A 144,179-nucleotide genomic window follows, 5' to 3' on the forward strand; every position below is an offset into this window, starting at 1 on the left:
CAACAAGGACTTACTGTATAGCACAGGGAACTATGTTCAATATCTTGTAATAACCTATAATGGAAAAGAATCTGAAAGAGAATATGTATATATATGTATAACTGAATCACTGTGCTGTATACCTGAAACTAACACAACATTGTGAATCAACTACACTTCAATTAAAAAAGTGTCTGCTATATGGCAAATAATAAATAAAATAACATTTATTTTAACAAGTATTTACTATGTGCCAGGCACTTTTCTAAGAATTTTGTGACTATTAATTCACTTAATACTTATATTTATGAAGTTGACACTATAACTACCTCATTTTTTGGATGAGGAAACAATTCACAAACTGTTAAGAAACTAGTATGTGGTCACAGAGCCAGGATTTGAGCCAGGTAGTTTGCCTACAAAATTGAGGCTCTCATCCACTGCTCTGTGCTATTTTTCCATGTTTGGCCTATGAACATAGAAAAATTTTAATTGTCATAGCTAAACATTTACTCACTACATTTAACATTATTTACATTATTTACAGTTATAAAATCTTATTCATGTACTGTAATACCAGTGATGTAGAGTGTCTGGGCAGAGAAATTATTAGCCCTGTAGAAACCTTATATATTATAGAAGTAATGTCCTTATACAGGAGGTACATTGGTTTCTCTGTCCGCATACAAAGTGCTAATATTCCACGTTATTAACCTTACTCAAAACACTTACTGCAGGATGTCTTCAATGCGGAATTTTACCTACTGTGTTTGTCTGGCACACATGGACTCAATACCTCATTGCTTTTTACTTGTAAACATGCTGTAATTTATTGCTCTACATCATCCATCCATTAAGCATGTCACTTGATAAGTTTCCTCTGCAAGTAGATAGTAAGATTCTGAAGGCCAGGAGCAGTATCTTCTACTTACATACTGCAATGAAAGCTCCCTCACGAGCTCACTCTAAAGACCAAGCCCTTCCAATTGTGTATTTGTTTTTGGGCTTCACAGTGCTGTTTTTGCGTTCAATGTAATATAATTTAACTATAAATTATAAAGCTGCCTAAAGTAGAACATATTCACGTAATGTCCCCCAGGCATCTCAAACTCTACATATCCCCAAAGCCCAAAGCAACTTTGAAAAATCCAATCTGTGCCTCCTCAATTTTTTCTCCCGCAGAAGCAGAAAATTTTCACCCATAACTTCTCTCTCAGGGTCACCAAGTTCTAAACTCTGCTATCACAAATACCTCTTATATCTGTCACTTCTTTTTCAACTCCACTGACCCTAAACACGTTCAGGCCACAATTCTCTCTCCTTAGACCCCTGCAACAGCCTCCCAAAAAGACTGCTCTGAATTCAATTTCGTATTAGCAGAATCCTCCTTTGTATCTGTACTGCTACATTTCCGAACATAGATATAATAACATTTAGTCACTCAAAACAACTTATACAGAATACAGTCCAAATTCCTTGCTATGGCATTCAAGGCCACTTATCAGCTTTGGTTTCAACCTAGCTAGCTTATTGAGGGTAGAAGTATGTCTCCTTTAAAATCTGGGATAGGGCTGTAAGATCTCCTCCACCCCCGTGTTTACGTAAATACATTAGTTTTGTTGAATGGGAGTCATTGACATCACTCTCCTACACGGTGATGGCTCGGCTGGAAATGTGGCCCCACTCACTGTGCGTGTCCCAGCGCCACCACACTCAGACAGAGCTCCCAAGCCGCTCCAGAGCCATGTCCTCATCTTTTGAGTAGACCAGCAGCAGAGAAGACCGGCTGCGGGCAGTTAGCTGGCTTTCTTTAGCCTGGAGATTGGAAAGGGAGCCCTGATTTACTTTTAATATTCCTCTGATAGATCTGAACTGACTCCAAACTTGCAGGGGACCTGCAGTGATAAAACGTGACCCAAACCAAAGAATACGCCTGTTTTTTGTTTTTTGTTTTCCATTCGTAGCCTCACTATTATCATAAGCACTGTGTTAACACCGATCTGGAAAGCAAAGACATACAGTGAGCAGCGAAAATTCCCACGGTTGCCACAGCTCAGACGTGCCCGGGGTGGGGGTGGGGGGCGCCCTAGCAAGTCTCGCGAGAGAACAAGACAAGCGCCAGGTTCTCCCTGTTTCTCGCGAGAACCATGGACTTCCAGCCTCCGGCTCACAGCGTCCCCGGGGCAACAGCGATGGCGGCCGCGCTGTCCGAGCGGCTTTTCTCGCTGGAGCTGCTCGTAGACTGGGTGCGCCTTGAAGTCGGGCTGCCGCCGCCGCCCGTGGTCGCGGCGGAGGAGCAGGAGGAGGAGGCGTCGCCGCCGCGGTCCTCGCGCGGCCTGTGCCCCGCCGTGGCCTTCCGCCTGCTGGACTTCCCCACGCTGCTGGTTTACCCTCCCGGCGGCCCCGCCGCCCCCGCCCCGGAACTTCGGCCCGGCCTGGTCAGCTTCGGTCGCGGCAAGTCCTGTCTCTTCCGCCTGCAGCCCGCCACCCTGCACCGCCTGCTCCTTCGGACTCCGCTTTACACCTGGCTGCTGCAGCTGCCTCCCGGGCGCCCGACCCCTGCCCCGCAGCTCCTGGGGGCCTGCAGCATCTCTCTGGCCGCCGCGGCTCACAAGGTCCTGGGGCCCTTCGCCTCCGGCTGCTCCCAGGGTCATCGGGGAAGTTTCCCTCTGCAAAACCAAGCGGGGGAGCGGATTGGGCACATTGCCCTGGGCTACCGCCTGACTGACCTGGGAAGCAGCTTGCTGGGCCATCTGGAGAGGCCAGTCGCTTCCACAGGAGGTGGAGTGGAGGTCAGTCCCCAAACCTTGCAGGAAAACCAGCAGCTGCGGCAGCCAGACTCAGAGCCAAGCCCAAGAGATGCTGATAAACCTCTGGTGGATGTAAAAATCTCAACGGCAGGGAATGATTTGAAGGACGGAGTCTTCCACAGCAAGGCCAACTCTGATTACACGGCTTCTGTGGAGAATGGCAAAACCAACTGCGTTATTTGTTCAAAGGGTAGCAGTGAGAGGAGTGTTAGCCCCCTAAATCAGGAAGTCACAGAGTTAGACATTGAAACCAACATAATTTGCCCTCCTCCTCTGTATTACACTCATGTGACCCAAGAAAAGACACCTCCTAAACAGGGTGAAATCACCATTGAGCCTCAAATGAATGCACCTGAGGAATTGGATGGTACTTTTCCGGAAGAAAAACTTGTAAATCCCCCAACACATACTAATCCTCCAGAACATACAAATTTTGCAACACGTGAGAGGCCTCCAGTGCTTATACATCCTGCACATATTCAGGATGTAGGAGCAAGCAACCAAACTACTTACCATCCTCAAACTGAACAAAATAGGATCAATACTGTAAGGCAGCTGCCTTTGTTAAGTGCTTTGTTGGTTGAGTTGTCCTTGTTATACAACCAACCCATGGCAAGCCCTACTCATATACATCCTCATTTAGCCTGGCTATATAGAACTGAGGACGAGAAGTCACCAGAATCTTCTGCCAAATCCACATGTAAATCTGAATCTAAGGATAAGCTTTCTCTGGGGGAAAATGAAAAGTCAGTGAGTCTTCAGTATAAAAAGAACCAAACTGAAAATCATAAGAAAGGTAAATATTTTGAAAAGAAAGGTGGTGTCCCCCCCAAAAGAGTTCCAAGGGGGAAGCTACTTTATGGCTTAACAAACACACTTAAGCTACGTTTAAAGCAAACAAATCCTGATATGTTGGTAGTACACGAAAAGAGAGAACAGTATAGAAAAATGCAAGCACAAATGTTAGGTGCAAAACTCAGAATTCCGTCATCCAAGGTTAAGATACTAAGTTTTGCAGAACAACCTCAGAAGCCACATCAACTGCCTAAAGATAAGTTTTTAGACTCAGATGCATCTTTTGCTGAAAATAGCAATACCTCAAAGCCAATTAGTGTAGTTTTTGATGACCCCAGCACAACTAAAGAAACTAAACGGAAATGTGCAACTGAAAAGACAGCTGATGATTTATTGGAAGAAATTGTGAGTCCTGCACATTCCATTGTCTCAGAAAGGTTTATTCATACAAATATTTTGGGTAGAAGGGTGGAAGCGAAAGTCCAAAGTCCAGGTGATTTCCAACGGGTTGCAGTAGTTGACAGAATTGTAGAAGATAAAGAAATAGATGATAAACAGGTCAAAATCACTTCTAATGACATTCTGACTGCTGATATGAATGAAAATAATCCAAGTACAAGTAGTTGCTCTGAAAGCATCTCAGAACTAAAGTATTCAGATGACTTCACCAGTCCTTGCTGTTCTGAAGACACCAGCAGAATTTTACAAGCTCGTGATAGCAGTCCGGGGACAGAAAATCCAAAACATAGTCAACAGACAAGTAAGTCCAGTGAAACAAGGTTGTCCATAAGGAAAAATAGCAGTGAAAAGACTTCTATTCTTAGCCCACCTTTTTCAGCTGGATCCCCAGTACTCTCATATAAAAGATTTCATATTTCAAAGGCTCAAGATAAAAGTTTGGAGGAAGCGTCTAATATCTCTACCAGTGATTTCTCTTCATCACACTGGACTGAGGAAAAAGAAAACCAGAGAGACCAAAATAGTATGCATAATTCTAAAGTTCTAAAGAGGAATCAAGACATCCCTACTAAACGTAAAACAAGAACAGGTTGCAAGTCCTCAGAAAAAAGCCAGTCACCTTGGACATCTCAAGTGAGTTCTTATCTGCCTTCTAATTTGTCAGAACTAGAACTTAATGTCCTGGACAGCAGTACATTAGCTCACTTCGAAGAAGACAATGATGACCTTGGTTCACTAAACATTTCCAAGCAATGCAAAGATATTTGCAAATTAGTAATAAATAAACTTCCAGGATATACAGTGTGAAAATATGTGCTTTTACATAACATTTAGTTTGTTTTATAACCTGTGTGTAAGTGAAACAATTTTTAATAGCTGTACATTATTTTTAGTACATAAATTTATGTATATAATTTTTCAGAATGTAAGTGTCATTCCTTTGGTGTTTAAATAGGATTCTACCATTAAATCTGACAAGATTGATCATGGGATCACCTTATAACCCAGGTAAGATTTCAGTTGTTTAATCTTCTAAGAATGAAAGTATCTTCCTAAACTGTCTCTATTAAAGCATCCTAAAGCTGACTTCATGCACACCTTTGAAAAGGCTCGTTAATAAAGATAGCTTCAAATTTTAATGGCAATAAATTGTTTACCGAATATAGAAGACTTACTGTATGAGATGCAGAAAGATACAAAAGAATTTAGGATATAGCGCCAGCAGTTATAAGAGCTTACTGTTGTATATAGATAGGAATTCTTCAGGGAAATCTTCCTGGACACGTACACATTCCATATCTCCAATAGGTGAAGTCCTTTTTATATGCTGTCATAGTGCTCTATATGCTTTTTTGTTAAACCGCAATTTGTGTGTGTGGTTACTTGGTTAATGTTTATCTTACGATAGGTTTAAGTTCTGTGGTGGAAGGGACTGTATCTGTCTTGCACACCAGTGTGGTCTTAGTATCTGGTACAGTCTCTGGCATGTGGCTGGGATTCAATAAAAGCATTTGTTGGACAAATAAATGATGGCCATGCATTGAAAATACCTAACGGAAGGGATTAGAATTGAGCAGTAAAAACAAGCAGAAACCCTAAAAATATCCTTATTGGAGACATGGTTATTTGACTGTAGTATTTTTGTTTTGCTGGAATACCCTTAGGTGTTCTCTGAAGTATTTGGAGAAGGGAACTAAAAAAGTGTCTTCCTATGCAGTTTCTTGTGTAGAAATTCAGTTTACTGTCATTTCAGCTTGTTCAAGTTATTATTAATATAGGACAGTTTGTTTTTATGAAGTCTAGGGATCATTTCTTTATAATTTATTCCATTGATTTTATACTTAGACCTTATTTTGTGTTCAGATATTTACATATGTGTTCTTCTATGTAAATATTGTTATATTTCAATTTTTACCCTTAATTTTTTAATATAGCGAATATTTTTGGATGTATGAGGTGAGGCCCTAATTTTCCTTCCTTTATAAGTAATTAAATAATTATGTAGGTGTTATCTTTTGAATGATCATAAAAGTAGATAGAATTTCGATAGATGGTAAGAGATGATGATGCTATATTTTGAGGAACAATATGAATAAAGAATGATGATGAGAATGAGCCTGATGTATTCACGGGACTGTGAAAATATTAATCTTGATTAGAACGGTAGAGTCATACTACAGAGTGGTCGAAAGAAAATTTGTTGAGTAAGAAAAGTCCCAGATTGTAGGGAGCTTCAAATGTCAAGCATAATCATAGAAACAGTAGAGTATTTTAATTTATAAATGAGCGCCAGTAAGTAGTCATGACATTTTGAATATTTTAAATTACTGAAATAATTTCTTAGAGGTACAGAAATTATACCAGTGGAAGTTTTGAAATATGAAATAATGTTTAATGGCTAATGGCTTATGGTCTTAATTTTTCGGTAAATATAAAGCATATAGTGTATCATCTCACAAAATTAAAATAATTTACTGGTGGGTTCTGTAGCTAGATAGTCAAATGACACCAATTTCATCTGTAAATTGTCAGCAAGTTTTCATTATTATGGAGGAGACAAAATATAAGCAATATCAGAATCATGAGAGAAATAATTCTTTAAAAACTGTTTTATTTGATTGAGAGTAAGTCGTTGTCTATGATGAGAATAGGTGAGGGAAATGAATTCAGTGTGTTTAAGGTACAACAAAGACTAAAGAACTAGTGTACTTTAAATTACAAATTGAGTAGTTGAATAAGCTTCTCTTTGAGTTATTCCGTGAATACTTATTTCTAAAATTGTGGTGGTGGTTTTTCTAGCTTAATTCTAGTGAAAATACCTGTTCCTGTGTATTTAGTACTTCCTCTTTGCGTCCTATCTTCAAACTGTACTTCATGTTTTAATTCTAAAATCTGTAAACTTAGTTCTTTAAGAATACTATAATGGATACTACTTCTGAAGCCTTATTTATCTCCTTAATGCCTTAAAATCATTGAAACATGAAATAGTATTTCAGGGTCATAAATAAAGGCGACTGTCATTTAGTTGTTGGTAAAACTAAGCTCCTGCAATCCAGCCTTTCTGAGCATCTTAGGTATCTAAACTGCTGTGGGCAGAGCTGAATTGGGGGTGAGCCACAGAAATAAGGGTAGGGCCTACCCTGCAGCTTAGGAGGCAGCTGTCAGTGATGACAAGTCCTTTGAACTGTTACTATAAGCAGATTTGAAGAGGCCTGTGCAGATGCATCCATCCAATATGTTGGTTTTTTCTCCAGTTATGTGCATGCTATTGAGGACATCTTTAGATACAAAGAACAATGGTACTGAACCCTCAAGCCCTTGTGGCTTTCTGGTGAGAGCCACCGGTTCACATCTCAGTTTAATTTTTTTGCCTGTACAAGCAGTGAATTTATTATGGAAACTTAGAAACCAGACTTTTATTTGTTGCAAACATATAGGTCAAGACTATAAATTTTAAAAAGTTTTTAATTATCACATTGTATTGTTGGCAAGGCAAGGAAATTTCATAACAAAGCAACATCTAAATAAGATAAACATATTTATATTTGTCTATTAGATAAATAGTGTTTGTATTTGCCTACTCATAAACTGTCCTTGGGCCTAGATACATAGCCATCCTTCAGTCTATTTGTGTTTTAATTTGGATTAAAGTATCTAGAGAGTTGTACAGAATGACAGTTTGTGAGACAAGACTTGCTGGATTCTCCTCTTCTCATTTTTAACCTAAAACAATACCAGGATAGTTTACTTGGTTAAGGACCAAGGCATTTTTAATGTTTTTCTCCAGAGATCTAACTGTCATGCCAGGAAATACTAGACTTCAGGATGAACATTATTAGGTTGGAGTGCCAAGCCATAGTAGTAGAAATATCTCCTTATTTTCCAAATATTACTTATATCTCTGTTATACAAATAATATATATAAATTCTAGAAAAAAATAGAAAATTCAGATAAGAATTTTTTTTTGCTTTAAAATTGTGTATTAAGGGAAGGTTATGGTCCTTTCCTTTCAAAATCCCACTGAAATGAGATAAGAGATGTAAAAATAAGAATGAACCCATAGTAGCCCCAGAGATCTGGAAGATACAAAGCAGATGGGATTAGGTTGGCCAAAAATGGGCTAGAAATCTACTCTTCAACGTCGCCCAGTGAGGTGCTGCTGGAGAGACGAGAAGATGGTGTTTTTTAACAGAGCCTGAGATAAACGTCAAATTCAGTCAGCAGGCCTTGGGAAGGAGTAGGTCATGGGACACGGGCGGTAGAAACTGAACCCTCGGCGTGATGGAGAGGCTGGGCCTGGGCTAAAGGTTATCTACTAGAAAAGGTGCTGGGGCCACAGAGGAAAACGAATATTTTCGCCTTGGACAGCAAAACATGTTAACAGGGCCTTTCTCAATTTTATTGGAGAGACCACTAACCCTAGTGGCAAATTAAAGCGATACAACCCTGGTCTTTGGAGGCAGATGGATGGTGTTTGCGTCTTTGATCATGTGTTATATGATTTTGAGGTTATTTCTTCATTACAGGATTAGGTTGGGGATTGAATCAAATACCATTGATCTAGCATATATGACAGTGAATGTGCCTGGGAGTGTTGGTGTATTTAATAGTACAGAGAATGTACCACGGTATCTGTGTGCCTGCCCTAGGGGGATATATTTTCAATAAAACCTCAGTCAGGAAATCAACTCTTCCTTCCAAATGGTTAAAACAAACGTTCCATTTGACATTGTAACTGAGTGGGAGAACCCCTGGCAGCAGGAATCCTTGGAAAGGTTTGGGTTTTAATAAAGAATGTGTTTGTCCAGGAGCAGGCCAGGATGGGAGATTAGATAAACTCCCAAGTAATGGTACAAGATAACAGCTGAAGGTCATAAGGTGAAAGAAAGCATGTGGAATGGAACAGGTCCATGAGTCAGTATATGAGTCACTTATTACAGGTTTAGAAACCTATACTTGCAAGCTTGACTATTTAGGATACTTTGTTTTATTCGTTTATTTTCTGTTTTCTTCTTGGTTTTAATATAGTTCTTTTTGAAGGATCTTATAGTTGAGCTGTGAGAGCAATTGGAAATGGATTTGGTTGTGACTCATTAACTGAGCTGAAACCCTAAAGGAGGAGCAGTAAACCCCCAGGGTCTACATAGTGAAAGACTGAGAAAAAAGACAACCCCTTTTCTACCCAGAGATTTCTCCTTCAGCTTTTATCTCCTAGAAAACCTTGGAGGGTTTTGCTTTTTGTCTCATTAAGGGAAGCTGCTCAGTTACAGAGAGTTTCACACCCAACAACTGCCTGGAGGACTGTATTTCGTAACTTGTGATTTTGGTGTCAATGCTGTGGAGAGAATTGGGGTGGAATTCTGGACTCAGAATGACATAAAAAAATAATGGATTGCTTTAGATGCGGAGGAACCTATTGTCAGAAGAGTTGGTCTGAAAATGATTGCTTGCATATCCAGAATTCTTAAGAGTATTTCCAAGTACTTTGGGACAGTATTTGTTAACCTGGGGGAAGAGATCTTTCTAATCATCTGAAAAAGTTCCAAGTGTGACTGCTGGCATCTTGTCAGCAAAGTTCTCCGTATCCCTGACTCCCTCTGTAGTAGCCAGAAGCCAGATATTTAGGGAGGCACATTTTTTTATTTTCAGATGACACTGTCTTGCATCTAGTGCTCTAACTCAATTGTTTTTACTAAACCAAAGGTATGCTCTCCTGCATCAACAAAGAAATACCCATCTCTATGCTGAGAATATGATTATACTGAATCCCAGTGTGGTATTAAAAAGCAGCTGAAATTTTTAGACAGAAAAGAAAGCTTGAATTCATAGGAATTTGGAGCTAGAAGATACGTTGGAAATCATTTAGTTCAGCTCCTTCATTTTATAAATAAGGAATGTGGCCCCAAATAATGAAGTTTGCTACTCTCTTGCCCCCCTCTTTCCATTAAAAGGTGCCACTTCATGTGTCAAACTGGGGTCATAGCAAACCCGAACTGTGTGTCTGGCAGACTTTCTATAACATTCATATTGAAAACACTAACCAAAAAATGAACTGACTTAGAGATGTGGGAATTTATCCTCTGTGCCACAGGGAAGGCCTCTGTGTTTGGAGACCTGTTAGAGTCCTGGCTCCTCCGTTCACCTGTTAATCTTAGGCAAGTCTCTCTGGGGCTTAATTTTCACACCTATAAAATGGAGAAATCAATCATCCTGGTGAAAGTGCAGCAATAGTGACATCATCCAATATGACTTTCTTAATAATGTTCATTATCAATGCAGCATCAGTGCAGGTCAAGTCCAGGTAGGGGATGTGTACCAGAAGATGCTCTCCTGATGGTGAGACACAATAATAGCAGCACTTCTGACACATGGGTACCACCTGTGCTTGCCGGAAACCAGGTGACTGACACATGAGTCCTCCTAACTAAAGGACATCATGAACCCACTGGCCTCCTGAATTTAACTGCTAATCTCCGTGTCAGTTCAGTGCTATACTTCCCTCTCCTTGATGAACTTAGCCATTGAAACCCCACCTTTTGGACTTCCCTGGTGGTGCAGTGGTTAAGAATCCGACTGCCAATGCAGGGGACATGGGTTCAAGCCCTGGTCTGGGAAGATCCCACATACTGCGGAGCAACTAAGCCCGTGTGCCACAACTACTGAGCCTGCGCTCTAGAGCCCGTGAGCCACAACTACTGAGCCCGTGCACCTAGAGCCCGTGCTCCACAACAAGAGAAGCCACTGCAGTGAGAAGCCTGCTCACCACAACAAAGAGTAGCCCCCACTAGCCACAACTAGAGAAAGCCCGCGCACAGCAACGAAGACCCAATCCAGCCATAAATAAATAAATAAATAAATTTATTAAAAAAAAAAGAAAAAGAAGCCCCACCTTCTATCCCATGCCCTATTGCCTGATCCTCAACTAGAAGTGAGGAACCTGATTACATTATAGAAAAGAAGATAGATTCTTGACAACTGTGAAGGCAGCAAAAGGTATGGCTCATCAGAAGTAGGGTAGGTCAGAGGAGCTGCCTCGTGAACTTCCACACTTTTAGACACGTACACGAATAGCCATGGGTTAGCCTTCCTGGTGGGCAACCTAAAGAATGATCCAGCTGTACTTGATGTCCTCCTAAAAAGGAGGGGCTCAGAAAAATGTTAGTAGGGCTGGTTTCATGGGAATGCCGCCTATGCAGTTGCATAAACCCTGCACTCAGAAGAGCCTCACACTGGGTTTAATGCTCTGCTATTGTCATCTTGAAATTCTTAATAATTTTCTCTTTGCGCTTGTGTTTTCGAGTGGAGTCTAATGAGACAGCAGTACATCCACATTAGCAGGGGAGATGTGTACCATGTGTGTGTCCACCCCTGTTGCTTCCCACCCCACTCATATATAGCTGTACGGCTTCCGTAGACAATTACCTTCTGCTCAGAAGGGCACTGCACATGGTTTAAGGTTCTGTTATCACTGTCTTGAAATTCTTAACAATTTTATCTTTGTGTTGTGTAAACATAGAAATTCAAGTCTGATGGGACAATGGCGCATGTGCCAGAGTAAAGAGGCACAACATGTATATTTATCGCTTTGCTGCCCTGTTTGCATACAGTGTCCGTGGTACCCCAAAAGCACAAAATTCCACGGGACTCACTGCATGTGGGAGCTCAGTGAGACTTAACACAAATCAGGTGAGCGCATTCCATCTACACCTGGGCAGCCCCGAGAGGCAGGCTCTCTGTGTGAGCCAGAGCTGGCTTCAAGCTCAGAAAGAAGGCAGTGCTGTTCCAAGAAGCGTGAATGACCAAGGAACCCCATCATATATTTTCTCGCTCGTGTTACTTCCCTGTGTTAGCCAACCACTGATGTTGAAAATGATGACACAGAAGGGCAGAGAAAGATAGAGCAACCCAGAGTTCCTTGCCCTTCCAGCTCTTCCTTAGTCATCAGGAAGCCAGTGGTGGAGGGTGTTGGTGGGATGTGCAGGTATCAAGAAGTGAAATAGAACACTTGAGTTAGTTTAGTTGCGGCAGCATTTCCACTGTCTGTGTGCACGTCAACATTACAAGATGCCAATTGTGTAATTTTGATGATTCCACATACAAGTAAATGTTCTATTCATATTTAAAACGGACGTTGCACAATATAAAGATGAACAGTAAAAATTATGTTAATTGTTTAAGGTTTTAATTTTTCTTTACTTTGAAAGACATTAAACAGTGAGGCAGAATTCTAAAATGACCCCCCAGTGACCTGTGCCCTTGTACAATCCCTCCCTTTGCATGTCGGCAGGACCTGTAGTTTGCTTCTAACTAATAGAATATGGTAGAGGTGAAAGAGTTTGGCACATGTAATTAAAGCCCCTAATCACACAGGGAGATCAGCTCGGTGCTTTGTGTCCACCTAGAGGGGTGGGATAGGGAGGGTGGGAAGGAGACACAAGAGGGAGGGGATATGGGGCTGTATGTATACGTATAGCTGATTCACTTTGTTATACAGCAGAAACTAACACACCATTGTAAAGCAATTATACTCCAATAAAGATGTAAAAAAATAATAAAAATAAAGACATGGAAATTTTAAAAAAGCCCCTGATCAGTTAACTTTAAAGTAAATCAAAAATAAATAAATAACTAAATAAAATTTAAAAATAAAGTAAATCAAAGTGAGATTACCCTAGGTGGGCCGTACCTAATCAGGCAAACCCTTTAAAAGCGGTTAGAAGCAAAACGCTCTTTCTTCTGCTGGCCTTGAATAAACAAGCACCATGAGTCCTGCAGCTGAAAAAAACAGAATAATTTGTGCCAACAACAGCATGAGCTTGAAAGAGCAGGACTCGAACCTCAGATGAGACCCCAGCCCTGGGCAACACCTAGACTGAAGCCTGTGAGACCCTGGACAGAGGACGCAGCTATTCATGCCTGGACTCCTGACCCACAGATTCCATGGGGTAGTACACAGGTGTTGTTTGAAGTTGCTAAGTTTGGGGTAATTTGTCATGCAGCCATAGAAAAATTAATACAAATAGCCAATAAAAACACTGTGAAAAGTTGAGAGGGAGACCTTGGAAGAAAGGGAAAAGCTTTATATTTTAGGCACTCCCTGTTTTTTGAACAAGTCCTGCATTTTTACTTTTCACTGAGCCCCCCAGATTCTGCAGCTGGCCCTGGCTGTTACTCCAAGCTGGTAGAGGCACAGCCAATGGCCTACAGGCTTTCTACTTGACTCTGCAATGCACATAGGCTTTAGCACAGCCTTTCTGGACATGGCTGGTGTGTATCATACTTGAGAATACCGTGTGGAGGCTATATATTTCCTCTGTAGGATCTGAATATTATCTTTAAATTTTTAAATTTACAGTCTGAACTAAAATGCCTACATTTCACGCTAATGATAAATTTGGCTTCTGAAACTTTTTTTTTTTTTTAATTTTTATTTTATTTTATTTTATTTATTTATTTATGGCTGTGTTGGGTCTTCGTTTCTGTGCGAGGGCTTTCTCCAGTTGCGGCAAGTGGGGGCCACTCTTCATCGCGGTGCGCGGGCCTCTCACCATCGCGGCCTCTCCCGTTGCGGAGCACAGGCTCCAGACGCGCAGGCTCAGCAATTGTGGCTCACGGGCCTAGTCGCTCCGTGGCATGTGGGATCTTCCCAGACCAGGGCTCGAACCCGTGTCCCCTGCATGGGCAGGCAGACTCTCAACCACTGCGCCACCAGGGAAGCCCCTGAAACTTTTATACGTAATTACTCATAGCAATTCTTTGGAGGTAGAACTAATGTAATTCTGCATACAATATTTTTAGTGCATAACAAAGATGATCGAACAATACATAACCATTTATGAACTGTTTCCTATTTATTCTTGTCAGTTAAAATAATTTCTACGGATTTTTTAAAGGACTGGCGCTCTCCATAATGTTTCTTTAGCACTAGTTGCAAACTCCTGCAGTCGTGCTATTTCCTCAATATGGTTCGTTTTGCAGATGATCTGGGGATATGTGTGTGTAACCACTGTGGCCCACAGCTCTAGTTTGGAAAACAAATATAATGATTCTCCTATTATATTCCAGTAGATTGTGCCAGCTCCACATATTTATGTTACCAGGAGATCCAGCATCAAACTCTTATGAGCTCTGCCACCCCAAAGGACCAGGGTCCTGAGATGCTTACTTGGTCTTATTTAAGTGGCCTCTCCTGCTTACAAATGCCAGGCCAACCTGCTAACTAATTGACCTTGGTTTTCAGCTGCCATGGTTCCTACTGCGGTGACAAAGTGTGGCATGCGAAGACCAGATGCTTCCGTGGTCCTGATTCCACCACAGTTTGCGAGGGTGCAAGTCACTTTGGTTTTTGCGCACACGTTCGCATTCACAGAGTGGCTGGATCTGGAGTTGTCTTAAAGCCCTTCCCCCTGATGATCTAGACACTCTGTGCAGAGCAAGGGCCACTAGGACAGGTTAAGAACCTTTTCTTGTTTGCTATGGGGTCTTCAGGGTCGTTTCCTGGCAGGGAACTTTGACTGAAACAATCCTAAAACATCAGAGTTCCTAATTATTTCAAACATCTAAAGGGAAGGAGTCATGGGCTGGATCCTGTTCTTTGAAACCTACTGAACCCCGTGCAAATCTACTTCTTTTCTCTCAGTTTCCATCGAATCAAGACACGGATCTGATTCTTAAGGCCTGTGGATGTATATACTTATGTTTACGTAACAGAGACCTCTGTAGGGTTGTGAGAAGAGTCCAAGAACTTTTCTGGAGAATGTTCTATGTCCCGTTACGGAAAAGCAATCGGCAGCTCTGGCTTAAAATAATTAATAAATAAAACTCACTTTCCCTGTGCCAGGCACCTTCTACATGTGTATGTGTTGAGAATGTCTTATTCAGTTTTGTTTTCCTCCCTCATACCCAGCAAGGAGCCTACTGCAGCCCCTTTCATAAAGTATATGTTTAATGGATGTTGGTGGAATTGAATAGAAACAGTCATTAAAACTTGCATCTATTCATAGTTTACAAATTAGGGTCTTATATACTTTGTCTGCCTCACCACTTAGCTAAGAGCTCTGCCACCCGGAAATCTGGGGGCTAGGGCCCTGGGAATAGTGACCCATGAAACTAACTTACTTCGTCCCCTGTGATCCTAAGTAATAAATCAAGATCAAAATTTTTAGTTGATTCCTCCAACCAATTCATTTGGCTGATAATCCTTAGGTCCACCTTGGTTAAGAATGAGCTGCCCACAGACCAGGAAGATACCCTGCTCATCCTTGATGTCAACCTTGTTCTCCAGATTTACTCTCAGATTGGTTACGCAAGCCGACTCCCCAGAATCCGGGTACCTTTGTGTAGCGGATGTTTTTCTGGCTGACAGCTATTCCAACATATGGCCCCTCCTAAGAAGCACCAGAAGACTGAAATATTCTGATCTCTGTGCTTCAACTGCATTTCTTGAAATAGCTTGGTTATAAAACTCACAACAAATAACACTTCCTTTGACACTCAAAGTGTTAGGAAGAGCTAGACTATGGTGTGTATCTAGACCACTTTGTACCTGAATTTAAATTTGTAGCATTCTCTCGAGGGGCAGCCAGTTTCACCATGTGCATTTTGAAGAACAAGAATGTGTTTGAATGAATGTGTCTGGTCTCCAATCTGTGGGCCCATTCACTTGTTTTTATTGTGTAATATTTTAAACATTGAGAAGAATAAGTAATACAACCAGGTCCTGTGTACACATTACCCAGATTTAACCCCATGCTGGCATTGTGCCGTGCTTGCTTGCCTGCACGTGCTCTCGCTCTCGCTCTCTCTCTCTCTCATATAAAGAAAACATACAGCTACCAATGAAAGCCCCTTTGCTTCCTCTCCATTTCTTTGCCCTCCTTTCCAAGGGGTAACTGTTACTCTGGGTTACTGTATACCCTTCCCATTCCCATGGGAGGGGGCATGTAGATTGTTTCCAGATTTTTCTTATTACCAACAATGCTGCAATTAACATTCTTGTCCCTCTGTGCACATGTGCTCAAATTTCCTTAGGATTTTATACCTCGAATTGGAATTTCCAGGTTCTATGGTATACACATCTTCAGCATTGCCAAATCACTCTCCAGAGTAGTTGAACCAATGTACTGTGCTGCCACCAGCATATGAGAGCACCTTTCTTCATATTCTATCACAAAACTTGGTAAAGAGTAGACATTTTAATTTTCACTGCTATGTTTATTGTAACTTTACAATAAGTACTGATATCTAGAAAGGCAAGTCCACTCCCTTCTTTTTTTATGCTGTCTAAGCCAGCAGTTCTCAAACTTCTTGAACCCTATAAACTCTTAGAAATTATTGAGTACTCCAAAGAGCTTGTGTTTATGTGGATTATTTCTATCAACATTGCCAAGAAATTGAAAGTGTGAAGTTTTTTAAATGTGTAGTGAATTCATTTAAAAGCAACATTAGTAAACCCATTACATATGAACATGAATAACACTTTTAAAATTTTATTTTTATACAGCATGTTCATATTAGTTCTCTATTTTATACATATTAGTGTATGCATGTCAATTCCAATCTCCCAATTCATCCCACCACCACCCCCCTCCCCCCCTTCCCACCTTGGTGTCCATATGTTTGTTCTCTACTTCTGTGTCTCTATTTCTGCCTTGCAAACCAGTTCATCAGCATTTTTCTAGAATCCACATATATGCATTAATATACGATATTTATTTTTCTCTTTCTGACTTACTTCACTCTGCATGACAGTGTTTAGGTCCGTCCACATCTCTACAAATGACCCAATTTCATTCCTTATTATGGCTGAGTAATATTCCATTGTATATATATACCACATCTTTATCCATTCATCTGTTGATGGGCATTTAGGTTGCTTCCATGTCCTGGCTATTGTAAATAGTGCTGCTATGAACATTGCAGTGCATGTGTCTTTTTGAATTATGGTTTTCTCTGGGTATATGCCCAGTAGTGGGATTGCTGGGTCATATGGTAATTCTATTTTTAGTTTTCTAAGGAACCTCCATACTGTTCTCCATAGTGGCTGTATCAATTTACATTCCCACCAACAGTGCAAGAGGGTTCCCTTTTCTCCACACCCTCTCCAGCATTTGTTGTTTGTAGATTTTCTGAACATGCCCATTCTAACCAGTATGAGGTGATACCTCATTGTAGTTTTGAGTTCCATTTCTCTAATAATTAGTGATGTTGAGCAGCTTTTTGTGTACCTCTTGGTCATCTGTATGTCTTCTTTGGAGAGATGTCTATTCTGCCTATTTTTGGATTGGGTTGTTTGTTTTATTGATATAGAGCTGCATGAGCTGTTTATATATTTTGGAGATTAATCCTTTGTCCGTTGATTTGTTTGCAAATATTTTCTCCCATTCTGAGGGTTTTCGTCTTGATTAGAGTTTCCTTTGTTTTTCAAAAGCTAAGTTTCATTGGGTTCCATTTGTTTATTTTTGTTTTTATTTCCATTACTCTAGGAGGTGGGTCAAAGAAGGTCTTGCTCTGATTTATGTTGAAGAGTGCTCTTCCTATGTTTTCCTCTAAGAGTTTTATAGTGTCCGGTCTTACATTTAGGTCTTTAATACATTTTGAGTTTATTTTTGTGTATGGTGTTAGGGAGTGTTCTAATTTCATTCTTTTCCATGTAGCTGTCCAGGTTTCCCAGCACCACTTATTGAAGAGACTGTCTTTTCTCCACTGTATATCCTCGCCTCCTTTGTCATAGATTAGTTGACCATAGGTGCATAGGTTTTCTCTGGGCTTTCTATCCTCTTCCATTGATGTATATTTCTGTTTTTGTGCAAGTACCATATTGTCTTGATTACTGTAGTATCGTAGTATAGTCTGAAGTCAGGGAATCTGATTCCTCCAGCTCTGTTTTTTTCCCTCAAGACTGCTTTGGCTATTCGGGGTCTTTTGTGTCTCCATACAAATTTTAAGATTTTTTGTTCATGTTCTGTAAAAAATGCCATTGGTAATTTGATAGGGATTGCATTGAATCTGTAGATTGCTTTGGATAGTATAGTCATTTTTACAATATTGATTCTTCCAGTCCAAGAACATGGTATATCTCTCCATCTGTTTGTGTCACCTTTGATTTCTTTCATCAGTGTCTTATAGTTTTCTGAGTACAGGCCTTTTACCTCCTGAGGTAGGTTTATTCCTAGGTATTTTATTCTTTTTGTTGCAATGGTGAGTGGGATTGTTTCCTTCATTTCTCTTTCTGATCTTTCATTGTTAGTGTATAGGAATGCAAGAGATTTCTGTGCATTAATTTTGTATCCTGCAACTTTATCAAATTCATTGATTAGCTCTAGTTGTTTTCTGGTGGCATCTTTAGGATTATCTATGTATAGTATCATGTCATCTGCAAACAGTGACAGTTTTACTTCTTTCACAATTTGGATTCCTTTTATTTCTTTTTCTTCTCTGATTGCCGTGGCTAGGACTTCCAAAACTATGTTGAAGAATAATGGTGAAGGTGGACATCCTTGTCTTGTTCCTGATCTTAGAGGAAATGCTTTCAGTTTTTCACCATTGAGGATGATGTTGGCTGTGGGTTTGTCGTATATGGCCTTTATTATGTTGAGGTAGGTTCCCTCTGTGCCCACTTTCTGGAGAAGTTTTGTCATAAATCGGTGTTGAATTTTGTCAGAAGCTTTTTCTGCATCTATTGAGATGATCATATGATTTTTCTTTGTCAATTTGTTAATATGGTGTATGACATTGATTGATTTGCATATATTGAAGAATCCTTGCATCCCTGGGATAAATCCCACTTGATCGTGGTGTATGATCCTTTTAATGTGTTGTTGGATTCTGTTTCCTAGTATTTTGTTGACGATTTTTGCATCTACATTCATCAGTGATATTGGTCTGTAATTTTCTTTTTTTGTAGTATCTCTGTCTTGTTTTGGTATCAGGATGATCGTGGCCTCATAGAATGAGTTTGGGAGTGTTCCTTCCTCTGCAATACTTTGGAAGAATTTGAGAAGGATGGGTGTTAGCTATTCTCTAAATGTTTGATAGAATTCACCTGTGAAGCCATCTGGTCCTGGACTTTTGTTTGTTGGAAGATTTTTTATCCCAGTTTCAATTTCATTACTTGTGATTGGTCTGTTCATATTTTCTGTTTCTTCCTGGTTCAGTCTTGGAAGGTTATACCTTTCTAAGAATTTGTCCATTTCTTCCAGGTTGTCAATTTTATGGCATAGAGTTGCTTGTAGTAGTCTCTTAGGATGCTTTGTATTTCTGCGGTGTCTGTTGTAACGTCTCCTTTTTCATTTCCAATTTTATTGATTTGAGTCCTCTCCCTCTTTTTCTTGATGAGTCTGGCTAATGGTTTATCAATTTTGTTTATCTTCTCAAAGAACCAGCTTTTAGTTTTATTGATCTTTGCTATTGTTTTCTTTGTTTCTATGTCATTTATTTCTGTTCTGATCTTTATGATTTGTTTCCTTCTACTAACTTTGGGTTTTGTTTGTTCTTCTTTCTCTAGTTCTTTTAGGTGTAGGGTTAGATTGTTTATTTGAGATTTTTCTTGTTTCTTGAGGTAGGATTGTACTGCTATAAACTTGCCTCTTAGAACTGCTTTTGCTGCATCCCACAGGTTTTGGATTGCTGTGTTTTCATTGTCATTTGTCTCTAGGTATTTTTTGATTTCCTCTTTGATTTCTTCAGTGATCTCTTGGTTATTTAGTAACGTATTGTTTAGCCTCCATGTGTTTGTGTTTTTTACGTTTTTTCCCCTGTAATTTATTTCTAATCTCATAACGTTGTGGTCGGAAAAGATGTTTGATACGATTTCAATTTTCTTAAATTTACCGAGGCTTGATTTGTGACCCAGGATGTGATCTATCCTGGAGAATGTTCTGTGTGCACTTGAGAAGAAAGTGTAATCTGCCGTTTTCAGATGGAATGTCCTATAAATATCAATTAAATCTGTCTGGTCTATTGTGTCATTTAAAGCTTGTGTTTCCTTATTAATTTTCTGTCTGGATGACCTGTCCCCTGGTGTAAGTGAGGTGTTAAAATCCCCTGCTATTATTTAGTTACTGTCAATTTCCTCTTTCATAGCCGTTCGCAGTTGCCTTATGTATTGAGGTGCTCTTATGTTGGGTGCATATAGATTTATAATTGTTATATCTTCTTCTTGGATTGATCTCTTGATCATTATGTAGTGTCCTTCCTTGTGTCTTGTAACATTCTTTATTTTAAAGTCTATTTTATCTGATATGAGTATTGCTACTCCAGCTTTCTTTTGATTTCCATTTGCATGGAATATCTTTTTCCATCCCCTCACTTTCAGTCTGTATGTGTCCCTAAGTCTGAAGTGGGTCTCTTGTAGACAGCATATATATGGGTCTTGTTTTTGTTTCCATTCAGCAAACCTGTGTTTGGAGCATTTAATCCATTCACGTTTAAGGTGATTATCAATATGTGTGTTCCTATTACCATTTTCTGAATTGTTTTGGGTTTGTTTTTGTTGGTCCTTTTCTTCTCTTGTGTTTCCCACTTAGAGAAGTTCCTTTAGCATTTGTTGTAGAGCTGGTTTGGTGGTGCTGAATTTTCTTACCTTTTGCTTGTCTCTAAAGCTTTTGGTCTCTCCATTGAATCTGAATGAGATCTTTGCCTGGTAGAGTAATCTTGGTTGTAGGTTCTTGCTTTTCATCACTTTAAGTATAACATGCCACTCTCTTCTAGCTTGTAGAGTTTCTGCTGAGAAATCAGCTGTTAACCTTATGGGAGTTCTCTTGTATATTATTTGTTATTTTTCCCTTGTTGCTTTTATTAATTTTTCTTTGTCTTTAATTTTTGTCAGTTTGATTACTGTGTTTTCAGCGTGTTTCTCCTTGGGTTTATCCTGGCTGGGACTCTACTTTTCCTGGACTTGGGTGACCATTTCCTTTCCCATGTTAGGGAAGTTTTCAACTATAATCTCTTAAAATATTTTCTCAGGTCCTTTCTCTCTTCTCCTTCTGCGACCCCTATAATGTGAATGTTGTTGCGTTTAATGTTGTCCCAGAGGTCTCTTAGGCTGTCTTCATTTCTTTCCATTCTTTTTTCTTTATTATGTTCCATGGCAGTGAATTCCACCATTCTGTCTTCCAGGTCACTTTTCCGCTCTTCTGCCTCAGTTATTCTGGTATTGATTCCTTCTAGTGTATTTTTCATTTCAGGTATTGTATTGTTCATCTCTGTTTGTTTGTTCTTTAATTCTTCTAGGTCTTTGTTAAACATTTCTTGCATCTTCTCAATCTTTGCCTCCATTCTTTTTCCAAGGTTCTGGATCATCTTCACTATCATTATTCTGAATTCTTTCTCTGGAAGGTTTCCTATCTCCACTTCATTTAGTTGTTTTTCTGGGGTTTTATCTTGTTCCTTCATCTGGTACATAGTCCTCTGCCTTTTCATTTTGTCTATCTTTCTGTGAATATGGTTTTCGTTCCACAGGCTGCAGAAATGTAGTTCTTCTTGTTTCTGCTGTCTGCCCTCTGGTGCATGAGGCTATCTAAGAGGGTTTTGCAAGCTTCCTGATGGGAGGGACTGGTGCTGGGTAGAGCTGGGTGTTGTTTTGGTGGGTAGAGCTCAGTAAAACTTTAATCCACTTGTCTGCTGATGGGTGGGGCTGGGTTCCCTCGCTGTTGGTTGTTTGGCCTGAGGTGACCCAGCACTGGAGCCTACCCAGCTCTTTGGTGGGGCTAATGGACTCCGGGAGGGCTCACGCCAAGGAGTACTTCCCAGAACTTCTGCTGCCAGTGTCCTTGTCCCCGCGGTGAGCCACAGCCACCCCCCACCACTCCATGAGACCTTCCAACACTAGTAGGTAGGTCTGGTTCCGTCTCCTGTGGGGTCACTGCTCCTTCACCTGGGTCCTGCTGTGCACACTACTTTGTGTGTGCCCTCCAAGATTGGAGGCTCTGTTTCCCCCAGTCCTGTCAAAGTCCTGCAATCAAATCCTGCTAGCCTTCAAAGTCTGATTCTTTAGAAATTCCTCCTCCTGTTGCTGAACCCCCAGGTTGGGAAGCCTAATGTGGGGCTTAGAACTTTCACTCCAGTGGGTGGACTCCTGTGGTATAATTTTTCTTCAGTTTGTGAGTCGCCCACCCACTGATTATGGGATTTGATTTTATTGTGATTGCAGCCCTCCAACCGTCTCGTTGCGGCTTCTCCTTTGTTTTGGATGTGGGGTATATTTTTTGGTGAGTTCCAGTGTCTTCCTGTTGATGATTGTTCAGCAGTTAGTTGTGATTCCATTGCTCTCGCAAGAGGGAATGAGCGCACATCCTTCTACTCTGCCATCTTGAATGTGAATTTCATTCTTTTTTATCAAATAACACTTCCAAAACCACCTAGCTGGTGATGACGTCCGGTCCCAGCCTCAGAGAGTATCCCCAGCTTAACAGGTGCAAACTGTGACCTGACTCCTATCCCCCGACATAGTCCCAGGTTAGCTTTCTGTGTTGAACCTTCTACGTTTGCACCTTCACACACACTCTCCACCTCTCTTCTCTGGCTCTGCTGCCTTTGCAGACAAACTGGATTCAGCTCCTGTTTGAGGTCGGTCAGCGGCGGCACCACAGCAGGTGCGAGGGCGGGAGGAGAGGGAAGTTGCCACGCTGCTGAAACCAGCCACACCTTCCTAAATAGCTCCTTCATTCAGCTTTCCTCACTCACCCTGCTCGAGTGCCCGGACCCTGACTGATGGGACCATCCAGCCTCAATCGTCACCGCCTCTCACCTCTCAGGGGGCTCCAGGCAGAAAATGTCAGCATCCTCCCATCTGTCCCCCTTCCGCCCCCATCCACCCTGTGGATGCTGCTTCCTACACACATCCTGAAATGAGCCATTTCTCCCCTCCCCAGGACTAGATAGCAGCCTCTTCCCTGGTCTCCCCAATTTTCTCTTGCCTCTTTCAATCTATTCACTGCACAAATCTTTTAAAAACATAAGTCACGTCATATCTCTTCATGGCTTAAACCTCACTAATGGTGTTCTCTTAGATTTTGAGTAAAATACAAGTTCCTTGTCACGGGCCTACAAGGCCTTGTATGATTGGACCTCTGTCTCCCTCTTGGAATCCATCACACAGTGGCCCCAGCTTGTGCTCTGATGCTCCAGGCACACTGTCCTCCCATTGTTCCTTGAACACGGTGAACTCGTCCACACCTCGGGACTTTTGCTTGTCGCTTTCCCTTTGGAATGATCTCATGATCCCCTCTGTAGAACACGGTTACTCTACTCTGCACCTGTGCCTTCTTATCCTTCAGATTTCAGCTGACATATCACTTCCTTAGAGAGGCCTTGTGAAAATCCCACCAAGTTAGCTTTCCCATCCCACCTCGCCCATGCCCCATTGTTTCCTATCATTGCCCCCTGTTGATGCCTTTATTACAAGGTGTAAGTATGTAGGGTAACAGTCTTTTCTATTTGTCTAGGTTCTTTGCTTATTTATTTTCTGTCTTCTTCACTCAACTGTAAACTTTGTGTGACAGACTTATGATTGTTTTGTTCACCACTATATACCTAGTTTTTAATACAGCCCTTTGTATTCTGGCACACAATTGCATTTGAGAAATATTTGCTCAATGAGTAGATATTTAAATATTCAAATGGGAAAAAAAAGTTAGTGTTTCCTTGAGAGGTTCACGATAAATGGCAATGGAAACCAAAGAGATAATTTTCTTAAAAAAGAAACAAAAAAACAAAATGAGAGAGAGAGACTTTATATATATATATATATTCCCCTTTTTCCCCCTGAGGGAACGATCAGCACTTAGATGTTCTTAGCCTATTGAGCATCCAGAAAAACCACTTAGCTGCAGAGGAAATGTCAATTACACAATGGAAATTGAAGTTTCAGCACTTGGGGATAATCGCAAAGATGTTTTCTATTATATGTGCTCAAGAAAAAAGAAAGAAAAAAAAGGAAAGAAAGACATGAAAACCCAATGGAAAAGCATTTCAAATGGTAATCAAATTATTACTTTTATTGCAATCCCAGAAAAATTATTTCAAAGCCTCAGATCTTGAGTCTAAAGCCTGAAGACTAATCACTTAATAATGTGGTCAAAAAGTCAAGAATCAAAAAAAACTTGGATTGGGCAAGAATATTTTAAACCATCATGCTGTTACTAGAAATGTTAGATGAAGGGATGACGTCTGGATAATTATCTAAACATGCAGCATTGTCTCCTCCTCTGAGACACATTTGTTATTCGTACAACTAACTTACCACTGAGTATGGTCAGTCTTTAATTGCAATTATTTTTTCATGTGTCTGTGGTTTATTCCTCACTGCCTTTGTGGCAACTTTTGTGGCTAAGGATGTGTTTTAAACTTCTTTTTACTGTCTAAATAATCTTCCAGAGGGCTATAGTGAACATCTATTAATCTCACTACTCAGAATCATTCACTTTTCTTCGGATAAAATATTTACCATAATTTTCCTCTGGGGCAGCCCCTCAACCCCCACTCTTGAGCAATGTGATTTGATGAGGTCAATCCCACTGCTAGTTTAAAACAAGCATATTTCCTCTCCCAGGCAACAATAATCGGATGGGCATACGATTCCACATCAGGAAATGTTTTAAAACTGTTCTGGGAGAAACAGTCTCTTTTTCCCACTGGGTCTGAATGATGAAGTGTGTTGTAAGCCATCTTGGAAGCAATCAGGAGAGAGTCTTCCTAGAGATGGAGCCAGCACTCAGAGAAATAAGGAATCTGGGTCCTTCTCACACATCTGAAAATAGTTAATTCATGGACTCTTACAATACATAAGCAAGTAAATTCACTTCTAAAAAATCAAGACAGCTTTGGATTGGTAAGTCTGTCCATTGCAACCAAAACAATTCTTATACACTGTAGGTACTTTATTATTACTTTTGATTAATTTTTTACTAGTTCCCTCTTCATTTCCAGGCCTCATACAGAGATCTAAAAAAGTCCTCTCAATTTGATTAAGATGGAAAACTAAGTCTCTGCCATGATGGGTGTTCTTTAGTTATGCTGGGGCAAACACCTCTGTTTGAAAACCAGAGACTTTCCAGGCCATTCCTGGTGTCTGAAAAACTGTCCCTTTGATACTTATGGGGGAAAAAAAAAAGGTAAATCTCTGAATTTTATACCTGTTTACACTTAGGAGGTATTTATTAATTCTGAAGAATCCTTCAGAAAATTAGAAATACATTTCTTTGTTTTTGTCAGCAACTATGTTTGCAATCAGTCAGGTCAATGTAGTTTGATACTGTGCCTTATAAAAGTGTCTAAAGCTATTTAAAACTAGAATGGATTTTTCAGAATTGAAAAGCAATACATACTTTTGTTTAACAATAAATGATTTAAATGTGTAAATGGAAAATGAAAAATCTTTTGTAATCCCATCCCCAGAGAGAATCACTGATATTTTGACATATATCTTTCTAGACAGTTTCTACATGTAGAGATTTTTTGTTAAATGAGAAAAAGGAAATCATCCTATTTATATTCTTTATATTCTTTTTTCATTTAATACTAATAAAAATGTGATGGTATTTCCATGTCAACATATATAAATATTATAATTTTGAATGACTACTTAGTGTTCATTGTATGGATATACCATAGTATATTTTTTAAACTCCCCCCTTGTTAAAGAACATCCCAATTGATTCCCTAACTTTAGTATTATAAATGAGATTGACAAATCATCACATATGTATGTAATTTTTTAAGAGTAAAATTTAAGAAGTGTAATAGCTGGCACATTTGAAAATCTGATTCGTATTGCCAAATCACCTTCCCCAAAGGTTGCATGATTCAGCTCTCTATATAAGCATAAACCCTGTGTATGAACAGTCTTGCTTATCTTTACCCATGTCAAAGGTGATAATTGTCATACTTTTTGCTGTCTTAGTTTGAATTTCTTTGATAACTAAGGGGGTGAAACTTTTGTTAATGGGTGAACCATCAGTTTTTTATTGCTGTGTGAAAAAACACCTCAAGACTTAGGGGTTCATGACTCCAGGTGTCAGGTGAGTGGCTCTGACTTGGCTGGAGTGGCCAGGCTCACTCGCGAGTCTGCGGCGACCTGCAGGTGGGCTGGATGATTTGGCCTAAAGGTTTGACTCTCAGTGAGCTGGGGCACCTTGGCTTTCTTCCACGTGACTTCCCAGCATTCAGCAGGAAAGCCCACGCTGGTTCACACAGTAGCCGTGAGGTTCCAAGAGAATGAACAGAATTGTGCAAAGCCTCTTGATACTAAACTTGGAACTGACACATTACATTTGCCTCATCTGTCAGTCAAAGCAAGTTCAAGTGGTAGGAAAAGAGACTTTGCCACTTAGGCAAGGAGCTACAAACTTACGTTGCAAAGGGGTGTGGACACAGGGAGAGAATAATTGGAGTTGTTATTTTTTCAAACAATCTACTACACAAGCTTTTTTTTAAAGATTGATATATAATGAGACCAAAACCTCCACGATACAATGAGACCAAAACCTCCACGTAGCTCTTTTGAAACAAATTTTATTTTGGAAAATATTCAGATTTTTTTCTCATTGTGAAGGGTAGTTTTATTTCTCTATTTCTTGGATTAATAAAAGCATGAGTTTAATGTCTTCTATTAGCTGTATCCTTTTTCTGCCCCAACAGCTTTCATTTCAGATTAATTGAAGTGCAGCTTATCCAAATCAGTTTTTGCCTAGCTCACTAAAATCAATCCATTAGCTCTGAATGTCTTCCTCTACACATTTTGAAAGTTAGAATTACTGAAGAAAAGTAATTTTTTTCCCATTCAAATGCACTTTGCTTATTATTTTCTGAGTTCTGATAACAGTATATATACTGCCCGGTGGGAAAAAGTTTCTCCTTCGATTGAATTTTCCTGGCACTATGTCTAGGAAATTTCCTTTAAAATTTTTCCCTGGACATTTTTCTAGTGCTGAGATCCTCGAGTTTAGAGTATTTTTATTTCATAGAGGTACGCCATGCTTAGTAAAGAGTCATTCAGAAAGAAAGAAAAAAAAAACCCTAGATGTGAAAAATCCAAATATCCTATTTTGAATATGAGGACTCTTCTTATTGAAAGGACAATTTGAAGAGATATATAGTCACATGAATAAGCTACACATTTTTTTATCTATCCTGATGTTTAAGCAATGTAGGGTAGATTGTGAGTTTTAAAGTACTCCAGCTATCTCTAGGCAAGGTACCTACTCTCAGTACTGCTCATCACCACTAATTTGTTCAACAAATATAGAGTGTTTCCCACATATCAGATGCTGTGAAAGGCACTAGGGATACACAGGAAGCCAGTCAGCCACTGTCCCTGCTTTCATGCGGTTTACATTCACTGTAGGATACAGGTAATTAAGCAGGTGATTAGAATAATATGCTCAGAGTATCCTTCACTGAAATTCAGCTTCTAATGTTGGCTACTTTTGTAACATTAGAAAGTAACTACAGGGCTTCCCTCGTGGCGCAGTGGTTAAGAATCTGCCTGCCAATGCAGGGGACACAGGTTCCAGCCCTGTTCTGGGAGGATCCCACATGCTGCGGAGCAACTAAGCCCATGCACCACAGCTACTGAGCCTGAGCTCTAAAGCCCGCGAGCCACAGCTATTGGAGCCCACGTGCCACAACTACTGAAGCCCACGCACCTAGAGCCCGTGCTCCGCAACAAGAGAAACCACCGCAATGAGAAGCCCGTGCACCACATCGAAGAGTAGCCCCCGCTCGCCGCAACTAGAGAAAGCCCATGTGCAGGAACGAAGACCCAACGTAGCCAAAAATTAATTAATTAATTTTTTAAAAAAGTAACTACAAGAAAGCATCTCAAGTTAGAAGAAAATACTTCTTTATGTCACTATTATTTTTTTGTCTAGCTTTGGGGGAATGTAGAGAGTGAAACATAATTTCACTTATAGGTAGCACGTGTCTGTGTTGCTCCCTCAGGATCAGAGCATTCTCTGGTGTGCAAGACCCACCTCGTTTATAAACGCTGTGGCCTTCCTCCTGTGTCATGAGTGCTCGATTTTAATCTTGCAAAACCCTGGCCAGGATAGAATGAATAAAGGGTCAACATGACCTTCTATCTTGTTTAATAGTTTGAAAAATCCATTTCAACAAGCTAAGCACAAAACGGCCTTCCTCAAAGAGATTTTTCTGTATTAGGGGGTTTAAATATATATTTGCTGAGAAGACAGTAAGTTTCTCTGAATTCCAACTTCTAAAAGCTTAAATCACTTTATTTAATAGTTAAAAAAAAAAACACAAAACAACCTGCCTGAAGTCCTGTTGCCTCCCTTTCCTAGATGCCTATTAATATGAAAGAAATCTAATGTATACTATTCTTGTTCTAAGAGTCCTAGACGAAAGCCAGGTATAAGAATATTCTGTACAGCATTTGGTGGTATGACGCCCCAGCTACCAACTATTATTTTTTGGAGGCATTGCAAGAATTCTTATCTTTTACCTTAGCTTTATTATTATTTTTTTAAGCTTAGCTTTTAAAATTGAAGCTAAGAATTTTGCTCTGCCCTTTGGTTTCAAGCACCATATGCTACCGGGTGCCAGGTATTCAACAACTACAAATTCAAAATTGATTAATTTAGGTATGCAAAGACAGATTTGGAGTTTAGAAATGAAAACGAATTATTTTAACCCTATTAGGAAACCAAGAAAAACTAAGTAAGGGAAATAAGTGAAAATTTATAATAAATCATTCAACAAAATCCAGACAATGTCGCCAGTACGTTTAGAGTCTAAATTCCTGGAGGGAAGAGTTGGGTGAGTGGGTATAAACATCGAACGAGTTTGTATTTTTCAATCCTTGTGTTCGTCTGTGCTTCGTCAAATCCCCCCGTCACGTGTCCCAGCGACGGCTCAGCCCTGTTCCACAAGTGGTCCAATCCCATCACAAAATCACTGCTCAGCCTCTTTCCTCCCCCAGTACCAGCCAGGCCTCTGCAGGCGGTATTTGAAGTGAGGTGTGCAAGGGCTTGTCTCTTTCACTCTGCCCTGCTCCTTCTTTTGGTTCTAACACTTCTGGGCTGGGGTGGAGAGGGTGTATGGAAAAGCGCAGCGTCCCTATGTAGTTGCTGCCGCTGTAGTCCTCCTTCGGCTGTCCCTGCTTTCCTGGCTAGAGCTAGGTGGCCGCCAGGGCCCATACATCGTAGGTGTGCAAAGTTAGCTCCCCTTTGCGGGGCCTCATTGGATGAAAAGGACCTTCCCAGTGCATACATCCCTGAGGTCAGTTCACCTTTCTCCAGTAACCCCCTACAGTTGGACACCCCACCTGCTGTTGCCAGAGGACAGACCCCTTGGCTTGGGCCAGGATGGCTTCAAGCTCCACAACCTTCCATCGTTCCACCTGGTCCATGGGAAATGCTCCCATCCTTACCAGGCCAGGAAGTGACTCCTTGGCTGTACCTATCAACCCTCTGCCATTTCCTTCGACTCCTCCTTTCCTCTGTTTAGACAGCGGCTTCAGCGGGCGTCCAACCTGAGTGGAGCCAGTCTCCCCTTTCCCCGCACCCGTACCCTCTGTAAGTAACTATCCTGGAGCAGGGGTCAGCAGCCTTCTTCTGTAAAGGACCAGATAGTAAACACTTTTCAGCTTTGTGAGCCATCTAGTTTGTGCTTTGACTCTTTGACTCTGCCATTGTAGTGAGAAAGCAGCCATCAAAGATGTGAAAATGAGCAAGCATTGCTGTGTCCAACAAGACTCCACCTACAAAGAGTAAGTGGAGGGGGCTGCACTTGGCCGCGGGCTGGGGTTTGCTGACCCCTGCCCCAGAGCATCCCCCATTCGGTTTGCTGTGCCAACATCCCGTGCAGAGGAGAGCGGAAAGCCCCTCTCCCTGCACCAAGTGGTGGCCTCAGGACCAGACGCGCCTCTTCTCTCTCCTGACACCATCCTCCCCGCTCATCCCACCCCAGGGTTTCTGCTTATATGACTGCAGAGGAGCAGGGCAGGAGGGAATTTCAGTGAGGGGAGCAGAACCGGTGGAAGACCTCTCAACAAGCCCTACCACACGCGTCCAGAGTCCACTGCTGGCAGATCTCTGGAGAACGCAGGGCAGTCGAGGCTTCTCTGTCTCACTTTTACATCTGAGTCTTGAGAATGACAAGAGCCCCACTCAACCTCCCGTGACCCTCTCTCTTTACCACCATGTTTTATTCTGTGAGCCGATGATTTTAAGAATGAAGACGATTCAGGAATGAAGAAATACAGTTGTAGCTCATCAAGGACAATTGATTTAGTCCTAGTCTCAGCCTGTCACATTCTTGACAAAATTCTAGTATTTCCCACATCCTAGAGTACATTCTAGTGTTGCCCAAAATACTGATTTTTTAAAAATGTAGTTGTAGTTTCTCTTGCTTTTCTAGGATAGAAAAGGATAGGAGGGGTTTTGGTTCTTGTTGTCTTTGGTTGACCTCAACTTTGGCCCAGGGAGGTCAGTGTGGCCAATACCCAGAATGACATTTTTGACTTTCCTCTCCTCTTACCCCCTCTCATCCTTAAAGAGTAAACCTCTCTCTTAATCCTGTTCCATGTCAAATAAGTTCCCTTTGTGGCCTCCCTAATAAGTCTTATTAGACTTTCTTTCGTGGTTTTACTTTCCCTAAATGCATATTTTCTCATCAGCCTAAGAATAACCTCTGTTGGAAATGATTTTTTCCCATTTCCACAGCAGCATGTCTTCTATCTCGTGTCCTCCTCTTCTGCCCCACGTCCCTGACTTGGCGTCCCACGTGCTGCCCTGGTAGCTCTGATGAAATAAATTTAATAGGTCTTCAGCTCCTCCTTTGGGCCACACCGTTCTACATACAGGAGATACAATCATGAAGACCTAATTCCTGCCTTCAAGAAGCCCACAGTCCAGAGAAGCAAGAAGATAGACATCTAGACAGGACACTGACCCTGGGAGCGATTGATTCTCTTCTTGGTGGACTTTAGGAACCAGTGTCCATGAACTGGGCACTCTCCAGGCTGGATGGGAGAGTTGGGCTGTGGTGAATTCTTGTACCCCAGGACGAGAACAGAAACGGGGGACATAGCCACAGTACGTGAGCTGGTGACTCACGGTACAGCCCACTTGCATCGTGCTCATCAGATGTGCTCGCCCCACCCCAGCCAGGAGAGCCAGGCCGGTGCTCCCTCCCTTTACATTTCTCAGCACAGGCCCTGGAGGAAGTTTGGGGGGCTGTGCTGGCCTTGTGCCCACTAAGATGGAGAATGGAAATGGAAAAGGATCAGGGTTGTACAGATCCCACATAGGGTTTGGATCACCCTCTGTTAGATCTTGTGGGGAAAAAAATACAAAGATCCTGCCTTCAAATTGCTTATGGTCTGCTGAGTAGAAAAGATAGTCAGAAGGCACAGAGAAGAAATTGAATAATTGAATAATTTTTGTGGGGCAACAGTATCAGCCAGCAATGGTCTGCCAGAGTACCTAAGTTCTAGAAGACAAAAGATGAGAAGACAAATAAGGTTAGTCACAGTTGCTTTCTGCAGGAGAATTTTGAGTATGAAGGGTTTAATTTGTTTCCAATCTTTACTTTTATATGAGCTATATTATGATGAACTTGTCGATGCTTTTGTTTTATTTTCTCAGAACATATGCTCCCAAGTATAACTACTAAGCCAAATGGATATCAAGGGAATAAACATTTTTAGAGATTTTGATAGATATTGCAAGATAGTTTCCAATTGCTTTCTAAAAAGATTGTATAAATTTAGACTCCTCACCACCAGGAGTGTATAAGGGACCCATCTCACAGAAACTTAAACAGCATTAATAATGTTTTTTTTTTTAAATTCTCTGACATTGGTGAAAATACCTAACTTTTTTCTTTGCATTTCCTTGACTACTAGTGATGTAAACATTTTATCATATGTTTATTAGTCATTTTAGTATTCTCTTTACCTACCAGCTGTTTCTTTCAGTATTTTTCTTTAAGGCCCCTCCATAGATGAGTTAAAAAAACAGCAAAACGATAACACCTAAACTGATATGCTGTGTGATTTTGTAACATTACACTGATCAGAAAATCAGAGTTGAAAGGTATGGTTCTTAGGACAGATTGAGAAAGTGATGTTCAGTAAGATAGGGAAAATGATGGCCCCTCTTAGAAGACACAGTTCTGTAATGGGAGTGGGCTAGACGTCTACTAGAAACACAGTGAGGGGTACGAGTGTCAGCACACTGCCTGAGGTATGTTTGCATAATTATCCCCAAATATAGTCAAAACCCTGATGTACAGAGGGGATTTTACTTTATAAGTTAATTTTAAGGGCTAGCAGGACGAACAAGGTGCATTCTAGTATGAAGTGATACAAGTCTGCATACAAATTTGGTAAAACTCATCCTTACTCACCATCATTTAGTAAAGCTCATCTCAATTTGGGAAAAAGAATTCAGAATTATTGTTTTAGCTTCATAATGCACCAACACTGGGCATAGCTTTATAAACCTAGGTTTCTACCAAATCTTAAAACAAGCCTAAATAATAATGAAAGTTAATTTCTGCATATTTAGATTTTCCCATTCAAGACCTACAGATATTATAACTTTTCATTTTTAATTTTATAGAAGAAAAGGAGAAAGATGTGGTGTTTGATCATCAGATTCCTGACACTTTTGTTTGCTTCCGTTGATTACTGAGCTATTTTTGTGTATGTTTCAGTTCTTTATTTATTTATTTTTTGCATGCTATTTATTTATTTTTTTTTAACATCTTTATTGGAGTATAATTGCTTTACAATGGTGTGTTAGTTTCTGCTTTATTCGGTTCTTTAAAGAGCATAGCTTGATGCATAAAAACTTGTCACAGTTCTGTTTTTTCTTTATTAATGATTATTTTTTCTTTTCAATTTTTTTAAATTGTAGCAGAATACACATAACATAAAATTTACCATCTCAACCATTTTTGAGTGTACAGCTCAAAATACCTCAAATAAGTAGAATCATGCAATATTTGTCCTTTTGTGATTGGCTTATTTCACTTAGCATAATGTCCTCAAAGTTCATCCATATTCTAGCATATTGCACAATTTCCTTTCCTCTTAAAGCTGAATAACATACCCTTGTTTATATACATATACCACATTTTACTTATCCATTCATCCATTGATGGACACTTGGGTTGCTTCCACATTTTAGCTAATGTGAATAATGCTCCTATGAACATAGGTATACAGATATCTCTTTAAGACCTTCTTTCAATTCTTTTGGGTATATACCCAAAGTTGGAATTGCAGAACCCTATGGTAATTCTATTTTTGATTTTTTGAGGAACACCATACTGTATTTCACAGCAGCAGTACCATTTTACCTTCCTTCCAAGAGTGCATAAATTTCTAATTTCTCTTTATACTTGTCAATACATTATTTTCTGTTTTTTGATAGTAGTCCTCCTAGTGGGTGCGAGATGGTATCTCATTGTGGTTTTGATTTGCATTTCCCTAATAATTAGTGAGGTTGAGCGTCGTTTCATGTGCTTATTGGCTATTTGTATATCTTCTTTCTTTCTGATTTGGATGCCTTTTATTTCATTTTCTTGACTAATTGCTATGACTAGAGCTTTCAGTACTATGTTTTGATTAGAAGTGGTGGAAGCAGCCATTCTTGCCTTTTTTTCTGATCTTGGAGGAAAACCTTTCAGTCTTTCACCACTGAGTATGATGCTACTGCAGGCTTTTCATATTTGGCCTTTCTTATATTGTTGGGCAGTGAGTTTAGTTGCTTGGAGCAGGGGGGGGTCAGCTTATTCTTTTCCAGGCTTGTTTTTAATGCTTTGTTATTGTAATTCTAGCACAGTCCTTATTCTAGGAGTAGATTTGTCGTGCTACTAAGGTATGACCTGCTGGGTCTCTATTCAGTGCTCTAGTTTTCCAAGATCTCTTCACTGAGGCTGAGTGAAACTTATATTGCCACAACATGAGAAGGTGCAGAACTACGCTTCATTGCCATGTTCTTGGCATAATTTGGGGTAGAATGGGAGAATTTTTAGACTGGGTAATTTGTTTCTACATTTGGGGCTCTTCCAGATCCCCACATGTCCTGCTAGCCTACACTGTTATCTAAGGCTCACATGATTTCTCCTTGTCCTCCAAAACATTTTTATCTACGGCAGGCCTGCCTCTCTGTCTGCCACCCTCAGGAAAGGATGCTGCTCCAGCTTTTTGTCCTGCTGGCTATAAAGGGCTTGGTTTTCTTTGGAATTCCATTCATCCAATATTACCCGTGTCTGACACTCTTTGTTAGAGGGTGTTAGACAAGTATTATTTTTGCTTTTCTGGGGTTTTCTTGTCATCATGGGCCAAAGTTACATGATGTGCTACATCCTAATGAAACAGAGGTCTTCAAAATTCTCTTTGTAGGTTTTCACTTTAGGAATGGGTTTTAATCCCTGTTGTAGCTGAATAAATTACTGCATGAATACAAATACATCCAAATGGAGGTAATGCCTTGTGGGCTATACTTAGAACATTATAATATTTTTAAGTTATTTTTTTATCCTACCTACCAATTTGTGTACAGTATTTGTCTTATAATTTAATCTATGTCCTCTGATATGGGTCAGTTATGTTATGGACTAATCTGAAAGAGAGAGAGAGACGTTTATATATGTTTTTGTATGTGTATATTTCTTATTCAATATGTGTGTAAACACATATATACATGCACAAGTGCACATATACACACAAAGATGTGTTTAAAACCCATTGAAATTCTTCAAATGGAACATCCTTAAATATGTTAGAAAATTTTATACCCAAAGAGAGTTGTTACAGGTGACACACACTTTTTCTGCAATAAAATTACACAGCAATGGAAACATTTCAGAACATCGATTTTCAAGACGCTCTTCCCATGGAACAAATTTCTTTTGAAAAGAAGCAGTTACTTTCTCTCTTTTTTAAAAAATAACTTTTTTCCCCCTGAAGGTTAGATTATGTGGGTTTTTTTCTTTATAAAATATTATCTTGCCTGCAGTACTGCAACAATCTTCGAATTGATCCTGCTTGTATAAAACTCTCTCCAGTCTGCTCTCTATATGGCTTTCACAATGGCTTACCTAAAATAACCTGGACGAGCCCCCCCAACCACCGTCTCCCTTTAAAAAAACCTCCACTGATTTGCAGTTGGCTTCAGAAGGGATGATAACCTCCTTAGCATGTGTCAAATCCTTCACAGAGGGGACTTCCCTGGTGGTCCAGTGTTTAAGACTCCATGCTCCCAAGGAGGGGGCCCGGGTTCCATCCCTGGTCAGGGAACTAGATCCCGCATGCCGCAGCTAAAAGATCCCGCATGCCACAGCTAAGACCCCGTGCAGCCAAATAAATAAATAAATATTTTTTTAAAAAATCCTTCACAGATACTCAAGATCATTTCCAAATGTACCTAGTTATGGACAGTAGGTTCCGGCCCTCCTTCTTTTTCACTACTCCCTGGGTATGGTGCAACTTTCAGGTCTCTTGCGCATTTGCGTATGCTGTACTCCTTTGTCTGGAATATTCTTCCTCTTTCTATCTAAGAAGTTTCTACTCATCCCTTCAAGACCCAGTGTGAATGTCAACTTTCCTGGGAAAACTGTCATGACTGTCATAACTAGAGCTGATTTTTTCCCACCACCGCAACCATTCTTCTGATCCCATTTGAAGTTGTGTAGTACAGGGCTGTAATGATCTGCTGGCCAGACAAATCTGTTTCCCCGATTAGACAGTGAGCAGCTTGAGTGCTGTAACTCACCTTCGATCCCCTGCATTTGATAAAGGGCCTGGGACCAGGTAGAAACTCAATAAGTGTTACCAGATACAAAAAGGAAGCAGGCAGATGATGACATACAAATTAAAGACATCACAGCAAATTTTTAAATGTTTCACTTACATGTTTTTATTTCCTTTTATGATAAAGCCAGAAGGAAATCAAATGAGGCCAGGTCATCAAAGATTGTATAGTCCATTTTCATTCCTGGATTCTTCCAGAAAGAGAAAGATGACAGTTCTCATGTTAGACTGCAGCTGCTTTTAGCTTGAGTTGCCCTGTTTTCAGGATTATGTATGATGATGAACTGCTAGAATTCAATAACTAGCAATGAAATTAACTGATGACTGAGGATTAATTTAAACACACAGTCTTAAGCGAGGAAAAGAGATTTTATTTTTTTTAATTTTTTGTAAACTTTTTAAAAAATTTATTTATTTTTAATTTATTTATTTTTGGCTGCATTGAGTCTTCGTTGCTGCTCATGGGCTTCCTCTAGTTGCGGCGAGCTGGGGCTACTCTTCGTTGCGGTGCATGGGCTTCTCGTTGTGGTGGCTTCTCTTGTTGTGGAGCACGGGCTCTAGGCACGTGGGCTTCAGTAGTTGTGACACACAGGCTCAGTAGTTGTGGCTCACGGGCTCTAGAGCTCAGGCTCAGTAGTTGTGGCACACGGGCTTAGTTGCTCCGCAGCATGTGGGATCTTCCCAGACCAGGGTTGGAACCCATGTCCCCTGCATTGGCAGGTGGATTCTCAACCACTGCACCACCAGGGAAGCCCAGGAAAAGAGATTTTATTTGGTCAAAATCTGAAGTATTATTGTTGGTGTCGTCAGTGCTATAACTAGGAATAATAGATTAAAATTAAGAAAAGACCATTTTCAGAGGAAGATAAGAAAAATTCTCTAGACTGTGAGACCTACCAGACTGTGAAATAGGCTTTCAAGTCAAGTGATAGAAGCACAGTCCCTGGAGACATTCTAAATAAAGCGACAATGGACTGGAAAGTACTTTGCAGAGAAGAATTCTGCACTGACAGCTGGAGTAGGAAGGGGGTGGGAATTGGGATGATGATGAAATGTGGCCCATAGAGAGGCTGTGTGCTCAGAAGGGAGGAAGGTCCTGAAGAGGATTTGCTTAGGAGGAGAAAAGCAAAGACAGCGTCAGTGATGGAGGAGGAACACAGGAGTCGGAATTCACATGGTGTGCAGACAAGTATTTTCAGGTTTGTAGACAAGGTGAGCTCTTACCAGCATTGACAATGGAAAAGAAGTTTGGATGGAGAGCGTAAACCTAGATCACAGAGGAGCCTGATAGATGAGAAGAGTTTAGTCTTGGTCTCACGGGGAACGGGGAACAAGGGCCGATCCCTGCACTGGGAATTAGCCCTGATGCTCTGGCTGCAGTCTCCTTGGAAGGAAGTGGGGATGGAACAGTTGTGACTTGTTTCTGGTAGCCCAGGGTCTGGCAGAGAATGAACACTTGCTGAACATCTGCTGAATGAAGCAATGAATGAACGGATAAGAATTGCATAATCAGTGCATAGTTGTAAAGAAGATTAGTTTGACAGTAGGGTGCAGGACAAATTAGGAGAGAGAAGCTAGAGTTATGGCAACCATCGAGAAGCCTTGCAGAGCACAACACAGAGCCCCAGCTCTCAAACACTTTTGTGTCCAGTGAGAAATACGTGCTATGCTGTGACTCAACATACACACACACATACTCACATGCACACGTGTGCCACAAAACAAGACACTAGATAACAGTAAGTATGATATGGTTTGAAATTACTGTTTGCAGAATTCTATTTCATTTTTTTTCAGTGCTGGCGGGGACTCACTAAATTCATTTCATGATTGGCCGATACTAATGGGCCACCACCTGTAGTTTGAAAAGCACCAATCTGGAGATAAATAATCAATTAACTATAATCAAATGAGACAAAATAATCAGGATACATTCTAGAAGAACATAGTGAAGTACAGCTTTTCTTAAAGTGGGAAATTTCCAGCAGCTCACCAAATGGTCACACATAGAAATGCAATACATATGGAAGAAAGGTATTGTTACTTCAGACAAACTGTGAAAATGGTCCATTTAAACCTTCCAGGGCATTTGTTGTACTCATATATCAAAACACAGAACTCCGAACATTTTTTAGGAGATTTACTAGGGACTCTAGGTGTGGGACTCAGTTAAATATTATTTTGATAACTCAAAATAATGCCAGCATACTGCAGAAATCTCAAAAGAGTTATTATTTTTATTTTTGGCAGAAAATATATTATGGGCCTTCTAATCTAGGACAGGGTTGAATTGAATTTGAGGGTAAACATTAATCACACCAAGCTTTTCATATTTCAGGTTTTTTTTTTTTTTTTTTTGGATGGCAATCTCTTCTTCCAATCTTTTACAGTTCCTTACAGTCCAAATCTCTTGGATAAATATGTTTATAAATTGTTCTGGTTTTCTCTTGGTCTTCCCACTGGCAGACAGCAAACCATTTTGCTGTCTTAGCTTCCAAATGGGCCCGTGGATCTAATTCTCCCTTTATTTCTTAATAGGTTTAGAATGATCTTCTTTGGCATTGGTTTCTCTCCTGACACAAGAGTAAAAGGGCATCTTATTTCCCTTTATCCCTCTGGCTGGCAACAATATCTCCTTTTCCTTTCTAGTCCTTAATTGATGTTGTTTATACTCCTAGGGACCCTTTATCCCTCTTCCTTCCTGGTAGTTTTGTAAGAAAACCACCTATGTTCACACCTCATTTGTCTCAGGGCAGTTCCTTGGGAAGCCTTGCTGGCAGTCACTCCATCCTTTGGAAGCTTTTCTTCAATCTTGGCTTCCCTTTTGGGTCTTAATTATGTGTTTCCAAAAATCCTTCAGCCTTCTCATAGACACACGGATGGTGGTGCAGTGGGGATGCAATTAATGGATCCTTTAGGAGAGAAGATGTTTATAATCCACTGTGTTTGCATTTTTAAAAAGGCAAAACAAAATAATTGTCATAAGCTCTGGGAAGCAGTGTTGGTTTGCTTTACAGGCTCAGTGGGGAAAGGTTGCCCTTTACCACCTCTTTAAGAAGCACATAGTGAAAGTGTTGCATCCTTGCATGGTAGAACTGAAAGAACATGGGTTTAGAGACAGACCCACTTGCATTTCCACACTACGTCTGCCACTTACTTGCTCTGTGACTTTGTGCTGGCTACTTAGTCACTCTGAGCCTCAGTTTCTTTATCTGTAAAATAAGTGTAACACTATTTACTTTAGTAGAATAAAGGATTAAATGAGACCATGTTTATTAGGTGCCTAGCACAGTGGTTCTCAAACTTGATGTGTGTCATAAGCACCTACAAATTAGTAAAGAATACAGAAGCCCACGTGCACTGAGGTAGGAGAAGACTCTTTGTCTTATTACCAAGAGTCCCATGCGATTCTGATACTCACCAAAGCTTGAGAACCATTGGTCTAGCATATGGTAGACAGTCAATATACATTAGCCCTTTGCCCCATATTTACACTCAGAATAGCTGAAAACTAATCATAAACAATTTAAAGGAAATTAATTTTAACTTAACCTTGAGTTTCAAGGGCCAGAGATCTGGAGAGGAAAGGAGTTATGCTGAAGATAAATCTATTTTATGTCTCCTAATCCGTAGCCCTAGAACTGAGTTTGGGCCAGATGGCAGAGTAGAAGGACGTGGGCTCACTCCCTCTTGTGGGAGCACTGGAATCACAATTAACTGCTGAACAATCATCGACAGGAGGACACTGAAACTCACCAAAAAAAGATGCCCCACATCCAAGGACAGGGGAGAAGCTTCAGTGAGACGGTAGGAGGGGCACAATCACAATAAAATCAAATCCCATGGCCACTGGGTGAGTGACTCACAAACTGGAGAACACTTATACCACAGAGGTCCACCCACAGTGGTGAAGCTTCTGAGCCCCATGTCAGGCTTCCCAACCCAGGGGTCTGGCAATGGGAGGAGGAATTCCCAGAGAATCAGACTTTGAAGGCTGGCAGGATTTGATTGTGGGACTTCGAAAGGACAGGGGGAAGTGGAGACTCCACTCTTGGAGGGCACACACAAAGTAGTGTGCACATCAGGACCCAGGGGAGGGAGCGGTGACCCCATGGGAGACTGAACTGGACCTACCTGCTAGTGTTGGAGGGTCTCCTGCAGAGGCGGGGGGCAGCTGTGGCTCACCATGGGGACAAGGACACTGGCAGCAGAAGTTCTGGGAAGCACTCCTGGGTGTGAGCCCTCCCAGAGTCTACCATTAGCCCCACCAAAGAGCTGGGTAGGCTCCAGTGCTGGGTGGCCTCAGGCCAAACAACCAACAGGGAGGGAACCCAACCCCACCCATCAGCAGACAAGAGGATTAAAGTTTTACTGAGCTCTGCCGCACCAGAGCAACACCCAGCTCTACCCAGCACCAGCCCCTCCCATCAGGAAGCTTGCACAACCCTCTTAGATAGCCTCATCCACCAGAGAGCAGACAGCAGAAGCAAGAAGAACTACAATTCTGCCACCTGTGGAACGAAAACCACATTCACAGAAAGACAGACAAAATGAAAAGGCAGAGGACTGTGTACCAGATGAAAGAACAAGATAAAAGCCCAGAAAAACAACTAAATGAAGTGGAGATAGGCAACCTTCCAGAAAAAGAATTCAGAATAATGATAGTGAAGATGATCCAGGACCTTGAAAAAGAATGGGGGCAAAGATTGAGAAGATGCAAAAAATGTTTAACAAAGACCTAGAAGAATTAAAGAACAAACACCTAGAAGAATTAAAGAACAAACAAACAGAGATGAACAATACAATAACTGAAATGAAAAATACACTAGAAGGAATCAGTAGCAGAATAACTGAGGCAGAAGAACGAATAAGTGACCTGGAAGACAGAGTGGTGGAATTCACTGCTGTGGAACAGAATAAAGAAAAAAGAGTGAAAAGAAATGAAGAGAGCCTAAGAGACTTCTGGGACAACATTAAACACAACAACATTTACATTATGGGGGTCCCAGAAGGAGAAGAGAGAGAGAAAGGACCCGAGAAAATATTTGAACAGATTAGAGACAAAAACTTCCCTAATAAGGGAAAGGAAATAGCCACCCAGGTCCAGGAAGTGCAGACAGTCCCAGGCAGGATAAACCCAAGGAGAAACACACCAAAACACATAGTAATCAAATTGACAAAAAGACAAAGAAAAATTATTAAAAGCAACAAGGGAAAAATGACAACATACAAGGAACTCCCATAAGGTTAACAGCTGATTTTTCAGCAGAAATTCTACAAGCCAGAAGGGAGTGGCACGATATATTTAAAGTGATGAGAGGGAAGAACCTGCAACCAAGATTACTCTACCCGGCAAGGATCTCATTCAGATTCGACAGAGAAATCAAAACTTACAGACAAGCAAAAGCTAAGAAAATTCAGCACCACCAAACCAGCTCTACAACAAATGCTAAAGGAACTTCTCTAAGTGGGAAACACAAGAAAGAAAAGGACCTACAAAAACAAACTGAAAACAATTAAGAAAATGGTAATAGGAGCACACATATTCATAATCACCTTAAATGTGAATGGATTTGATGCTCCAACCAAAAGACACAGGCTTGCTAATGGATCCAAAAACAGGACCCATATATATTCTGTCTACAGGATACCGACTTCAGACTTAGGGACACATACAGACTGAAAGTGAGGGGATGCAAAAAGATATTCCATGCAAATGGAAATCAAAAGAAGGCTGGAGTAGCAATACTCATATCAGATAAAATAGACTTTAAAATAAACACTGTTACAAAAGGAAAGGAAGGACACTACATAATGATCAAGTGATGAATCCAAGAAGAAGATATAACAATTATAAATATATATGCACCCAACATAGGAGCACCTGAATACATAAGGCAAATGCTAACAGCTACAAAAGAGGAAATCGACAGTAACACAATAATAGTGGGGGACTTTAACACCTCACTTACACCAGTGGAGAGGTCATCCAGACAGAAAATTAATAAGGAAACACAAGCTTTAAATGACACAATAGACCAGATAGATTTAATTGATATTTATAGGACATTCCATCTGAAAACAGCAGATTACACTTTCTTCTCAAGTGCACACAGAACATTCTCCAGGATAGATCACATCTTGGGTCACAAATCAAGCCTCAGTAAATTTAAGAAAATTGAAATCATAACAAGCATCTTGTCCGACCACAACGTTATGAGATTAGAAATAAATTACAGGGGAAAAAAGGTAAAAATCACAAACACATGGAGACTAAACAATACGTTACTAAATAACTAAGAGATCACTGAAGAAATCAAAGAGGAAATCAAAAAATACCTAGAGACAAATGATAACGAAAACATGATGATCCAAAGCCTATGGGATGCAGCAAAAGCAGTTCTAAGAGGAACGTTTATAGCAATATAATTCTCCCTCAAGAAACTAGAAAAATCTCAAATAAACAATCTAACCTTGCACCTAAAGGAAGTAGTGAAAGAAGAACAAACAAAACCCAAAGTTAGTAGAAGGAAACAGATCATAAAGATCAGAACAGAAATAAATGAAATAGAAACAACAAGGAACAAAGCAAAGATCAATAAAACGAAAAGCTGGTTCTTTGAGAAGATAAACAAAATTGATAAACCTTTAGCCAGACTCATCAAGAAAAAGAGGGAGAGGACTCAAATCAATAAAATTAGAAATGAAAAAGGAGAAGTTAAAACAGACACCACAGAAATACAAAGCATCATAAGAGACTACTACAAGCAACTCTATGCCAATAAAATGGACAACCTGGAAGAAATGGACAAATTCTTAGAAAGGAATAACCTTCCAAGACTGAACCAGGAAGAAATAGAAAATATGAACAGACCAATCACAAGTAATGAAATTGAACTGTGATTAAAAATCTTCCAGCAAACAAAAGTCCAGGACCAGATGGCTTCACAGGTGAATTCTATTTAGAGAATAGCTAACACCCATCCTTCTCAAACTCTTCCCAAAAAATTGTACAGAAAGGAAGACTCCCAAACTCATTCTATGAGGCCACCGTCACCCTGATACCAAAACCAGGCAGAAATACTCCAAAAAAAGAAAATTACAGGGGCTTCCCTGGTGGCGCAGTGGTTGAGAATCTGCCTGCTAATGCAGGGGACACGGGTTCGAGCCCTGGTCTGGGAAGATCCCACATGCCACGGAGCAGCTGGGCCCGTGAGCCACAATTGCTGAGCCTGCGCGTCTGGAGCCTGTGCCCCGCGACGGGAGGGGCCGCGATAGAGAAAGGCCCGCGCACCGCGATGAAGAGCGGTCCCCGCACCGCGATGAAGAGTGGCCCCCGCTTGCCGCAACTGGAGAAAGCCCTCGCACGAACCGAAGACCCAACACAGCCAAAAATAAATAAATAAATAAATAAATAAATAAGAAAATCCTTAAAAAAAAAAAAAAAAAAAAAAAAAGAAAATTACAGGCCAATATCACTGATTAATATAGATGCAAAAATCCTCAACAAAATAGTAGCAAACAGAATCCAACAACACATTAAAAGGATCATACACCATGATCAAGTGGGATTTATCCCAGAGATGCAAGGATTCTTCAATATAGCAAATCAATCAATGTGATACACCATATTAACAAATTGAAGAATAAAAACCATATGATCATCTCAAAAGATGCAGAAAAAGCTTTTGACAAAATTCAGCACCCATTTATGATAAAAACTCTCCTGAAAGTGGGCATAGAGGGAAACTACCTCAACATAATAAAGGCCATATATGACAAACCCACAGCCAACATCATTCTCAATGGTGAAAAACTGAAAGCTTTTCCTCTAAGATGAGGAACAAGACAAGGATGTCCACCTTCACCAATATTCTTCAACATAGTTTTGGAAGTCTTAGCCACAGCAATTAAAGAAGAAAAAGAAATTAAAGAATCCAAATTGGAAAAGAGGAAGTAAAACTGTCACTGTTTGCAGATGACATAATACTATACGTAGATAATCCTAAAAATGCCACCAGAAAACTACTAGAGCTAACCAATGAATTTGGTAAAGTTGCAGGATACAAAATTAATGCACAGAAATTTCTTGCATTCCTATACACTAACAACAAAAGATCAGAAAGAGAAATGAAGGAAAAAATCCCATTCACCATTGCAACAAAAAGAATAAAATACCTAGGAATAAACCTACCTCAGGAGGTAAAAGACCTGTACTCAGAAAACTATAAGACACTGATGAAAGAAACCAAAGATGACACAAACAGATGGAGAGATGTACCGTGTTTTTGGATTGGAAGAATCAATTTTGTGAAAATGACTATACAAAGCAATCTACAGATTCAGCTCAATCCCTATCAAATTACCCATGGCATTTTTTACAGAACCTGAACAAAAAAATCTTAAAATTTGTATGGACACAAAAGATCCTGAATAGCCAAGGCAATCTTGAGGGAAAAAAAAAACAGAGCTGGAGGAATCAGGCTCCCTGACTTCGGACTGTACTACGAAGCTACAGTAATCAAGACAATATGGTACTGGCACAAAACAGAAATATAGATCAATGGAACAGGATAGAAAGCCCAGAGATAAACCCACACACCTATGGTCAACTAATCTATGACAAAGGAGGCGAGGATATGCAATGGAGAAAAGACAGTCTCTTCAATAAGTGGTGCTGGGAAATCTGGACAGCTACATGGAAAAGAATGAAATTAGAATACTCCCTAACACCATACACAAAAATAAACTCAAAATGGATTAGAGACCTAAATGTAAGACCAGGCACTATAAAACTCTTAGAGGAAAACATAGGAAGAACACTCTTTGACATTAATCACAGCAAGATCATTTTGACCCATCTCCTAGAGTAATGGAAATAAAAACAAAAATAAATAAATGGGACCCAATGAAACTTAGCTTTTGCACAACAAAGGAAACTATAAGCAAGACAAAAACCCTCACAATGGGAGAAAATATTTGCAAACGAATCAATGGACAAAGGTTAAATCTTCAAAATATATAAACAGCTCATGCAGCTCAATATAAAAAAAACAAACAACCCAATCAAAAAATAGGCAGAATAGACATCTCTCCAAAGAAGACAAACAGATGACCAAGAGTCACATGAAAAGCTGCTCAACATCACTAACTATTAGAGAAATGCAAATCAAACCTACAATGATGTATCACCTCACACCAGTTAGAATGGGCATTATCAGAAAATCTGCAAACAATAAATGCTGGAGAGGGTGTGGAGAAAAGGCAACTCTCTTGCACTGTTGGTGGTAATGTAAATTGATACAGCCACTATGGAGAACAGTATGGACGTTTCTTAAAACAACAGAAATAGAATTACCATATGACCCAGCAATCCCACTACTGGGCATATACCCAGAGAAAACCATAATCCAAAAAAACACATGCACCCCAGTGTTCATTGCAGCACTATTTACAATGGCCAGGTCATGGAAGCAACCTAAATGCCCATTGACAGACAAATGGATAAAAAAGATGTGGTACATATATACAATGGAATATTACTCAGCCATAAAAAGGAATGAAATTGGTTCATTTGTAGAGACATGGATGGACCTAGAGACTGTCATACAGAGTGAAGTAAGTCAGAAAGAGGAAAGTAAATACTGTATATTAACGCATATATGTGGATCCTAGAAAAATGGTACAGAAGAACTGGTTTGCAAGGCAGAAATAGAGACACAGATGTAGAGAACAAACGTATGGACACCAAGTGGGGCAAGCGGTGGGGGTGGTGGGGGGGTGGTGTGATGAATTGGGAGATTGAGATTGACATATATGCACTAATATGTATAAAATGGACAACTAATAAGGACCTGCTGTATAAAAAATAAAAAAATAAAATTTTTAAAAAAAAGCAAATTTCAGAAATAAAAGACAGAGTTAACAGAGATGAAGAATACCTTGGACGGACTCATCAGTAAATCAACACACACAAGGAAATCATCTGTGTATTGAAGGGCAAGCCAGTAGGAACCACACCAACCAAAGGAGAAAAGGGGTTTAAAAAAATGGTACATCCAAGGACTGTTGGACAATATCAAACAATCTAATATATACATAACTAGAATCTCAGGAATAGAAGAGAGAGAAGAAGAAGATACATTTGAAGAGACAGTAGGTGAGAATTTTCCAAATCAAATGAAAGATAACAAATACTAAATCCAAAAAGCTTAGAAAAATCAAGCCGTATAAATACAACACACACACACACAACTAGAAATGACATATTCAAATTGCCAAAAAAACAAAACTAAAGAGAAAATTGTGAAAGCAGCCAAAGAAAATAAAGATGTATTAATTACATACAGAAGAACAAAGACAAGAATTACAGTAAATGTCTCATAAGAAACTATGCAAAACAGAAGGTAATGGAATGATATTTTTAAAGTACTGAGAGGAAAACTTGTCAACAAAGAAATAATGTATCTGGTAGAAAATACATGTTAAAAATTAAGAAAAAATAGAGATGTTTTCAGACAAGCAAAACTTGAAAAAAACTCATTAGGAGCGTACCTTCCTTACATGAAATATTAAAGGAATTTCTTCAGGCAAAAGAAGTATGGTACTATGCAGACACTTTGAGCTACGCAAAGAAATGGGGAGAGCTGGAACTAATGAAAATGAAGACATTGTAAAATTTATTTCTTTCTAGTTTAAATCACCCTAAAATATAGTTGACTGTTTAAAGGAAAAATAGTGGCAGTGTCTTGTGTGTTTATAGCATACAGAAGATAAAAAGTATGACCACAATAGCAGAAAAGATAGAAGAGAGGAACTGAGGCTATATAGTTGTGAGGCATTAATACTGCATGGGAAAAGTATAAAATGCTTAAAGGTAGAGTGTGATTAATTAATGATGTGTATTGGAACCCTAAGGCAACCACTGAGAAGTATTTAAAAGAGGCATAAATAGTAAGAAAAAATTGAATAAAGAATGATTATCTTGGGACTTCCCTGGTGGCACAGTGGTTAAGAATCTGCCTGCCAATGCGGGGGACACGGGTTTGAGCCCTGGTCCAGGAAGATCCCACATGCCGTGGAGCAACTGAGCCCGTGCACCACAACTACTGAGCCTGCGTGCCACAACTACTGAAGCCCATGCGCCTAGAGCCCGTGCTCCGCAACAAGAGAAGCCACTGCAATGAGAAGCCCATGCACTGCAACGAAGAGTAGCGCCCGCTCACCGCAACTAGAGAAAGCCCACACGCAGCAACGAAGACCCAACGCAGCCAAAAATAAAACTTAAATTAAATTTAAAAAAGATTATCTTTCTGCTTCAAAAGCATGCAGAAAGAGGAAAAAGAGAAAAAAGAACAGATACAACAAAAAAGATACTGAGATAGTAGATTGTCAATTTTCAAAACACAGCTTTTTCATTTACTTTATTGTTTCCCTGTTTTTATTAATTCATTTCTGATCTTATTTTCTTCTTTTGCTTGCTTCAGATTAAATTTTTTCTCCATTCTCTAATTTCTAATTTAGAGTTAATCATTTAGATTAATGATTTAGAGGCTTAAATCATTGATCATAGACTTTTCTGCTTTTCTAAAATAAGCATTACTGCTATAAATTTCCCTAGAAGTCCTACTATAGCTACATCCCAAAAATTTGATATAGTGTGTTTTCACTCTTTTTCATTTCAAACTATTTTCTCATTTCCATTGTGACTTCCTTTTTGGCCATGAGAAGTGTGTTGTTTAATCCAGTTTTTCTCTTATGTTCTTTCAACTGGACACAGACAAATGAAAATTGTCCTCAGAAATTTTATTTTGTAGTTATTGTTTTTGGTGGTTTTAAAATCATGGCAGCTAAAGTGATTTATGAGAAATTTTGGGTTTTTTGCTTTTATTTTTTCTCACTATTATCCATTCTCTGCACAATAACCCCAGTGAACTGTTGAAAATGTAAATAAAGAGGTAGAACAGAGGCTAAAGAATATTTGTTAAGTGAATACGCAAATGAATGACTAAATCATTTTGCTTCCTAAAACTTTTCAGTGACTTCACTACACTTAAAATAAAATCTAGACTTTTTATTTGGGCCTTTGAGTTTCTGCAGAATCTATCCTTTTCTGATATCATCTGTGCCCCTCCCCTTTCCAGCATCCTTTTACCCCCGCCCCACTTTGTTCACTTCTCCAGCAAAGGTTCTCATGTCTTGGCACATGTAGACCCATAATATTTGTAGGGCATAGAGGGGTAAATAGAGTGTATTTACTTTAGCCCAGGCCTGTCCTCCAGCTCTTCACATGGATATTTGTCATCTTAATACTTCATGTCTCAACTTAAGTGAAGTCTCCTCAGAGAGGCCATCTATGGCCGTGTTATATAAAACTCCTTTCCTATTACTTCTCTGTTATCTATCTTGTTGATTTCTTCCTAAATGATGAACAAAGGCAATAATTCTTTTACTTTCTGTGTTTCCTTGTTTATTCTGTTTCCCCATACCACAATGTTAACTCCAAGAGAGCATGGGCCATGTCCTTCCTGCTGTGTATGATTAAGTTGGTAATTTGGAACAGACAGATTTATTATTCTTCTTTTCTTTTCTTTTTTAACTTTATATTATGGAAACTCCAAACATACATGAAAATGGAGAACAATATAATTATTCTCCACACCCATTACCCAGCTTCAGCATAATCGATATATGGCCTATCTTACTTTATCAATACCAACCTTCCCTTTCTCCCAAGTGAATAACTTCAAGGCAAATCCCAGACATCATATTATTTCACCTATAAATACATCAATACATAATGCTAGAGAGAACACATTTTTTAACATGACCACAATACCATTATAACACCTAAAAAATTAATAAAAAATTTCGTAATATCATATCATTTTCTGTAATTAATAGTTGGTTTGCTCGAATAAAGATCAGAGTCCACCACTGCATTTGGGTAACAAATGACTGTTTCCCCTCCCCTTGTTGTTTTTTAACTGCTGTTCATTTGTCAGAAAAAAAAAAAAAAAGCTGATCATCTATTTTATAGACTTTTCTATGTACTGGATCTGAATGGCTGTATCATTTTAATTCCACGTATTTTTAAAACTTGAAACATAATTCATATGTCATAAAATTCACACTTTCAGGGTATATAACTGAGTTTTAGTATATTCACAAAATTGTGTAAATGTCAACATTATCTAATTGGAAAACTTTTTAGAAACCCAACTTGGGGAGTTCCCTGGTGTCTAGTGGATTTGGCGCTTTCACTGCTGTGGCCTGGGTTCAATCCCGGGTCGGGAAACTGAGATCCCGCAAGCTGCACGTAACGTGGCCAAAACAGAGGCCATCACCTCTCTCCCCAGTTGTGAGAACCACTAGCCTACTTTCTGCCTCTATGTTACATATTCTGGACATTCATATAAAAGAAATCATACAATATGTTGTTCTTTGGGACGGACTTCTTTCACTCAACATAAATTTTCAAGATTTAACTATGTTGCAGCATGTATCAGTACTTAATTCCTTGTTATAGCTGAATAATAATAATTATATTTTTAAAAAATAAAACAGTAGTTTCATTGTGTTATAATTCTTGGTAACTGTCAAGCCAGTCCCTCATTTATTCATTTATTTATTTAGCAAATATTTATTGAATACTTACTCTGTGCCAGGCATTATGCTAAGTGCTGGGGACGTAGTGGTGACCAGGACAAGCACGGTCTCCTTCCCTCTTGGGAAGTAAACGACAACTCAAATCCAAGCAAGAAATGAAAATGGAACCATCAGAGCACTCCATTCACAACCGTTCTGCACAAGTAGAGGTACACTGCAGTAATATCTCTAGAATATCTTCTGGCAGACAGCGAGCTCTTATGCGAGGTGGAAAATATTTCCAAATAATTTCCCTGTGTTTCTCTCCTTTTTCTTGGTCACTTGGTGCCTCATTTCTCTGGGAATTCCAGAGTGGACTTTCAGGACCTTCTGTAGACCCTTTTCACTTTTCCCACCTTTTCTGTTTACTGTGTTCTTCCCCTTTTCCTCCAAGAAGAGCATGATGGGTGTTTCCTTATTTAAGCGGTTTGTTTCTTGAATGTGGATGGCAGGGAAAGATGGAGGAATACATAAAGAAAGCCACCAAGGGGATGGTACAATTTGGGAGACTCTGGGATTTCCCTTACTCATCAATGTCCGATATTTCATACTTAGAGATTCTTGTCTCGGAAAGGTGTGTACTCTGGCTAGAGTGTAAATACCCTGGGGAAATCATTGTTTTGAGTCTTATAAGTCCTTTCTATATTGGGGTGAGTGAGTTTATTTAATTCTTCTCTGAGAATAGGTTTTGGGTGCGAAAGATAGAAAAACTGTGAGCAGGAGGTAACTGCAATTATTGGGAGAGGAGGTAGAGAAGGGAGATTGATGTTACTGCCATTATTACAAAGGAGAAACAAGTCAGCTTTTCAAGCTGAACTAAATTTACTTTACTTTCAGACTATATTGCTAAGTTCCTTTAAAATACCCTCTAAACATGACATTAACAATTAAAATTAGCCTAATCATAAGTACTCAAATCCACTGACTATAACACTTGGGATAGAATGACACCGGGGTTATATGAAAATATTTGGAATTCCTCTATACATATTCAGGGCCCCTTATGTATTCCTTCCTGCAAACCCCTTTCCATCCCAATCTTAAGGGTGAGAATTCCTGGCATTCTGAATACAGAGTACTAAAGTCAGTGGACCCAAAATCAATATTTAAGAAGAACATAAAAAGATTTTGGAATGATCAAAGGAGAATTAAAATTTAGCGACAGATTACTTGTTAAAATATGATACACTCGGCATATACTCTGCCCTTCTGTGTCAATTCTGGCCTCACACACACGAACCTAGATGTTTCTGTACAGATATTCTCACTGTGCTCAATAATATAGCTCAGGTTTGAATCATTCATTATTATTTAGTTTCAGTAGGACAGTTTTAATCATTTTTGTCAATTTCAACTGATTCATTTCAATGACAGATTTTACACTCATATTAAACAATAAGGTTTTTAATATGAAAGAAATGCCTTAAATGAACCCAGCCTTTAAATGAATAGCAGTTGTGTGAAATTGTGTGTGATACCATCCTATATAAAATATGTGGACATAACAAGTACAGACCATCTGTTAAATTGGCATCTTGCTTGTACAGGAATGAAATTTCAATTAAGTTTTATTATGAGGAAGTGTAAATGACAGATCCCGTACGGAAGTCCATAGCCAGTAAACTGTCTAAATAAAGAGTGGGATGTCATATAGTTAATGAGTTGGATCAGGTTCCCTGATTACAGACTTTGTAAATAATGTGTTTGTCCACCAGGTCTTGGAAACGAGCACTGCCGGTAAGCGTGGCGGTTGTTTTTAAAGTGATATCCATATGGAAGGTAAATTAGAATGGCTGTGCGACAGTCCAGAGCTGTCTGATTAATGTTGATTCACCACTTTAGCTGGAGAGATTGAATTAAATCATGCATTTGATAAAAGGATGGTTTGCAAGGGGGGGAACACAAATCATATCTCAAGTCTCTAATAAATTTTGATTTGCTGGGAGTCATGTATCCATTTCCTGAAGACCAGTTCACAGCTCTGAAGAAGTGATGTCGTGATCCAACAGTGGTTTGACTGTGGTTGAATCGTTCCAGGAGGGCGAACGTCGGACAGTGTCAGCAAGTCTCAGGACCAGGGTCTGGATTATGAATGGGAGAACAAACGGGCTTGTGGTTTTTAGTAGTGCAATGTGTCTCATCACTCAACAAGCAAGGTCCTCATTTCCTAATCTGTCACCATTATTAATGTCTATTATTGTTGCAGATAGTCAAGAAAAAAGAAATCACACCAAAATTCTACTTGTTCAAGTAGTAACTTGGAGAGTTGTCAAAAAGAAGTCTAATTTTCATTCCCATAAAATAAGCTAAAAATAATCTCAAGCCATTTCTTTTCCATGCACTTCTGAAAAACATATAATTAAGTAGAGCTGTAATTCATCATAGAAGGCATAACCTACAGCTGGGAACCTTGGAAAGTTATTCGAACTCTTCCCGGACTTTTGCTGAGTAATGTCTGTGTGATGCAGTAGCCAGAATCCAGCACTGGATGGGACATGCCAGAGGCATCTGCAACGTGGGTGACCTGTCCCCTCTGGGCCCAGATTCTTCCACATTCCAAGGTTACTGAATGGATATCATGTCCCAGAAAGTAAAGCCTCCAGTGACTTTTACTGTTAATTCAGCTTTTCTAGCTCTTAATGAAGAGTGGCTTTTCCTTTTTTGTTTTGGTATTGCCTTTTTAAAAAGAATGGGCAGATGACAAGAACAAGGAAAGTAAGCTTTTATTTGGATTGAGACTAAGTCTACATTTTTTTGGAGGTGAGGTAGAAAAAATAGTACATTATGTACATGGCCCTAAGGCCGTGACTAGTATTGGGGTGCACCAGAGGCAGGTGTCAAGATTGCAGATGAGTTTTGACTAATTTTTAAGAATTTTTTTATGGTGATGTACTTTACAAAGAGTGAAATACACATATCTTAAGTCTACAGTTCAGTCATTTTTGACAAATGATACATCCATGTAATTCACACCCCTGTCAATATAGAGAATATTTCTATCACACCAGGAAGTTTTCTTGCGCCCTTTTCCAATCACTCCCTCTGCTGCCCCCTCCCAGGCAACCACTGATCTGATTTTGACCAACGCAGATTCATTTTTCCTATTGTAGAATGTCATTATAAATGAAATGATTTCATTGTAAATGAAATCATACTGCATGTACTGTTTTGTGCGAGGCTTCTTCATGAAGAAGGCTTTCCTTCTATTGAAGAGGTTTTAGGGGTTAATCCATGTTGCATGTAGCACGTAACAGTCATTCTCTCCTTTCTGTGGATGAGGAATATATTCTGCTCTATAAAAATAAACCAATAGAGAGTTCATCTATTTTTCTATTAATGGACACTTGCTGTTTCTAGTTTGGAGCTATTACGAGTATAGAAACTATGAGTATAGAAGCTATGAGTAGCCTTTTATAAAATTTTTGTGGATGTTTTATTTCTGCTGGATTAATATCTGGGAGTGGGATTACTGGGTTATGGGGTAGATGTATGTTTAACTTTCTAAGAAGTTTCCAATGTTCAAATTGATTGTACCATTTTACATACCCACAATTTCTCCACATCCTCACCGTTTGATGTTGTTTTTATTTTAGTCTTTCAAGCAAGGAGGTAGACTTTGAGTTACTTTCAATGCACTAAACAACAGGAGCAGCTCAAGAGGTCTAAGGTCTAGAGACTGAAAATAAAGAACCTAGATTTGAAGTTTGCACCAGCCCTTTAGGAGTCAAGGCCTTGAAGGCCACAGCTGTGAAACAGTAAGACTTGGTTCATGAGAAGAGGTCTAGAGTGTCCAACCACATAAGTCAGATGCCCAGAAGTCATCTCATACCCCTTTTCTTCACTTCCCACTCCCGGCATCTCTCTGGACCCCAAGTCCTGTTAACTCTTCCTCCTTCATGTCTCCATCTTCAGTTTCCAGTGATCCCTTCCTGGCTTTCATGCGTTATTTTGTTTTCCTCATCACCTGACCTATGCACTGAGAGTGAGCTCTCTAAAATGCAGATCTCCTCATGACACTTTCCTGTTTGAAGTTCTTCGATGGCTTCTCATTTCCTTTAAGATTAGAATAACAACTGATATGTAATAAGGGATCATGATGTGCTGGGCACTGTATTTTTATTCTTTTATCATTTTACGTTGCTATGACAACTCTTTGAAACAAGGATTCATATTAGTCCTACGTACATATGATTAAACTAATGCTTAGAGAATGTAAGTATCTTTCTAGAGCCATGCATCAAATCCATGATGGGAGTCCAAACCAGATGCATTAGACTCCCAAGGCTGAGACCGTAACCCATGTGGCATGACGAAATAAAACTTCCAGGCAGGGACTTCTGTTTCTGGAGGACAGTGCGAGGAGCTCTATGAACCCACCCCCCAGGGAAACAAGCCAAACTGGTGAACATTATTTTTTTTAAAAAAAAACCAAGCCATTTAAAGTTTCTGAAAACTTTCCTAAGAGCATACAGCAAGTAAGCATTTATTCAAGAAAATCTACTAAAACTCGGTGAGAACAGCAAGAGTGTTCTCTTGTGGTGTTTGAACAACAGCCCACTTTTTCCCTCTCCCTCACCCGCACTCAGCTCAGCCTGATAGAATCTCCTCTCCAAGTAGGTTGTGGCCAAAAAGACACAGCTCCCACTCCCCTCAGCTCCCAGTCAAGGGTTACCTGCCACTGGGAGGGGCAGACTGTGGTCATTCATCATCTCCTCCAACTCCGTGTTGAGGAGGTTAAATTCCTGGTGAGTGTGGCTGAGAATTTGGGGCCTACCTTCCTCCACTGAGAGTCCACACTCGGAGAATGGATGCTCTGCCATGGGCAGGGCAGGCTGAAAATCCTGGGGCCCTGACTGTCTCACCCCACCTTGATAAAGATTCTACATCAGGAGGGGAAAGTCAAGAAGACCAGAGAGCTCTCCCAGCCAGCATGCAGAGTAGTGGCTTAGATGTTTTGTCCATGGGGAGAAGCAAGCAGTAAGAAGAGAACGCTAAAGCTCTCCAGAGGAACTGACTTCATTTGTGGGGAGTTCAAACCTAAGGGTGGTGTCGAAAACAATAATAGCTCCTCTTGATGAAGAGCAGCAAGCTAGATCAGGCCAGCTAGTTCACCAGAGCTGGCCTGAAATAAACTTTGCTTCAAGATCTTGGGATGGGTTGTGGAGGTTAGGTTGGCCAGAATCGCAATGATTTCACCCCTCTCAAATCTCAAGTTACCAAAAGAACAGAGTCTGACTGCCGTGGCTTAGTTTGTATTCTATCCTTGGTCAGAATAGAGCAGAAATCCTTGGTCAACAGGACTGCATACAATGGCGCAGGTATTCTCTAGAGGAAAATCAGAAAGGAAAGGGACAGTGCATGGGAAAATCCAATAAATTCTCTAAGGATCTAAGTTGAAGTGACCGGGTTAAGAAAGGGGCAACCCTTGGAAGGATGTCTTTGAGAATCTAGAGGGTGGATTGGGAGAAATAGTGATGGTAAGATATAATCAGTTTTTATTTTTTTCATTCAAAAACACTGAATACCTTTTATGTGCTATGCATTGGCTTGAAAATGTGAGTGTAGAATGATAGCCATTTCTGTTTTGAATTTACACTTGTGTGGCAAAGACTGTGTGCAATGTGCTGGAATTGTAGCTTTTGGCTAATTCGTTGGAAGACCCATTACTTTTCTTAGTGAAACTGATAGAGGTTTTTAATGTTTCAGATAAGGGACATTGATAATTCTAGGTATCTCAACCCAAACACATTTCTGGAGAATGCTAAAATTCTAGGGCTGGAATATAAGAAGTCATTAAAACCTGCATTTTATTTTTACTGTTTATTATTCATTTTCAGGTTTTGCTAAACAAATTTATTTCCTCCTTCCTTTCCTTCCCTTCTTTCTTTATCCCTTTCTTTCTTTCCTTTCTTTCTGCCTTTCTTTCTTCCTTCCTTTCTTTCTTTCTTTCTCTTTCTATCTCTTTCTTTTCCTTCCTTCCAATATCTCCCCCATATTTGGTAAACAAAACCAGTATTATGCAGCAATCAACTGCCCAGAAATCCTTCAGCCTCAGAAGCAGAAGGGAGTGGAGACATGTGCAGTGAATGGGACTGGGAACTTATTACTTGAAAAACTGTATAGAGAAGGGGAGAAAGTCGTCCCTAATCATGGTTGGCAAGGAGACTCGAGGGAACAGCTGGGTTGAGAGCAGGTTATCTCCAGGAATTTTCTCCTCCTCTCTTTATGGGCAGGCAGAAGAATATTTCCATAAGTGTTTGAGGCTGTTGAAAGTTATAAAAGAGCCCTGTGTGAAGAGAAATGCTCCGTGGATTAGATGAAAAGATCAACGAGCCTGGGAAATCATGAATTAATTTTGGTGAACCAATTTGAAGAGAAATAATTTTAAATGGCAGAAAGTGAGTGAGACTGAAATAGAAAATAATATAGTACAATAGACAACTGTGAATTGAGCTATAAAGATTTAATTTTAATTAATATATGATTAGGTACAATTTAGAATGTAATGATCGCTATAGGATTAGGTATCTTATTTTCCATTCTGTTTTGACTATGCAAGCCCAGTCTTGAATTGCAAGCGCAGACATGGATTGTTTAGTCAATGCCAAAAACTTGAACAAGTGTACCCGAATTGCACAGGATTTTACTGAAAAATACTAAAGGATTGTAGTTCTATCATTTTCTGCTTTTGTTCTGTTGGGATGGATTTGAGGATGTTTGCCAATATCGTCAGAAATCACTTGTAATGGCATCGTGGGAGGAGTGATCATGATCGAATGGGAATGTGCCGGCTGTAACGTGCTGGATCAGGCTGCCCCGACACCAGGGCTGCAAGTGCGCCTGGGAATCCTCATTCTGGAAGGATGACTTAAGGCAGGGTTTCCACATTCCACTGCATGTTACAATCACCGGGGAGCTTTTACAGCTATCAGTGCCTGGGGCCCATGCTACACCAATTACATAGTATCTTTGGGGATCTGGCGTAACTCTTTTCTCAAACGTCTCTAGGTTATTGCAACTTACAGAAAGAGTTCAGAACCATGGCCTTGGGAGAAGCAGGACAGCAAATGAAATTGCCTGTAGAACTGACAGTGACAAAAGAACAGAGATGAGGCTAGTGGAAAAGGTAGCCAGAGAAAATCAATACAAGGGAGGACATGATGGGTTTCAGACTGAATAGCCGAAGAATACTCACATTTTGTCCAAGGTGGGAAAGAGAGCTAGGGCATTCCTTTTTCCAACACCCTGAAGCCCAGAGATACAGCAAAGGAGCTGGAATATGGTTGGAATTGCTTGAGCAGAGGGAATTCCTAAGAAACGTCAAACCACAGTGGACAATGGTTCCTTCAGACAAAGATCTTGAGAGTCTTGTTAATTTCAAAGAACACAAATAAATCCAAAAACAAGATAAGTTTTGAAGAACAAAGACTTCTTCCCCAGGGTAGCAATGGCTAACAGGCAGGCAGACCACGTTCTTCCTGCAGGAGGTTACAAGGAGGCCGGTGGAGCTGAGTTCAACAAGAAAACGTTAGTAATAGGAGAGACTCCAGTGGTTGCCATCTTCAAAAGGCATTTATGAACTCAACCTGGCATTCCAACTACGGTTGCCAGATCAATCACCAGACACCCAGATAAATGTGGACTTTACATAAACAATGAAGAACTTTTTAGAATTGCATAGGGCATATTTATACTAAAAATGTATGCATTGTTTGCCTGAAATTCAAATTTAACTGGGCCTCCTCTACTTTTATTTGCTAAATCTGGCAACTCTTATTCCCAGTGACTTTCTAGTAATATTTTCTAAAGTGCTAGTCTTGGAGGTGGGAAATGGCTGAATAATGGAACCAGACTCGGCAGGGTGCCCAGATGAATGGAACCAGCTGAGTATATGGTGGTCTGATGGGAAAGACAGACTGTCCACTAGGTACAGCCATCAGTGTTCACTGTGAGCGCAAGGTTCAAATGATTTCCAACGGATATGCCAGAGTCTCCTAATAAGAAGTGCTCGTGGGGGCGGAGTCAAGATGGCGTATGAGGAGGACACAGAATTCGCGTCTCCGCGCAGCTAGGGCACCTACCCAGCACCAGTGGGGGACCGCGGACACCTAAGGGGACGGGAGGAACCCCCAGCGACCGGGTAGGACGTGGGGTGCAGGGAGAGTGAAGGGGGAGGAGAAGTGGAGGTGGGATGGGACTGGCGCCCCTGAGGGGCGGCTTGGGGAAGAGAAGGGATCCCACTCCTGAAGGGGGAAATTGGGGGACCATTGGGAGGGCAGAGGATCAAAAGGGAGCGTGGCCAGGTTTCCCCTGCCCACTTGGGCCCCCAGGAACCTGCTGAGATCCAGGGCCTGATCCTCTGCCCACCGAGGCCCCCTCCAGCCACGCGGGTCCTGAGGGAGAGGGTGGGGGGGAGGGGGAGCAAAAGTAAAGGCTGGATCTCTGGGACCGGCACCCCTGAGGGGCGGCTGGGGGAGGGGAGGAGTTCCTACACCCAGCAGGACCCACCCATGCTTAGGGGTCCAGTGGCTACAGGGGAGACCCTGGGGGAGACGGTGGGGGAGGGGCATGAAGGAACGGAAGGGCACACGGCCAGCGCTTTCCCTGTCCACTCAGGCACCAGGGAACGTGTTGGGCTCCTGGTCCTAATCCTCTGCCCTCGGAACCTCCCTCCTGCCGTGCAGAGCCCAAGCCCCACCCCTACACCCCCACCCAGGGCCCCACCTCTACACGCAGAGACCCCCTCGGAGACCCCCTCCAACGCGCTGGGCCTAAACCCCATCCACACACCCTCACCCAGGGCCCTGCCTCCAAACTCTGGAACTCCACACTCCAGAGGCCCTCCTTTCCACATGCTGCCTCTCCCGTTCTGCGCAGGTCCTAAGCAGAGGCCCCGCCCCACACTTGAACGTTGCCCCGCCTAGGCCCCGCCCCACACTGAAACGTCACCCCCCCCCCACCTGCCTAGGTCCTGCTGCACCCTAAACCCCACCCCTGCCTAAGTTCCACCTCCCGCCTAAATCCTGCCCCTATAGCCAAGGCTTTTTCTTTTTTTCTTTTTTCCTCTTTTAGATTGGGCTTCTGTTTTACCTTGTTGATTCATTGCTGTTGATTCTTTTATATTTTTATTTTTCCTAATAAATCTTTTGTTTTTCTAATTTTATTTTATTCTTTATACTTTGTTAGTGATCTCTCCTTTTGGCTTGTTCACCCACCCCCTTTTTTTTTCTTTTTTCTGTTGTGGTTTTATTCTACCTTGTTGCAGTTGTTTCAATTATAGTTTTATTTTTCCTAATATATATATATATTTTTTTAAATAAATTTATTTATTTATTTTTGACTGTGTTGGGTCTTCGTTTCTGTGCGAGGGCTTTCTCTAGTTGCGGCGAGCGGGGGCCACTCTTAATCGCGGTGCGCGGGCCTCTCACTACCGCGGCCTCTCTTGTTGCGGAGCACAGGCTCCAGATGCGCAGGCTCAGTAGTTGTGGCTCACGGGCCTAGTTGCTCCGTGGCATGTGGGATCTTCCCAGACCAGGGCTCGAACCCATTTCCCCTGCATTGGCAGGCAGATTCTCAACCACTGTGCCACCAGGGAAGCCCCCTAATATATTTTTTATCTTTCTAATTTTACTTTGTTTTTAATTCTTTGATACTGTACTGCTCCTTTTTCTTTCTTTCTTCCTTTTTTTTTTTTTTTTTAACCATGCCATGAAGCTTGCAAGATCTTTGTGCCCAAGCCAGAGGTCGGGCCCAAGCTCCTGTGGTGGGAGCTCCGAGTCCAAACCACTGGACTAACAGAGAACCTCAGACCCCAGGGAATATCAATCGGAGTGAGGCCTCCCAGAGGTCCTCATCTCAGCACGAAGACCCAGCTCTATCCAACTGCCTGCAAATTCCAGTGCTGGACGTCTCGGGCCAAACAACCAGTAAGACAGAATACAGCACCACACATCAAAAAAAAAAAAAAAAAAGAAATGACAAAAAAATATGTTACAGACCAAGGAGCAAGGTAAAAACCTACAGGACCAAACAAATGAAGACAAAATAGGCAACCTACCTGAAAAACAATTCAGAGTACTGATAGTAAAGATGATCCAAACCTCAGAAGCAGAATGGAGAAAATACAAGAAACATTTAACAAGGATCTATGAGAACTAAAGAGCAAATAAACAGTGATGAACAGCACAATTACTGAAATTAAGAATACTCTAGAAGGAATTAATAACAGAATAACTGAGGCAGAAGAACGGATAAGTGAGCTGGAAGATAAAATGGTGGAAATAACTGCCAGGGAGCAGAATAAAGAAAAAAGAATGAAAAGAATTAAGGACAGTCTCAGAGACCACTTGGACAATATTAAACGCACCAACATTCGAATTATAGGGGTCCCAGAAGAAGAAGAGAAAAAGAAAAGGTCGGAGAAAATATTTGAAGAGATTATAGTCAAAAACTTCCCTAACATGGGAAAGGAAATACTCAATCAAGTCCAGGAAGCACAGAGAGTACCATACAGGATAAACCCAAAGAGAAACACGCCCAGACACATATTAATCAAACTATCAAAAATTAAATACAAAGAAAAAATATTAAAAGCAGCAAGGGGCGGCGGGCGGGGAGGGAGGGCGGGCGGCCTGCTGGGTCCGCGCGGCCTCGGTGCCGGAGCCCGGGTCCCCGCCCGCCCCAGCGCCCGCCGCCGGCCGAGCCCCGCCCCCCGTGTCTCCATCGTGGGTCGCGGTGGTCGGATGTGCGCCCGGGTTAACGGGACAGGCAGGCGCAGAGGTCCCTTGTGTTGGCGGGGGTGGCTGCGGCGAGGTTCCGGCGCCTCCGTGGAGCATCGTGGGTCTGGGGCTGTGGGTGCCATGGATTGCTATCCTCTACGCACTTTCCTGGCTCTGAAGCCTCGAGAACATGGCTAGGCAGCAGTAGTTTAATGGGGAGTTTGCCTGCTGGGAACTAGGGGCCTGCTGGGGTCTCAGTTCTTGGCTGGCCCTGGAACACGAGGTTGCCAGGTGTGTGACGGTAGCAGGTAGGAGTGACCCGCTGGTGCAGTGATGACCAGGAAAGGAAGGACAGCGGCTGTTGGCCTGTGAACCTAGGCAAGAATGACCAGCCGACACAGTCCAGACCAAGGTCCGTGGGCCCAGCTCGGTCCTGTGCGTCTTGCCAGTGGAATAGACCTGCAGGTGTGGCTCTTGTCACTCTAGGACTGGCTTCAGGACAGTGTGAATCAGCAGTGCTGAGGCAGCAAGCAGGATACAGACGTGTGAGCAGAGACCGTCTGGAAGCCCCAGACTCCAGGGAAACTAAAGATGACAGCCAGCCTAATGAAGAGGACAGGAGTTGGGGGCCAGTGGCAGTGGGGCAGGAAGGCGCCCAACGGCAGCGTGGTCCATCTGCGGTGGCAGCAGCCCAGCAGGCGCCCCTCGTCTCAGGGCCCTAATCCTGGCTCCAGCCGGCTGGTCAGGGGAGCTGCAAGGTCTTCTGGGCGAGCAGAGCCCACAGTCCTGAGCTGTTCTTCTCTGTGTTTGGGTCATCTCCCCCCATCCAAGGGGAGAAATCTAGATGAGGTTTAAGAATCAGTGCTTTAAGACTGTGGATCTCGGAGTTGAAACCTCGGAAGACATGTTTTCAGCACAGGGTGTTAAAGTGAACAGAAGGATTCAACCCCTTTTCAAGGAGGGTGTCTCCATGTGGGCAGAATTAGAGAATAAATGGGTCTTGAATAAAAATTTTAAAAAAAAAGCAGCAAGGGAAAAGCAACAAGTAACATACAAGGGAATCCCCATAAGGTTAACAGTTGACTTTTCAGCGAAACTCTGCAAGCCAGAAGGGAGTGGCAGGACATATTTAAAGTGATGAAAGGGAAAAACCTACAACCAAGATTACTCTACCCAACAAGGGTCTCATTCAGATTTGATGGAGAAATTAAAACCTTTACAAATAAGCAAAAGTTAAGAGAATTCAGCACCACCAAACCAGCTTTACAACAAATGCTAAAGGAACTTCTCTAGGCAGGAAAGACAAGAGAAGGAAAAGACCTACAAAAACAAACCCAAAACAATTAAGAAAATGGTAATAGGAACATACATATTGATAACTACCTTAAATGTAAATGGATTAAATGCTCCAACCAAAAGACATAGACTGGCTGAATGGATACAAAAACAAGACCCATATATATGCTGTCTACAAGAGACCCACTTCAGACCTAGGGACACATACAGACTGAAAGTGAGGGGATGGAAAAAGATATTCCATGCAAATGGAAATCAAAAGAAAGCTGGAGTAGCAATTCTCATATCAGACAATATAGACTTTAAAATAAAGACTATTACGCGAGACAAAGAAGGACACTACATAATGATCAAGGGATCCATCCAAGAAGAAGATACAACAATTGTAAATATTTATGCACCCAACATAGGAGCACCTCAATACATAAGGCAAATGCTAACAGCCATAAAAGGGGAAATCGACAGTAACACAATCACAGTAGTGGACTTTAACACCCCACTTTCACCAATGGACAGATTGTCCAAAGTGAAAATAAATAAGGAAACACAAGCTTTAAATGATACATTATACAAGATGGACTTAATTGATATTTATAGGACATTCCATCGAAAAACAACAGAATACACTTTCTTCTCAAGGGCTCATGGAACATTCTCCAGGAAAGATCATATCTTGAGTCACAAATCAAGCCTTGGTAAATTTAAGAACATTGAAATCGTATCAAATATCTTTTCCGACCACAACGCTATGAGACTAGATATCAATTACAGGAAAAATGTAAAAAATACAAACACATGGAAGCTAAACAATACACTAGTAAATAACCAAGAGATCACTGAAGAAATCAGAGGAAATCAAAAAATACCTAGAGACAAATGACAATGAAAGCACGACGACCCAAAACCTATGGGATGCAGCAAAAACAGTTCTAAGACGGAAGTTTATAGCAATACAGTCCTACCTCAAGAAACAAGAAAAATCTCAAATAAACAACCTAAACTTACACCTAAAGTAATTAGAGAGAGAAGAGAAAAAAAAAAAAACCAAAGTTAGCAGAAGGAAAGAAATCATAAAGATCAGATCAGAAATAAATGAAAAAGAAATGAAGGAAACAATACAAAAGATCAATAAAACTAAAAGCTGGTTCTTTGAGAAGATAAACAAAATTGATAAACCATTAGCCAGACTCATCAAGAAAAAAAGGGAGAAGACTCTAATCACAGAATTAGAAATGAAAAAGGAGAAGTAACAACTGACACTGCAGAAATAAAAAGGATCATGAGAGATTACTACAAGCAACTATATGCCAATCAAATGGACAGCCTTGAAGAAATGGACAAATTCTTAGAAAAGCACAACCTTCCGAGACTGAACCATGAAGAGATAGAAAATAGAAACAGACCAATCACAAGCACTGAAATTGAAACTGTGATTAAAAGTCTTCCAAAAAACAAAAGCCCAGGACCAGATAGCTTCACAGGCAAATTCTATCAAACATTAAGAGAAAAACTAACACCTATCCTTCTCAAATTCTTCCAAAATATAGCAGAGGGAGGAACACTCCCAAATTCATTCTACAAGGCCACCATCACCCTGATACCAAAACCAGACAAAGATGTCACAGAAAAAGAAAATTACAGGCCAATATCACTGATGAACATAGATGCAAAAATCCTCAACAAAATACTAGCAAACAGAATCCAACAGCACATTAAAAAAGATCATACACCATGATCAAGTGGGGTTTATCCCAGGAATGCAAGGATTCTTCAATATATGCAAATCAATCACTGTGATACACCATATTAACAAACTGAAGGATAAAAACCATATGATAATCTCAATAGATGCAGAAAAAAGCTTCTGACAAAATTCAACACCCATTTATGATAAAAACTCTCCAGATAGTAGGCATAGTGGGAACCTACCTCAACCTAATAGAGGCCATATATGACAAACCCACAGCTGACATCGTTCTCAATGGTTAAAAACTGAAACCATTTCCTCTAAGATCAGGAACAAGACAAGGTTGCCCCTCTCACCACTGTTATTCAACATAGGTTTGGAAGTTTTACCCACAGCAATCAGAGAAGAAAAAGAAATAAAAGGAATCCAAATCAGAAAAGAAGTAAAACTGTCACTGTTTGCAGATGACATGATACTATACATAGGGAATCCTAAAGATGCTACCAGAAAACTCCTAGAGCTAATCAATGAATTTGGTAGAGTAGCAGGATACAAAATTAATGCACAGAAATCTCTTGCATTCCTATACACTAAGGATGAAAAATCTGAAAGAGAAATTAAGGAAACACTCCCATTTACCACTGCAACAAAAAGAATAAAATACCTAGGAATAAACCTACCTAAGGAGACAAAAGACCTGAATGCAGAAAACTATAAGACACTAATGAAAGAAATTAAAGACAATACAAACAGATGGAGAGATATACTATGTTCTTGGTTTGGAAGAATCAACATTGTGAAAATGACTATACTACGCAAAGCAATCTACAGATTCAATGCAATCCCTGTCAAACTGCCAATGGCATTTTTCACAGAACTAGAACAAAAAATTGCATGATTTGTATGGAAACACAAAAGACCCCGAATAGCCAAAACAATCTTGAGAAAGAAAAACAGAGCTGGAGGAATCGGGTTCCCAGACTTCAGACTATACTACAAAGCTACAGTAATCCAGACAGTATGGTACTGGCACAAAAACATAAATATAGGGGCTTCCCTGGTGGCGCAGTGGTTGAGAGTCTGCCTGCCAGTGCAGGGGACACGGGTTCGGGCCCTGGTCTGGGAGGATCCCACATGCCGCGGAGCAACTGGGCCCGTGGGCCACAGTTACTGAGCCTGCGCGTCTGGAGCCTGTGCTCCGCAACAGGAGAGGCCGCGATGGTGAGAGGCCCGCGCATCGTGATGAAGAGTGGCCCCTGCTTGCCGCAACTGGAGAAGGCCCTCGTGCAGAGGCGAAGACCCAACACAGCCATAAATAAATAAATAAATAAATTTAAAATAAATGTGATTTGAATTAAAAAATATAAAAAATCTGGTTAAAAAAAAAAAAAGGATTCCTTCTAAAAAAAAAAAAACATAAATATAGATCAATGGAACAGGGTAGAAAGCCCAGAGATAAACCCACACACGTATGGTCACCTTACCTTTGATAAAGGAGGCAAGAGTATACAATGGAGAAAAGACAGCCTCTTCAATAAGTGATGCTAGGAAAATTGGAGAGCTACATGTAAAAGAATGAAATTAGAACACTTCCTAACACCATACACAAAAATAAGCTGAAAATGGATTAAAGACCAAAATGTAAGTCCAGACACTATATAAAACTCTTAGAGGAAAACATAGGCAGAACACTCTATGACATAAATCACAGCAAGATCCTTTTTGACCCACCTCCTAGAGAAGTGGAAATAAAAACAAAAATAAACAAATGGGACCTAATGAAACTTAAAAGCTTTTGCACAGCAAAGGAAACCATAAACAAGATGAGAAGACAACCCTCAGAATGGGAGAAAATATTTTCAAACGAAGCAACTGACAAAGGATTAGTCTCCAAAATATACAAGCAGCTCATGCAACTCAATATTAAAACAACAAACAACCCAATCCAAAAATGTGCAGAAGACCTAAATAGACATTCCTCCAAAGAAGATATACAGATTGCCAACAAAAACATGAAAAGATGCTCAACATCACTCATCATTAGAGAAATGCAAATCAAAACTACAATGAGGTATCACCTCACACCAGTCAGAATGGCCATTATGAAAAAAATCTACAAACAAATGCTGGAGAGGGTGTGGAGAAAACGGAACCCTCTTGCACTCTTGGTGGGAATGTAAATTGGTACAGCCACTATGGAGAATAGTATAGAGGTTCCTTAAAAAACTAAAAATAGAACTACCATATGACTCAGCAATCCCACTACTGGGCATATACCCTGAGAAAACCATAATTCAAAAAGAGACATGGGGCTTCCCTGGTGGCGCAGTGGTTGAGAATCTGCCTGCCAATGCAGGGGACACGGGTTCGAGCCCTGGTCTGGGAAGATCCCACATGCCACAGAGCAGCTGGGCCCGTGAGCCACAATTACTGAGCCTGCGCCTCTGGAACCTGGGCTCCGCAACAAGAGAGGCCGCAATGGTGAGAGGCCCGCACACCGTGATGAAGAGTGGCTGCCGCTTGCCACAATTAGAGAAAGCCCTCGCACAGAAACAAAGACCCAACACAGCCATAAATAAATAAATAAACAAATACTTTAAAAAAAAGAGAGGGACATGTACCACAATGTTCGTTGCAGCACTATTTACAATAGCCAGGACATGGAAGCAACCTAAGTTTCCATGAACAGATGAATGGATAAAGAAGATGTAGCATATATATACAATGGAATATTATTCAGCAATAAAAAAAAAACGAAATTGAGTTATTTGTAGTGAGGTGGATGGACCTAGAGTCTGTCATACAGAGTGAAGTAAGTCAGAAAGAGAAAAACAAATACCGTACACTAAAACATATATGTGGAATCAAAAAAAAAGAGCTTCTTATGAACCTAGGGGCAGGACAGGAATAAAGACACAGACGTAGAGAATGGACATGAGGACACACTGAGGGGGAAGGGTAAGCTGGGACGAAGTGAGAGAGTAGTACTGACATATATACACTGCCAAATGTAAAATAGATAGCCAGTGGGAAGCAGCTGCATGGCACAAGGATATCAGCTCGGTGCTTTCCAACTACCTAGAAGGGTGGGATAAGGAGTGTGGGAGGGAGATGCAAGTGGGAGGGAATATGGGGATATACATATGCATATAGCTGGTTCACTTTGTTATACAGCAGAAACTAACACAGCACTGTAAAACAATTATACTCCAATAAAGATGTTAACAAAAAAAAGTGCTTATGAAAGGAAGGTGCTCTGGTGTGCAGTACTGGAAGTTTCCTGGTCAGTAGTCAGTACATAGGACAGTCAACAGGCTGCAAGCTCTGGTCCCAGGAGAAGGCCTAATGAGATCCAAGTAGAGACCCAGAACTAGCAGTGCCCTGAGATCCTAGACAGGCACCTTAAAGTAAGGCTACGAGAGAAGCTTGCTTAGTGTACCTGGGGTACCACAACATCAGGGCAAACTAGCAACAAGCAGCAAAATGTACATACACACATATCCTTACCTTTCTACCTATCTATATCTGTCTATCTATCCATCTACCTATCTATCTATCCATCTACCTTTCTATCTATCTATCCATCCATCTATCTATCTATCCATTATCATTCATCTGGCATCTATCTATCTATCTATACATCTATCTGTCTTTCTGTCTATCTATCCATCTATCCATCCATCCATCCATCCATCCATCCATCCATCCATCCATCTATCTCTCTCTCTATCCATCCATCCATCTACCTATCTCTCTCTCTTTCTACCTCTCTATCTACCTATAATCTATGTTTCTATCTTCTATATCTATCTATCTATCTATCTACCTATCTATCCATCATCTATTGTTCATCTGGTATCTATCTGATCTATCTATCTATCATCTATCTATCCATCATCTATCATTCATCTGGTATCTATCATCTATCTATCTACCTATCTATCTATCTACGTAGAACACCACCTTAGGAAACTGGCCTAATGCTTCCTACGTCACACTGAAATTGATTCTGAGGACGGAGCACATTGCTAAACCTGCTGGTGAGGATGGCCTGGCTGCAGCCATGGGGGGAAGGAATAATTGCAGAGTCATGGGATGGAGACCCAGGACTAAGCTGGCAGTATCTCTATAGGGTTTGCAGGCATCTTCACAAAACAGGCTGGATAAAATGTCACGACTCTTATTTGGCAGTTTATACAGCGGCAAATCAACGTTTTGTTTCTCCCGTCTATCCCCTGAAAGTGCGAAAGTGTCAGTGACAGAAAAATGTCTGAAATCCCTGACTACGAAGCCGCATTCTAGCAGTGAATGGTGAACCACTGGCCAGAGCTGGTGTCTGTGCAGGATGGTGCATGGTTGATTTCACTTAGAGAAGCCAGAGAATATACTCAAATGTCCAATCAGAAAGTGTTCTATTAAGGAATGCCATTCTTCCAAAAGCCTAATCCTCATTTAATTTACAATTGTTTATTATGTAAGATTTCCAGTAGCCTGAGAGTTCTGTGTTCCCCTCATTGAATGCAGATTCTAGTCAGGCGCCACCTAGAGGTGTTGGAGGTTTGACCCTCAGAAATGGAGGAAAGTGGATTCTAGTAACCGTGTATAATCGTTTTAACTTCCAAACGCAGATATTTAAGCAGTAACTTCCTTCTTGGCTCTATGCAGCTAGGGCGGAACCAAGGGTTCATGATTTGCTAAGTTCTGTATAAAGTAAAGCAGGGTCATGATTATTTAGGAATCAACCCTGGAGTCTCCAAAATCTCTCATATCCATTGATGGTGTTTAAGTTGTGCCAGCATCACTCTCTGAATCTGGTCATTTCAATGCAAATCATCCTTTTGAAGGGTCAGCTAAGTTAATGGCTTGATATAAAGGAAGAATCAGTGTAGTGATTAACGTTTTCTACTCAATGGAATGTATTGCAGAGGGCATTTGGCTTCCATCTAGGATTAACCTTTGAAATGGAATATAATAGTATTGATCATATTAGACCTCATCAGTAACCTTTGATACCTTTGACCTCTGATTAGATAGTTAAACATAAGAGGTCCACTGGAGGTATGCTCTAGAAGTGGACAAATTTGTTCTAAAGCAGTTCTTTTCTTTAAGAATGACACAGTTCTGTTCTTTTAATTTATTTTTATTTTTGGCTGCGTTGGGTCTTTGTTGCTGCGTGCGAGCTTTTCTCTAGTTCCGGCGAGCGGGGGCTACTCTTCGTTGTGGTGCGCGGGCTTCTCATTGCGGTGGCTTCTCTTGTTGCGGAGCACGGGCTCTAGGCGTGCAGGCTTCAGTAGTTGTGGCACGCAGGCTCAGTAGTTGTGGCTCACGGGCTCTAGAGCGCAGGCTCAGTAGTTGTGGCGCACAGGCTTAGTTGTTCCACAACATGTGGGATCTTCCTGGACCAGGGCTCGAACCCGTGTCCCCTGCATTGGCAGGCGGATTCTTAACCACTGCGACACCAGGGAAGTCCCTCTTTTAATAATTAATAAGAATTAAATGATTGGTTTCTGAAGTTGAATGCTGGGTACAGCACCACTTCCTTGAGTAAGAGTAGCAGGAAGGCTGGGCAGCAAAAGGCAGATGAAAGGGTGACTTGTAATCAGGGCAAAGATGACCTCAGAATTATGCGAGGACCTTTGAGTTCCCTTATTCTTTCTCTCCCTTTATAGTACACACCCAAAGACAAATCTACAGGATATGTGTACCTCTTTTATAATTGAAGTATCAGAAAAGCAAGTTCTGGCAACACCAGAAAACACCTTGTTAGTTTATTGTGAGTATCCATCATTGTATAAACCAATTTAATGGGGTACTATAGTTGCCAAGTTGTCTGATCTCCAGATTTTCTCAGCATTTCCCATCTGCTCACACAATAGCCAGAAGATGTTTGCTTTCCTGGATATAGAATAATGCTTTAAAACTGCATGAAAGAATCTACTCACCCAAGCTGTTTTAATAAGTTTAAGTACATAAAATATTCACCTCACAGGATATATGCCCATATGCTATCAGATGATTAGTCACAAACCTGGACAGTTAATTATCCTGGTCACTAAGCCCATCTTTATGGCTAAAATACGAGGGGCTCCATGAATCAGCCTGTCTTACTTATCTCTGACAACATTTTTCACCAAGCGCACAGGGCTTTCTCCACGTTGTCATGACATTTTATTTGTCTATCCATCGTGTAAATGGTTCTTCCTTGTTGTCAACCATTGCAGCATATTTGGAGGCACGTGGCCTCCTGGCATTCTACATAATACCCCGAACCATCTCCTTTGAGGCTCTCATATGTTCTTAAACATTCCTAGTGAACATTGAAATTCTGTTCTGTCTTCAGAGAGAGCCAGGAAGGAACTTCCTGGAATAAAAATACCATAAACTGTTGATTGGAAGCCTACTTTCCACTATTTCTAGACTCAAAAATTCTAGCCCTCCTACAGTCTGACCAATAAGAAGAAACCACATTCTATAAGGGGGGAAAAAGAACCCTTGGGCTACAGAAAGGACACATAGTAATTTTTCTCTGTTCTCTCCCTATTAAAAATCATTACTCAGATTTGGCACTTAATGGAGAGATAATAGGTGAACGTATCATTAAGGTTACATTTTCCCAAAAAGAATAGATATATGTATGTGTGGAACTGAATCACTTTGCTGTACACCTGAAACTAACACAACACTGTAAATCAACTGTACTCCAATATAAAATAAAATATTTTTAAAAAGATTACATTTTCCCAGAGACAGAATTGCTTGTACTTCCTGTTCACTGTATTTTTAAGTCAGGATACATATCAAATAGTACATGTATAATTAGATTGCAGATATTATCGTATACCTGTTTAGATACTACATTTCTATTTATACGTATATATATATCAAAGGATACCTACTTAATATTAAAAGTAATTCTCTCTAGGTGGTATAATTATCGTTGAATTTTACTTCATCCTGTTTGCTTTTTGGTAGTTTAAAATTTTTTATCCAAGAATAGGCTTTACTTGTGTAATAACTTTAGAAATGTTAAAACAACCCTTTCTAAACTGAACGTGGGATCTGTATGTGAGTATAAATCATGCATGCCTACCCCAATTATACAAGCCATGGGAATCGAAAGATAGCCTCCTGTCTGTCTCTCCCATGGGTGTACAGCTGAACTGCATGACGTGTCCCCACTGCCACTGCCGCAGAGCCCTGGCCAGCACGGAGGAAGGGGTGCTCTGGGGATCAGACGAAGCCATCGCCATCTTACACTTTGATTTCCTGGGAAAATAGCGGTGGGCAGGAATGTACTATCAAAAAAAGAGACTAGAGAGAAACTAATGTTTAGTAAGTGTCTCTTGATGGCCTGAGTAGTTGATGTGTGCGTTGTCTCATTTTTCCTTCATTAACTAGTATCATTCCTATTTCCAGAAAAGGAAAGTGACAGGGAGTCTCTCGTGGTGACTCACTGACCTATGACAGAGCCCGGGTTTGAACTGATCCTAAAAATTGCAGCTCTCTCCACTCTACCCCACTGCACTATGTTTCCCAATTTCTAGAGAAAATTGGCAGACTGATGTGACACAGACCACCTGTCAGTCACCCATAACTACTGTTTCTCTAGTGCTTTCCTATCATGATTTCTCTTGACATTGGGAAGTAAATGCCCTCCAAACTCTTTACAGGGCTACCTTTTCATTATCCTTTTAGTTGCAAACCCACCCAATTAATAAATTATTTTGGACCTTTGATTTTAAAAAACCCATATATAATATTCAGGTTCTAACTTATACCATAGTACCGTATACGTTGACTAGCTTACTATCAGAGTGACAAGAACCGTCTCAGGCAAGTCAACAAACCCTGACGTGGAATGGATAAGTATGGGGTGACCTGCTTTCCAATCAGCCAGCTTATTTTGACTTGATTCACAGTGATGTGAAGATTGACCTTCCAAACCAGGCTGGTCCACCTCCCATGAAACAGCCTTGACAGGCCATCGCCACAGGAGCCCCGTTAGTGATGGGGATGGAGGCAAGGGTGGGAAGTCACCGTAGGTTTGGAAATCCTTCCTTTTATGGACTTGCAACCTACTGTCCTGCAGCCACACTCAAAGTGGACAGAAGATTCTTCAAATGTTAGAAAACTGTGATTGGGTCTCTCTCTAATGTTCTCTCTCCTCCAGGTTAAACTTGTAATTTCTTTGAACCAATCTAAGTGAATATTTATTGAGTGCTTGCTATGTGTTCTCCTTGGGTTGTCTCTTTTCATTCTCACACATCCTTACGGGGAAAGTATAATGGTCTCCAGACCCCTCTCCACCCTTGTCACTGGCTTTCAATCATATTAAAAATATTTTTTTAAACATCTTTATTGGAGTATAATTGCTTTACAGTGTTGTGTTAGTTTCTGCTGTATAACAAAGTGAATCAGCTATATGTATACATACATCCCCATATCCCCTCCCTCTTGCATCTCCCTCCCACCCTCCCTATCCCACCCCTCTAGGTGGTCACAAAGCACTGAGCTGATCTCCCTGTGCTATGCAGTTGCTTCCCACTAGCTATCTATTTTACATTTGGTAGTGTATATATGTCAATGCTACTCTCTCACTTCGTTCCAGCTTACCCTTGTCCCTCCCTGTGTCCTCAAGTCCATTCTCTACATCTGCATCTTTATTCCTGTCCTGGCCCTAGGTTCATTAGAACCTTTTTTTTTTTTTTTTTTTTTTTAGATTCCATATATATGTGTTAGCATATGGTATTTGTTTTTCTTTTCCTGACTTACTTCACTCTGTATGACAGACTCTAGTTCCATCCACCTCACTACAAATAGCTCAGTTTCGTTTCTTTTTATGGCTGAGTAATATTCCATTGTATATACGTGCCACATCTTCTTTATCCATTCATCTGTTGATGGACACTTAGATTGCTTCCATATCCTGGCTATTGTAAATAGAGCTGCAATGAACATTGTGGTACATGACTCTTTTTGAATTATGGTTTTCTCAGGGTATATGCCCAGTAGTGGTATTGCTGAGTCATATGGTAATTCTATTTTTAGTTTTTTAAGGAACCTCCATACTGTTCTCCATAGTGGCTGTATCAATTTACATTCCCACCAACAGTGCAAGAGTGTTCCCTTTTCTCCACACCCTCTCCAGCATTTACTGTTTGTAGATTTTTTTGATGATGGCCATTCTGACTGGTGTGAGGTGATACCTCATTGTAGTTTTGATTTGCATTTCTCTAATGATTAGTGATGTTGAGCATCCTTTCATGTGTTTGTTGTCAATCTGTATATCTTCATCAGAGAAATGTCTATTTAGGTCTTCTGTCCATTTTTGGATTGGTTTGTTTGTTTTTTTGATATTGAGCTGCATGAGCTGCTGTATTTTGGAGATTAATCCTTTGTCAGTTGCTTCATTTGAAAATATTTTCTCCCATTCTGACTTCAGACTATACTACAAAGCTACAGTAATCAAGACAGTGTGGTACTGGGACAAAAACAGAAATATAGATCAATGGAACAGGATAGAAAGCCCAGAGATAAACCCACACATATATGGTCACCTTATCTTTGATAAAGGAGGCAAGAGTATACAATGGAGAAAAGACAGCCTCTTCAATAAGTGGTGCTGGGAAAACTGGACAGCTACATGTAAAAGAATGAAATTAGAACACTTCCTAACACCATACACAAAAATAAACTCAAAATGAATTAAAGACCTAAATGTAAGGCCAGACACTATAATACTCTTAGAGGAAAACATAGGCAGAATATTCTATGACATAAATCACAGCAAGATCCTCACCTCCTAGAGAAATGGAAATAAAAACAAAAATAAACAAATGGGGCCTAATGAAACTTAAAAGCTTTTGCACAGCAAAGGAAACCATAAACAAGACGAAAAGACAACACATATTAAAATTTGACAAAAGTCTCTTCATGCATGATGCCTAGAATCTAAAGCTAACCAAGAAGAAGGTTACTAATCTCAACTGTTTCCCCTTCAGTCTTATCTGAAGATACCACTTTGGAGTGCATCCTTTCATGACTCTATGTATGTAAATCCCTCTCTTTGTCTCTGCTTCTCTCTCTTTTTCTCTCTTTGATGATTATAAAGTCTCCCATCACACACAGTGTAAACCTCCCAGTTTCTTTTGGTTTTTGTTTTGGGTCTTTCAATAAGATTGTACAGCTTGCTTTCATGGGTCCTGTCCCTTTGCTGCTAAATGTTAAAATTATCTTTAAAATTAGAAAGTCTTCCAGGATTATATTCAGTTCTAACATTCTCGACTCTCTATTCTTTAAACTAGTACTTCTCAAACCATCTTCATCTGAATCAAATGGTAAAATGCTTGTAAATGCAGATTCCAGGACTTCCCTGGCAGTTCAGTGGTTAAGACTTTGCCTTCCAATGCAGGGGGTGCAGTTTTGATCCCTGGTCTGGGAGCTAAGATCCCACATGCCTTGTGGCCAAAACACCAAAAACATAAAACAGAAGCAATATTGTAACAAATTAAATAATGACTTTAAAAATGGTCCACATCAAAAAAACTTAAAAAAAAATGCAGAGTCCTGTGTCCCCCAAAACCGGATTCAGAATCTCTGAGGGTGCAGCAAAAATCCACATGTCAATGAATTCCTAGAGGTGGTGCCTGTATACAGTATAAGGCTGACGACACTGCTTTGTACATTTGCCTAAATAGGACCCAACATGTAATCCCCCCCTGGCTCCTCTGATTCAGGTGGAACAGATCAGCTCCAGCACCTTCCCCCAACGTGTATTCTTCAGCAAGCCCACACCACTGTCTCAGACCATGAGCAGTGACACGTGTAGGCCAGCATCTTTCAAGATACATTTTTTTTTAATGAGCCGATAGGGCTAAGCCCATCATTGTTTACTCTGGCAAGGCTGAAAACAGCAGCTACCAACAAATATTTTGCCCTTCATGTGGCTTCTTGCAGTGTTCCAGCTGTTGCTTCACCCAGAGAGAGTGCCAAGCCTAAGGGTAAACAGACACTTAATTAGGTTAGGGTGAGCTCCAAAAACTTGCAAGCGGGCAAACCAATAATGCCGCCATGCTTTCTCACCAAGAATACTCCAATGTGTCCTAAGAAATAATTATCCTGAGCTGGGAGAGCTGTGGTTTCTCCCCGCCCCTCCCTGTTTTGAGTGTTTTCTTTGAACTCTATGACCTGATAGAGGATTTAATCACGAGGAATGCAGTGGTACCATTTCCGTTCAACCCCGCCGCAGGAGCGGGCATCCAGAGTTGGTCTTTGGATTCACGTTTCAACAACAGACAAGTTTCAACAACCCTTGGTATCAACAGCAGGGGCCGATTAGCAGAAGAATAACACTCCATCCCTGGCCTGACACGAAAATGAAGACAGACGTGCTCCAACCAGGAAGAGATGCAGTTTGCTGAGAAAAATTCATGCCTGGTAGATCTCACCGTGTCCAGTGGAGCCGTTGTGGACACTTTGAATATGTTTCACTGTATACTTTATGGCTGTTATTGTACAAAATGACAACTGTCTGCTCCCCGTCGGCAAGGATCCCAGATGGTCGAGCTGGAGTTCAGTGAGCCTGTTGCCCTCTGAGTGTGGCCAGCACTGTGGCACTTCCATCCCTCACGTCAGCCAGACCGAGGGACCCCTGTTCCTTTAAGGACCAGAGGAAACGAGATCACAAACGGACACGTCAGTGTGTACGCGCGTCCACTTGAGACGCCATTCATTTTGGTAGGCCCGTGGCCTTGAGCTATTTCCTGTCTTGTTTTGGGTGTTCATATTTTGTTTTCTGTTTTGTTAGACTATGCTCTTATGCTGGTTTTGTGGCATGTCTGCTCGACCAGACTAAATTACACGCCCCAGAATTTCCTTTCAAGTACGTGAGAAACTGGCTGAAAGAGACTCTCTCCTGAGAGGGCGGAAGGGGAGCTGCAGGCTTTCTGTAGCGCACACACCCCTTCTCCCAGATGCTCCATCAAACACACATCTGGGGCCGTGAAGGGATGAAGACTTCAGATGAAACTGAAGTCTTTAATCACCTGACTGTTACGTTAGGGAAATTATCCTAGGTAGGCCTTACGTAATCAGTTGGAGAGATCCCTCCCTTTGGACAACGCTTTCAGCCTGTGCCCGACGGGTCCCGGCTGCTCCTGATCTTGCCATCCTGATGACCTGCCTTAACAGACTTTGGATCTGCTTAACCAGCCCCAACAATTGCATAAGCCAATTCCTTATAGTAGATCCATGGATCCCTCTATCTATCTGTCTGTCCATCCATCTGTCTGACCAGTATCCATCACCTATCTGTCTACCTACCTATCTATCCATCCTACTGATTCTGCCTCTGGTTAAACCCTGGCTGATACAGCCGCCAACTCCTTAAGGTCAAGAACGATGTTTTTGTTTGTTTGTTTTTGTTTTTGAATTCACCGTAGTACATAGCACAGTGCTCTGTAAATACCTGGCACGTTAAAGAATGACTCTTGGGTTTTTTAATGAAGTGTAGTTACTGTGTGATTTATTCATCAGATACATATCTGCTTGATAACTCTCGGAGATCCATTCAATGTATCTGTATTTACTCAGCACCTGATAAAGGGAATAGTTGTGTGTGTGTGTGTGTGTGTGTGTGTGTGTGTGTGTGCGTGTGTGTGTTGTGTACATACATGCACACAAGATGAGAGAGAAAACCAGATTCAGCTTTGGGACCTATTCCAGACTAAAGCAGACCCCATGACTTCCTGGCTCACTCTCAAGCTGCATTTCGTGACGGTGACAGTAACACAGAATTGAGGTGCTTGACCTGGTTTATTGTTATTCGTCTGATGTTCAACTTATCATTCACTCAATTTTCCAGTCATTGTGGCATAAAATGCAAACCTATCCATGCAGAAATATCCATTGAATTCAAATAAATCTTAAAATATTTGACCTACTCAGTCTATCACCTATCATTAGTCCAAAAGATACATTAGGCTATTTGCAAGTGAGGGAATTATATCACATATTTTAAAATACCAAGAGAAGATCTTGTCTGTCAGGAATGCATTTGAAGTAGTAACAGAAAGAGGCTGATGTGTTCAAAGGAGATTGAAGAAGGAAGCCTAAGTTTAAGGGGAAGGCTGACAAAATGGCCAGGTTGTCATCCAATCTAATCTTGGGAGTTTGGGCACCGTGCCTGGAATGGCATTCTACAGGACTGAGTGGCCTTTGACCCTCCAAGAAAATACCTGGGCTTCTGGACATGCCTGCTGGACCTGGGCGCTGGGGGGAAAGTCTCTGGGTCTCGTTTCCCTACATACGTAAAGGGAGGGCTGGCTTCAGTGACAGCTGACCACACACAGGGGCATTTTTCCTAGACGAGTAAGAGGATTTTGGCAGAAAGTTTTAGCCTCTTATGAACAAAGACAATGCACAGATCTGGGCATGGGTTAACAACCATGGGAAGTTGATCCTTGCTTTTTAGATCCGATTTGACTAACTCATTAAATATCGTGACGTAACTACTGGCTCCCCATTATAAGACGCAGATCCCAGTTAACACAGCATAATAAGCTAATTTCCTGTTGTGATGTGATCTTTGAAATGAGTTTTTAATGATTATTTTTACAAAGCAGCCACGGATGTTTAGCCTATCACATTGGCCCATGAGCCGAGCAATCCCAGACTGGGATGACGTTGGTGATGATTAAGTACCATTTTGCTAGAGGACATAGTTCCTTCTACCCCAACCAGAGATCATTTCCACAAGAAACTCTCTTGACTGCATTTAAGTACAAAGTCTTCTTTTTGCTCCCTTCTGCCTTAAGCTAGAATATCCGGAGAAGACTGTCTCCTCCATGCCACATTCCCAGCTGCATCCTCAAATCATTTCTCTCCAGACTGCTGAGCTGCTTACCCTGGAGGCATGACCCTCCCTGTTCAGTTGGAGGTGGGTGCTCTCACCGAGGAGCTGGCCTCAGCTCTGCAGCACCTCTACAGATACGTAGGGAGGGGGAGATGATCGGTGATGGGAACACCCCCATGAGATAAGACGGATCATTCATTTCTCATCCCTTTGTTCCTTTGATGGCTCTTGAAGGAATGAATGGAGGGTCGAAAGTCGAAAGAGCAAGTGTGCCCTGGGGCTGCGGGTGCATCCTCGGCCGTCCCTGGGGAAGGACAGCACAGTGGGAGAGCCCACGGTAGAGTGAGGGCTGAGGCTTTGCCTTCCAGGGCCATTGCAGTGACCGTTTCTGAAAACTAGCAGATGTCTGCAGACAAGACTAAAACGTCAAGGTGCTAATGTCACAATGCAGGGATTGGGGAGGGAGGAAAACTGCAATAACTGCTCAGGGAGTTTAATCCATAGTGTGGAAACGGATAGCCTGTGGGCTAGAGATGACCCGTGGACGTGTTTTGGTTTTCCCCAGCAAAGTTGGGCCACACTGTGGTTTTAAAAATATTCAGTTTTGCGTCCCTATTTCAAAACAGATTTCACATAACATTTGCAAATTCCAGCTTCTCTTGAAGAATCGGGAAGCCTGGTCCCCCAGAACTGCCATTCCCACGTGCAGTAACCTACAGGCACCCCTTCCCACAGGGGCGCGCTTCAATTCCACTGCTCTCGGTTGCCTTCCCAACGTGGAGCCCAAGGGCGATCCTATGTGTCATCATACATGTTTAATATGCAAACAGACAATGCTGAAAGAACACAACTTAAGGAGCTTTTGTGAAACAAATTGGACATTTCTACCCATGAGAAATAATATAAATAATGATAAATGATGTACCTCTCCCATTTGTTTTATCTCCCTGGCCTTGTTGGTATTGGAGTCTGTGAACCATACCTTTAATTAGTTTGAGGGACTCCTTGAGCTTCCGGGGGGAAGGGCAAGTCTCTGGGCTCGCAAAACAAAGGACTTCTGGAATAAAGGAGGAGGGGGTAGGGTGACCAACTGTCCCCGTTTCCCCAGATCTGAGGGGTTTCCTGAGATGTGAACGTTTCAGTACTAAAACCAGGGAAGTTCCAAGTCAACCGGAAGGTCAGTCACTCTAGGAAGAGGCTCAGCGGAGGAGGTCCAGGGATCACCAAATAAGCCCCACCTTCCTCACAGCCTCCCCAGAGACAACCCTGGGTGGCCGCCCCTGTCACTGTCCGCCGAGAAATGCTGGTTCCCCGGGGGCCCCGCGATCTCACTGGGGACGGTGCACAAGGGATACGGGCGGGCCTCCTTACCTCTGTGTTCCTGGAACAGACCTAGCTGTGGGTTTCAGCTTGGGGTTCCTTTGAGAAACTCCCAAATTGCCAGTCGATGTAGTCTGCCTCGAGCTGAGAGCCTCACCCCAGCCTCTCCCTGAGATGGAGAAAGAAGGGCTGGGAGCCGTCTGATGGGCACCTAGGGGCCTGGAGAGGACAGCAACGACACAAAGGAAAGCTGTTTGGCCTGGTATTCATCTGGTTTCCAGTTTAGATCACTCTGCTAGAATATCTCCTGAAGTCATCTCTAAGAGAAAATTACTAGTTCTGCCTGCCAGAAGAGGGTCTGTAGCGTCGCCTCTTTCAGGTCCGTTTCCTCCACAGGCTGGGTGTCCCCCAGCTCCCTCCTAGCAATCCCTGTTCTCCCCCATCTCAGCTCAGCACATCACGCCCCTCCCTTGAGACTCTCTTCTCATCCAGCTCCACCTGACTTGGTCACCACCATGAGTTCTGCGTCCCCTGGGGCCCCTGCATCCCCGTGACCCAGCTCTGTGTGTGCATGTGATTCAGATTTCACTGGTTTGGAATTCCTAATCATTCCATCTGGGCTGAGCTGCGTTTTACTGTGGCTTCTATTTTATGAGGAAAGGTTTTCACAAAACAAATGAATACTGACAACAAAATTACAAGGATGTTTAGTTTAATAAAGAGATCGACTTGCCAAAATGCTATCCCTGCTTTGGGGTCTGGTTCTAGCCCCTTGACAGCTGGAGTGTCTGACCCACAAGTTATGCCGGGCCGCTTCTGTCTCCTCTTCTTGAAACCTTCCCTCGCCATCCCCAGGGCTCACCCCCCTGCCCTCTCCCTCCTCTGACCCTCATGGCAGTTCTGTGCCTTCTTTAGCCCGCATTTGTCACCTCTCTAGCAAATTCTCTTCAGAGAGCTCTGTGAGTCGCACAGCTCTTACATCCGACGTTTTGACCTCACCCTCCTCTGGGGCCTCTGGCCACTGTTCTGACCAGTCACCAGGAGACAGAGCACTGCACATGCTCTGACCGACTCCACGTGGTACAGTCCCCTGTGCCTCACCCGTGCCCGTGCCCTGCGTCCCCTGCTGCATGAGATGCTACATGACCCACCAGGTGCCCGCACCTGCTCAGCCCAAAGTGTGGGAGCGTTAACACCTATGGGGAAAGTTATGCCGCACAGGACCAGAGCCAAAGGATAATTCTTCTCTCCTGGAGCGGCTGCCCTGAAACGTGTTTATATTTACAGCCCCAGGGCACGTGGTCCCATGTCACAGGCACTCAGTGGAGGTTGATGGGCCGTGCATCCTGGTGTGAATCTGCATCCTTCCCTGCCTCTCTTTCCTGCTCCCCTGGGAGTATAATGCCTAATGAAACAGGAACCTATTAGCTTTGGCCTCAGGAGGTGTTTTCTGACGAACCCAGGCTAAGACACCGTATATCTGTCGTATTGCCCTCCCTGTCAGTTCCTACCTCCCCTGCCTTTGAGTGGCTTGGAGCCAAGCCAAGATGGAGACTTGGAGATGAGTCCCAGGGACCAGTCAGTGGGCAAAAGGTGGGGTCCGGTGGCCCTTAGTTCAGGAGGAGGAATCATGAGAGCAGGGTAGAGAGCTCCGGAACTGACTGTGGTGTTAGCGGTCTCTTCCAGAGGGTACTTGTTTTTGTTTACTTTGTTGATGTTAAATGATTATCATTTTACATTGTATTGCATTGTTTTACATCGATGCTTCATTGTGTACATTTTTCATTGTTGCTGAGTAAATAGTGCACATAAATTTTATTTCCCAACATGTGCATTGTTCATGCACTTTTCCTTTTTCTGTAAGAGCTTGAAAATTACAAAGCGTAGGGTCCTGGGAGCATCAGCTGAGCGCCCGTCTCAAGAGGCAACTCCAACCCGCCTTACCATTCGGCTTCCAAGTTACATGAGAAAACACACCATCTTTTCTTTTCCTTAAGCCAAGCAGGCTCATGGTTTTCTAGCACCTGCAGCAGAGAGTCCTAATTGCTGCACAGAATCTGTGGCAGCGATTTGCTAGTAGTCAGTAAACTTAAAAGTAATAAAATGCTTCCCTAAAATATTTAAAAATTTTGATTGCTCAAATAGGATATACCCTAACTAGTCTAAAAAAGGTTTTGTATTGTTACTTTAAAAACTAGGAATAGAGTTACCGTATGATCCAGCAATCCCACTCCTGGGCGTATATCTGGAAAAGATGAAAGCTCTAATTCAAAAAGATACATACACCCCAGTGTTCATAGCAGCACTATTTACAATAGCCAGGACATGGAAGCAACCTAAGTGTCCATCAACAGAGGAATGGATAAAGAAGATATGGTACAATCTTCAATGTACAATGGACTATTACTCAGCCATAAAAAAGAATGAAATAATGCCATTTACAGCAACATGGATGGATCTAGAGATGATCATAGTAAGTAAATCAGACAGAGAAAGACAAATATCATAGGATATCACTTATATGTGGAATCTAAAATATGATACAGTTGAACGTATTTACAAACTAGAGAAAGATTCACAGATGTAGAAAACAAACTTATGATTACCAAAGGGGGGAGGAGAGGAGGGGCAAATTAGGAGTTTGGGAGTAACAGATACACACTACTATATATAAAATAGATAAACAACAAGGACCTACTGTATGAAACAGGGAACTGTATTCAATACCTTGTAATAACTACAACGGAAAAGAGTCTAAGAAAAGAATATATATATATGTACAACTGAATCACTTTTCTGTACCCCTGAAACATTGTAAATCAACTATACTTCAGTCAAAAATTCCATTTAAAAAAAGGTTTTGTATTTGTTAATACTTCTAGAGAATGATTTGTATGGTGTACCATGTCTGGTTGCATGTAGCAGGTCTGTAATTTAGGGACCTGAGTTGTCAGCAGGCAGGGCTTGTCCCCCTCTGCCCAGGAAGCCCCCAAGCCTCAGTCTCCAGCTCCGTGTCCCGATCACTCAGGAGGCACTGCTGACTTATCATGGGGAGACTTTAAAACGGTTCTGGGACAGTCGGGGTTCTAGACACGGGGTTCTACATGCCACCTCTGGGTGTTGGGGGCTTACCAGTCGAATGACAGCTAGAAACAGATGTTGATTTAATCCCAGGGAACCTTCTCCAAATCCAGCACAGAATTTGAGAAAAGCAATAGCAGAAGCAAGAGAAGGAACAGGGCGAAGGCTGACATTCTTTCCACATGTTACCTGTGAGTGTAGTCTTCCCTCACATTCCTTGTAAATGTTTTATTTATTTATTTATTTTTTATTATTCTTTTTTTTGTAAATGTTTTTAATGCCACTGAATTGTACACTTTAAAATGGTGAATTTTATGTTATGTGAATTTCACCTCAATAAAAAATAATTTCCGTAATATAAAATTCATCATTTAAACAATCTTAAAGTGTACAGTTTGGTGGTTTTTTAAAGCATATTCACGATGTGGTACAACCATCACCACTATCTATTTGCAGAACAATTTCATCACCTTCTGAAAAACCCCTTGCCCATTAAAAGTAGTCATTTCCCATTTTTCCCCTCCCCCAGCCTGCGGCAACCGATTAAAAAAAAAGAGAGAGAGAGAGAGAGAAGGAAGAGGGGCGATGGGGTCATGTTTGTGTCGCTCTGAGCCTGGCCGCAGGCGTGGGCTGCACGGGGTGCATCACCTCTAGGTGGCGCTCGCCCCTCCTGACCGGGCGCGGGTCCGCGGACAGCGCGGAGGACCCTTGCGCCCCTGCAGCCGGGCGGTGGGAAGCTTGAGAGGAGGCGGGCCCTGGGGTCATCTGTTTCAGTTCGGAAAATGTCACTGGAGGGGTGCTCTCAAGTGACATTGGAGCCGTCACTCCCTTATACCCTTCGCCAACTCCCATCCACAGGTTTTGTTTTACTGGGGTAAAATACAAATAACATACCATTTCCCATCCTCAGGTAAGTGTAGAGTTCCGCGGTATTCAGTACATTCACATCGTTGGGCGACCATCATCAGCACCATCCATCCCCAGAACCTTGTCGTCTCCCCAGACTGAGATTGCCCCTATGAAACAACCTCCGAGTCCCTCTCCCCGGCGCCTGGCAAGCACCCTCTACTTCCTGTCTCTATGAAGTTGGCTCCTTTAGGGACCTAACCTACGCGAGAATCATGCAGTATTTGTCCTTTTGTGACTGGCTTATTTCACGTAGAGTAAGGGCTTCAAGCTTCATCCATGCTGTAGCAAGTATCAGAATGTCCATCCTTTTTAAGGCTGAATAAATCACACAATATTGAAGCTCAAAATTCTAAAAGTGTTGCTCCTTTTGCTAAGAGGAAAACCAGCTGAAAACCAGTGGGTAGTCACCTGCGCTAAGGGCTGACCGAGACCCTCAGCTGCCGCTGCCGGGTGACCACAGGGGGTCGCGGGGGCAGGGGGCGGGGAGGAAGCAGAGCCCTGTTACCTCACCCCGGGGCAGCTGCCTTCATCGATCCTGTACTGGGCTTCTGTGCAAGCTTCACTGGGGGAAGGGAATTCTGCTGCTCAAAATAGCTTGAAAATCCCTAGAGTCACCCCTTTTTTAATCCTCTTCCCTTCTCCCACATTCCTGCCCCCAACATTTCACTCCCCATCTAATCCTTCCTGAGTAGGTATCAAGGTTTCCACCTTATCCTGGCTCTATGAGAAGAGGCCAAGAATCCACTCCCTCCCTCCAGGTTCGCTGGCCCCAAGAGGGATAGAGTTCAGCTCTGAGCACACATGACCACTAAAGAAATTACTATGGGATCTGTTACTATGAGGTCTGTTCACTGGACTTGAAACCTAACTTGACAGGCTGAAATGCAACTTACTCAAGGCTTTTCCTTCCCCATCCCTATCTGGATCGCTCCCACACCGGGAAGAAAGCCAGAGGTTGTAATAATGATAAATAGAAAGGCCACACCCTGCATTCCAAGCTCTCTGAATCGTATCCAGACGCCTGTCTTCCTTCACAGACTTTGTGACTACAGGACGAGGCTCCTTCCATTCTTCCAAACACACCCTAAGCCTCCCCACTTTTGTTCATTTGCTAAACACCTTTTCTCCAGCTGGAAAGGGCTTCATCTCTCAGCATCCACCTGCCACCGCCTGCCTATTCTACCCATTCTGGGGTTTGCTGGTTTCCATACTGGCCTTTTGGTGCAGACTCTTGGGAACTAGAACCCCTCCAACCCCCGTAGGAATGTGTGTCGTACCTGCTTTGAAACTGATGACTAGGGAAATGGAGGGTTTGGCCCCAACACCTAGATTCTGCTTGTAACTTTCCTTTATAGTCTAATTCTGACAAAACTTACTGCTGACAGCTCCACCCTACTGTTCTGGGAAGTCACCGCCAGAAACTTTAATTAAAGGTCTGCCTGTTTCCTATACTGAGGCTAAAGGTCTAGTGGAAGTTGACTCGTCTGCCATCTTAGACCTATTTGGTTCTAATCAGTTTATGTCGTGTCCTCAGGCTATGTCATTCTTTTAAAGGTTGTGCCCTGCCCTGTTCCCTCCTGTTTCACAATGATCTAGGTCATCAATAAGCTTTCATCGTCTAACTTAATTTAGCAAAACTTTAAAGTTTTAAGTCACTAAAAATCTGGGGCAACTATTTTGAACTAGACATGCCATGAAACATAATTACTCCTAAAGAGTTCACCTAAAAAAATCTCATCTCATTTATATTTAATTTACTTATAAAAATTTCATCATACCAATTTCATTTTCTTGCTGACAAATGTTGTAACAGAGATAGGATCTTATTTGACTTCCAGTAAACCTAGGTACAATAAAAGTATTATACTTAATGCTGATGACTCTAAAGGCATGTTTGTATTAACTAAACTAATAAACTAACTTTAATACCAAAAAAAAAAAAAGAAAGTCTGCCTGTCTCAAGACCATTGTGCGATCTCAGTTCCAAAGACTTAACCAAGATGGTTCATTTTGTCGATGTTTGTTTTTGAATGAAGTAATATGAGGGGCCTCAACTGCAGTCAAGATGGAAAACCCCCTTCATCAGGGAAATACTCCCACCCCTGGACTTGCAAGGGACGCCAGCCAGTACTTTTGTGCCCAGGGTCTGATGACCCAAAACGAATATACTAAGTGGACACAGAGTCACAAGGCGTCACAGCATTTCCCTGCATGGAAACCTGACTGCAGCTACAGCCCATGCGCATTTCACTGCAAACTCTCTAATCTCTAATAATTATCTTGGACTCCATTTGTCAGTGCTTCCCTTAGCCATGTCGCCTGGTAATTGCAACAATACCTGCATGTTGGATCTCCAGGCTGCTTAGGTAGATCTGCAGGCCGTCTTTCCTGGGTGCTTTGACGAATGGCAAGCTGCAAAGAAACTTCCTAATCATGCCCTAAGAAACCACCTGCCTTACCTCTCAGTTATCCTCAGCCAGCCTCAGTCCAAGCCTCCCAGGTTCCCCACTGACACCTAGACTTACCTCACACTGCCCTCTTCAATCCCCCAGACCTCTGCCCTGGGCCCTGGGGAAATCGGATGTGTCCTCAGTCAAGTCCTCTATATTTGTGACTGCTTCAGTGAAGGCGATCTCCCTTCTTGCTCCAACGGATACATGGTTGCCCTTGGAGGACACTGCTTCCTCCCCTGTAGCCCTCCTAAGTGGTGCCTCTTAGTTTTTCCCACCTCCCGTGTACCTGGGCCTGGAGTAACGTAAAAGCCCTCCTGGTTCTTCATTGCCACTTCCAGAGCATTGCTTCTCTGTCCTCCAAAACAAAAGCAAAGCAAACCAAACAAAAAAACAATCCAGCTCCTTCAAAGAACGTGTTATCTGATTATTCCGTGGCCACTGCCCCTCCTTTGTGCAGCCTTATTCATGAATGATTTTACACCTGGCCCACTGATTCCTGTCTGCTTCTTGGCAACTTCAACACTCACATTGGTAACTCCCCCCATCCACTCCCCACCTTCACCCTCTCAGATCCTCCATCCCCTCCCCCCCCACCCCAGACTCCCACCTCAAGGTCACGCTCCATCTCGTCATCACCAAAACGGCATCAGCTCTAAATTCTTGCTTTCCACCATCCTATTCTCTGATCACAGCCTCTCGTCTTTGGGGCTCACCTGCCCTAGCTTCCCTCTCCAACACTTCTTTGCTAGGACCTCTGATCAAGGAGCCCACCACCGTTCCCCTCTCTGTCCTTCCTTTCCCCTAATATCCTCCCTTCCTTCCTACTTAACTTAGATTCTATGACCTGTTATTATTACCGCAGCTCCCTTACTATTCTCTTCCCCTATCTCACTGACCAGGGAAAACCCCCAATGTAGTTCAATCCAACTCTCCACCTACTGCACACCTGCGTCTGAGCAGCTGAATATAGATACAGAGAAAAGACACAGCCATGCTGAGGGGTCTTTCTTTGATAATTATCACCACAGAGCTCAAGTGGGCCCTCGGCATGACTCCCGATCCTACTACACTCCACCGGCTGCACGACCCCTCCTCTCACTGGAGCTCTATTTCATCAGGAAAGTAGAAGCTCACAGGAGATGTCTTCATGCACCCATCACCAAGTCCATCTGTATCCTCTGGTCCCATCCCGAATCCTCTGGTCCCATCTTCTCTCTCCCTCCTGTTACAATTGATCATAATGGTAAGAGGACAAAGAACTAACATTTACTGAGTGCTGACTTTTCCAAGCACAGTTCTAAGTGCTTTACACCCATTGACTCACTTAACCCTCATCACAATCCTGTGTGATGAACACATTATCATTTTCATTATCATTATCACACATTATCATTCCTTATCATCAGATAAGGAAACGGAGGCACAGGAAGGGCAAACTGTATGTGTTTTTGTTCTTTTTCTTTATTTTTTTTTTTTTGGCCATGCCACGTGGCTTGCGGGATCTCAGTTCCCCGACCAGGGATTGAAACCAGGCCACGGCAGTGAAAGCCTGGGATCCTAATCACCAGGCCACCAGGGAACTCCAAGCACTCTGTGTGTGCTTTTAGTTAAGAGACCATTTGTCCCCTAAATTTATGTACTCTCACCTCCTCAAGGACAATGCTCCTAACCCTTAACTTTTCCCTCCCCATTGCTTCCTCTCTGCTAGATTATTCCCATTAGCATGCAAACTTGCCGAAATACCCTACGTCTTAAGTGAAAATATGCCCCTGTCTTCCGGTTGTTGGTACATTTCTCTGCTCCCTTGGATGGCTAGCTTCCTTTAGAAGTCCTCTTCTCTCCTGAACCTTCTCCAGTCAGGCCTCCATACCCATCACTGAAGGAAACCCTCCCATCAAGACTGCCAATGACCAACATCGCCAAATCCTGTCTTTCTCACCTCTCAACAACCATCCCCTTCTAACACCTTTAAGCCAAGGGGACCGCTTTCTCTTGGTTCTCCTCCCACTTCTCTGGCTGCAACTTCTCAGACCCCTTTGGAGGCTCCTTCTCATCTCCCTGACCTAGAAATATTGGAGCGTCTTACAGCTTTCTGTCTTTTCTTGCTACACTCACCCTCTAGATAATCTCCATACTGTGTTTTCCTATCAGCACCCAAAGCAGCTTCACTGTCTTTCTCAAAGATGGCTAAGCAGTTCCCTTCTGCTTTCAGCTCCCTCTGTGTTGAGGAGTCACCCTGCATTTCGCTGTTTCTTCCTGAGCTGCATCCACCCGGAACTTTGCCCAGTGGCAGCCTCACCACTGTAATAACAATGATCAAAATGAAGCAAACCTTGGACTTCCCTGGTTGCTCAGTGGTCAAGAATCCACCTGCCAGTTCAGTGACACGGGTTCGAGCCCTGGTCCAGGAAGATCCCACATGCCACAGAACAACTAAGTCCATGCACCACAACTACTGAGCCCATGCGCCACAACTACTGAAGCCCACTCACCTAGAGCCCGTGCTCCGCAACAAGAGAAGCCACTGCAATGAGAAGCCCGTGCACCGCAACAAAGAGTAGCCCCTGCTCGCTGCAACTAGAGAAAGCCCGTGCGCAGCAACGAAGACCCAAGGCAGCCAAAAATAAATAAATAAATAAATAAATAAATTTATTATTTTTTTAAAATGAAGCAAACCTTGAAGTCTGAGTCGTTCTAGAAGACTCAGATGTCCAGGTCAACACGGAGCTCACGTTGCCTCACTAGGGGCTACGTCTTGACTCTCCTCCTGTCGACCTCACCTAGTTTTTGGAGAACTGTCCCTAAATAACCAGTCATTCTGGTGCTAAGACCCTGGCTTGGATTTTGGCCTCACTTTAAAAAACTGCTTCTACATCTACTTAGATGGTCAGCAAATGGCCCATTTGTAGCTCTAGATCTTCACTCTAAGGCTCTGTATGTTCATTACATCTGCTCTTCCGGCTCGACCAAGGACCCCCGCCCACAGTCCTCCATCTGCGCCCCCTGTCTCTCCCTGTCTCTGCCCATCCTCCCTGGCCTGGCACCCGGCTGTGAGTAGGCACGCAGTTCCTGGAGTCATGCCTTGTGCATAGTAAACACTCAAGAAACGCCAGTTAAATTGAATTAACTAGAAGGGTGTTTCAGTCATCATCCGTAATTGCTGGGAAAAAACAAAAAAAAACCCACTCCAAAACAGCAGTTTACCAATTCTCATGACTCTGTGGGTTGACTGGGCAGTTCTGTGTGATTCTGTATTTCTGCCGGAGTGCTGAGCTGGCTGGCTGGGCAGGGCCACACCTCCGCATTAACCTTTTGGGAGCCAAGCGTGACCAGGGGCTATGCTTTTCCTGCACGTGGGCCTCTCCCCATGACTGCTGGGCTTCCTCGTGCAGAATGGCTGAGTTCAGGCTCTGCCTCCCTCAGGCTATCTGAGGTCCCAGTGGCCAACGCTCATCACTCAGCTAAGTCCAGAGTCTTTGTTGAGGAGACTCCACAAGATAACTGGGAGGTCTGTGCACTGGGGGCCCCCCAAAATGGTGCCCCTCTAATCCCTGAGGAGACTCTCCTCCTCCAATACGTCCCTCGTTCCAGGTCACTCTGCAGAGCGGTTATCAGGTTGCAGACACAATTCATGTCAGCATACACCTTGGCCCAGGCACTACCCTCTGTCATAAACAGCATCGTATGGGTGGCGCACACAACCTCCATCCCATTTTAACTCAGTAGCCATGATCCTTCACATTTACATGGTCCTCTGAGGAGCCCCCAGATCTCCACCTCCTCGCCTTCATTGTTTTTATGCCTATGGAGATCACGAAGGAGGCGGTTACTCGCCCCGTTTTACAGGTGGAGCTTAGACCATTGCCAGGGGTGATCTCTATTCTATTGTCAGGCACAGAAGAGTTGTCGTCTTTCTTAGACTCTCGTAGTATATGACTGTAGGTTAGTGACAAGCTGTCAGTAACAGTGGCAGTATAAACTTAGAGGAAAAAACTAAAAACCCATTGACTAGGAAGACTATTTTGGAATTAAAAACATACAATCTAATATGAGCTGGGTCACCCAGCCAGGATGGCAGGTAGATGGCCTGCCATTTCACCTAACATCTTCTTACTTAGCACTGAAGCCAGGTGCAGAAAAGACTCAAGTGCTCTTGAGCCTAATAATGCTGGGTTTTTATTTCACAAGGGGCAAGGTCCCATCCATGACAATGACAGAAATGTTCTTTTCCCAGAGCGAAACTAGACTGTGCTCTCTCCCAGAAAGGATGAATGCTGGCCTCTGTGTGCTTCTCCTTAGATTTGGGAGGAAAGTGGCCTCCGGTCTTGCTGGTCAGGAAGCAGATGCGGAAGTGGTACCTTCCCTCCAGCTTCTGGGACTCCGTTGAGCCCTCTTTCTCGCCCCTTTCCCACTGCAGGTTGCACTAGGGGAAAAGGGACTCGTGGGCATCAAACCAGAGGCTCCAGGCTCGAGGAGGGCACTTCAGAATCTCCTTCTCCTTCGGGAAAGAGAGGAATTTCCTGAGGGCAGGGAGGAAGGCACCAGGCTGAGGGACGGAAGGATGGAGCTGTAGAAAAAGAAAGTAGTGTTGCAGAGAGAGAGACCTGAGAGGTGCCCTCTTTTCCAAACCTGCAGGATGTGGGTCCCTGCTCTCCTGGGGCGCAAGGGGATAACTACGTTGGACCAAGTTATAACATCTGCTTGGAGATCTGACCATCTCTTGGGTAGAGAACGTTGAGTTCCCAAGAACGTTGAGTTCCCACCACTGTGGTGGCCGGGTATGGAGATGAGGGTGTATTGGGGGAAACAGGACTGTACCAGGGAGATTGGGAAAGCCAGAGGCACCTAGGAAAAGAGGACAAAATCGTATTCCTCTCCCAGATAAGATTCCAGGGTGCTGGGGGCTACTTCATTCCAGGGCCATATAAATGCCATCATGCAAATTTAGAAAACGATGCCCAAAACGGGGAGGTCACAGGCATCTGAGCCGATGACGCAGCTCTAGGAGTGGAGGGGCCGGCGGGAGCCTAACCCCTCTTCCCCCTTAATGGAGCAACTTGCCACTTGTGTAACCCCCGCCTACTGATTGCTCCCCATAAATGACCAAGTGACCGCTAGAGTCAGAATATGAGGGGCCCTGTCACAGCCTGGATGTAAGAACCTTCATTACATTTTTGAGAGCTTCCTGCAGGCCACGCACTGAGCTAGAACTTTCCTTTCGCCGCCTCCTTCAGCCCTCCCCAGAAGCTGTTGTTCACAACACCTGCTCCTCTGCAAAGGAGGCTTCTGAGGCTTCTTGAGTTGAGTGGTCTGTCCCAGGATCAACAGCTAGTAGCCAGCTGAGCCCCAGATCACCAGCTTCTCTCTCTGGGTGCTTGGCCACCTCACCGTCTCCACTCATGTTTGGCAGGCTGGCTCCTCTGACCGAATTGATGCAAGAGGTTTTACCTGTTTTCTGTTCTTTTTATTTTATTTCACCAGTTCTCATCAAACTACCCGCAGATTCAGGTTAGGTCAGAGTCCTAGGAGGTGGTGGATCCGAAAAGGTCTGCCTTCCAAGCCCGGGTTCTCCCCGACGGCATCACCCCACCCCCACCCCCAGTGCTGGGTTTGTCTTCTCCTGCCTGTCTGATGACCTTAGCGAGCACCACGCATCTGGTGTGGCCTGGGGGACAGAGCATCTCTCCTCCCCAAGATGCCGCGTGTCAGCTGTCCACTCAGGGCATCGTGGCTCCAGGGACACTGCAGACAGACCCCAGCAACTTTTCTGCTTCTCAGTCTGAGTGGGAACTTGCGATGACCGATCTCAAGTACAGCTGCTCCTTCCGTATCCTCCCCAATGAGGAAATAGTCATTGAGCCATTTCATTTTACAGTCTCTCATCTTCACTCTTAAGAATCCTCTGCGGGAGCTTTATATGTTTGGCTTCTTCAAGTTCTTGTTATTCATCTGTCTGTGGAATGAACCATCTCAGAAGCAGGAAATACGTATGCATATGGGTCTGTTGAGATATATATGTGTGTACCTTTTTATTCACAAATATTATCAAATTGTTGACTGTTTATGTTCATGCCACTCTTTTTTTTTTAATTTTTATTTACTTATTTATTTATTTATGGCTGTGTTGGGGCTTCATTTCTGTGCGAGGGCTTTCTCTAGTTGCGGCAAGTGGGGGCCACTCTTCATCGCGGTGCGCGGGCCTCTCACTATCACGGCCTCTCTTGTTGCGGAACACAGGCTCCAGACACGCAGGCTCAGTAGTTGTGGCTCACGGGCCCAGTTGCTCCGCGGCATGTGGGATCCTCCCAGACCAGGGCTCGAACCCGTGTCCCCTGCATTGGCAGGCAGATTCTCAACCACTGCGCCACCAGGGAAGCCCCTGTGCCACTCTTAATGAATAGTTTATATAGACAGTGAATTGGTAAAAATAATGTTATGTCTCAATAATTCCTTCCCACTGAGGAAGCAAACTGATGAGTCTGATTGGCTTTCACGCGCCTGTCCAGACAGAAATTAGGGACACGAGGGGCCCCTAGCAGGCAGTTCTCTCTTCCCATCTTGAGACTGTGCAGTCCCCTGCATCCTGGGCTACGTACAGACAGTCTTGGTGGTCGCTCAGGGTAGAGCAGAGAGCTGCTGGGTGAATCCTGTGACACAGCACAGCGACCAAGGGGAAGGACACTGGGACAGAGACACCCTGTTCTTTAAAAGCTCAGATGCGTCTACATATGTGTGCTTTCAAATTCAGATTATTAACAAAAGAAACCAGAACAACAAATGATAAACAACAAATACTCTCTCGGTCTGAATGTGTCCCAAGTATTTGGAACGTACTTATACTAAAAAAAAATTTACCCTTTATCGGAAATTCAGATTTAAGTTGATGTATTTTGTCTAGCAACCCTACCAGGAAGGGCCCGGCCCCCCCCCACCATCCCCTCACTCCCACCCCCCCATCCTCCAGCCTATAATTAAGAGATTAAGAGACACAAGATTAGAAAGAGGTGAATAAGGAAGGAATGCAGGGAACTTGATGTCTGCTTCCTGGACAGCTGAAGGTAAGGAGTTAAAGAGGGTTTGATGTTAAAGCTCCCTTAGATAAAAATAAGACTCGGAACTGAGTCAAGCTGAGTCCAGTGGACTTTCCAGCATAAAATGTGGTTCTGATTAAATCGAAGGCTGCGTCCTTAAGATGATACCAGAATTCCATTAAATGGTGATCAGAAGCCATTACATTTAGGTGAGAAGTTCCCCAGTTCCCTAAGTCCTCCCTTCTTCCCACCCTGCCTCTCTCCCTCTTCCTTCCCTCCTCTTTGTTTTCTTCGTTCTCTCTTTCTTTCCTTTTCCCACTTTCTTTCATTGAATAAATATGTATTCGTGACCAACTCTGTGCAAAGCAAGCCCTCAAAATATTCATATTTTCACTCTTATCCAATTGCATCTTTCTTTGAATCCTTAAAAAAAGAGAATTGGATAAATAAACTTCTGTGCATCCCATGGAACCAGGGGAAGAAGCGACTAGAAACAAAGAGGCCGGTTTTGTTGACTCGTGCTAACCTGGATCAAGCTATAAGATACTGCTCATGCAACAATCCACTGGCATTGCCAACCCAGAAAAGAGCAGATGCAAATAGCTTTAAAAGTAAAACTCCCAAATGGGCTAAGCACCTCAACACAAATGAAAAGTGACAACTTGGGTCATAGAAGAGGGAAAACCCCAAAGACAGGGAAATATAGGTTGTCTCTCTAATTAACTCTTCTGCTGATACACCTTCAGAAAGAGTTTCCAGTCAACTCCCTATCATTGTTAACCATAAAAGAATTAGAAGGTGATGTGTGGAAGGAAGACCGTAAAATCTGCTTTGTTTCTCTATATTTCAAAATCTTGCTCCGAATATCGGGCAGGTCACTTCTGATACCAGGACCTTCCCATGGGACACCCAGTGACAACCCAAAAGGGCCGATTCAATACATAGTCTGCAAATATTTCTCAGCTAGCATTTAATGGGCATCTCCGTCAATAAAGAGCTCTGAATTCCCAAACTATTTAAGTGCCACATTTATGACAACGTCCTCTGTAACTGTGGGTATCAGACACAGATTCTTCTTTCCATGAAGTTTGAGTTTGCTGGCTCTCCCGTTAGTACTTACACAAACGAATGTCAGCCTCCCTCCCCAGGCCCATCCTTCCTGCCCTTCTTATTCTGTCAGAGAGCTGTCACCGTGGGCAGCCTCTAATTCACAGCCTGTCTCTTTCGGCTGTTTCTGAGCTTGATCTGCCTAAGCTTTGTACTTGAGCCCATCACTCTGCATGAGAGGATGTTCCTGAGAGAGGGTACATTGTCACCTTCATCCCTTTCTTCAAATGGAAATGAGTTCTGTTATGCAATCATTGGCTGACATATAATTTGTTCTTGCTGTGATCTGGTTGACAATTGTACTTTAAAAGAAAGCCGTGAAGCCAACAGCACCCAAGCTGAAATCTTCCTGTTATTTCCCAAAGAGAAGGACAAAAAGCAAAATGTAGCAGAAAATACTGGAAACAAATGGAAGACTTTCATTAGTGTTGGATGGCCACCTCCACACTGCTGGAATTCCAAGGGCTATAATTCAGCCAGTTGTATTAAATGCTTTCCTTTTGGTCCATTTTCGTGGCCAGAGTGACTGCCACCTCTGTGTTTTGTGTGAAACTTCTCTTCAAACCAGATATCTGCCATTTTGTTCTAGTTCATGGTGCCTTTTGGCTTGAAGATACATTGTGTGTCCAAAGAAGACATTCAAAATGATGTGGTTGAATGACAGTTATGTTGTTTTCAAGGTCCTGAGGTCAGTACTGGACATGATAACTTTGCATTCTTTTACACATACCTTTGGTGAAAATCCTATTTATTTACTGGATTAGTCATACTTACCAATAGTCAGGACGCTTCTGAAAACCACAGAATGTCAGCACGGGAAGAACGTTTAAAGATCATCTAATCTAAGTTGATTATTTTTTAGATTAGGAAACGAAAGCACAAAAAAAAAAAAAAGAAACTGGTCAAGATCATATTCCTCCCTTCTTTGCTTTCACTGAGAACTCTTATCATTCGGCACCACCTGCCTCCTGCTTTGAACTCCTCCCAGAGACTAGCATGGATGTTGGCTATAGTCTACTGGGTGCATATATATACTTGGAGATTAAATAGTAATAATGGCTACTATTTGTTCAACATGGGCTATGGGAAGTGGTTTATTATACCATCTATTATCCTCCTAACAACTTTACAATGTCTGTAAAAAATAATGTTACGAATGAAGAAACTGTAGTTGAGAGAACTTGAAGTAACTGGCCAAAGGTCACACAAGTAATCAGTCATAGAGATGGGTTTCCATTCAGTTCTTTCAGCCTCAAACATGAATGCTTCTTCCACAATATCATTCTGACTTGCAAGCAATATAGGTTTTAAAGGTGCAGTTAGAATTCTTAGGATTTCAGTAGGAGCAATCTGGTTCAATTTGTGTCTCTCCTGACAGTTATGTGATCCAGACTCGAATATAAGCTTGAAAGAGCTGAAGACTCACAGATTGTAAACAGTTTGCAACAAAGAGTATCAACAAAACAAAAAAATAAGCTTTATAAGCCTGGGGGCTGAAGGATTATGAATCTTGGAGAAAAATAGGATTTCATCTATACTCGCTAGTGTGAGATGAAATTTTCTATCACCAGAGTGACTTAGAATATGGAAATCAGAATTATAGGAGCTAAAAAATTCAAGGTTCTTGAAGGCTCACTGGTATCTCCTACGGGGGGCACCTTGCCAAAAAGGAATGGCTCTCTGACATAAAATTCCAGGCCTCAGTGCCTGAGAGGAAGAAGGGATTCTTAAAACAAGGGCGTGGTTTGTCCAGTGTGGTAGGCAGAATAATGACCTCCAAAGCTGTCCATGTCTTGGAATCTGTGAATACATTAGGTTACATGGCAAAGGAGAATTAAGGTTGCAGATGGAGCTAAATTTATGAATCAGATGACCTTGCGATGGAGAGATTATTCTGGATTATTGAGGTGAGCCCCGTGAAGTCACAAGGGTCCTTATAAGTAGAAGAGGGAGGCAGAAGAGGAGACTCAGATGTGATGCTGGAAGCAAGGTTGGAGTGAGGTTATGTGGGGACTCAATTTGCCACTGCTGGCTTTAAAGATGGAGGAATACGCTGTGATCTAAGGAATGCAAGTAGCTTCTAGAGGCTGGAAAAAGCAAGGAAATGCATTCTCCCTTAGAGCTCCCAGAAGGAACACAGCCCTACTGAAACCTTGATTTGTTTAGGACTTAGGACCTCCAGACTGTAAGATAATAAATTTGTGCTTTTTGAAGCCCTAAGCTGTGGTATCAATAATTTGTTACAGCAGTAATAGGAAACTAATACATCCATAAACTCTGAAGACCAGAAGGCAGTGGGATGATGTATTCAAAGTGCTATAAACAAAACTAAACAAAACAGAACTGTCAACCAAGAATCCTACATCTGGTGAAATTATTCCTCGTGAGTGAGTGAGAAACTACGACGTCTCCAGATAAACAAAAGCTGTAGGAGTTCATTATCACTTTACCTGACTTGTAGGAAACGTCTGAGGAGGTTCTAAAGGGTGAAATAGTGGACATGAGAGAGCAACTCAAAGCCATATAAAGAAATAAAGAACTCAGTCAAGGCAAATTCATGGGTAATTTTAAAATGCTAGTATTACTGTAACATTGGTTTGTAAAGGCACATTTTGTTTTCTACAGGATTTAAAAGATTAATAGAGTTAAAGAAAAATAATTATTAATCTAAAAGCTAGGATTATTATAACTTTGGTTTATAACTCCAAATCTTGTTTTCTGCAGAATTTAAGAAACAAATAAATTTAGAAGAATTTTTAGTTTATGTTTTGTGGCACACAGTGTATAATGATGTAATTTTGTTAACATCAACAACCAAAGGGAGTGGGACAGAGCTGTAAAGGAGCAGAGTTTGTGTATGTCATTAAAGTTAACCTGATATTAATTCAAATTAGAGTGTTACAACATTTAAGATGTTAAATGTATAATCTCCATGGTAACCACAAAGAAAACAGCTATAGAATATACACAGAAGGAAGTGAGAGAGGAGTTTAAATGTTCACTACAAAAAAATCAACTAAAACACAAAAAGAAGACAGTAAAGCAGGATGTGAAAGACAAAAATGCTATAATACATATAAAAAACAAACAGCACAATACAGAATTAAGTCCCTCCTCAGTAATTACTTTACATGTAAATAGATTGACTGCTCCAATCAAAAGACAAATATTGGCAGAATGGATAAAAACACATGATTCAACTATATGCTATCTAAAAGAGACTCACTTAAGATCCAAGACACAAATAGTTTGAAAGGATGGAAAAAAGATATTTCATGCAAATAGTAACCAAAAGAGAGCAGGAGTGGTTACACTAATATCACACAAAATAGACTTTAAGTAAAAAACATTTACAAGAGACCAAGAACATTATATACTAATAAAAGGTTCAATACAGTAAGAAGATATAACGATTATAAACATTTATGCACCGAGTAGACCATAAAAATAATTGAAGCAGAAGATGACAGAATTGAAGGGAGAAATAGACAGTTCTACAACACTAGTTGTTGGCTTCAGTACTCCACCCCACTCTCAATAATGGATAGAACAAGCAGACAGAGAAAAGCAAGGAAATAGAGGACTTAAACAACAATAAACCAGCTAGATTTCACAGACCTATACCAAACACCCTACCCAACAACAAAAGCATACACATTCGTCTCAAGTGCACATGGGACAGGTTCCAGGATAGACCATATGTTAGTCCACAAATTGAGTCTCAATAGATTAAAAAAGATAGGTATTCTACAAAGTATCTCCTCCAACCACAATGGGATAAAGTTAGAAATCCATAACAAAAGGAAAACTGGGAAATTCACAAGTCTGTAAAAATTAAATAACACATTCTTAAGCAGCCAATAGATAGAAAAAGAAATCACAAGGGAAATTAGAAAATACTTGGAGACAATAAAAACAAAAATACATTATACCAGAACTTGTGGGACACAACTTTATTAATACCTATAAATGCTTACATTAAAAAAGAAGAAAAATCTCAAATCAATAATCTAACTTTACAACTTAAGGAACTGAAAAAGAAGAACCAAGTAAACCCAAAGCTAGAAGAAGGAAAGAAATAATAAAGATCCAAGCAGAGATAAACAAAATAGAGAAGAGAAAAAGAATAGAGATGCTCAACAAAACCAAAAACTGCAACTTAGAAAAGATCAATAAATTGACAAACTGTTATGTAGAAGGACTAAGATAAAAAGAGAAGACTCAAATTACTAAAATCAGAATAAAAGTGGGGACATCGCTACCAATTCTACACAAATAAAAAGGATTATAAGAGAGTACTATGAAAAACTATACACTATCAAATTGGGAAACCTGGATGAAATGACAAATTTTTAGAAACATAAAACCTATCTAAATTATGAAGAAATATAAAATCTAAGTAAGCTTTAGGAGATTGTCAGTAATCAAGAATCTCCCAACAAAGAAAAGCCATGAAACTGAGCTTCACTGGTGAATTCTACCAAACACTTAAAAAAAATAGCACCAATTTTTCTCAGATTTTTCCCAAAAATTGAAGAGGAGAGAACACTTCCTAATTCATTCCATAGGCCAGCATTACTCTGATACAAAAGGCAAAGACACTACAAGAAAAGAAAACTACAGACCAATATCCATATCCATTATGAACACTGATGAAAAAAAATCCTCAATAAAATATGAGCAACTAAATTCAGCAACATATTAAAAGGATTATACACCATGACTAAGTGAGTTTTATTCCTGAAATACAAGGATGGTTCAGCATACAAATATCACTCAATATAATACACCACATTATTAATAGAATGAAAGAGGAATAAACATATGATAATCTCGATGCCAGAGAAAGTGTCTGACAAAATTCTACACCCATTCACTATAAAACCAATCAACAAACCAGGAATAGAAGGAAACTACCTCAAAATAATCAAGGCCATATATGGAAAACTCACAGTGAACATCATACTAATGGTGAAAGACTGATACTTTTCCTCCAAGATCAGGAAAAAGGTAAGGATGCCTGTTTTTGCCACTTCTATTCAACATAGTCCTGAAAGTCCTAGCCAGAGCAATTAGGCAAGAAAAAGAAATAAAAGGCATCCAAATTGGAACGGAAGAAATAAAATTATCTAAGTTCACAGATGTTATTATCTTATATGTAGAAAGCCCTAAAGATTACACACACACACACACACACACACACACACACACACACACACAGACACATGCAAACAGAACTAATAAATGAATTCAGCAAAGTAGCAGGATGCAAAGTCAACATATAAAATCAGTTGCATTTCAATAGACTAACAATAAACAATCTGAAAAGGAAATCACAAAAACAATTCCATTTACAATACCATCAAAAAGAATAAAATACTTAGGAATTAACTAAGGAGGTGAAAACTTGTACAGTAAAGTCTACAAAACATTGCTGAAAGAAGTTCAAGAAGACATAAATAGATGGAAAATATCCATATTCATGGACCGGAAGAATTAATATTGTTAGGATATCGAATTTACCCAAAGCGTTCTACAGATTCGAAGCAGTCTCTATCGAAACCCCAAATATGTTTTTATTTCAGAAATAGAAAACCCATCCTAAAATCCATATGACATGTCAAGAGACCCCAAATAGGGAAAACAATCTTTAAAAGGAAGATCAAAGCTGGAGGACTCACACTTCTTGATTTTAAAACTTATTACAAAGCTATAATAATCAAGACAGTATCAAAATAGACATATAGACCAATGGATTAGAATTGAAAACCCAGAAATGAACCCTTGATTTTTGACAAGTGTGACAAGACCATTCACTGGGAGAAAAAACAGTCTTTTCAACAAATGGTGCTGGGAAAACCGGACATCCACATGAAAAGAGTAAGTTGGAGCCTTATCTAATACCATATTCAAACATTAACTCAAAATGGGTTAAAAACCTAAATGTAAGACCTAAAACTATAAAACTCTTAAAAGAAAACAGAACAAAAGTTTCATGACATTGTATTTGGCAATGTTTTCTTGGGTAGGATACCAAAGGACAGGGAACAAAAGAAATAACAGACAAACTGAATTTCATTAAAATGTAATCATGTTGTGCATCAAAAGACACCATCAAGGAAGAAAAAAGGCAACCCACAGAATGGAAAGAAATATTTGTAAATCATATATCTGATAAAGGATTGCTATCCAGAATATATAGGGAACTCCTAAAACTCAACAACAAAAAAAGAAACAACCCAATTCAAAATGGAAAAAGAATTTGAATAACCATTTCTCAAAAGAATACATGCACGTGGCCAATAAGCATATAAAAAGCTGCTCAACATCATTAGGGAAATGCAAATCAAAACTACAATGAGATACCACCTTATACCCATTAGGATGGCTACTATCAAAACACACACATACACACACACACACACACACACGCACACGCACACACACACACACACACAAGAAATAACAAGTGTTAGTGAGGATGTGGAAAAATTAGAATTCTTGTACACTGTTGGTGGGAATGTAAAATGGTACATCTGATGTGGAAAATAGTATGGCATTTCCTCAAAAAATTAAAAACAGAATTACCATATGATCTAGCAGTTCCATTTCTGGGTATAAACCCGAAGAAGTGAAAGCTGGTCTCAAAGAGATATTTGTACACTCATGTTCATAGCAGCATTATTCACAATAGCTAAAACGTGGAAGCAACCCAAGGGTCCATTTACAATGAATAGATAAGCAAAATGTAGTATATACACACAATGGAACCTTAAAAACCTTAAAAAGGTTGGGAAATTCTGACATATACTACAACATGGATGAACCCATATTATGCTAAAAGAAATAAGCCAGTCACAAAAAGACTGATACTGTATAATTCCACTTATAGGAGGTACAGTGTGCCCTCCTATCTGTGGGTTCCACATCCACGGATTCAACCAACTTCAGATCAAGAATATTTTTTTAAAAATTTCAGAAAGTTTGAAAAAGCAAAACTTAAATTTGCTGCACACTGGCAACTATTTATATAGTATTTTCATTGTATTTACAACTATTTACATCACATTTACATTGAATTAGGTACTATAAATAATCTAGAGGTGATTTAAAGTATACGGGAGGATGTGTATAAAATACTACACCATTTTACATAAGGGACTTGAACATCCTTGGATTTTGGTATCCACAGGGGATCCTGGAACCCATCCCCCATGGATACTGAGGGATGGCTGTACTTAAGTGTATTCAAAATCATGGAGACTAATGGTATAATGGTAGTTGCCAGGGGCTGAGGGGAGGAGGGGTTGGAGAGTTATTAATAGGTATAGAATTTCAGTTTTGTAGGATGAAAAGAATTCTAGAGATAGATGGTGGTGATGGTTGCACAACATTATGAATGAATTTAATACCATTGAACTGTGCACTTAAAAATGGTTGATGATAAATTTTATGTTATGTGTATTTTATCACAATAAAAAAATGGAAAAAAAACACTTCTGAACCATTGTGCTATCAGATGAGCCTCTGATGACAAAGAGAAGAGATGCAATGATTTCAATAATGTTTTTAAATTACTCCTTTGTGCCAGACTCCAGACTAGACACTTTATATGCTTCAGTGAAGAGAGCCAGGGCATCCTTTAGCATGGGGTTAAAGAATTCATGCTGCGATTTTCTTTTCCACGTGAGAGGGTTGCCAATTTGGGCTGGGTTCAGCCGGCTGGTTCTTCTCTGCTGGACTTGGCTGGGCTCACTCACATGTCTGTGGTCCATCTCCTCCCATTCAGCTTGTAGGCTCTGTGCTGGGGCAGGAGGCGGGGGCGGTTTAAGCTGGGCAATAGGAATGAAAGGTCGTATGTCATATGTCTGTGACATCCCTCATCATCCAACAGACCTGCTTGGGCTTACTCACTTGGGGCAGAAAGTTTCCAAGTGCAGTAGCAGGGCAAGTGCTTTTCAAGTCTCCGATTGCATCACACTTGCTACTGTCCAAAGAAGGCTACGCAGTCAACCCAAACATGGGGGAAAGGAAGACCCCAGCTCTTGATGGAAGGAGTTATGAAACCACATGCCAGGGTGTGAATTATGGGGGTTGGGGGCGAGGAGACCTCATGACCTTTTGTGCAATCTAGCACAATTTTAAAAGTGAAACAGCCATGGCCCAAAGACAAGGAAGTGTTCCTTGGCAATATTTGACATTGAAGGTGAGTTTGATCAGTCTAAAATGCAAAGAGCATCTTAAAATACTATCCAAAGCATTCATGCTTCAATAACCCACCACATGAAAAAGAGACACAGAATTCCTACAATATCGTTTCACTGAAAGGAACGTGGTCCCTTTTACAGTGGAAAGCTGAGATGCTCTTGAAATAAAACAATGGGTGATGGTGACTGGATCAGGACCTCTGTTCTTATTTCTCCCCTCTTTTTAGATCCACTTCTTAAAAGCCTAGAGTCTCAACCATACATTTTGAAACCCACTTCAATTGCAGGGCTGGTTGGGGAAGGGCATGATTCCACGGGCCTCTCCTGGGCTCAGGCTGCCACCATCCTACTTGGCAAGACCCCTGACTCCATTTCTAATCCCCGAGCCCCGGTGGCTGGAGTTGCCAGGTGTCAGAGAGGCACTCCGCTGATACGAGCAAGAGCGCTTACCCACACACCGACTGCCAAGCTCTGAATGTTTAGGTGAGGCCGAATGAGAAAAACAATTGCCTGTCACAACACTTAATTGCATTTGAGAAACCTTGTGTCCATCTTTCTTTTTGACAGGTGCCCTCAGACTTCTTTTCCGAGATCCAGGAATCTCAGCTGACGCTGGCTTCAGTCTGAGTGAGCGAGGGAAAAGCTGTCACTGCCCATTAGATTTTGGATGGTGCCTAGGGACTCTCCTAGTTTTGAGGAAAGCTGGCGATGAAAAAGGAGCATCTGAGCTATAGGAGCAGCCAGTGGGGCCCTGGGGTGAATGGCATTTTCCTTTTGTACACACCACGCTCACAAAAGGGGGTTTCAGGTGGCCTCCAAAAATATAGGTATATCAGAATGTGAAGAATATATCAGAGTGAAGGGAAAAATAAGGGCAAAAAGAATTAGTGAAACACTAATTGGACACACTTTTAGGCAAGTCGCTCAGAAAAATATAACCAGTTATATGAGCTCCAGTGTTCATGAAATAGAATTCAGTTAGTTCCTCAGGAGAAGAGAATTTCTTTCTACTCTTAGGCTTTGAAACCCATTTCCCCCAAGGGTCCTTACAGCGAGGATGCCCTGCCACGCTGTGGACAGGGTCCCCACCGACTTCCTGATACAAATACTGTGATGGCCAGTGTCATCGGGCTGCAAGTCAGGAACCCCTGAGGTCCGGTGTGACACAGATGGGCATCCTCAGCCCAAATGCCTGAGACGGCCAAACAGACAGACCAGGCTCGGTGGGTTTGAGTATGCCAGCCTATTTCAAGGGGCATAGAAAAACCATCAGTGAGGGTTCTAACCTGTGGACCCCTGTGGGATTTTTGACAAAGTACCAACAGTTCTTCAGAGGTTTCCCCCAAACTGGGTTCCTCTCCTTAGAAAAGAGACACTTACCTAACTGACAGGAGAGATTTGTCCCACCAGTTCTGGGAAGGTTCTGGACCACATCTTCGTGGGGGGGTGGCAGGGAGAGCAGGGAAGCTAAAGCCACAGGACTACATACGGAACAGGGAGGGAAACGGTGAGGCTGTCGCAGAAAGGTCCCAAGCCCTGCATGACTCCAGATCCCTAGCTCGTAAGGAGGAAAGAGTACGCTGGTCCAGCACAGGCGCTGGAGTTGGGCACACCTGGACCCAGCGTCGTCACTGGTGGCACTGGGCAGGGGACAATCTCTCGGACCCCAGGCTCCTTCGGTGAAAATGACTTACGTATTTGCTACTACTTAGCTGCAGCAAACAGAAAACTCAGTTAATCCAACTTAAACAGGACGGGTATTGTTCATCTCACACAGCTCGAAGGTCCAGGTGTGCAGTCCAGGGCTAGTAGGATGTCAGCCGTGTCACCAAGGACTCAGGCTCTTTCTTTCTTTCTTTTGTTTAAATAGTACTTGTTTATTGAGTAAATGATTATGATATACTTATAACATGGAAAATCATATTCATGTTTGCCCAGTGTCCAATAAAAAATGGTTTTATTTTTTTCCCTTTTTAAAAAAATTTATATTTTATATAGGAGTACAGTTGATTTACCATGTTGTGTTAGTTTCTGCTGTACAGCAAAGTGAATCGGTTATACATATACATATATCCACTCTTTTTTAGCGTCTTTTCCCATATAGGCCATTAGAGTATTGAGTAGAGTTCCCTGTGCTCTACAGCAGGTCCTTGTTGGTTATCTATTTTAGGCTCTTTCTAACTTTCTTTTCCACCATCTTTGATTTGTAACTTTCATCCTCATGAGGCCCCTCTAGGCTTTGTGTCTGTCCTGTCCTCCAACTGGGAGGAAGGCAGACAAAACAAAGCCTGCTGCTGTGAAGCTTTGTTATTTTCTCCAGAGGAGGAGAAATTGCAGCTCATCTCCCATTAGTCAGAAGTAGGTCACGTGGTCATCCCTAGCTGCAAGGAAGTCTGGGAAGATTGCTGTTGGCTGCCCTCCTTTAAATTACAGAAAGACAAGGGAAGGGTCCTACTTGGCATGCTGGTACCATTTCATGTCACTTGTCCCAAGCCAGTAATGTGTTTCTGTCTTGAAAGCATTTCACCCACTGCCTGGAACACGGAAAGCACACAGTAAATGTTACTGTTACTCACATGCCACAGAGTCCCCCCAAAACTCCGCCTTGTCTGGCTGGACCCAAGGGATTGTCAACCAAGTGTCCCAGGCTTTCCAGGTCAGTCACAGTTTAAATTGTTTGTGGTCTAAACGAGCATTAGATAACGATTTGGGATGCAGAAAATATGATCCCCATACCATGAAGAAGTTCTGGTGACAGGGGTTGGAGTAAAAATTAATTGATATGGTCTTCAGAGAATCAACAGATAAGCCCAGGGAATGCTAGAAATATATCCATGAGGTATTTCTATATAGAAATATAGCAACGCAATGACTATGCTTTGAAAAATCAGAGACTTTAAATCTCTTAGGAAAATCTAAGCTGTAAGGAAAGAGTAGGGTGATTTTCTTCACCCAGTGAAAATTATAGAGAGGAAAAGGATTTTCTTATGGAACTTAATGCCAATTTACCAGAGCGAGGAGTCAGAGCTCTGACCTTCAGCCCGCTTCCCAAGGAGACTGGATATAAGCCCTCGGGCTATACATACTGAGGAGTCGCTTACAACGCAGGCCCTGAGGGGAGAGGGTGGTGACCACGATTAGCCCTGGGGCCCTGATCTTTCTGCAGTTCCCTCCCCGGGGTCTAGTGGGACCCCCGGAGCTCCCTGGAGGGAGCTCGACCCTCCCCACTCCACCACTCTGTGGTTGGGAAGCAAGAAGGAATACAGGGATAGGGGTGTTTCGATCACCCACATACAAGTAGTGGGAGCTGCCAGCTCTGCTCTCTGCGGTGCGTGAGCTCCTAATGAGAAACAACAGGCAGCTCAGCGTGGCACCGAGGTGCGGTGTTCCGGGCATCTCTAAGAAGGCCGGGTCGCTGTTGAACCTGGAAACGTGATCTATTTCCTTGTTGGTGCATAAGTGTTCTTTCCAGCTCTATATGGAATTCTAGGTTTGCCCTGCTAACTCTCCAAGGCAAGGGCGTACCTATAGTGTATGTATAATGTGCACATGCTAATTAGAGAACAAAGTCACAAGAAATTGAGGGATGTTTGGTTGTTTGTTTGAACCAGCCAAGCATCACAGGGGTCAAAGCTTCCACAAAGTGACCGAGCCCTTTTCAGGTGCTCCACGACCCAGAAGACGTCCCTTTCTGTCAAAAGCCAGAGCAGCCCCTGTCACCATCCCAGCTATTAACACTATGGGGAGGAGACGGGACAGAACAGAGAGGGAAGACGGGAGACCATTTCCTGGTCATAAGCAACTCAAGCTTTCACTTCAGAGCGAATCCTTGGGAGAAAAGCAAATCTTAAATGCCAAGCTTGCATCTATAATACTTGACGCTGCTAATTTAGGAAGAGAAGTCACCAGACTCTGCCCTTTCTGGGACCCTCCAAGTCAGCTTAACCCTTCCAGGCATTACAACCTGCGTGCCTCTGACAGTGAGGCGAGGGCTGGAAAATGTCGCTTTAAAAATGCCACACTCCTCTCTCTCTTGAAAATACTGGGAAATGTCATTCCAGGGCCCATGGCCATGGACACCGTTCCCCAGAGGATGCAGAGGAGAACCGCTGAGATACAGAACTAGGATGAGGAGAAATAGGAATGTGGAGGGGCTGGACTGCACTTTGTCACATCTTCCTAGAGGCCCCAGTGATTCCTTGTGAGAAGGGCAGGCAGAACCTGCGAGCTGTCCCCTCTTCCTTTACTAATAGAGCCCTGGACTTTATGCTAGCCCATATGGCTACCCAGAGTGAAAGATCACAACCTCCAGTGTCCTTTGCTGCTCAGTGTGGCTATATGACTAAATTCTGGCTAATGGAAACTTCTGGCAAGCGTCCTTAAAATGCCGAGACATGCCCTTATTGTTCCCTTCCATGCTCCTGCTGTCTGGAATGAGTTTGTGATGTGATGACCGGACCTCAAGCAGCCACATTGGACCATGAAACCACTCTGGGATTGAGGACCACATTTGATAAAATGGCAAAATAGAAGGAATCTCGGTCACTTGGGTATTTTATTAAGTAGAGGAAACTTACCAGATTTGGACCACCTACTTTCAGACTGAATGTGAGAGAGAAATAAGCTTCTATCTTATTTAAGTTATTCTTATTGGGGACTTTGCCAAGCTTGCTGTTGAATCTATTCTTAACTAGCATAGACGGGAATAAGCTTTATACCAAAATCTCATTGTATCTTATTTGTAGTATGGGTACTTATATCTACATATAGATATTTAACTAAGAATGCTTGAGAAGCTTCTTTAACTTAAACTTTGATAAACACAATACAATGAGTGACTGAACCCACCATAGACAGTCTTATACCCTCACGTATGCATGTTGGCGTTAAGACTACAGTAAACTGCATTGGTCTGGCTCGTTTGGATCACTTCCGGGCTCTGGGTGTAGGGACTTCCTTAGGTGTCTGGCTCCTGGCCCTGGGTGACTAGGGCGGGGGGAGAGTGAGCACCCCATAGAGGAGGTGATGGGGTGCCGGCTCTGGATGGGTTGGTTGGCAGGTGAAAGGTGAGCTCCCAGTTGCGTTGTTTACTGTCTGTAGGAACTGGCTGCCTCTGGGAGGGGCAGTCCCCTCTCAGGCCCCAGAGGCCAAAGCATCACATCTAGAAACTAGGAGATGTGGTTATCACAGAAGGGCACAATGTCATTCTCGAGCACCTGTGCTTGTCCAGGAGCCACTGACAGGTCCAGTCCTTTCTCAGATCTCGCCTCGTCCGCTGGCCCTGTCAGAATCTCTCCTCCACTGCACCTGTGTCTCCCAGGAAGTCCGTATCACCCTTGGTTTGTGGTCACGTATACACGTGGTGACCTTGCCATCTACTCCGGGAGCCCCTGAGAAACAGGGAGGTGTCAGTCAGCTCCATATCGCCTCCCATCGTCCACCCCAGGCCTGGCACAAAGCTGGCCCCGCAGGTGTGTGTGAAATCGATGAAAACCCAGTGCCGAGCGCAGGAGGTCTGTGGTTGTACACTGACCGTGTGTGTGATGGTTTCCCCAAGGGGGTAAATTCCCCAGTCAATTCTTACTAAGGCAGTGATGGGGAGGTGAGCAGAGTTACTCTATTTCCTGTGTTTATTCCTCAAATGCTGTGCGCTCTTAGGGGAAGGCAATTTCACTAGATAATTTGGGGACCAGGATTACTCCTTCTTTCTTAATGTTGAGTTATTTGCATTACAGGAATCCGCATTTACAACGATGAAAACCACAACTTAATTTGGAATAAATCTGGGTGGGAGCAGCATGCTTTTAAAAAAATCAGCAGGTTTGGGATAGGGAAGAAAAATCATTCCGTGGAAAATTTCATCGCAAATTGGATTTCCTTTTTTTCGAGCGCTTTAATTTGCTCCTTCCATGCTTTTGTTACTTGACTTAAAAAAGCAACTTTACATAGTACTTATAGTGCCTACGAGTTAAATATTTCCTTTCTGCATACATGATGGCAACCGCAGTGTAGCTATTTCATTAGTAAATTAAATGATTTCTAATTATTCATCATGAGTCCACTTTCCAACAGCTATTTTATTATCTCCATATTTTTTCTCTGCAACTCTTCTACAGTTTTTGCCCCTAATCAAACAGATCAATTTGTATTTTTTCCTTTCTCTCTCTCTCTCTCTTCATTACTCAAAAGAAACATTCTCAAATGCCTTTAACTTCAGGTCTCAGTAATGAACAAAAGGATATACTATCAAGGATAGCCTTTTCCAAAACTGTAATTTTAAAACTGTTCCATGTTTTTGGATGGCAGCCGGCAGTTGTAAGTAGGTACAAAGGGACATAAATCCAGTCCCCACTGTCTACTTTTTTTTTTTTTTTTTTTGGTTGCACTGGGTCTTAGTTGTGGCTTGCCGGCTCCTTAGTTGTGGCACATGGACTCCTTAGTTGCTGCTCCCAGGCTTCTTAGCTGCAGCTCGGGAGCTCTTTAGTTGCAGTTCGCTGTCTCCTTAGTTGTGTCATGCCAACTCTTAGTTGCGGCATGCATGTGGGATCCAGCTCCCTGACCAGGGATCGAACCCGGGCCCCCTGCATTGGGAGCACGGAGTCTTAAACACTGCGCCACCAGGGAAGTCCCCATTGTCTACTTTTTTAAAGGGTGCTTTTTAAGTCTCTGACAAAATTTGTCATTGGGGCTTTAATATAGAGAGCAAATTGAATCTTTATTTCTCTTTAAGACAAAGTGAACAACCTGCTGTATAGAAAAATAAATAAAATAAAATTCAAAAATTCAAAAAAAAAAAGAAAGACAAAGTGAAGTCCCCTACCCTCCAAAATAACCAGCCAGGAACAAAATGAGGAGAAGTCACCTGAGCTTATTTTCTTTCTTTCTTTCTCTTTTTCCCTCTAAGGCAAATGGCCCTCCAAATACAATGGGGAACTACCATGACTGTTCCTATAGCCCAGGTGATCTGGGCCGGTGTTGGTTGAGCAGTAAAGTGCAGTATAGAGCAGCAGTGACAGCTACTGCCATCAAGAGGCATTTAATTGTGTTACATACAAAGCCAGTGATGACACTGTCATGGGGACCAGCCCGTAGCTCGGACACCTGGCCGGAAGTACGTGGCACTGTCGAGAGTTGCTGGATTGAGTTGTTGTACTGAGTTGATTTTTCCTCTAAATAGGATTTAAAATATCATTCCCATCACAACAGCAGAGAAAGAAATGGAGATCTGCCCGTGAAAAATCCCATGAACTCATTAAATAGCAGCATTTTCAAGAGTATATTAGTGAGAAGGGAATGTTCTAGAAATCATCAACTGGTAAAGACTCAGCTTATAAGGACTTTATTTTCAATAAAGAAGCAAAGAGAGAATCCTGAAGAAATCCTAACGCAGTCATCAGACCTCCCAGGGCCGACATCCTTCCCTCCTTCACGCTCTGCTCTTGACCTTGCTTCTTATTTCCCTGAGAAAATGGAAGTATCAGAAGAGAGCTTCCGCACAGCTCGCCATGCAGTCCTCCACTTTGCCTGCCTTTGTCCCTATCCTGTACATCCTGGATGTGACACCCAGGCCCTCCGTTTCCATCAGGCCCCTCTCCTGTTGTTCATTTCTCCCTCTATCGTATAAACACGCCGTGCCAGCTCCCATCTCAATAATGGTAACCACAGCACTGCGATTCCAAGGAAACCCCTTTGATCCCACGTCCTTCTCCCAGGCTGCGTCTTTTCTTTGCTTCCCTTTCCAGCGACGTTCCTCAGAGTTAGTTCCAACGCCTGCCTCTTCCTCTTCCCCTTCTCTCATTGTCTCATGAACCTACCCTGGCCAGGCCTTCACCCCTCCTGTTCCTCGAGCTCTGCTCTCGTCCAGGTAACCTGTGTGTCGCTGAATCCAGCGGTCAGTGTCTCCGTCTTTGACGCCTCTTGCCTTCTCCATAGACTTCTTCCCTGGGGCTCTAGGACACCTCTTTTGTGGCCGCCTATTCCTTCTCAGCCCCAATCTCACCAGCAGTTTCTCCTCCTCTACTTCCAAGAACTTGCTTCCCAGGAATCCACAGTTCTTTGTCCTTTGTTAAAGAGTCCTTTAAAATATGTCTTTTGTTCTTTCTCTGCTCACTCCCTTTCCCACAGCTTTAAAAACATATATAGGAGGAAGATTTGCATATTTATTTCTCCATCTTGGACCTGTCTTCTGAATTCCACACTCACATACTTGACATCTCCCCTGCAGTTCTATAAGCTTCTCAAATTTGACATGTTCAAAGCCAAACTATTTTTATCCAGAAACATTCCCCCCATAGTCCTTTCCCATCACAGTAAATGGCAAATTCATTCTTCATGTTTCTCAGGTAAAAAATTCTTGAATCTTCATCTCCCATACTCCACATCCCAACTATCAGCAAGTCCTGTCCACTCTGCTTCAAAGTACACCCAGCATCTGATCTCTCCCATTACCTCTGTTCTCATTTGCTGTGGCTTATTGCAGTAGCTCTCTAACTAGTCTCCCTGATCCTATCCTTGAACCTAACCCATCCCCCCAAAGCATGGCATTTGTTCTCAGCCAATGCCAGCCAGAGTCGAGATACCTTATAGCTAGATTTAATGAGAGTGACATATAGAAAAATTGAAAGGACACCATCCCAGCTACTTCCTGGGGAAAAAAAGTCAACTTTTTGTTAACTTCAGAATAATTGCATTTAGGAGTCCTTCTGATTATTGTTAAAATGACCACCTGAGCCATGAGTCCACTCTGTGACCATGTCTATTGCGATTCCAAGACCCAGTAAGAACAAAACCAGGTGAGCAGCAGAGCTTGAAAAATATTGCTTTAAGAAGATTTATTTCTATCAGGGTCTGCTACAGATGGTCAGGCCCAGTACTAATAAAAGTACATGGTTTCTGGTCCTCTGGGACAGACCTTTCCCAACTTTCTGGAGGTTGCAACATCCTCTTGTTTATTTAATTCCCTACCTTCTTTTCCACTTCTCTCCACCCAAATTAGGCATGTTTTATTTATGTAAAATTTAATGGATGGAAATTTAAATTGTTATTGTTCTGAACATTTTTAGAGACTTTGACATAATGGGAGTTATAACATGGCTGAGAATCACAGCTTCAAGGCAGTATTTGAAAGAACGAATGGGACCCAGAGAGCCAAGAGAGGAAAAAATAAATCAACAGAGAAGGACATAGAGTTAGGAGGAGGAAGAATCAACAGAGAACTGAATCAATAAAAGACAATGGTACCCCCGAATGTTGCCCTCAACACGTGGGGTGAGGCAGTTATGTTTATGTGATTGCTAAGGGGACTGAGTGCACTCAGTTCATTAATTCAAAAAGAAATATCTCTGAGCACTTGCTTTGTTATGGGCAATTTTGTAGGCATCAAAGAAAAAATAAAGATGAATAAAATATTTATTCCCCTGAGGAAGTCCAAACCTATAAGGGAAAATGAATGGTAACCTGAGTCAGAGAACAATTAACAGCTGTATTCATTAAGACAGGACCAGAAATGCAAGAGATTTCTGTGTATTAATTCTGTATCCTGCAACTCTACCGAATTCATTGATGAGCTCTAGTAGTTTTCTGGTAGCATCTTCAGGATTTTCTGTGTATAGTATCATGTCATCTGCAAACAGTGACAGTTTTACTTCCTTTCCAATCTGGATTCCTTTTATTTCTTTTTCTTCTCTGATTGCTGTGGCTAGGACTTCCAGAACTATGTTGAATAAAAGTGGCGAGAGTGGACATCCTTGTCTTGTTCCTGATCTGAGAGGAAATGCTTTCTGCTTTTCACCGTTGAGTGTGATGTTAGCGCATGAAAAGATGCTCAACATCGCTAATTATTAGAGAAATGCAAATCAAAACTACAATGAAGTATCACCTCACACCGCTCATAATGGCCATCATCAAAAAGTCTACAAACAAATGCTGGAGAGGGTGTGGAGAAAAGGGAACCCTCTTGCACTGTTGGTGGGAATGTAAATTGGTACAACCACTATGGAGAATAGTATGGAGGTTCCCTAAAAAACTAAAAATAAAACTACCATATGACCCAGCAATCCCACTACTGGTCATATACCCAGAGAACACCATAATTCAAAAAGATACATGCACCCCACTGTTCATTGCAACACTATTTACAATAGCCAAGACATGGAAGCAACCTAAATGTCCATCAACAGATGAATAGATAAAGAAGATGTGGTACATAGATACAGTGGAATATTACTCAGCCATAAAAGAGAACGAAATAATGCCATTTGCAGCAACGTGGATGGACCTAGAGATGATCATACTAAGTGAAGTAAGTCAGAGAGACAAAGACAAATATCATACGATATCACCCATATGTGGAATCTAAAAAGATGATACAAATGAACTTATTTACAAAACAGAAACAGACTCACAGACATAGAAAACAAACACAGTTACCAAAGGGGAAAGGTGGGGAGGGATAAATTGGGAGATTGGGATTGACATATACACACTACTATATATAAAATAGATAACCAACAAGGACCTACTGTATAGCACAGGGAACTCTACTCAATACTCTGTAGTAACCTACATGGGAAAAGAATCTGAAAAAGAATGGATATACGTATATGTATAACTGAATCACTTTCCTGTACACCTGAAACTAACACAACATTGTAAATCAACTATACTCCAATAAATAATAAAAATTAAAAAAAAAAAAAAAGACAGGACCAGGACCAGAAACCAGACCCCCGTCTCACCTTCCGTCTCCTCTCTTGTTATCAATGTTCTTGAGTGACAGAAAGAACAACTGCTCTGTTAATTAACCTTGTCGTACCAAACAGCTTGGGAATTGCTCGTGAAATAGAGTCCTTCAAGGGATTAACAAAGAACACCCAGGGGAGGCCCGTTGATGTATCCACTTTCATCCGGGGCTCAACAATGTTGTGAGCCAGGACAGCTGCCTGGATGGGTGAGCGATGGGTGAACCTGAGGGACTTGTGCTAGTTAGTTCACACGTGGGTTAGCAAGTGGATAGGCCACCTTCCCAGGAAGGGTTCTGTAGCCCGAGTTCTCCAGTGCCCACTGCAGTTGGGGCATACTGCCAGACAAGGTAAAGATTCCCTCAAAGAAAAGACCCTAAACTGATGCTCTCATGTGGACTCCTATCTGTGTCTTGAGCTTTTTCCTCCTTGTAAGTCCATCGTTTTTGGTGATTCCTTCTGGTAGAAAAGACCACTTCTGTCCTTTATGTGGATTCAAGCTTCCACCAGCTGGTGGGCAGAGTGGGTCCAGGCTTCCTCCCATCCCACCTGCCTGTGTCTTTCTTGCTACAGCTTCTCCTGTAAGACTAAAGCAAAGCAACCTTCCCCAGCAGTCTCTCCGAGCGAGCACAGCCATGGACACTTTTGCGTATCCTCTTCCAGAGGCAAATGACTTACCTAAGTGCAATGCAGTGCCTAGCTGCCTGCACCCAGCTGTTTGGTTTTTATAGGTTATAGGCTCCTGGCTTAGAATGTCAAATAGGTCTGTTACCGAATCCGGTAACAGCTGCTCAGTTACCGGATGAGTGAGCAGCTGCTCACTGCTCAAAAATCAATACAAGAAAGCGACAGAGAGAGAGAGAGAGAGAGAGAGGGAGAAATGTTGGTAGAAAGGGAAGTTGCTTTTAATCAGAAGGCCAGCAATCTGGGGAGATGGTGGACTCAGTGTCTCCTAAAAACCGTCTCCGAAGATTCTGCGCAGCCATGAAAGCCTTTAAAAAGGAAAACAGGGAAGTCATCTCAGTGAATCATTGAGGTAGGGGGTCAGAGACGTCGCCATCCCCCACTGCGTGCAGGCGTGTGTGCAGGCTTGTTGATTTCTCTTGATCTCTCTTTAGATGCTGTCTTGTTCACGCAGTTTGTTCACGAGATTACTGAAGGGAAAGCTGGGGAAGAGAGATCTGGTCATCTGTTAATTACTTATTCTTCATTTCTAATTCTTTGATCTATGGAAAGAACCAACAGGTTAGGCAAGGTACTGTGTGGTCAAAAGATGTGAAAGGTGTGCTAGGGCCGGAGATGAGTAGAGCATGACGGGCACCTGGTGTAAGGTTAGTGACAAGACAAAGGGGGCCGCTGTAGAGAGCTCTTTCCTGCAAAGACCTCTTTCCTGCCAGAAGCTGCTTATGGTTCTGCAAAAGAAAACCAGAAGTCTTCTACTGTGCCCCTCCCCTCTCCAATCTTCACATCCTCCATGCAGCCATTGTGACCCTTTAGCTGTTTTTATACTGCCATTTCTTGATATTTTAATATCTTAGAAATGATTGCCATTTGCCATTTTGAAAGTCAGGGTCTCACTCTCTTCCCACACAACTCACACCTTTTCCCTCCCACACTCGTATTCCCTTCCACTCAATTTAGTTACATAATCATTTTTAGATTTAGCATTTTCATTATGACCCTGTAAACAGCAGCTTGGCTATTTATTAAGCTCTGATTATATTTTCTTTCTTGAACAAATTATGGTTTCCCTGGAGTTACTAAATGACTCTGCTGGAGGTATAAGCCTGCCTCAATACTGTAACAGAGGTTGTCCGTCAGTTTCATTCTTTTTCACAGAGCCCTTCCTCCTGGACCCCTCTGCCCTCCTGTCGAGTGTGCAGATCATCTTATGGCCTCTCTTCAGCATCTCCTGGGGACTGCTTCCCTTCTCTCTTGTTGGATCCCTGGTTTCTGGAGCCAATATCTTTCTCTTTCTAGATTTATTCCTTTGTTTTCAAAGAGTACATACGTAGCTTCATAGGAAAGCGTGCCTGAGAGGCTTTTTTGTTTTGTTTTTTGTTTTTGTCTTGTCTTTGTTTTTTGAGATCTTGCGTGTCTAAAAATATCTTGACTGCTGCAGCTGGACCCCATGGTCTGTGCCATCAAGGAGACTCTCCACCCACAGTGGACCCACTCCGAGTTGTGGGAAGATGAGCTGGACTCAAAAGAAGCTTATCAAACTGGAGGAGCCCTGAGGGGTGCAGGACTTGGGGATGGGGGCTCATGGCCTGTGCTGTGGTCCTGCTGGCGAGAGAGAAAGTACAAGGGGAGACCACTCAGAAGACAGGAGGAGTGGGGACATAAGGAAACTGAAGAACAGGGGCACAGAAGAGATCAATGAAGAGGAAGACCCCACTTGAGCACGTCGTTCGTGCAGAAACCAACCAAAGGCATGAGGTTGCACACATGATGGAGAACTTTGAGACAGAGCTGAAGAAGAGGAAAGGGATGCAGAACACGAAAGCAGAAAGTCAAGCTGAGGAATGCAGTCTCTATGAACGTGCAGCAAGCGTCCTCAGCAAAGACCGTGGAGATGTCTCCCAGCCAGATGCCGAGCAGCATGCCCAAGGTGGACCTCCAACGTGATGCTGAAATAAAAAATATTTCCACGGAGGATACTAACATCTGTTGGCAGGGCAGCAGAACAAGAAGAAAGACAATGAAACATCCTCTGTGTTCACCAGCAATGTGTAAATTATGAGCAGCCCACCGATCTTATCACGAGGCACTCAATGCCCGCAAATGGAGAGCAAAGAAGAGCCCAACACTTGCCCTTTGAGAAGGGGTCCCCCCCCATCCCTAACCACAAGAGTCCTGCTAAGGACAATGCCACCAATTTCTATCACTATGAGAAGTTCAAGAAAAAAGAGGTGAGGGTGGTTGAAGGGGAGAAGGGCAGGGTGGGATGTAAACAGAACCTTCCTTCAAACCCCCTCATAAGAAAAGGCTTCCTGGACAGAGGCCTGCTTGTTTGCTGGCAGACAGCTCCAAAAACAGACTTTACTAGTCCTGTTGTTTACCTGCTGCATTTCTCAAGCACTGAATTTGTAAACTTTTGAAACAAAACAATATGCAGTTTTCCTATTTGGGAGCAAACTCTAGCCTTGTGAGCATTCTTAAATCTTGTTTAAGGAATTCCCTGGTTGTCCAGTGGTTAAGGCTCTGCACTCCCACCACTGAGGGCCGGGGTTCAATCCCAGGTCAAGGAACTAAGATCCCGCAAGCTTCGCGGTGCAGTCAAATCTTAAAAAAAAAACAGGGCTTCCCTGGTGGCGCAGTGGTTGAGAATCTGCCTGCCAATGCAGGGGACACGGGTTTGAGCCCTGGTCTGGGAAGATCCCACATGCCGCGGAGCAACTGGGCCCGTGAGCCACAACTACTGAGCCTGCGCGTCTGGAGCCTGTGCTCCGCAACAAGAGAGGCCGCGACAGTGAGAGGCCCGTGCACCGCGATGAAGAGTGGCCCCCGCTCGCCACAACTACAGAAAGCCCTCACACAGAAACGAGGACCCAACACAGCTATAAATAAATAAATAAATAAATAAAATAGAGTAGCTATTAATTTAAAAAAAAACAAAAAAACAAAAACAGTCTTTATTCTTCACTAATTGATAGTGTTGCTGGGTGTAGAATTCTACACTGAAAATTGTTTTCTCTGCAAATGTTGAAGGCTCTGCTCCTATATGGATGGGAGAAGTTGGATATTATTTCTCTTTGAAAGATTTTAGGATTTACTCTTTGCCCCAGTATTCTGAAATTTGTTCGTGATGTGCCTTGATGGATTAGGAGGCTACTTTGAATTTTAGTTCTAGGAAGTTCCATTGAAATATTTTGGATAATTTCTTCCTCCACTTTTCTTCTATAACCTTTTGTTCTGGAACTCTTAGTACTTGGATGTCGATCTCAAGATTAATCCTTTACCTTTCTTAGCTTTTTCTATTTCTAAAAATCTTATATGTTCTGGTATAATGTTATAAGTCATAATCCTAGTTATTACTTTAAAATGTATATCTCAGAAATAACTAAATTTCCTTGTCAACTGCATTATTATGAACTTTCATCAAATCTTTAACCGTGGTCATTTTTAAGTCTTTTGTCATTTACAGACAGTTCTGGGTGTACTCTGATGCTTTTGCAAATATGTTCCTATAAAAGGGTTTCATCTTCAAGGAATTCATGGAAAAGACTCTGACAAGTACAGGTTTCTGGTAACTGACTGTACTGCTGAACTGAATGAATAAGCATTTTCAGAACTCTAATGAAAAACTGATGAACTCGTAAAAGTGCTAACAAAAGATCAAGATGAAAAAAAAATTAATTACATGGGACTGAGTGAACTGATGAGGATGAGTATAATTTTTGTGACTTTCTGTTTGAATTAAAAAAAAAATCCCACAAGGACTCAGAGGCAAAGATATACAAATCAATTTTCACTGCAAAGTAAATGAGCTGTTACAGTGGAGGATTACTGGACTGAATGTCAATATTATGACATAGTATGAGTGTGTTTCGTGTTTGGTAATTGCAATCATTGTTGCTTTTGTTGTGGTCATCCATGTACAATGCTTGATGTCAGTCTATTTATCTCTTGTAAAAATAAAATACAATGTGTGTGTGTGTGGAAAAAAAAATTTCTTTGCCAGTTTATTCTCTATTTCAGATTTCCTCAACTTTTTCTACCAAATCAGCTAAAGAATTTAAAAGTTCTTTTTATTAAAGTGTAACATAAAATCCTAAGTATATAGCTTGATAAGTCACCTCCAAGTGATCACATCTTGTCTCTACCACCTTATCGAGAAATAAAACCACATCCCCACCCAAGAAGTCTCCATGAGTCCCTCTCTCTCAGGTGCTTTCCTTTCCTCCCCTCCTAAAGTAGCAGAAATTCTGACTGCTAACACCAGAGTTCAATTTTGCCTACTTTTGAACTTTATATAAATGGAGTTATATTGTATGAAGACTTTTGCTTCTGGTTTCTTCCACTCAACATTAAGATTGTGAAATTCTTCCATGTTGTTGCATATAGTGGCAAATGTTTGTTTATTTTAATTGCTTTAGAGTATTTTGTTATATCTATCTATTCTGTTGACAGATATTTGGGTGTTGTTTTTAGCTTGGGACCATTATTAACAGCATTGCTATGATGATTCTTGTAGAAGTCTTACACACACACACACACACACACACACACACACACATATGTAAAACTGCTATCCTAGGTCATGAGTTTATCAAACATTAGTAGATAATGCTAAACCATTTTCCAAGGGTTATACTAACTTAGCCTCCTACTGACAGTGGATGAGAGTTTCATTTGCTCCGTATCTTTGCTAGTACTTGGTATTGTCTGTCTTTTCCATTTTAAAATGTCTAAATGGCAGTGTGTAGAGGTATCTTACTATGGTTGTAATTTGCACATTCCTCATTACTAATGAAGTTGAACACCTTTTCATCTATTAGCTACTTGGAGATCTCTTATGAAATGCTTGTTCAAATCTCTTGCCTATTTTTCTACTTGGTTGTCTTTTTTTTTTTTCTTAATGACTCAGTATCTTCTGGATAGGACCCCTTTGTTGATATAGGTTGTGGTTATATTTCCCACTCTGTGGCTGACCTTTTCATGTTTTTTATTGTTCTTTGATAAATAAAAATTCTTAATTTTAATGTACTCATTACAGTTTTTCAGTTTTCTCTTTATGATTAGTGGGTTTTGGTTTTGTTTTTGTATCCTGCTTAACACATCTTTTCCTCTCCCAAAGTCCTGATAATACTCTACCATATTACAGGAATAAAGACTCAGACGTAGAGAATGGACATGAGGACACGAGGAGGGGGAAGGGTAAGCTGTGACGGAGTGAGAGAGTGGCATGGACATATATACACTACCAAATGTAAAATAGATAGCTAGTGGGAAGCAGCTGCATAGCACAGGGAGATCAGCTCGGTGCTTTGTGACCACCTAGAGGGGTGGGATAGGGAGGGTGGGAGGGAGACGCAAGAGGGAGGAGATGTGGGGATATATGTATATATATGGCTGATTCACTTTGTTATAAAGCAGAAACTAACACACCATTGTAAAGCAATTATACTCCAATAAAGATGTTTTAAAAATAAATAAATAAACACCCTTTGTCAAAAGGGACAATTTTTTTAAAAAATCAAAAAAAAAATACTCCACCATATTAACTTGTTGAAGTTTAATTGTTCCAACTTTCACATTTAGTTCTAAAATCCGCTTGGAGTTGATTTTTGTGCATAGCATAAGGTGGGAATCAAGTTTCATCTTTTTCCATATGGATATGCATTTGATCCTTCACCATTTGTTGAAAGACCATCCTTTCCCCAGTACTCTGCCATGTCATCTTGGTCATAAAGCAAGTGTCCATACGTGAGTGGGTCTGTTTTTGGATTCTCTCCCTGTTCCGTCCGTGTATTTGTCTCTCCTTGCTCAAATACCTCTCTCTTAATTTACTGTAGTTCTTAATAAACTTAAAACCCAGCAGTGAAAACAGCACTTTGCTCCTTCCTGAGATTTCCTTGGCTGTTATTGGCCATTTGCGTTTGCACACAAATTTTCGAATGAGCTTGTGAAATTTCACGAAATTCTGTTGGAATGTTGATCCAGATTGCACCTAGATGTTGCTGTGAAGGTATTTTTGCAGATGAGATTCACATTTATATCAGTGGACTCTGCGTAAAGCCAATTATTGTGGGTGGGCCTCATCCAATCTGTTGAAGGCTTAAAGAGAAAAGACTGAGGACCCCCCAAGGCAGAAGGAATCGGCCTCCAGACGGTCTCTGGATTCAAGCTGCGACATCAACTCTTCTGTGGGTCTGCAGCCTGCCAGGTTTGCCAGTGCCCACAGTCTTGTGAGCCAGTTCTCATGTACATACGTATATACACACACATATATATCTTCTATTGGTTCTTTTTCCCTGGAGATTCTTGACTAATACACAGATCATGTCCGTGGCTGTCTATGCTATCCAGGAATAAGGCTGGCCCTATAATTGGTTCTTGTCATCTTTTGCTCTGGTTGGTAATACTAATTCTGCTTTCATTTATTCTGTAAATAACTTTGAGCACCTACTATGTGCTGGGCAATCTATAGAAGTTGCAGGACTTCTGCACAAACAAAAATAGCTGTCTGTGTTTTCGAGCCTCAATTTCATCTATTAGTGAAAATAACATCTTAGTTACAGGGGTTGAATGAAACTTTTTAAAGATGAGCTATAAAATCAATTCATTTCCATTACTAGAAAGAGTTTTACATACACATATAGGGAAGGGATGACAAAGAGACTTGAACTCATAAGCCGACTAGGGTAAAGTGATGGTGGCTTCCTGGAGCCCTCCTGTGTGGGAAGGGGTCTGAGAAGCACTTGGGTTCCAAGGGAAAGGGACCCTTTTGTGATGTCTTCCTTGGGCATTGAGGGATAAAAAGCATCACAGGTGCCCTGTTTCGTCATCCCCGGGATTCCTTTTGTCCTCTTAAGAACTCAGTGAGCTTGATTTTGAAAGCCAGTGCCTTGGCCGTGCTAGTGCTTACAGCTGGAGGTGTTGTAACTTTCTATAAATTATATACCGAGAAACTGGTCATGGCCATTTGTGCTGCTCTAACGTCACGTTAGCATAAATTAAAGGAAGGATTGGATGTGGTTTACTGCAGTTATTCACAGTTGTTCCTATGATTTGTGTTTGGAGTTGGCCTGCTTACATCTTATTGTGACTGATTGAGGCTACAAGCAATGTTGTCCCATTAGAGGAGAAAAAAAGAGAGAAAAATACTCATTATAAAGCATAATACGATGACTCATGTTCATGTACCCTAAAGGGCTTCCTGACATGAGGAAAGGGAGAGGAAGTATGTTTCTGGTTGCAGTGCTTTTATTCCATTATTAAAGCTATTGCTCCTTTGAGAAAAAAAGATTTATAATGTTTCCAATGAAGGTGCCAATTAGACCATGAAAAAGTTCTGCAAATTAAAGGCATTAAGTAACTAGCAAAGAGGAGAACTGTTACATACCCACAACATTGAAGGAAAAGAGTTGTGTTGTAAAAATGTGACCTCATTTGCCGCTTAATAACCCGCTTACCAATGTCACTTTTCTTACAATAAAATCCAGACTCAGTTTTAGAGTCCCTTCCTGGGTATGGAATATTGCGGTAAAATCTTGGGACCAAGCATTTCACTTTCCAGGAAGCAAAAAGCATTTTAAGACAATTTACCGCACACCTCACACTCTGCCAGAAGTTGGAGAGATTAAAAACTAGGCAACATAGATGGGCTCTGAGTCCAAGAATTTCTAATTTTACTAGAGATATGGAGATATGAGGGATCAAATTCTCAGAGGAATCGTGTATGTATCTTCTCAGGAGTAGTAGTTTGATTGTTTTGAATGAATGTGCCCGACGCCTCGGTCAAGTAAAAAGTTTAACTGATTTTTTAATTTCCTGACTTGATTGGTTGTAGACTTACTAGCCCAAGGGAATTCGTATTTTGGCCCAAAGATGGCAAGTTCTGCTGACCCAATGATAGATCGCATATTCCTTTTGTATCTTAAGCAAGATGGATAGCACACCAAGAGTACTGGCTTTCCTTTCTTGAAAAATTGGTATCATCCTCAGTATTAAGTGGATTCTGGGGGAACTTATTTTTTAAATATATTATATTTAAATATAAATATATTATATATATATTATATATAATTATTTATATTTTATAAATTAATTAATAATTTATAAATTAATATAAATTAATAAATATATTAATAAACTTATATAATAAATATATTGATAAATAAATTAATTAATAATTTATAAAGTAATATAAATTAAATTAATAAATATTAATACACTTATATAATAAATAAATTAATTAATAATTTATAAATTAATAAATATATATTAATTAATTAATATATTAATTAATATAATTATTTATATTATATATATTTTTTATATATGTGTCTTTTCACAGACTTTTCACAGGTGACAAATCTTGAGTCAGACTCCCGTGGTATGGAAGGCTGAATCAGGAAGCAGAGCCAAGCAATGGTAGATGCCCATGGATTCTTCCACTGGGTCTCTGGTCCCATCTGGTAAGTTGCTACGTAGGTCCCTTGGGTCCCGGGGAGACCCTGACTCGCTCAGCTTTGATCGTCTGTCGCTGAGAGTGAGCAACAAGCTTGGAGAAAGGGCAAGTGCAGACATGCCACCCCTGCAGTGGCAAAGGGAAACTTCCAGCCCTATCCCCCCACCCCAGGGCTCCTAGGCGGTGCTAAGCTGGTGCGTCTTTCTCTGTTGTGGCTGTGAAGGCAGGGAGGACGGCATTCGTGGTGAGGTTAAAGTAAAGGTGGAGGCCTGCTCTTCCAAAAGAGGTGGGGCTCCTGATGACAGCATCAGATTCCGTGACACTGATCAGTGTCACTCAAGTCAGGCACAGACATGGTGTTAGGGACCAATGAGGTTAGAGCTCACCAGAGACCGACCCAAAGGTCCGCCGTCTTGCCGTCTTTTCTTCTCCCCTGTGGCCTGGGTTCCAGCTACCATCTCGGCCTCTGGAAGCTGGTGGTGGTAAGCAAAACCGTCCTTTATTCCTAAGCCATTTGCTACGTCAAAACACAGTTCAGAAAGGAGGGAAGAACCAGGAGCTGTGTGGGCAGTTCCTCCTTGGCTGCCTGACTGCGCTCACAGCTGCAAAGAAGACTTCTTTGACTTGATGTGACCTTGAGGCCCCAGAGACTTTTCACGGGTGTCTGTAAATTCAGACACTGTAGTTAGGGTCTCCCAAAGCAACAGCATTGGGCTGGGCCTTGGATTTTGTTGTCACAGAGTGAAAAATGACCACCAACCACCGTCTTCCATTTCAATCGGGGACGGCATTGCTTGAGCCATTAAAGGACTCCTATGGGATTAGGAAGAGGTTGAGATTTCAAGCATTTTCCCCCTTGGTTCAGGACAAGACAACGTGGCCATGCCTTTATCCCAGTGACATGGCTACCAAAAGTATCCAGGGTGGGAGGTCACAGAGTCATCTCACTGGCTGGTCTGCATGAGCAAGGCATAGGGCGGGGGGTCTGAATTTCTTCTGCTTCCTCATTTCTGTATTTCTGGGTTGTGCCTCGTGCACGATTGCAAAGGCAAACTGCAGTGAGTCGGAATGACCTGACATTTCTGTGACATCTGCTTTTGTTGCACCTGAATTCTCCCAGAGATCATACCACACAAGGGAAATGCACATGGAAAATGTCTCATGAATGTCTCTAAGACACACAATTAAAATGGACTACTCACATCTAGCCAAGATCCAGTCTGGAGCCTGATGAACCCTCTTTGGCAATTTATAATGAGGAAATTTTGCAGCTAATTGTTACATGCCTGTGTTACCTCTCGAGGGACAGATGCCATGTCAGGATGCTATGAGTTAGGCTGAAATTTGCCAACAATTCTCTAGCCCAGAGACATGCTCAAGGGAGAAATGCCAGATGTTAGAGCTGGAACGGGCCACAGAGACTGCTGGGTCCCACTGTTGATTTTTCCAGAAGCAAAATCACATGTGGTCCGGGTAATGACCTACCCAGGAGCGCACAGCTAAATGTGGCAATGCAGGCATTGGAGCCCAGGTCTGAACACCCCACTCTGTGCTTTATTTAAAGACTGCACTGTCCCTCTAGGAACGGTAGGTCTGTGTAAGCACAAGTAGCCAAACTGACGATGTTCCACTAACCAACTGAAATAGACCGAGGCTTCCTTCATCAGTCAGGAAGCCAGAAGGGCAAGGAAAGGATTTGGTCTTACAGGGTGGAGACGACATGGCTTCTTTCAGTAGATCGCTAAGGAGCCAGAGAACAAGTCCAGACCCCGAGCAGCTTACAAACAAAATTCTTCCTTCGCCCAGACATCTGCGCTTCCTCAGTGGAGGGTGTGGACCCTTAGGGCCATGTCACTGTGCTGGCAGCGAAGGCTTCCCTGTGATGTGGTTATTGTGTAATTCTCCTGTAAAGGGAGGTTAGCTCAAATTCAACAGGACAGCTTAAATTCAAACCAGGGTGCAGGGCCCGCTGTGCGTTGGTTACAGTGGTACATCAAAGCTCTGAGAAAAGGAGCGGGGATTTCCTCGCCGCCCCGCAAGGCCCTGGAAGCGCTGCCCCATGGCGAGCGGGATTGGGGGGGAGCCGGTGTCTCGTTCTCAGGCGCAGTCACGTCCGGTGATGCTGCAGGGTCTTCCTGCCTGGCATGTGGTGCCTTTTGTTCCAAAGGCTGGACCTCGCTTTGACGTGAGCCGGCAAAACCCAAGGCCAGAGGGCCACCGGGGCAGGGCCACGCGACTGGAGCCTGGAGAGGGGTAAAAAAAGCTGAATCCTTCCGGCCTGATGGGTTTCCGCGCTTCACACAAGCAAATGGACTCGTTTTAAGAAAGGGCTGTTAAGCCAAACAGGAGATGAAAAGGGAGCCATGAAGGGCGAGACAGAGAGGAACGGGGGGAATGAGATCAGCTGGGTTTACTGAGCACCTCCCTCGGGCAGGAAGCCAAGGGCTGGGCAAGGTCTGCTCTCAGGGGTGACTGTCACTTTCTGCCCACTCCCTTATCACCTGGGTGGCTCGCTCAAACATCAAAGTGTCAGCAGTGAAAGCATGAAAGCTGCAGTGTTTTTTCAGGAAGAGGTCATCCCGTACAGGGATTCACTAAGCGACACGGTGCATTTGCTGTGGGTCCAGAGAGGGACAGACTTGTCACACTGGGAACAGCTTTCCCAGTAGAGGCACTTGGCTTGGACTTTACCGGGTGGTATTAGTTTCTATGCAACATCCTCTCTTGTGAACAAGTAAGGCTGTGTTAGTCTTGTTATGGAGTTAAGGGCCACCTGACTGTCACAGACAGCAATCCCTTTGTGACAGGATCCAGTACAAACAAAAGAAGACACAGGCCGAACGATGGGCTGGTCTTGCTCTCGGGTGGCAGCAAGGCCAACAGCCTTTCAGGTTCACGTATGTGATCGCGTGGCTTTCCCGAATAACTGTCCCTGACACACAGCAAAGCCTAGACTGTGGAGCTCAGCTCCCTCCGCCCTCGACTCAGAAGAATGCCCACATGCTTGTTTGGTTTGACTCCCATGCACGCTGTGATTCAGGCCCCCCCCCCCAACTCCTGCCCTGACCCTCCTCCTTGCCTCCCAGATAATTCTCCAGGTTCACAAAAATGGACATATACAGAGCCCTTGTCTATCTCTTGTCCTAAATAGACACTTATGGAGCTCTGGTCTGTCTCTCTCTTGGGAGAAGTGTCAATAACCCACCTTTTCCAAACTTACATTCATCCATTTATTCTTTCTTTCCTTCCATACTATTGATTGAGCACCGGCTATGTGTCAAGTACTGGGCTAGGTGCAGGGGATTCAATAAAAAACACTGGAATCTATAGTTGGGTGGATGGGTCAGGGGATGCCCACGGAGGCTGGGCGGGTGGGCGCGTGGTGGGAGCGCCAATGCTGTTTCCCTGGAGAGAGAAGGATGAGTCCCCCCCGGGGTGGGCAGGGGTCGGTGGCTGAAGGCTTGTGACAATGCCAAGAGTCCCACCTCTTCATCAGGTCGACCTACCCGTTGACACTCCCGGGGCACGTTCCTCCCTCTCAGCGTTTTAAAGAAATGCCTGCATCCCAGTGATGCCTTAGCAGAGGAGCAGAGGGTTTTCTCATTTTACAGGTGAAGAAACTCGAGATCCATGGAGGTGACAGGGCCGGCCAAGGTGACACAGGAGCCCAAAGTAGAGGTTGAACAGTCAGCGAGGTCCGTGACAGGAGAGGGAAATGTGAATATACTGCCCAAGGAGAACCCAGTTAATACATGGTATAGATTCTTTACATGATTTTTTAAAAAACCAAACTCCCTGGTTGCAACTTAATCAGGAATGTACTGTGCACGCTGGGATGCTGAAGGTCAAGGCTGTGGAACTGCACTCCAGACATCTCTGATCCTGCCTCCTAAAGTACAGCCAGACCGATGACGGTGTCACCGTGCAGAGGGAAGCCCATTCCTGCCTCGGGGAAGGAATGGGCTTCACTAACTTTCTCTATAATCACTGTGGACCAACAGCAGACTAAATGCTTTTAGTTCAAGGGGAGAAATATAAAGCAAGTGACCTTTGAAATATGGAAGTGCAGAAGGAAGATCCCAGGATCAATCATTCAAAACCACAGGTAGATAGTGACCTATTTTCTCTGTTCTAAGAGGAGCTGAGGACGGCACCCACCCCCTAAGCCTCTGGGATGAGGGCGGCATGACTTGATATACATCAAAGTGCGTAGGGCAGTGCTGGGCATATGGTAAACGCTCAATTTGTTAGCTGTCCTTGTCCTTAGGTTCCCTTAAAGATATGGGCACCCAGTTTGAGAAGCAGGGTGGTAGAAAAGTCTTCTAAAAGCACAAGGCTCCCCCAGGATCCAGCAGCTCCACGATCGTACCTGCAGGAGAATGAGATCAAGCTAGACACACGGGACATGTCTTCCTAGAACACCCAGCCCTTGATCGCGTAAACAGTGCTCACCATACAGCCGAGGAGGTGAAGTGCTTCACACGTGTTCGTGTAAAATGGCACAGTGCTGGGTCCTAGTGTGGACTGTCAAGAAGAGGCGAGACCAGTATAAATAGACAGAATACATCCCATGGGGAGAGTGACGCAGCTAAAAGTGTGATGTCGCAAAACGATCACAGGTTTTTAATTTTATTTGTAACAATGTTACATTTAATTAAATATATAATTTATAAAAATCACTGGGAGGCCAGATCTGAGGGATACATAAAAAGGAGAAGAAAATATACCGTTTTCCACGTGAAAGGCCATCCTTTTCAATGCCTCACATCAGTTTAACAACCCCACGCTCCCTGGCCTCCATTTTCTGGCTGATCCTTCATCCCGATCTACAGACCCAGAGATTCAGCGAGGAATGAAGAAACTTCACCCTTTCGTAAAAGCCCGTAACCCTTAAAGTCACAGCGTGAGAAGATAAATCCGCATAGTCAAAATCATCCTTAAAATTCTATATAGTCTTTTGCTCAAACAAGAGAGCTACAGGCGGCCAGGGGAAGTCTAGGTTCAACAATATTTAAAGGCAATTCTTTTCTTTAAAAGGGATCTAATCATTGGTAAATGTCTTCTAGAATAGAAGAATGGGTAATGCCTGCACCTTTAAATTTTGTCTCCACCACATTTAAGGTTAAGTCATTTTATTATTATTTTATAATTTTTTACTGAATGACTCCCTTATTGGTCCCCCATTGGTTATATGCACAGAGGGGGGTGTTATGTATGTACACAGGGGTTGTTATATGAACACACGGGGTTGTTATGTGTGTCCACAGGGTTGTTATATGCACACACAGGGTTGTTGTGTGTATACAGGGTTGTTATATGCACACACAGGGTTGTTATGTGTGTGTACAGGGTTGTTTTATATGCACACACGGGGTTGTTATGTGTGTATACAGGGTTGTTATATGCACACACAGGGTTGTTATGTGTGTGTACAGGGCTGTTATTTGCACACGCGGGGTTGTTATGTGTGTGTACACAGGGCTGTTATATGCACACACGGGGTTGTTATGTGTGTGTACACAGGGCTGTTATATGCACACATGGGGTTGTTATGTGTGTGTACAGGGCTGTTATATGCACACATGGGGTTGTTATGTGTGTGTACAGGGTTGTTATATGCACACACGGGGTTGTTATATGTGTATACAGGGTTGTTATATGCACACACGGGGTTGTTATGTGTGTGTACAGGGTTGTTTGTGCACACATGGGGTTGTTATGTGCATACACGGGGTTGTTATGTGTGTGTACAGGGTTGTTATATGCACACACGGGGTTGTTATATGTGTATACAGGGTTGTTATATGCACACATGGGGTTGTTATGTGTGTGTACATGGCTGTTATATGCACACATGGGGTTGTTATATGTGTACACAGGGTTGTTATATGCACACACGGGGTTGTTATGTGTGTGTACAGGGTTGTTATATGCACACACGGGGTTGTTATGTGTGTGTACAGGGTTGTTATATGCACACACGGGGTTGTTATGTGTGTGTACAGGGCTGTTATATGCACACACGGGGTTGTTATGTGTGTGTACAGGGTTGTTATATGCACACACGGGGTTGTTATGTGCACACACAGGGATGCTAGGTGTGTATACAAGGGTTGTCATGTGTGTTGTTACGTGCACACACGGGGTTATCCCACTGCACCTTTGTTTCATTTGATGATCTCTCTCAGCTTAGTCTCTGAAGGATACAGATAGAAACTACCTACTCTCTTTGTGTGCTTTCCTACACAGCTACATGCTTTGACCTCCTGGAGGCAGCTTTCCCCCTTGCTCTAGATTTTATTTATTTATTTATTTATTTATTTATTTATTTATTTAATTTATTTTTGGCTGCATTGGGTCTTCGCTGCTGTGCACGGGCTTTCTCTAGTTGTGGCGAGCAGGGGCTACTCTTCGTTGCGGTGTGCGGGCTTCTCATTGCAGTGGCTTCTCTTGCTGCAGAGCACGGGCTCTAGGTGCAGGGGCTTCAGTAGCTGTGGCTCATGGGCTCAGCAGTTGTGGCTCGCGGGCTCTAGAGCGCAGGCTCAGTAGTTGTGGCGTACGGACTTAGTTGCTCTGCGGCATGTGGGACCTTCCTGGACCAGGGCTCAAACCCATGTCCCCTGCATTGGCAGGCAGATTCTAAACCACTGCACCACCAGGGAAGTCCCTCCCCTTGCTTTAGATTTAACCAGAGTGTATTTGCATAATGATCTTGCTCATCTAACTTACATATGGCCATAGTGTGAGTCAGTACCTTTCACTTTAGCAGCAGTGGGCCCTGCCTGTGACCTCCTGTCTACCGGAAGCCCATAGCAGTCTGAACTGGTAAATCTGACTGCTGTCTGATACTCCTCCCGCCTGCAATGTATAATCTTTGGTCTGTAAATGTTTAATTGATAATGATCTCAACATTTCCAGTATGTCTATTTAATGCTTTGTTTAAATTCTAGCACAGCTAAGTGCCAGTGCCAACATTGACTATTTATCTGACAAAGGATTTGTATCAAGAATATATAAAGAAGTAGTAAAACTCAGTTATAAGAAGACAGTCAAATAGAAAAAAATGAGGAAAAAATTAAATAGGCATTTCTCAGAAGAAGATATATGAACGGCCAATTAGCACGTGAAAGATGCCAAACATCATCAGTCATCAGGGAATGCAAATTAAAAACACAAGATTTCAGGACTTCCCTGGTGGCGCAGTGGTTAAGACTCTGCACTCCCAATGCAGGGGGCCCGGGTCCGATCCCTGGTCGGGGAACTAGATCCCACATGCATGCCACAGCTAAGAGTTCGCATGCCACAACTAAGGAGCCCATGTGATGCAACTAAGACCCGGCACAACTAACTAAATAAATACTAAAAACAAGCAACAAAAAAAACCCCACAAGATTTCATTTAATGGGTAATATAAGTTTTTAAAGACCTGACAATACCAAGCGTTGGCAAGGATGTGGAGCAATTAGAAATTTCGTACATTTCCAGTAGCAATGCAAAATTTTACAACTGCATTGGTTATCTGGCAGCTTCTTGCAAAGTTAACATACACCTATCATACAGCCCAGCCATTCCACTACTAGGTATATATACCCAAGAGCAATGAAAATATATATCCACACAACAATGGGAGCACAAATGTTTATCACAGCTTTTTTTTTTTTTTTTTTTGGTAACAGCTTCAAATTAGCAACAACTCAGATGTCCATCAACAGATGAACAAACTCTAGTATACCCACACAACAGAACACTACTCAGCAATAAAGAGGAACAAAAAAGAATGAATAAAAATCTGCTGGAAATAAGTTAATTGAGCTATTTATTTCTGGACCTTGTGCAATGTCAGCCTCTGTTTCTTCTTCCTCTTTTTTTTTTTAAGATTTATTATTTATTTATTTATTTATTTTATTTATTTTTGGCTGTGTTGGGTCTTAGTTGTGGCACACAGGATCTTCGTTGAGGCATGTGGGCTCTTCATTGAGGCGCGTGGGCTTCTCTCTAGTTGTGGTGTGCGGGTTTTCTCTCTCTAGTTGTGACACGCAGGCTCCAGGGTGCGTGGGCTCTGTAGTTTGCAATACACAGGCTCTCTAGTTGAGGCACGCGAGCTCAGTAGTTGCGGTGTGTGGGCTTAGTTGCCCCACGGCATGTGGAATCTTAGTTCCCTGACCAGGGATGGAACCCGTGTCCCCTGCATTGTAAGGCGGATTCTTTACCACTGGACCACCAGGGAAGTCCCCCTTCTTTCTCTTTTTATTTCTCTAGCGTTGCAGCTGAGTATATATAGATGAGCCTATATAGAGTTTATATAGGTTGTAACTCATGGAATCAACAACATGGATATTATAAGTTAATAAAACCAAATACACACAGAAATACATACTACATAACATGCTAAGTAGGAAAAACTAAACTATTTGCTAAAAGTCAGTGTATGGTTTGTTTGGGTTTTTTTGCCCTAAGGGGTAGTGTTATTGATATCTGAAAAAACTAGGAATGATGAAATTCTTTATACTATGAAACACTTTTATATCTCAGTATATTACATTGAAAAGAATAGTGAAGCTCTTTGAAGGCTTTAGGACAACAGAGAAAAAGGAAAACAGCCTAATGTTTTTCTCCCCTCTCTAAAAGGTTCCTTCTTCATAGAAGCACGTAGGAGTATCACATATTTTAGCACGTTAAGCTTCTAATCAGTACTCGGGTTTCAGGAACACCACCATTTAAGATTAGAAAATACAGGAAGAAAATACATATAAAATAGTTGATAATGGTAACATTCAAGCTGATCTCATAGAAGAACTGATTCAATTTTCAAAGAGCAAAAGAGCTCTAAGTAGATCAGTATGTGTATGTATGGCAGTGGGATTCTCCGGGATGGGGCAAAAGAGAACTATCTCAGGTGATGAAAATGTTCTCACTCATGCATTTGTCAAAACTGATCGAAATGTGTGTATCCTTTATTTTTTTAAAGTGTCCATCTCAGTAGTGTGGTTATGTGGATTAAATGAGATGATGCCTATAGCACATTAAGCATAGAGCCCATGCATAATTGGTCTTATTTCTGAAGTAGTATTAGAAACTTCTGGTTTCAAAGTGGAAACTATAATGAGCTAGAGAAAAACATGTACTGTAAAAGTTATCTGTCCATTTAAAACTTCTCCCCAAATCCCAAAGACTTGGTGTATTATCAAAGCAAGTCCAAGAGCTTCAAGAGAAATGAATTAAGGGGAAGAAGGAAAATAGCTTCTCTTAAAGAGATAAGAAGAAAAGAAAGATGAATTTTCTTTCCAACTTAAAATAGTGTCTTTGTAGAATTAAACTACCAATTATTTGGAAGACCTAGTAGACAGGCAAAATGTGCACATTCCAAGTTTGCAATTTAACAAAACATGTTTTAAATAAAGCAAGAGAAGCATTAATTAAAAGCGTGTTTTTTTGTTTAAATTACAATAGGAGACCATGAAGTAGTTTAGTAAAGCGCTTCAGTTTTCAAAAAAGAACTCCAGGCTTAAAGTTCACGAGTAGCTTAAAAGTAATTTATATCCATATCAACCTGCATAGATGCTTTGATACTCTGAAATCCAGAGACCACTGGAACAAATCAAACCTGGCCCAGAGGAGAACTAAGTGAGCCTTTGTAACATGGAAAGGTGAATCTGAGAGTGGTTATCTCATCCAAAAAGGACTCAGAGATTTAGAGCAAAAGTGCGGATTTTTGCCATATTCCTTGGTATAAAAATGGTTCTGAAAAGTTCTTTGAAATAAATTCATAGTGTTATTAATTTCTGAACCCTGTGCAAGGTCATCATGTGTTCCTTCCACCTCGTTTTTCTGTTCTCTAGCTTTTGTAGCTGGGTTTATACAAATGGGCCCCCCAGGATGCACCCAAGACCACCCCAGGGTCTGAGCCAACCAGGCCTTGGTATTTTGTTGTCTTGTCAACTAGTTCTGGGACAAAGCGTGCTGGGGATGGGCCCTGGGCACCATCACGGGCAGCTGGTGTCCCCTAATCCAGCCAGGTGTTGACCTAAAACAAATAGACTGCCAGTTATTTCTCTAGCACAATTGGGTTTATTTGGAGATTTGCAAAGTCTTACAATTGGGAGTCTGCAATCATGGTGAGCCATTTGCAAATCCCCCCACAAAAATGGAAGGGAGAACTCTTTTATAGAGGGGAAAAGGAAGTTGGGGTGAGAGTGGAGTAAACAAAGAGCCCATGTTTTATCATTGGCTGAGCGTTAATAGTCCCTCATTGGCTGAGTCCTTGCCATGAAAGGACTGTTGGGCTCTGCTATCAGCATAGGGCATGAGAGCGCCCCCTTCCGGTCTCCCAACTCTATTTAATTGAGGTTTCTGTGTATTAGCGTTTACAGAGGCCTGGGCTACTCGGAAAGGCTGAGCTCTTGCAAAGCAGAGCAATACTCGTAGGCAATGAGACGGCGCTATACGTGTCAAGGGTCAATATGGCAATACGGCTGAGCTGCAAATTTAATATGTTGTGTGTGCAACAAAGATTCATCTTTCCACTTACACAAAATGCAATGGTTTGTAGACCGTGCATCTGTACCATTTTAGACTTCTCCTATAGTAAGCTTATTAAATCACTATTTCTTGATGCCTGGTTTTTAGACAGAGATAATATAGTGGTGAAATTATCTTTAGGCCAGAAATGACAGTGGGAACAGTTGTCATTGAACTAGACTCCCTGCATTCACTGGGGATTTCAGGATCCTGGGGTGTTGGTGTTAAGCAGAAACTTCGAGTCACAGATCAGGACGTGGTAATGGACAGCAGAGCCGAAGCTATTCAGTCATCAAATGTGAAAAAACATAACCAAGTAAATTTTGAAGATCTAATTGACTTTATTGAACGGTTCATGAACCAGGCATAATTCCATCTAGGAAGCAGAGGGGAGTTCCAGGGGCCACAGAAAGGGAAAGGTTTTTAAATGCAGGGCAAGGAAGTCAAAACCAGAAAAAAAGGATTATTTCAGATTAAGTCATTTCCCTTGGGGGGCAAAAGAATCTTATTAGGTGGCTTACCTCATCTTCCTCTGGGGGATAGAAAGGGCCCATGTGACAGATAACCTCATTGGTACTGACCAGAAAATTCCTGACTGGTTAAGACTACATTTCTAGGGGAGGTTGAAGCTTCAGTTAGGTTCAGTATTAAGCCCTGGTTCGGAGGTGTGGCCTGGCATAAATGGCTCTATTTTGGGCCTGTGGCTTTCGTTTTAACACAGACCATGAAGTAATTAGAATAGTCTGACCTGCAGTATCTTTGGTGTTGGTCACGGTGCCCCTAGAAGTGAGAGCTGGGAACTACCTAAAGTCTTATTTTGTGTACATGGCGAAGCTCTACATCTGTTGGACAGAAGTGTAAGCTGAGTCACCATGATAGACTGTTACAGACTCTCAAACGGTTCCCAGACTTGAGTCATTCAAGTTCAGCCCAGGGCTGGGCCTTGAGGGAGGCAAGAAAGACCCTTAGAGTGCAATATCGGAGAAGGCACTGCCTCCTAGATGACGAAAATGCAGGATCAGCCCCGCAGGACCTGAGAGCCATCCCCTCCTTTAATTCTGTGCAGGGGCCCCTTTCTTGCCTCACCCTGGCCCCAGCCAACAGAGGCCCTTGCCTGAAAGGGAGGCCAAGCCCTCCAGAGGAAGGATCATGCTACACAGCAAATGTTTAGACTGTAAATCTTCCTCCAAAAGGCCCTGTGGCCATTTACCAGAGTGTCTGTGTATTGAGGAAAGGTGAATAATCAGACTTTTCCAAGATCACAGGACGCTGCTGGCTCTAAACTGAAACCAATTTCTGCAGCCAAGACACCACTGTGCCCCACTTGCTAGGCAGAACGGGGGCTTATGAAGGGAGGTAAGTTTTTTAAAAAATATTTTTGTATTTATTTATTTATTTATTTATTTATTTATTTATTTATTGGCTGTGTTGGGTCTTTGTTGCTGTGTGCGGGCTTTCTCTAGTTGCGGCGAGCAGGGGCTACTCTTCGTTGTGGTGCACGGGCTTCTCATTGAGGCGGCTTCTCTTGCTGCGGAGCACGGGCTCTAGGCACACGGGCTTCAGTAGTTGTGGCACATGGGCTCAGTAGTTGTGGCTCGTGGGCTCCAGAGCGCAGGCTCAGTAGTTGTGGCTCACGGGCTTAGTTGCTCTGCAGCATGTGGGATCTTCCCAGACCAGAGCTCAAACCCGTGTCCCCTGCATTGGCAGGTGGATTCTTAACCACTGCGCCACCCGGGAAACCCCAGGTGAGTAAGTTTTGATAGAAATCCATTTCATAGTGGACTCAGTGGGTCCTGAACCCACCCTTTGGTGATTCCCCCAGTTTGGAAGGCACACTGGAAACATACCCTGAGGCAGGGTGGGCTCTGGGTGAGGGTGATTCACAGGTTCCTTACAGGGAATGGGCTCCTTGTTTCTCCACTGCGGCATCTGCAGTGCAGTTTCTGCACAGCAGCTTCTTCCTGGGTTCCGCGTGTTTACGGGGGATCTCACGGGAGGGTGGTCGCAGAAGGTCCAGGAACGACCCAGAGGAATCTTGCAGGAGCCCGGGCCCGGCCCCGCCCCCAGGCTGCACGGAGCGCCCTGCGAGGACCAAGGCTGCAATCACCATGGCCTCCGGCTCCATGTGTCTTCGCATCAGTAGCACCTAACTCAGGCCAAGGATGGGAGTATCTGGAAGGTGTAGCTTTGGGCCCTTGCCTTTTCCTTTCCTTAGCTGCAAAGGAGGCTGGAAACGAGATCTCTGGCGTGCAAAGAGGTGACCCACTCCCCAAACACAGGAAAGAGTTTAGATGCTGGGCAGCTAGAATGAATGTCAAGTTGAACTATGCTGTTTCATAATATTGCTGCGAAAAACAGTGAGATAATGTGTGTAAGAGCTTAGGAAGTGCCTGGCACATAGGAAGTGAGCTGAATAAAGCTTATGTTTCATGAGGAGGAAGAGGAGAAGAAGGAAAAGTTTCTACTTGAGGAAGACTGAACTCTACAAATCTGACTTATGTCTGGACACATCCAGAGGCATCCCAGGGGCAGGCCGTCAAATCAGGTCTCCTGATGGAATAGCAGAATAGGAGAAACACGGGCCACAGAAGGGTGGGCTCAACCATACCATGGGGAGGGGACGCCTCAGCAAATCCCAGACTGTGAACAACTGGCTAAGACAAACCAACAGTTTCTTTACCAAAGAAATTACCAGACAGACAGAGAGAGAGAGAGAGAGAGAGAGGGAGAGAGAGGGGGAGAGAGAGGGAGACAGAGAGGGAGACAGAGAGAGATGGAAGGGGTCCTTTAAATTAAAGGGATGCAAGATATTTCAACTAATTACAATGTATAAACCTTACATAAATCCTAGTCAAACTAAAAAATATCAGTGAATTAACTAGGGAAATTTGAATACTGAGTTGGTATTTTATGATATCAAGAAATAATATGTGAGGTGTGGCAATGGTATTGTGGTTACATTTTTTTAAAGTATCCTAATATTTCAGAAAGGCATATTAAAATAGTTATCAATGAAATGATATGACGTCTGATATTTTGCTTGAAAAAAAACCCAGTGTGGGTTTAGGATGGGGAGGTGCAGATGAAACAAGATCAGCCGTGAGTTGGTAATTGCTGAAGCTGGCTCTGTGTCCAAGGGGCCTATTATCCTATCCTATTCTCTCCACATTTGTACGTGTTTGAAATTTTACATAATAAAAATTTAGAAAAAGAAGAAAAAGGAAAAAGCAAAACCCCTGACGTAGAAAACAAGTTTAAGAACTGCTTCTAAGAGGAACGCAAGCACTCAGAGCAGGTGCAATTACACATCTGGCAGGTTCACTTCCCAGGCTCACAGGAGCTCTGGGAGATGGTAATACTGCCTGATGGACTTTATACCGTGTAAGAGCTTCTCCATAAATAATCCCACTTCATACTTGCAGCACACCTGAGGGTCCTGCAGGGCAGGAATTTCATTTTTATTTTTCAGTTGTGAACACTTGGGCCTAAAGCAGTTGCACGACTTGTCTAGGGTAACATAACAAGCTGGTCTCAGCTCAGCGACTTGAATTCGCACTTTAATGCTCCTTTCATGGTTCCACGTATTTATTTCTACCCAAAGCGACCACGCTCAGCTGTCACTTGCGCTCCTGTGGCAGGAAGCCAGGCCAAAAGGCCCTGGTTTTGCTCATGCAGATGTGGAGTGTCACATCCTCTTGGGTAAAGATGGGCAGTGTCCCCACTACTAAGCCTCAGGTCTGTGGGATGGCAGGGGGGCTGCTTATCTGGGGTGGGGTGGTAGGCTGTATGTGTACCCAGGGTTGGGTGCGATTATGTGAAACAGACCTGACGTTCGCGCAGCCCAATTTTCCTTCCACCAACAAGCTCAAGCACTGTCACACCATTTGGTCCTATTCTTTCCTGCTTTCCCTTCCATCTTTGCTCCCTGGACTCCGCAGTCTGCATAATTGGGAGAGTGGTCCTCCAAGGCCATCTGTCAGCCATGTAGACAGAATCTGACTTGCGGCAGCTGCAAGAAAGGAACAGAACAGGGCTCAGGACAATCCTGGGTCTTCCAGCTATCAGTGCTGAAGTCTCTAGTTGGGGCTGTTTCCTAGGGACAGAGAGGGGACAGGCATCTCTTTATCCTAACCAGGCCTGTGGGAACATATTAGGGGCCCCGGGAGCATCCCTCTCCAGAAGCTTCACCAGCCCTTAACTGCAGACGTTGGTTTGCGAGGTTCCCAGCTCCAATGAAAGCCCTTGCTGGATGAGATCCACCCTGGGACATCAGAGTCATTCTGCGACAGCGAAGGTCTCCTCATCCTCACCCAGTCAAGCAATGCATCTTCCATGGCCCAGCTCCAAACGCACCTTCTCCAAAACCCCTTCTCTGACCACTCCAGCCTTTACTGATTTCTTTTCTTCTTCCTCACTTTCCGTATGTTGATTTTTTTTTAAGTTTTTAATTGTGGTAAAATACGCATAGCATGAAATGTACCATCTTAACCACTTTTAAGCGTGTGGTTCAGTGGTGTTAAGTATATTCACAATGCTATGCAACCATCACCACCATCGGTCTCCAGAGCTCTTTTCATCTTGCAAAACTGAAACTCTGTCCCCATTAAACAATAATGCCCATTTCCTCTCTCTCCAGGCCCTGTCAACCACATTCTACTTTCTAGCTCTACGAATGTGACTATTCTAGGTACCTCGTATTAGTGGAATCAGTATTTGTCTTCTTGTGCTCTGAGAGAACTCGGTACATGGGAAACACGAGGTAAATGTTAGCTATTATCTTTTGTTAAGTATGTCCAAGTATTACAAGGTTGGTGGCCAAAATGCAATGCCAGCTCTCTCAGTGGCAATTGTTATTCAATAAGGTAGGTAATCTAAAGGGGTGGGAAAGGAATTCTTCCCCCCAGGAGCTCAGATAAAGGTATTTCCATTTTGAATGAAAAAAAGTAGTAGCTCATGGATATTTCATAGTTTTAAAAATTTGGACCTTAGGTATAAGGGTCTGTTCACCAGTGGTTTTTTTGTTTGTTTCTTTAAAATTAATTAATTAATTAATTTAATTTTTGGCTGCGTTGGGTCTTCCTTGCTGCACGTGGGCTTTCTCTAGTTGCGGCGAGCGGGGGCTACCCTTTGTTGCGGTGCGGGGGCTTCCCATTGCGCTGGCTTCTCTTGTTGTGGAGCATGGGCTCCAGGCGTGTGGGCTTCAGTAGTTGTGGCATGTGGGCTCAGTAGTTGTGGCATGTGGGCTCAGTAGTTGTGGCTTGTGGGCTCTAGAGCGCAGGCTCAGTAGTTGTGGCGCTCAGGCTTAGCTGCTCCACAGCATGTGGGATCTTCCCAGACCAGGGCTTGAACCAGTGTCCCCAGCATTGGCAGGCAGATTCTTAACCACTGCGCCACCAGGGAAGCCCTGTTCACCAATGTTTTTGATTGTCTTAGTCTTTTCAGGACAGAAGCTATTCAAATGTACCTTTGATCCCTACTATGTATTACAGTGCATAGTCTCTGCAATAAAACAGAGGAAGGAAAGAAGGGAAGGAGGGAGGGAGGGAAGGGGGGTGAATATATTAAATAACCAGCTCTATTTACATCAGGTGTTGAATATTCATTAGATACAGCAATTTTTTTTTTTTTTTTTTTTTTGGTTCCTACACATCAGAGGCTGATTCAAACCGGAACAATTGTCATATTATTCTGCAAACAATAGATTCTCCACTGATGGGATCCGAGCAAAACGAATGAAAGTGAACCTGCACAAAACAAAGCTGTGCAGTGTTAGCGTTCCTGAGGAAACGACAAAGCCAAACAGAAGCTCTGCCCCTTTTCCCCGTGCCTCTCAGCTTGTCCTTGGCGGTTCACTCTCAACAGCCTTCCTCGTTTACTCCCATCATTTGTTAGGAGGCTAAACGCCCTGTTTCTGCTGGTTCACCATTCTTCCTTGCGGTGACCCAACTCTCACCTGCTTGGTTTTCCGCATTTACTGTGATCATAGCCACACTTTTCAAGAGCACACAGCACAGCCAATGGGTGTGCCAGGACTGCAGCCCAGGGCCAGAGACACGAACCACAGTCAGAGAGTCAGAAAGCTGTCCCCTATACCCATGTCTCCCACTGCCCCTTACTATGAGCCAGAGCTTCTGCAAAGCTCCGTTTTCCCCATCCCTACACCAGGACATGGTGCCCACAAATGTACAGCATCTGGTCAAATGAGATGGGCTGTATACGAATATTCCCCAAACCCATAAACCTATACACGTGCAAGTGAGCACGCACACACGCACTATTGTTACTCCTAAGTGTATTTGTACAGTAATTTAAACTTGGGTTAGGTCCTGAGTACCAGAAAACAGAACCAAGAATATGGTTACTGGGGATGTGAAAATATGTAAGAGGGGGAAAAAGACAAATGTGAACGTGCTTTGCCAGCCTGGCATTCAGTCGCCCCTGTGGAAATAGTGCCTCAATTCCTCTTTGGGGAACATCCCTCCCTCAGGTCCCGACTCTGGGATTGAAAGGGGCGGACCCCCCAATGGAAAAAGAATATCCAACTTTGGAAGAATTTTCTTTTTCTGAAACATCAGTTCTCTACATCTGGAGTCTAGATGTTCCTTGAGTTACCTAAACTGATGTCTGCTGGTAGCTACCAGAATTCCAGGCATAACATCAAAACAAAATAATCCATCCTCTGGTGAGCCTTACAAATACAAACTGCTTCAGTGATGGAAATGCTACATAGTTAGCATTTAAAAATAAAATTTTTTTTTAATAAAAAGAAGAGTGTACATATGACTGTGTACATGTTTCTTTCTTTTGGAAACTACTTCTATGGGTTTACTTGGCTACATCAGCTGTTCTTCATTCCAGTTTGCATGGAGGTGAAAGAAATCTGGGTGGAAGGCCCTACCTTACCAGCGATGCAGCCTTATAAATGTTGCAGAAATGATGGTGACAGCTCGACTGTACAAATCTGCCTTTTAGATGATTCCTTTTCAAGCAGCAAGAAACGGAGGCCATGTGACTGGTGTATATCCAGGCTAAAGGGAGCCGTGGAGGTGCTGGATGGGCACACACCAATTAAGTTGAGCACTCACTGAAATTGCTTTCTCAGAATGGAGAATGATCGATCAGGAGACAAACTGTACACATATTAGACTGAAAGAGTTTACAGGTAACTCTGGCCCAAAGCCATTGCCACTTCATTTCATGGGCTGAAACACCTCAAGTGGTGAAGTGAGGGGGGAAAAGCCACTTAATGCTTTGCACAGGGAGATCCAACAGCTGGGTCTTGCGTTGGTTTACATTTATGGGATGGTGACAAGAGGGGAAAATTGGTCTTCATGTGCACGGGTGAAGATGGGCCTTTAGAAACTGCCGAGGAGTTTCAACAATAACAACAACAGCAAAAAAGATCGAGATGCTCAGGGCTCCCCCAAGATCAATCACCCCGAATGTTCGGAGGTTGGAGCCCAGGCATCAAGCACTTTTAACCAGTTGATACTACTCTGCAGTCACAGCTGACAACACTGGGTAAATAGTTCCAATCGGTAGCAAAGCCTCCTCCTTTGGGGAAGGCTTCCAGGGACCAAGCCTCCTTCAGGAGGGCTGATCCCCGCAGCCCGGGGGGATTTCAGCTCGCAGGTCCCATCCCAGGGGCAGAGCTCGGGCAACGGCGCCCACCTGGAGCAGGATTGGTTTAGTAACACGCTCTCACGCACATCTCCTCGCAAACACCCCACGTAAGTCCAACACCGAGGCTGGAACACAGGGACCCGCAGAAGACCGGACCACTACCCTCCCCCTCTAGACAGGCGGACGCCGCTCGCAGGGACCGGGGCTGAGAGCCGAGGGCGCATGCGCGGACCGAGGCTGACTGGGGAGAGCGCATGCGCGGCCGAGAGGGCGGTGCTTCCGGCTGGCGGAGGTGGGAACTGCGGCGTTGGGGGCGGATCCTGGGTCGTGACCCCGACGCCTGCCCCATTCGGCGACTTCGACCCCGACCCCCACCCGGGCAGTGACCCCCCACCCGGTCATACCCGTATGGCCCGGCACGTGTTCCTGACGGGACCCCCAGGTAACCCCGCCCGGGTCTGCGCCTCCGGGAGGCCGAGGGGTGGGCGTGAGCGGCGCCCGGGCTGGGGGCGGTCCGGTGCTTTGGGCAAGGGGCTCCAGCCGGTGGCCTCTAACATTCCCCATGTAAGTTCCAGGCTTGGTGGTCTGAAGCCTGCGTGTCCTTTCCCGGGAAACGTGACTGTGAGTCCATCAGATAAGTGAGATGAGGCCAACTACAGGAGAACAGGAACCAGCTTGAGATGGGGTCGCACCTGGGCTTCGGTCTTAAATAGCAGGGGCGGCGGCAGCAGTAATAACTCCCGCAGTTGTGAAGTTGTGACGGACACGAAAGATATTTCAGGATCTCTGCCACCGCCGCGGTGGAATCGAAGGTGTCTGGTTTCTGTCGATAGTTACACGTGCTCCTGCCCTGCTCTCATCATGAAAGGAAGAGCGGGATTTCAGTTGCAGGGTAGTGAAAGTAAACATGCAACCGTGTTCCCCATCCACGTTCACCGACCCACTGAATTCCCTCCGTGAGTGAGGCCGCAGGTTAAGAGCCTTGGTACCTACAGGACACCGCCCACCCAGAGCCTGCGTCTGCGTCTGTCTCTTCTAATGCAGATCCCTCAACCCTCGGGCTGTGAAGGTCTCACCTGTGAAAGGAGATAGTGTGCGTTCAATTGAGAGTCTGGGGGAGGAAATAGGTGCCTTTTAAGCCAAGATGCTGCACGTGGATAACTTGTTATTGAAAGAAGAGGCAGGAAGGTTGTACCAGCATCAGATACATTAAGGGGGGGAAAAAAAAAAAGGTGGGTCTAAGCAGAAAGTGATTTCTTCAGCTTCTTTGCAGTTTTCAAGTTAGCTGTGGGTTCAGATATCAACCATTGTTCCCCTGGGCCTGAAATTCTCTTTCACTTTATTTTAATGATTATCTTTTTTAGCCTTAAGGAGCAAAGGCTAACTTAATATTGCAGATTCTGGAATTTTATTTTTACCAGGCAATGGGGGAGTGCTGAGGAGGAAGGTGTGAGAAATTTCTGATACCCAGAGGTAAAGGACCATCTTCTGAAAGTTGATTTGTCAGTCCTTTATTTGAAACTTGGAATGCAGTTTTCTCAGCAGGCTGGCCCCAAGACATCTATGTGTTTCATAACAGAGGTGGCTTGTTATTGTGATTGTACCTGGCTCCCGGAGGTGGGTGGGGACAGAGGCGCGCCTGGCCAATACTGGTTCTTCTTTCTGTTTCCTTTTTTATAAAGGTTTTATGTACATACACATAATTGGAAGACTCATTCCTACAGTATAGCTCTCTTAAGCCTGTCCTCAAACCCACTCACCTTCTCTTCCTCCTAATCTTCTGTAACGGAGTTATCCTGTAATTTTAATTAGCTCAGTGGTCAGTGTTTACAGTATTATTAGCAAAAGCTAATCACAGAAGAGCCTTGGAGTAATCTATCATTTCTTTTCCCTTTATGAACAATTTTTTTTTTCCCTCTTTGGAGTTGTTGTCTAATGTTGTTTTCTCATTGACTTAGTTTCTTTCTCTCACCAACCCAATCCCAAACTCTGCCGGCTGTCTAAATCTCTACATGTTCACAAATGTAAAATTGATAGCTAGTGGGAAGCAGCCGCATAGCACAGGGAGATCAGCTCGGTGCTTTGTGACCACCTAGAGGGCTGGGATAGGGAGGGTGGGAGGGAGGCTCAAGAGGGAGGGGATATGGGGATATATGTATGCATAAGGCTTGTTCACTTTGTTGTACAACAGAAACTAACACAGCATTGTGAAGCAATTATACTTCAATAAAGTTGTATAAAAATAAATAAATAAATCTCTACACGTTCAGACCATCGGGTAAGGTATCTTCTCAAAGAGGTCACTTTTTGTTGTCTACACTGTCAGGGCCTCACCCATGTGTCTTTGGCACTTAGCATTTTTTCCAGCTTCCAACTATAGAGCCTCTCACCCATCCTGGAGGGCTTTCTCTGGTCCCTGGAGCCCACCCTGCCTGCACAGGGCAGGCCTGAAGGGCCAGGGAATTCCTTCCCCCGGGAGCAGCCTTGACCCATGATAGATGAAAGTGAGTGGGTAAACTCCTTACTTCCTCACCCCTCAGACAGGAGACCTCTGAGCCTTGGGTCCAAAACTGTCTCCTAGGATTTCCCAGTGGGATTAAGCTACCCACAATGGTAACTTATTTGATAATGCGATTATCTTCCTACCAGCATGTCGTCTTGGGGTGTTGCTTCCCAAATTAAACTGCCTGCACTTGAGTCTTTATTTCAGGGTCAGCTTTATGGGAGAGCCAGAACCAAAATAATTCTGGAGCTTTCTGACCTGTTCTTGTCTGTGCATGGTGTGGACCTTTCATTTTGGGGTCTCCTTCTCACACAGGTCACTTCTTAGCCAGTGTAGACAACACTAGGGTAGTAGCTTAATTAACGGAGGTGAAAAATTCACCGGAAGATTTCTAGAGCCGAAGAGGAAGAAAGGGACTTGAGCCCAATGCCTCCTCTTGCTTTATAATGTTCTCCCTAACAGATCGGACCCACAATGTCCCCTTTTGTTACAGCTGTTCCATTTTGTCTTTTGCATAATGTAAATAGCTTTGTTTTTTCTTAAATGAAGAGTAATAACCACTCACTATAAGACCAAAAAAAAAAAATGAAATCAAGAAAAATTTTAAAGAAGTGAAAATCACATGGGTTTCCAACATACAGAAATAAATGCTGTAAACCTTTCTGTGTTCTTCTCGACATTTTCTTCTATAAACATATGCATACTTCACTTTTTTTTTTAATTGAGGTATAGTTGATTTACAATATTATATAAGTTTCAGGTGTACAACATAGTTATTCACAGTTTTTAAAGATTATACTCCATTTATAGTTATTATAAAATATTGGCTATATTCTCTGTGCTGTACAATGTATCCTTGCAGGTTATTTATTTTATACATAGTAGTTTTTACCTGTTAGTCCCCTGTCTTGCCCCACCTTCCTTCCCTTTCCCCACTGGTAACCACTAGTTTGTTCTTAATTTAATTAATTAATTAATTAATTAATTAATTTATGGCTGTGTTGGGTCTTCGTTTCTGTGCGAGGGCTTTCTCTATTGCGGCAAGCGGGGGCCACTCTTCATCGCAGTGCGCGGGCCTCTCACTATCGTGGCCTCTCTTGTTGCGGAGCACAGGCAGGCTCCAGACACGCAGGCTCAGTAGTTGTGGCTCACGGGCCTAGTCGCTCTGAGGCATGTGGGATCTTCCCAGACCAGGGCTCGAACCCGTGTCCCCTGCATTGGCAGGCAGATTCTCAACCACTGCGCCACCAGGGAAGCCCTAGTTTGTTCTTTATATCTTTCTTTTTTGTTATATTCACTAGTTTGTTTTATTTTTTAGATTCCATATGTAAGTGATAACATACAGTATTTGTCTTTCTCTGTCTGACTTATTTCAGTAAGCGTAATACCCTCGGGTCCATCCATGTTGCTGCAAATGGCAAAATTTCATTCTTTTTTATGACTGAGTAATATTCCATTGTATATATATACCACATCTTCTTTATCCATTCATCTGTTGATGGAAATTTCCATATCTTGGCTATTGTAAATAATTCTGCTATGAACATTGGGGTACATTTATCTTTTCAAATTAGTGTTTTTGTTTTCTTTGGGTATATACCCAGGAGTGGAATTGCTGGATCATATGGTAGTTCTGTTTTTAGTTTTTTGAGGAACCTCCATACTGTTTTCCACAGTGGCTGCACCAATTTACATTCCCATCAATAGTGTACAGGGGTTCCCTTTTCTCTACATCCTCACCAACATTTGTTATTTGTGGCCTTTAAAAAATATAATGGAATACTACTATGTGTGTCTGCTGTTTCTTAACCTGCTTTTTCTCCATGTATTATTTTCATACCCTGTGGTCTGTTTTCCATGCTAACCAGTAAACTGTTTCCATAGGTAAAGAGTATTCTCTTTAATAATGGCTGCATGAGATTCCTGTATGTTTGTGTCATTACACACATGATACCATAATTTAACAGTCAGCATTACAGATCAACATTAAATTGTTTCTGTGTTTTGCACAATTACGAAGAAGGCTGAAGTGAACGTCCGGTTTCTTGTATCTCTGTACTGTTGTCAGATTCATCGCTGAGGATGAACTCCTAGCTGTGGCATTGCTGTGTACTGTGGTAGAAATGGCCCTTCACGAAAGTCCCAGCTTACACAGCCACCAAGGCCACTTGCCAGTGTTAAGCAGATTCTTCAGTGACTCCTAAAGCAGCAGTTACGGAAGGGCAGAGCTGGGGTCACGACCGTACGTAGTTCTCTCCTAGTCACGTGAGCGTGGGCTGCCGCTCCTGTTCCAGAAGGCCAGATGCCATTGTTTGCTAGTGTGGAGTTTGGAGGAGAGATGCTTTAAATGACAGATCATATTTTATTTCAAGGAAGGTTAAAAGGCTCCTTGGGGATCATCCCTGAGGACTCTGGGCAGCCACAGAAATAATATGATTTGCAACCCTGTTGTATTTCAGAATAGCTCTGTTACAGACCTTTTTGTCCCCCTTTTTTGGTAATCACGATGCCATTGACTTTAATCT

General features: G+C 42.4%; 2 protein-coding genes and 1 pseudogene across 5 annotated transcripts in view; all 3 read left to right on the plus strand.

Moving 5' to 3' along the window:
• Positions 1 to 2,132: 2,132 nt before the first annotated feature.
• MAP10 (microtubule associated protein 10) lies at positions 2,133 to 121,130 on the plus strand. Of its 2 annotated transcripts, XM_057530338.1 has the most exons (3): positions 2,133 to 4,676; positions 4,999 to 5,051; positions 120,897 to 121,130. In XM_057530338.1, the coding sequence occupies exons 1-2, from the start codon at positions 2,172 to 2,174 to the stop codon at positions 5,044 to 5,046; spliced, it is 2,553 nt and encodes an 850-aa protein (XP_057386321.1). In that variant the 5' UTR covers positions 2,133 to 2,171; the 3' UTR covers positions 5,047 to 5,051; positions 120,897 to 121,130. The 2 variants fall into 2 exon arrangements, with proteins under 2 accessions (XP_057386321.1, XP_057386320.1); XM_057530337.1 differs by lacking the exons at positions 4,999 to 5,051; positions 120,897 to 121,130 and having other exon boundaries at positions 2,133 to 4,986.
• Positions 114,130 to 114,610, plus strand: LOC130705016 (splicing factor C9orf78-like; annotated as a pseudogene).
• Positions 121,131 to 132,737: 11,607 nt separating the features above from the next.
• Positions 132,738 to 144,179, plus strand: part of NTPCR (nucleoside-triphosphatase, cancer-related) — a 43,188-nt gene continuing 31,746 nt past the window's right edge. Inside the window, exon 1 of one of the 3 annotated variants that reach the window (XM_057531599.1) lies at positions 132,738 to 132,884. In XM_057531599.1, coding sequence (XP_057387582.1) covers positions 132,875 to 132,884 — 10 coding nt within the window. In that variant the 5' untranslated portion in view covers positions 132,738 to 132,874. Of the gene's footprint in view, positions 132,885 to 139,407; positions 139,594 to 144,179 lie in introns of those variants that run through there. The other 2 variants (XM_028164426.2, XM_007173764.2) reach the window with 2 other exon arrangements.

Source organism: Balaenoptera acutorostrata, chromosome 16, assembly GCF_949987535.1.
Source record: "Balaenoptera acutorostrata chromosome 16, mBalAcu1.1, whole genome shotgun sequence".
In the NCBI taxonomy this organism is placed as follows: domain Eukaryota; kingdom Metazoa; phylum Chordata; class Mammalia; order Artiodactyla; family Balaenopteridae; genus Balaenoptera; species Balaenoptera acutorostrata.

Excerpts from the sequence above, each read along its gene's own strand:
- MAP10 (XM_057530337.1), top strand. The coding sequence starts at position 2,172 with ATGGCGGCCGCGCTGTCCGAGCGGCTTTTCTCGCTGGAGCTGCTCGTA.